The sequence below is a fragment of the Podarcis bocagei genome (assembly GCF_964188305.1).
Source record: "Podarcis bocagei genome assembly, chromosome: 16".
NCBI lineage: Eukaryota > Metazoa > Chordata > Lepidosauria > Squamata > Lacertidae > Podarcis > Podarcis bocagei.
Window position 1 is genome coordinate 35597866 of NC_138142.1, and position 141019 is coordinate 35738884.

General features: G+C 49.2%; 3 protein-coding genes across 22 annotated transcripts in view; all 3 read left to right on the forward strand.

The window, feature by feature from the left end:
• The first annotated feature begins 1468 nt into the window (after nucleotides 1–1468).
• Nucleotides 1469–8905, forward strand: LOC308575209 (protein C1orf43). Its single transcript, XM_081173838.1, has 7 exons — nucleotides 1469–1639; nucleotides 3613–3714; nucleotides 5420–5537; nucleotides 5642–5695; nucleotides 5809–5975; nucleotides 7467–7525; nucleotides 7834–8905. Exons 1-7 carry the CDS (start codon nucleotides 1526–1528, stop codon nucleotides 8030–8032), a joined length of 813 nt encoding a protein of 270 aa, XP_081029964.1. The 5' UTR covers nucleotides 1469–1525; the 3' UTR covers nucleotides 8033–8905.
• Nucleotides 8906–27186: 18281 nt separating this feature from the next.
• Nucleotides 27187–104731, forward strand: TPM3 (tropomyosin 3; the record flags this gene model as incomplete). 17 transcript variants are annotated; one of them, XR_014002718.1, is made up of 11 exons in its annotated part: nucleotides 27187–27436; nucleotides 33769–33894; nucleotides 73823–73956; nucleotides 74921–75038; nucleotides 76375–76445; nucleotides 80901–80976; nucleotides 86330–86392; nucleotides 86759–86828; nucleotides 93383–93461; nucleotides 100027–101275; nucleotides 103205–104731. XR_014002718.1 is itself a non-coding variant. In XM_081173830.1 (10 exons), the coding sequence occupies exons 1-10, from the start codon at nucleotides 27323–27325 to the stop codon at nucleotides 103206–103208; spliced, it is 855 nt and encodes a 284-aa protein (XP_081029956.1). In that variant the 5' UTR covers nucleotides 27188–27322. The 17 variants fall into 17 exon arrangements, 9 of the variants coding, with proteins under 9 accessions (XP_081029957.1, XP_081029958.1, XP_081029956.1 ...); XR_014002720.1 differs by lacking the exon at nucleotides 80901–80976 and adding an exon at nucleotides 83507–83582; XR_014002719.1 differs by lacking the exon at nucleotides 93383–93461.
• Nucleotides 104732–109345: 4614 nt separating this feature from the next.
• The window catches only part of NUP210L (nucleoporin 210 like), a 54046-nt gene continuing 22372 nt past the window's right edge, over nucleotides 109346–141019 (forward strand). The window contains exons 1-26 of one of the 4 annotated variants that reach the window (XR_014002693.1): nucleotides 109346–109589; nucleotides 110863–110999; nucleotides 111276–111407; nucleotides 112166–112259; nucleotides 112706–112856; nucleotides 113863–113995; nucleotides 115393–115548; nucleotides 117181–117249; nucleotides 117925–118031; nucleotides 119454–119594; nucleotides 119823–119960; nucleotides 121305–121460; nucleotides 122133–122331; nucleotides 123181–123326; nucleotides 124327–124548; nucleotides 125465–125638; nucleotides 126596–126788; nucleotides 130217–130305; nucleotides 132471–132575; nucleotides 132751–132852; nucleotides 133603–133731; nucleotides 135509–135636; nucleotides 136720–136852; nucleotides 137233–137295; nucleotides 139418–139597; nucleotides 140994–141019. The exon at nucleotides 140994–141019 is cut by the window's right edge and continues 55 nt beyond it. Coding sequence is in view for 3 of the 4 variants with exons in the window: in XM_081173435.1 (XP_081029561.1) it covers nucleotides 109417–109589; nucleotides 110863–110999; nucleotides 111276–111407; nucleotides 112166–112259; nucleotides 112706–112856; nucleotides 113863–113995; nucleotides 115393–115548; nucleotides 117181–117249; nucleotides 117925–118031; nucleotides 119454–119594; nucleotides 119823–119960; nucleotides 121305–121460; nucleotides 122133–122331; nucleotides 123181–123326; nucleotides 124327–124548; nucleotides 125465–125638; nucleotides 126596–126788; nucleotides 130217–130305; nucleotides 132471–132575; nucleotides 132751–132852; nucleotides 133603–133731; nucleotides 135509–135636; nucleotides 136720–136852; nucleotides 137233–137295; nucleotides 139418–139597; nucleotides 140994–141019 (3476 nt within the window). In the remaining variant the exon portion in view is untranslated. Of the gene's footprint in view, nucleotides 109590–109646; nucleotides 109786–110862; nucleotides 111000–111275; nucleotides 111408–112165; nucleotides 112260–112705; nucleotides 112857–113862; nucleotides 113996–115392; nucleotides 115549–117180; nucleotides 117250–117924; nucleotides 118032–119453; nucleotides 119595–119822; nucleotides 119961–121304; nucleotides 121461–122132; nucleotides 122332–123180; nucleotides 123327–124326; nucleotides 124549–125464; nucleotides 125639–126595; nucleotides 126789–130216; nucleotides 130306–132470; nucleotides 132576–132750; nucleotides 132853–133602; nucleotides 133732–135508; nucleotides 135637–136719; nucleotides 136853–137232; nucleotides 137296–139417; nucleotides 139598–140993 lie in introns of those variants that run through there. The other 3 variants (XM_081173435.1, XM_081173436.1, XM_081173437.1) reach the window with 3 other exon arrangements.

Below are 141019 nucleotides of genomic sequence, written 5' to 3' on the forward strand. Positions count from 1 at the left end.
AACACACGCCAGCCGGGGTCTGCCTCCGCGTTGCATCAGCTTCCTCTACGTTGTAGAACGCAGAGTTCTTATTTTGGGAAGGTTTGAGGGGTCGGACTAAGCGGGTTGGGGGCTGGTCTGGGCTTCCGCTCCCTCCCCTCCCCACGGAGTGTACCTGCGGTGCAAGGAGGCGCTCTGAGCCACTGCTCTGGGAAAGGAAGGAGGGCGAGGCGGCCTGGCCAAGTGCAGGGGAGACCCGTAGTGGGGAGCAGGGGGAGGAGGAGGCACCGAGGAATGGAGGCGGGGGAGACTCCCTCGCTTTGCAGAAACTGCAAAAAAACGAGGCAGGAATTGGGTTTGTTTTTGTAGCTCAGGACGTGCTTCGCTTCTGGTGTGCCTAAGGCGGCCGCCCCAATTATCCCCTAGCCCATCTTTCCAGGTGCTGCCCCCCCTCCACAAAGGGCCATAGAACTGTAGAGTTGGCAGGGGTCCCAAGGGTCATCAAGTCTTAAGTTTCTCTTTCAAAAAGGAAACGTGGGTTAAAGCGGCGACGACGCCCCCCACTCACTTTCCTGCTCTGGCTTCCCTAACAGTTTTCCGAGTTGCGTCACTGGATCCAGCCCCCTTTTCCACAGGTGACACGGGGCTGGAGGGAGGGAAAGAGGGCTTTACGTCGCACACAAAGGCAGCCTCCTAGAAGCGCTCTGGGCCGGCGCCGTTTCGCCGAAGGCGCCGGAGGACCCCCACCCTCAGCTCCTTCAGAAAGGACTGGAGCGGAATAGCCCTATCTCTTCTTCCCCAACCCTTGTCGTTGGAGGAGTCCCTCAGTCCCTCGCTTTGCTGCCTCCTCCCCCCCCCCCCAAAGCTTGGAGGTTCCCCGGCAAGGGGGAGGGAAAAAATTGAAACTTACACTTTCGTGCGTCCCTCCCGGCGTGGCACTGCGCGCTGACGTCACGGGGCTGTAATGGTGGTGTGCCTCGAGATTTTTTTCATCAAACAAGTGTGCCTTTGCCCAAAAAAGGTTGGGAAACACTGAATTAGAGAATGGGCCCTATCTCGCGCACAGACCTCCCTTTCCGTTACAAAAATCCTGTGTACCTACTGTCCCTATCCCTTTCTCTCTGAGTTGGTCCTGCACGTGGCGACTTCCCATTGGGAACCGGAAATGCCGCTCACATTCCACTCAGTGGGTAACCCCAGCCCTTCACTCGCCCCCGGTAACCTCCCCCACTAGCCGGGCCACGTGACCCTCACATTCCCAGCCCCCTCCCCAAAACCCGCTTCCCTCAGTCCTGCATTTGCTATTATTCCGCCCCCCTCAACACACTCTCTCTTTTATGTCTCCTCCCCTATATGTTATCGCCTCCTTCCGGTCACCTGACCCGACGCGCCTCTTCTCCCGCCCTCCGGAAACCATAGAGTCTGAAGTCGAGCGGGGAGGTGTTAGGGACCGCGTCACGTGACGGGGGCGCAGGCCGGCTTCGGCGCCCGCCATGTTGTGTGGCCCTTTCGGGCGGCCGGGCCAGGCCAGGCGCCAGGGCCGGGGATGGCGGCGTCCTCGACCTCCTCCTCGTCCCCCTCCTCCTCCTCCCCCCCTCCCCAGTCCAGCAACTGGCTCTCCGGGGTGAACGTGGTGCTGATCATGGCCTACGGGAGCCTGGTGAGGACAAACGCCGGGCGGGAAAGGCGGCCGGAGCGAACGCGGCTGAGAAGAGCGGCGAAGGAAGGGCGGCCCCTCTCGGGGCGCTGAAGGGAGGGAGGGGAGGCGAGGCGCTGGGGGGGGGGGTCTCGTGAAGGGCGCGCGTGGAGGGGGGGGAGACCGCAGCGTCGCAATGGCAACACGCGCCTCCCCTCCTTTCCCCGGGTCTCTCTTTTTGCCATTCACGCCTTTGGCCCCGTCGCTATTTCGCATATCCCTTCATGCCCTTCTGTTCTTCCGTTTCGCCCTCACAAAAACCCTGCGAGGTAGAAGCTCCCAGATTTGCCCCTGCGAGGTAGGAGCTCCCAGATTTGCCCCTGCGAGGTAGGAGCTCCCAGATTTGCCCCTGCGAGGTAGGAGCTCCCAGATTTGCCCTCACGACAATCCTGCGAGGTAAAGAGTAAAGGGAGCCCTGACCATTAGGTCCAGTCGTGACCGACTTTGGGGTTGCAGCGCTCATCTCGCTTTATTGGCCGAGGGAGCCGGCATACAGCTTCCGGGTCATGTGGCCAGCATGACTAAACCGCTTCTGGTGAACCAGAGCAGGGCATGGAAACGCCATTTACCTTCCCTCTGGAGTGGTACCTATTCATCTACTTGTACTTTGAGGTGCTTTCGAACTGCTAGGTTGGCAGGAGCAGGGACCGAGCAACGGGAGCTCACCCCGTCGCGGGGATTCAAACTGCTAACCTTCCTATTGGCAAGTCCTAGGCTCTGTGGTTTAACCCACAGCACCACCCGCGTCCAAGATTTCCCCTCACAATAACCCCGTGAGGTAGGAGCGCCCAATTTGCCCTCACAACAAGTCTGTGAGGTAGGAGTTCCCAGATTTGCCCCCATGACAACCCTGCGAGGTAGCAGCAGCCAGAACAGCCTGCAAAGAAGCCGTGGCGTTTTGAGAAAGCTTCACAAATTCTGCAGCGGCATCAGTTTCCCCCTCACACATACCAACCCGAAAGCTTGTGCTCAGTTACTAGAGAGCATGAGACTTTTAATCTCAGGGTCCCCACGTTGGGCAAAAGATTCCTGCATTGCAGGGGGTTGAACTACAGTGGTGCCCCGCAAGACGAATGCCTCGCAAGACGGAAAACTCGCTAGACGAAAGAGTTTTCCGTTTTGGAGGTGCTTCGCAAAACGAATTTCCTATGGGCTTGCTTCGCAAGACGAAAATGTCTTGCGAGTTCCTGCTGGTTTTTTCCCCTCCCCCCTTTTTCTAAGCCGCTAAGCCGCTTATCAGCTGATCCGATAAGCCACTAATCCATCAATGGGCTTGCTTCGCAAGACGAAAAAACCGCTAGACGAGGAGAATCACAGAACGGATTCTTTTCGTCTTGCGAGGCACCACTGTAGATGACCCTCGGGATTCTTTCCAACTCTAGGATTCTGCACTGGAGCGACCTTTGTTAGCCCTCTCCAGCGCTACACGGACACCTTGATGTCTTTCATTTCATCTGTGGGGCAGGTTGGATGTGTTGCAGGTCCCTCTTAGGTTGATGCCACCTGCGGAAAAAGACGGAAATGGACCTCTTTCGGGCATCAGAATTCCAGCTTTTTGGAGCTTCACATTTCCACACAAAGGGATCCTTCTGCAGATTCAAAACTCTCACTGAATCCTTTCCATTTTCGCTTTCTTTTTCCTTGAATGGGTCTTGACTGCCTAGAATCAGCCCTGCAGGGAAACCAGCCTTTCCAGTGCTCAGTACTGTGGTGCCTTCTCACATCTCGGGCATGATGCCCAGGTTGATGGCAGCCCACAATTGTATCGGCCTCTTGTGCCGCAGCATCACTTTGCTGGCTTGTGTGCAATGTATTCTCACTATCGATACTTTATAAGCGTGGAGGAAGTAAATCCCTGTGGGCAGATTGTGGGAAGGGGTCAGGATTGCTTCAGTTCTGTGCTACTGTTTCAGCATTTTTTCTGTCCTTTTTTCCAGGTCTTTGTGCTACTCTTCATATTTGTCAAGAGGCAGATCATGCGCTTCGCCATGAAGTCCCGCCGTGGCCCCCATGTGCCAGTTGGGCAGCACGCACCAAAGGTTTGTTGGCAGGCAACCCTGTTTTAGGGTTAGAAGGGCTGGGGAACCTCGGAGTCTAGGAGCTGTATGCTGCCCTCCTGGCCTCTCTCCTTGTCCCTTGGGATTCTCTTCCTACACAAGACTCAGACCAGATAAAATAAAGTGCTGTTTTGTGCAGCACATAGTTCAACAATTGCACTCGCTCCACAGGAGGCAGGGAGGATCACCAACCTGGATGGCTTTCAAAGAGACAAATTCTTGGAGGATTGCTGGAAACCACAGGAGGAGCATTAGAAACAGATATGAAAGCTAGGAGCTCAATGGCACCTTAAACCTAGGTTACAGGCGCAACAATGGAATGTCTAGGCATGCTTTTTTGATAACAAGAATGCAAAGTTGAAAATGAATGAACTGCAGCTAAAATATGATGTTCATTTTTCTTGAAAGGGAATGTGGCCCTCTGACTGAAAAAGCTTCCTGACCCTGGTTGATTTATAACCTCTGGTTGCGAGCATAAGGTCCTGGAATTGAGCTGTATAAATAAAAATAAGTACTGTACTAGGGCTGGGTGATATCTGGTTTTCAGCATTGTGATACATCAGCAGCTAAACCGCACGATATATTGATATATTACAGAGTCTGAAATAAGGATGGAGCATTGGCTGGCTTTACAGCTTTTACCGCGTTGTGATTTTTGCCAGCACCTGCTCTTGCGATTCGCTGCCCCCCCTGCAGGAGTCAGCGGAGAGCTGAGCCGGCAGTTTCCAGGGGCTGCAGGACTCAAGAGAAGCCTTGCCTGACTTCACGGTTTTCCCCACATTGTGATTTTTTGCCTAGCAAACACACATAATGATTTGCAATATACTGCCAGGTCAGAAATGATGAAACTGATATAACGATATGGACTTCAGACAAGTTTTGGGCAACAAGTTGTTATATCGCCCAGCCCTAATAAGAAGTGTTTAGGAATGTTTAGTTTAGAAAATGAAATGACTACTGGCAGGGGGAAAACTCTGAAGACTTGACAATATTTATTATTGTTTAATATCTCTTTGTACTATATCGTTTTGCTCAAGTCAACAAGCATTGTTCTCCCTACCCCCATTTTATTATCACAGCATAACATAAGCTGACTAGCCCCTCCCTCTTTTGCCTCAATAGGAAGATAGGAAAGTATGTTATCCCAAGTCAGATCATTGGTCCATTTATCTTAGTATTGTCTATCCTGACTGGCAGCAACTCTCCTGGACTTCAGGCAGGGAGTCTTTCTCTCTCAGCCCTGCCTGGGGGTGCCAGAAATTGAACCTGGGACCTTCCACTTGAAAAGCAGGTGCTCTACCCACTGAGCTATGGCCCTTTCTGACGGTGCTGCTTTGCCTGCCTGTGGGTTAACGCCCAGAGAACGAGCTTTGCCATTGGTCTGTTGGATCTTCCGCATGCCTACCTGGAAGTGGCTATCTTCAAACTTCACCCAAAGCAATCACCGATGTCTGGTTGGCACTTAGAGTTTTCGCAGGAAGGGAGATTGGCAGCGCTGTTGCAATATTCATGATGCTTCATTTAAAGAGATTTTGATTGGTGCTCTCCCACTGGGGTCCCGGCCAAGGGCTTTTCTTGGCTCTGCTTTTGCTGAAGACTATGGCCTTCCAGATCAGGCAGAGTGAGAGAGTGAGTGAGTGTGTGTGCCGTGTCCCTCACCTCTGACCCTTCCCCTTTACCTGCTCAGGGCCTGAAGGAAGAGATTGACATCCGACTATCGCGGGTTCAGGACATCAAGTATGAGCCCCGGCTGCTGTCCCACGACGACACTCGCCTCCTTCAACTGGAGTCGCCTCGAAGCCCATGTACTGTTTCCTAATTCATGCCAAGGGGGTAGGAGAAGAGGGCATGAATGTTCACAGAGATGCCAAACTGACTCAGGCCTCTGGGCTGTCTTTTTTTATTGCAGTTTGCTATAACTACATGTACAGGATGAAGGCCTTGGATGCCATCAGGGATTCAGGTAAGGAAACAAATGTTAAGCTGGCTGGCCTGGTGGCTGTCAGTATATGGAAACATATGGCTGCAGTTCCTGCTCGTATTCACACTCTCTCTGTTCCCCCCTACACACCATAGAGATCCCCTTCTCCTCTGAAGGCAGGCACCCCAGATCCCTGATTGGGAAGAACTTCCGGGCCTACCTGGTGGACCTTCGGAACTCCAGCACCCCCTTCAAAGGCGTCCGCAAGACTTTGATTGACATACTCCTGGATGGGTACGAGAGCGCCCGTTATGGCACAGGGGTGAGTAGTCTCTGCCCAGAGTGCTGTGGAATGGGACTCTGGGACTTGAAAAGCATCTTGAGCACTCTTGACTGCGCTCCCATCATCTCTGACCATTGGCCATGCTGACTGCTGAGGTTGACGGGAGTCCAAGAACGTTGTTAAACCACAACTCCTTTAATCCCTGAGGGCGTTGGGCTGGGGGAAACTGATGCACTAGCACTGAAAGCATTGGCTTCTCCTTTTCCGCCTGTGGCAGACAGCCTTAAAATGGGCCCCGCCCCCTTTCCCCTTTAGATTGGGGTAATGAACATTGGGGGGGGGACACAAATAGAACCTTTGTCAGGCCCTCTGGATTCTCCTCCTCTTTCCCATCCGTATCCCCCAGCTGCCTGATTTGTACCCTTGTTTGATATTTTCGCCCGGTGTCCTAGAACTTCCTTCTCTGGGTGGTGAATCAAGAGTGCTATGTGTAACAACTATGCTCTGTGGGTTAAACCACAGAGCCTAGGACTTGCCAATCAGAAGGTCGGCGGTTCGAATCCCCGCAACACGGTGAGCTCCCGTTGCTCGGTCCCTGCTCCTGCCAACCTAGCAGTTCAAAAGCACGGCAAAGTGCAAGTAGATAAATAGGTACCACTCCAGCGGGAAGGTAAACGGCGTTTCCATGCGCTGTTCTGATTCACCAGAAGTGGCTTAGTCATGCTGGTCACATGACCCGGAAGCTGTACGCTGGCTCCCTTGGCCGATAAAGCGAGATGAGCGCCGCAACCCCAGAGTCGGCCACGACTGGACCTAATGGTCAGGGGTCCCTTTACCTTTACCTAACATTTTACATCTGTTGCCCCACCCACTTTTGCCGTTGGCCCCACCCACTGCTGGCATGTGTTAACCAGAAAAGAATGCAGCTATTGGGGGGGGGGGGGAATCCTCAGCCACCAGCTTTTGATGCAGGCGTTTACTTCCTTGGCGTGATCAGAGGTGGCCTGCTTATGGCATTCCTGTTTGTATGCACATTTAATCTGTGTTGACTGTGGTAGCAGCCAGGTTAGCCTTTTGTTCTAACAACAGTGTTGATAGACACAATACCTAGCTGACAGAATCCACATGTTCCTTGTAGGTCACGTTCCTTGCCTTCAGTTTGGGACGTGTGTGTGTATGTTGCACGGTGAAAGATTCCCTGACTCCCCATCCTCATGACGTGTGTGCTGCTGCTGCTGATAAGGCCATCTTTTGCCTCTATCTTTTGCCGCTTCTCCAATGCCCAGCTAAACGGGGTTGGAACACTCCACAATCACCCTTTCTCTTGGACTCAGAAAGCTACATTTCTCTATGAAACGGGCTGAGGGGTGCGCCTGATGCTGTTGTACTCTGAATTCTTTATGTCTTCTTTTTGCCTCTATGCTTCATAGGTGGGAGGGAGAGTGAGATGTTCCGGGGCAGGCATGACCCACAATGCAAAACCACCTGATATTCTTGACCCACTTTTGTGTTTGTGTGTTTGTTCCCCAGACTTTCGGGAAGACAGAATTCCTCAAGTACCAGGAAGCTCTGTATGAGCTGGCGGCAATGTAAGTCCTGGGGCTGGGGTGGTTCTTTTGATAATCACCTTCTTCCATCTGGGAGAACTGTGCGGTGTGCTGGGAGACCTGCAAGTCCCTCGCACAAACGGGCGACACTTTGCAAGAGCCATAGCTCAGCGGTAGATCATCTGCCTTGCAAAGGGAAGGTCGTGGGTTCAGTCCCCGGCATCTCCTCTTCCCAAAACGAACGAACCCAAGTTAGTTGCATCTATGGGCTTCACCGGATACAGTGCTTATGCAGCCGCTCTCTAATCCGGCAACTGCTCATTTCCCTCTCCCCCTCTCTTCTGGCGCAGCGTCAAGGCCCGAGGAGGCAGCAGCCAGCGGCAGCACCAGTCCGCAGCCAAGGACCTGACCCTCTCGCCTGACCTTTCTGGCCCAACCACCATCCAGGTCACCTACTTGCCCTCCAGCCAGAAGAGCAAGAGAGCTAAGCACTTCCTGGAGCTCAAGAGCTTTAAGGACAACTACAACACGCTGGAGAGTACCCTGTGATCCTCACCCTCGATGCACAACGGGGCGAGGGCTTTCTCCCTTCTCAGTGGCGCTGGCCTGCTGTCGGTTGGCCTGCCAGGACCAAGAAGACTCTTCTCACCCTGCCTTTCTTATTTTGCCTGCGCACTTGGGCTGCCATTAGCTGCTGCCAGGTGGCGTTTCCGTGGACAGTCCTGTGTGAAGCATGTTGCTGCTTTGGGGTGGGGAGCGACTTGAGTTTTCCCTTCCCTCTCCCACCCTGTGTGGTCTTGTAAATATATCATTCAGTTACCTCTTTTATTTATTTGAAAAGACTCAGCCTCCCAGGCACGCCTCTCTCTCCCTACTGCCCGCCGAAGGCACCGAGAACGAGCAGAGTGGCTTCTTTTAGCCATTTTATTAACTCTGGCGCCTCGTCCTCCATCCTCTTTCACCGTGGGGACATTGTTTCTCTCCTTTCCCCCCTTTTCCAATATCATTTCCCTCTCTCAATTCTTACCCCATTGCTTTGCCTTGCAATCTTCCCCATCTCTACCTTCCAGCCAGCGAGGAAGAAGCGAAGGTCCACAGCCACAAGCGCAAGAGGCAGCTGGGTTGTAAAACAGCCACGTTGGGACCGCTGTTTTTCTGCAGTGCCATTTTGGAGTGTCGCGACGAAACGGCTGCTTGCCGCCGTGGGTCAGGCCAGGGCCCCTGTTTTCCTTTTTGTCTACTTGCCGTTGATGCGCTGGAATGTCAGTGTCCCCCACACGACCGAGGGGGTGTCCCATTCCCCCCTACCAACCTGGGTCTCAGCACAACAAGCTTTGCTTGCCCCTTTCAGCCGAGAGAGAGAGCCGGCCTGTCCTTGTCTGTTTCTGAAAACGTCTCTTTAATAAAGCAGACACTTGCACAGCCATGGGCTCCTGGTTATCTCTTCTGCAAAAGAGCAGTTCTGATTTGGATGAGGCTCCCAGGGCCATCACTTTCTCTGTCTCCAGGAACTTTGAGTCACACCTGGAAACGCCTCCTAGGATACGCCTTGTGCCCCTGCACCCCATTGCCATTGAAAAAGATTCCCCGCCTCTGCTTTTAAAAGACACAAGTGTTGACTGGTTCCTACTTCAAGAAGAGAGGAAACCAGCAAGAAGAGCGCAGGAAAGCTAAGGACTAGAGAGGGACTTCCCCATGGCTTTCTGAGATTTGAAGGTGGGAGAGAGAGAGACTTTGTTGCCCTCACACAAGCACATACGCTTTCTTCCTTGTTCTCTGGGACTTCAAACTCCCAATCTTGGAGCTGCATCATCCAAAGCCCACATGGTTTGTGTTGCTCTGGGCTATATCGTGGGGGGTAAGGCGCCTGTGGCCATCTACATGCTGTTAGACTACAACTCCCATCATCCCCAACCATGCTGGCGGGAGATGAAGTCCAACATTATGGCGGCCACAGGCTCCTCTTCCCTGCTTTAATATGCATTTAATATGTGACCCCTGATTGCTTGGGACATGTGTCTAGCTCAGGGGTGGGGAACCTATGGCTTTCCTCCAGATGTTGCTAGACTCCCAACCCCCATCATCTGTGTCTGAGTCTAATGGGAGTTTGAGTCCAACATCATCTGGAAGGAGGGTGTCGTCCCTCCATCCCTGCTATATCGGGAGTAAAGGCCAGATTTCCACTCTCATGAAGTTCTGAATGTGTTCGCTCGGGCCTTTCCTCTTCAACATCAATAACTGAATTTAAAACTCCGTGAAAATTTGCATCGTATTTCAACGAAGCCCTCCTCCAAAATTCACACTGCTCCCAAATTTTGAAATGTCCTCTGGCCCAGGAATTTAGACGAAACTGCATATACTGGGAGGGCGCATTTTATTAAAAAAAATGCCTCTATTAGTGATGGTAACATACACAAATGTGTTGTATTTGGGGGAAATGTGCTTTGCAGAGTTATATAGAAATGCGTGTATTTTAGGAGGAATAAATGCCAGTCTTCATGACTTTTTAAGAAAAATGGGGAAATGTGTAGAAATGGAAAAAATGAGGAACCTAAAGAGAAACCGAATTTGACATGTTTGCCCATCCTTACCTGCCTGTTTCCTGTGGTCATCTAAGTGGGGGTCACCCTTGTGCCAAAGTTCGCTCCTTCTGGTGGCAGTCCATCGAAGTCAGGCAGACACTGCACATCCTGCCCTGTGCATTGGACAATGCTGAGCCGACAGAAGAGTCTGCAGGATCAGGCCAAAGGCCCATTTCGTCTGACATCCTGTTCTCACAAAGGCTAACTGAATGCCCCCATGAGAGCGCCATGAAACCATGTAGATCCGGCCCAACGCTGTGATTCTGTGTGTGAATTCATTCCTGTTGCAATCAGCTACAGACCACCGGGGCTTGTTGCCCTTTCTGTGGCCAGCAGATGGCAACTTTTCTCTGAGAAATGCAGCTGGAGGATTCTCCCAGCCCTATCACAGCCAACCCATGAGGGTCTTGTTTCAGCCATCCGTACAGGGCAGAGCGCTCCACAACCTTCGGTCCCCCAAGTGCCGTTGGACTCCCAACTCCCATCATCCCAAGCCTACTTGAAGGGAGCTGTGGTTCAGCAGCAGCAGCTGGCAACCCCAGGTTGAAGAAGGCTGGTGGAAGAGGCAACATGAGTCTCGGGAAGGGAGGAGTCTTGGAATGGATCTCTCTGGCAAAACATGTGCTTTGCCTTGGGCAGATCCCAGGTCTTTCTCAACATAAAAGAGCTTCCTAGGTTTCTCTTTAAACTAGCCGTCTATTTTGGACAGTGCAGACTTGAATCTTACATTATTCCTAGAGGAAAGTCTATAGATTCAGTGGCAGAGCACAGGCCTTGAATGCAGAGGGGCCCGGATACAATCTTCAACATCTCCAGGATAGGGCTGGGAGTACCTCCTGCCTGAAACCCTGGAGAGTCCCTACCAGTCAGTGCAGACAATGCTAAACTGGATAGACAAATGATACCCACTCCATGGGACGCAGGTGGCGCTGCGGGTTAAACCACAGAGCCTAGGACTTGCCGATCAGAAGGTCGGCAGTTTGAATCCCCACAACGGGGTGAGTTCCCATTGCTCAGTCCCTGCTCTTGCCAACCTAGCAGTTCAAAAGCACGGCAAAGTGCAAGTAGATAAATAGGTACCATTCCTGCGGGAAGATATACGGCGTTTCCGTGCGCTGCTCTGGTTTGCCAGAAGCGGCTTAGTCATGCTGGCCACATGACCTGGAAGCTGTACGCCGGCTCCCTTGGCCAATAAAGCAAGATGAGCGGTGCAACCCCAGAGTCGGCCACGACTGGACCTAATGGTCAGGGGTCCTTTACCCACTCCATACAAAGCAGCTTCCTATGTTGGTTCACAGGGGCACCCCTGTTTTTCATCTGTGTGCCATCAATTGTGATGAGTACCAGCCGCTGCTGGTCCGAACCCAAGGCGTTTTGCAGCCAGAGGTAGAGGTTGACAATGGGACAGTGTCTTCCATCACATCTAAGGGCAGCAGGCTTGATTAAAGGACACGCAGCTGGGTGGGGAAAACAAGAATGACAGCCTCTCCTGTCTGAGGCAGCTCGTCCCTTTTCCTAAGGGTAGGGATGGCCCTTAATTCCAGGTTCTAATACCTTGGTTATCAAACGGCTTGGCTTCTGAACAAATCGACTCCCGAATGCCACAAACCTGGAAGTAAATGTTCTGGTTTGTGTGTGTTTTTGGAAAGCCGAACTTCCGGCACTGCTTCCACTTGAGTTCAGGAAGCTCCTGCAGCCAATTGGAAGCCGCACCCTGGTTTTCAAACAGTTCTGGGAGTCGAACGGATTCCCGGAACAGATGTAAGTTTAAAAACCAACGTACCACTGTACAAACGTTCTCAGGTTTTCAGATGAGCACAACTGCTTTATTAGTAGAATTTGGCATACATTGTGCCCAGTACTACCGGGGACTGTGTGTGTTTGTGAGATAAATGTTTGCACTTTCTGATTCATTCATTTTATTTAGTCGCTCACCATGTTCATTTGTGGATTTTTCATGAAATACTTGGCATTTGAATTTATTTATTTTAAAAAAGAAAGTTTAAGGGGGCATTTTGTTTCCCTCTTAAATAGCGCCACTTTTGATACCACTAGTTTGGTTTCACATGGTTTGGGATTTGGAGAGTGGTCAGTTTGAATGATACCTGTGGTCCCTTCCACTCCTGTGATCCTTGGCAAGAGAGGGTAGAATCTGTACAAAGAAACCGGCCAATGGCATTTGCTGGCCAGTTAAGTACCACCATTTGCATGGCCAAAAAGGTTGCCCTGTTGCCATAGAGACAAATGAGTTTAGGGAAGAGGGGACAGCTCTCTCGCCTAGTTGGAAGCGACATCACCTTGTAAGGTAAAAGAACAACAGCCAGAGTTGTGCTGGAAACTGGGGACACAGAGGAACGTCTGCTCCGAGTTGGACCCAAAGTGATGTTTGGGGCTTCCTAGGAAACCTATTGGGGGAGGCAAGCTCTGCTGAAGTTGTTAATGCTCTGAGCCTCACCGTCCTACGCTCTGGTTGTAAAGGTGAAGGGACCCCTGACCATTAGGTCCAGTCGTGGCCAACTTGGGCTGCGGCGCTCATCTCACTTTATTGGCCGAGGGAGCCAGCGTACAGCTTCTGGGTCATGTGGCCAGCATGACTAAGCCGCTTCTGGCAAACCAGAGCAGCGCACGGAAACGCCATTTACCTTCCCGCCGGAGTGGTACCTATTTATCTACTTGCACTTTGACGTGCTTTCGAACTCCTAGGTTGGCAGGAGCAGGGACCGAGCAACAGGAGCTCACCCCGTCGCGGGGATTCGAACGGCCGACCTTCGGATCGGCAAGTCCTAGGCTCTGTGGTTTAACCCACAGCGCCACACGCTCTGGTTGTACATACGTTCAGATAAAACAAAATGTCATAAAGGCACCGCAAACTCCATTGACCTTGATTCCGAGAAACCCAAACTCTGGAGTCTCTTCGGTAGGGTGTGTGCAATGGCATTTTGCCCTGTTCTGATTAGAAATGGCACGTCTTTCAGAGCAGACCCCCCTCTCCCCTCTGAGATGCTCTGCCCGCCCCCTGTATCTGCCGTTCCCCAATCGCCCACCCCGCCGACCTTGATGCTTCTCTGCTCTAGGGCGCATCAGCGCCTGGGCTGGTTCTGGATATTGACAAGGGCGAGCGGAATGGGGGCAGGCCCCTTGCTCATTACGCAGACTGTCACCCCGGATCACATCAGCCCTGCCACGCACGAGGAGCAGGCAGAGCGTTGGCACCAAATTAGGCCATTGGGCTTGGAGATCAGACCCCAAATTCTTGCCCCTGCCAGAGCTGGCCCCAAGAAACAGTCAAATAAGGTTTTGGGAAGGTGTATGTTGATCTCGGTACACCTAGAGAAGTCTCACAACCTGCTTGGGAGCGTATTAAGCAAGGTCTCTGAGCATGTTCAGAAGGCTGTAATCCTGTATGCCAGGAGTTGCTATCCTTTGGGGACACATCTGGATTTTTGAGCGATAGGGCTGTAGCCCCTCCAGTCCCCTCTCCCTCCCCCAAATAAACCCACCATCACCACCTGAAAAAGAGGGGGCACCTGTACACACTTTTCCAAAGTATCCGGGTAAAAGAGGGATCCAGTAGAATTAGTCTCAGACCTGGAAAGCACATAGAGCTGAAACAGGAAGTGGTAAACAGTGCCCTCTCAATTTCTTTACTTGTGGTTTGGTTCACATATTTGTTCAGTAAGAATGTTGGGGCTTTTTAATTTGGAGAAAAGGTGTAGTGGGGACATAGGACGCAAATGTTGCAGAGCTATTTTTGCAAAAACTCAAAAAAATAGGTTTTTGAGCATGTTTATAAGGAAATTCACCCAAATCTACACCTCCAACATGGGTTGCCATTCGTCCAGATTTTCTCAGACATTTTGATTTTCTTCCGGGTACTTTTTCCAATGGTTGAATCCTGGCTATGTCCAGGAAATTCTGGATGTATGGTAACCCTAACATCGGGACATCAATTGCTCCGGTTGTATGTATCTGTGACTAAAACTGTGTCTCCACAGACCTTCATGCCAAGGAAGCTGAACTCTGGGTAATTTCAGACACACCCACAATCGTGCTGCTTGGAGATTGGGTTGTGTGCCACACTGGTGTCAGAAGTGGGATCTAGAGGAGGAGGTGCCAGCCTCTCCATCCTATACTCAGGTTGTGTGTGTGTGTGTGTGTGTGTGTGTGTGTGTGTACAGTGGTGCCTCAGGTTACAGACGCCTCAGGTTACATACGCTTCAGGTTACAGACTCCACTAACCCAGAAATAGTACCTCAGGTTAAGAACTTTGCTTCAGGATGAGAACAGAAATTGTGCTTCAGCGGTGTGGCAGCAGCAGGAGGCCCCATTAGCTAAAGTGGTGCTTCAGCTTAAGAACAGTTTCAGGCAGTGGCGTAGCGTGGGGGGTGCAGGGGGGGGCCGGCCGCACCGGGCACAACATCTGGGGGTTAGGGTTAGGGGGCGCAAATCCACGGGTTAGGGGGCGCAAATCCATGGGTTAGGGGGAGCAAATTACTTGCCTTGCCCCGGGTGCTGACAACCCACGCTACGCCACTGGTTTCAGGTTAAGAACAGACCTCCGAAACGAATTAAGTACTTAACCTGAGGTACCACTGTATAACCATTGATCCCAAGGACACCGCCGTCTCCATTGACCTTCAGGCCAAGGAAACTGAAACTTGGGCAAGTACAGGAACACCTTGGAGCTTCTCATCCACAGGGGACTTACACCGACCAGGAGTTTTACTCTACCCACACTCCAAGCTGAAGCTCCATGAATGCAGACGTGCCCCACAAACTTGTAGAGGGGACAGAAATGTTCCCTGCGTTTAGCCACTGTCACCCTCCCTTCCCCCAGCCCGCTGCCCCCTTCCCAAGGTCGGCCGTGTACTACCCACCGAAGCATGCTGCGTCGTGGCCGCAGGGGAATCTCCATCAGCAGATGGGCCAAGCGGATCAATGCATCAGTGGAATATAGCAGTGGAGGGGAAGAGAATTGGCTGTGCACTAATGGGGCAAATTATGGCTGGAGAACGCACTGCATTACTTAGTTCCCTGCCTCTTGGCACCCAGGTTGGAAAAAGAAGTTGCAGTTCTGTACACAGGGCTGAATGCCACCTGAGTCCTGCTCATGGCAGACCTGCCTAAATTGATGGATTCAATTTTAATTTGTATACAGTGGTACCTCGGGTTACATACGCTTCAGGTTACATACGCTTCAGGTTACAGACTCCGCTAACCCAGAAATAGTACCTCAGGTTAAGAACTTTGCTTCAGGATGAGAACAGAAATCTTGCTCCGGCGGCGCGGTGGCAGCAGGAGGCCCCATTAGCTAAAGTGGTGCTTCAGGTTAAGAACAGTTTCAGGTTAAGAACGGACCTCCGGAACGAATTAAGTACAGTGGTACCTCGGGTTAAGTACTTAATTCTTTCTGGAGGTCTGTTCTTAACCTGATACTGTTCTTAACCTGAAGCACCACTTTAGCTAATGGAGCCTCCTGCTGCCGCCGCGCCGCCAGAGCACGATTTTTGTTCTCATCCTGAAGCAAAGTTCTTAACCTGAGGTAATATTTCCGGGTTAGCAGAGTCTGTAACCTGAAGCGTATGTAACCCGAGGTACCACTGTACTTAATCCGAGGTACCACTGTACCGCCTTTTCTATATGACTCTACACAAGGCGGTTTACAAGCCGAAGAAACAACAAAGATAACTTTCAATAAAATGGTCATATCCAAGAGTGTGGGGCCCTAAGCTATAGCTTGCTTAGCTTATACGTAAATCCGGCACTGGACTCTGTCTCCAGGAACTGCGGTCGTCTGCAGGGGATTCCCAAACAGCAGGGCTGATGTTGCCAGCCTTGATGTCACGTGGGCGGACATCTTTGTAAAACAGAGTTAGTCTGCTAACAGGCCTGAAGCCAGTTATTTCCCCATAGAACGGGTAGGCAACCTAAGGCCCATGGGCCGGATCTGGCCCAATCGCCATTTCAATCTGGCCCACGGACGGTCTGGGAATCAGCGTGTTTTTACATGAGTAGAATGTGTCCTTTTATTTAAAATGCATCTCTGGGTTATTTGTGGGGCCTGCCTGGTGTTTTTACGTGCGTAGAATGTGTGGTTTTACAATGGTACCTTGGGTTACAGACGCTTCAGGTTACAGACACTTCAGGTTATAGACTCCGCTAACCCAGAAACAGTACCTCGGGTTAAGAACTTTGCTTCAGGATGAGAACAGAAATCGCGGCACGGCAGCAGGAGGCCCCATTAGCTAAAGTGGTGCTTCAGGTTAAGAAAGTTTCAGGCTAAGAACGGACCCCCATAACGAATTAAGTTCTTAACCCGAGGTACCACTGTATTTAAAATGTATCTCTGAGTTATTTCTGGGGCATAGGAATTTATTCTCCCCCCCCCCCAATATAGTCCAGCCCACAGCTGCTGACCCTTGCCATAGAACACGTCTTTGGAGATCTTTCCATCTTCCATTCTGTGGACCAAGCCAGAGTAGAAACTCCTGAGACAGGAGCAGTGGCGTAGCGTGGGTTGTCAGCACCCGGGGCAAGGCAAGTAATTTGCGCCCCCTAACCCGTGGATTTGCGCCCCCTAACCCTAACCCCCAGATGTTGCACCCGGTGCAGCCGGCCCCCCCTGCACCCCTCACGCTACGTCACTGGACAGGTGGGGTGTGAACATGCTGGGAATGTGGGAGAGCACATCTTTCTTTGAGACACTGCCCTGCCATGGGACGCCCAAAACCTCCAAACACAGTACTTACGGAAGGTATCGAGGCATAAAAATGCATACGACCGCGGAAACAAAGCATTACGTTAGGGAAAATAGAAAACACTGCAAAATGGTGTACAGTGGTACCTCGGGTTACAAATGCTTCAGGTTACAGATGCTTCAGGGTACAGACTCCGCTAACCCAGAAATAGTACCTCGGGTTAAGAACTTTGCTTCAGGATGAGAACAGAAATCACGTGGCAGTGGCAGTGGGAGATCCCATTAGCTAAAGTGGTACCTCAGGTTAAGAACAGTTTCAGGTTAAGAACGGACCTCCGGAACGAATTAAGTTCTTAACCCGAGGTACCACTGTACGTATATTTAGGCCACATTGCATACAAAAGAATTTAGTTATTTATTGGATTTATATACCGCTGTATATAAGAGGTCTCAGGGCGGTTCACAGAACAAAATCAAAATATAAAACCACAAAATATAAATTAAAAATAACAACCCAATAACTCCCCCCCAACCCCATTTAAAAAGGGCATGGAATGTCCATTCAGAGAAAGTCGCTCTAAAATGCTGGTAAATTTTCAAGGAAACTTTTTGTCATTGTCGCAAACTTCTGTGGAAATCTGCAGAACCTGAACTCAAGACTGGGAAAAACCCAAAAAACTGACAGGAACTGAAACCGGTAGGTTCAGGAATCCCTGGTCCTGAGTCTCCCACCATTCAGCTTCTGTGGGTGACCTTGTTTGAATATTGTGCGTGATCTCTCTCTGTCCCGGTCATCCCCCCTACTTTTCCTAAACTAACCAAATCAGAGCTGGACCATCAAGAAGGCTGATCGCCGAAGAATGGATGCTTTTGAATTATGGTGCTGGAGGAGACTCTTGAGAGTCCCATGGACTGCAAGAAGATCAAACCTCTCCATTCTTAGGGAAATCAGCCCTGAGTGCTCACTGGAAGGACAGATCCTGAAGCTGAGGCTCCAAGACTTTGGCCACCTCATGAGAAGAGAAGACTCCCTGGAAAAGACCCTGAGGCTGGGAAAGATGGAGGGCACAAGGAGAAGGGGACGACAGAGGACGAGATGGTGGGACAGTGTTCTTGAAGCTACCAGCATGAGTTTGACCAAACTGCGGGAGGCGGTGGAAGACAGGAGTGCCTGGTGTGCTCTGGTCCAGGGGGTCACGAAGCGTTGGACACGACTAAACGACTAAACAACAACAACAAACTAAATCACGGACTATCCCCTGACAAACAGAGATACCTGGCTCTCCTGGACCAGAGTGGGAAACAGTAACAGTAACGTATATTGACGTGGAATTGACAAGGCCCAGAGGCTAGCCAGAGAGGAGGACAGAAGATCGAACCTTTATTGATCAGGATAATTTGGCTCCAAGGGCATTGAGGGCTGGGGCTGGGGAGTAGTTAATGGGAACACGGACACGTGTGTGGCAGTGGGGCTGGAGCCCCTCGATGGGGAGACCCCCACCCCATCCCACTGTGCCGCGGGGGGGGGGGGGCAGCAGGACATGGTTATAAAGTGGGCTGAGGACAAGGGAATTGTCAGATCGCCAGCATCCTTTGTGCAGCCCAACCATCGCTCAGGTAAGGCGCCGAGAGCTATGGGAGGTTTTTTGAATCTTCTGCGGACAGACGGTTGAAGCGGGAGGGGAAAGGGTCGCAGAGATCCCTCCATTAAGCCCTAACTTGGCTCCACCCTAGAGGAGCACCAGGCGTCAGATTTTGGTGGATCGGAACATTTTCCCAGGCTAGTTCACTTTTATTATTGCTGCCGGTATTTTCGTCGTCATTTATTAAATCGTTTAATGGCTTGCCTGCCCTCCGACAACAGGTCCCAGGGAAGGTTGCTGCAATTTTTTAAAAGCAGGATTAAAAACAGTTGTTTTATTTCGTACTTATTTTCTGCGTTTCATGGGATCGCAGAATTGTAGCATGGGCAGGGTCCCCCAGGGGGCATCTAGTCCAACCCCCTGCAGTGCAGGAATTGCAACTGACGGGTGGCCATCCAACCTCTGTTTAAAAACCTCCAAGAAAGGAGAGTCCACCGCCTTCATATAGCCCAGCTTTCTCTCTCTCTCTCTCTGAGGGGCTCAAGGTGATGTAGGTGGGTCTCCCCCTCCTCATTCAATCCTCATTAAACGACCCTGCAAGGTAGGTTAGGCTAAGAGGCAGAAACTGGCCCAGGGAGCTTCATAGGCCAAGCAGGGATTTGAATTCCCCCAAGCCCTAGTCTGATGCTCTAACCACTATGCCACACTGTCGCTCTTATAATCACAGGGTCAGTCTCAGGCAGAGACTGTCAGAGGCAGTGATGTGCCCCTGAATACTAATACTACTACTACTACTACTACTAATAATAATAATAATAATAATAATAATAATAATAATAATAATTTATTATTTATACCCCGACCATCTGGCTGGGTTTCCCCAGCCACTCTGGGCGGCTTCCAACAAAATACTAAAATACAATAACCTATTAAGCATTAAAAGCTTCCCTAAACAGGGATACCAAGAGATCAAGCAGAGTGGCTGGGGCGACCCACTCAGATGGACAGGGTACAATTATTATTATTATTATTATTATCATTATCATCATCATTATTATTATTATTAAGCATCTGCTCTGCCACTGCTATGTTCCCTTTGCTAGCTGGAGACTGTAGGCAGGGCTATGCATCTTCTGAAAAAAATAAATAAAATCACATTGATAGTGCAGGCCACAGAAAAGAAATCCTGGGGTTGAATATGGAGGACTGCACGCCTGCTCTACTACCAACTGGCTCTTTCTCTTTGCTAGTGCTCTGGATCCCTTGGACGGATGTGAGATTCCCCCAGATCAGGATTGATCCCCACCTAGGCATTGCCCCCTGTAACCATCCTTCTGGTCTTCTGGGCTTCCCTCCTGCCTCTCTTAGCGATGCGGATGGTGCTGTGGGTTAAACCACAGAGCCTAGGACTTGCTGATCAGAAGGTCAGTGGTTCAAATCCCCGTGATGGGGTGAGCTCCCGTTGCTCAGTCCCTGCTCCTGCCAACCTAGCAGTTCAAAAGCACGTCAAAGTGCAAGTAGATAAATAGGTACCACTCTGGTGGGAAGGTAAACGGCGTTTCCGTGCGCTGCTCTGGTTCGCCAGAAGCGGCTTAGTCATGCTGGCCACATGACCCGGAAGCTGTACGCCGGCTCCCTCGGCCAGTAAAGCGAGATGAACGCCGCAACCACAGAGTCGGCCACAACTGGACCTAATGGTCAGGGGTCCCTTTACCTTTTACCTGCCTCTCTAGCCCTGTCCTCATCCCAGTGCCTGGGCAGGAAGTGGAAAAGACACTCCTATCTGGGCACACCGGCTCTGTGATCTCCGACAGTTCGATGCCCATTCAATCGGTCATGGCGTCTGGCGACAGCTCTGCATTTTGAGCCTGAAAACATCTTGTTGAACTCCAGCTTCCATCATCCCTGACTGGCTGGGATCTTATGGGAGCTGGAGTGCAAGCGCATCTCTTGATGTGCTTGAATTTCTTTCTCTTGTAGAGCTGGAAGGGACTATGTGATCATCTGGTCCAATCCCCTGAAATGCAGGACTCTCTTGCCCAACGTGCGCAACTCGAACCCACAACCCTGAGAGAAATTACCGCACAGTGTGACTCTGATGCACGTTGTTTTTTTTTTTCTGTCTCCTTCTGCAGACTCCTCCGCACCCCTGTGACGTCGTTCAGGGGCCCGTCGCCTCAGCCAGGGACCCACGCCTCCCCTGCTTCTGTCTGATATGTTTGATATTAGGTTGTTCTACTGGGAAACCAACTAAATATCAAACATATTCTTACAGCGCCAGGGTTGTTTCGACACCCATCGGAGCCGCAGCTTGGACCGACACACAGGCGATCCTGATGTCTTCCCCTTCGGCTTCTTGGTTGCTCTCCCTTTCCTTGGGCTTAAGCGATTATCCCCCTGGTGTCCATTGGGTTGGATAGGACAGAATGCAGGGAGCTCAACAGCAGGTGGCGCCAGAGCCTTTAGCAGGCTGAGCCCAGTAATTGAAGTTTTGCTCCCATCCTCTTCTGGGGGTCAATTGGGGGGGAAACAATCTTTTTTGTCGTTGTCTTTTAAAAGGAAAAATAATATTATTTTTTAAGGGAGGGAGGACATGTAATGGAGTTGGCCGGAGGAGGGCATGGCCGGCAGATTGGAACTCTGAATAGATGCACTCTGCACTGCAATGTTTGATTGCAAGTTCCGCTGTGGAAAATGGGGTAGGGAAGGAATCGAGTAGCCTGCTGGCTGGCTGGCACCCTGAACACTCAGCAATATTTGATTGTAAGTTCCCCTTACAAGGGGTTTCAGAGGACAGTTCTTTGTTTAAAGGGCTGCCCATCCAAATGTGGTTTGAAAAGACAGAGCCCTAGGAAAGAGGAGCAAGAGAGAGCCTTGAAGTTGCCTTGAGGTCACCTGCTCATCATCTTCCCACTATATTCCTATTGAAATTATTGCATTTTTTTCTGAAAGTTGCACCTATAGATACATATCAGCATATGTGAACTTTGTGAAAATCTCTTGTTTTTGTTTGTTTTGATGGTGTGTCAGCGGGTATGGGACACGGGTGGCGCTGTGGGTTAAACCACAGAGCCTAGGGCTTGCTGATCAGAAGGTTGGCGGTTCGAATCCCGGCGACAGGGTGAGCTCCCGTTGCTCGGCAGTGGCGTAGCATGGGGGGTGCCAGGGGTGCCGACCGCACCGGGCGCAACATCTGGGGGGGGGGCGCGAGTCCAGAGGGAAGGGACAAGTTCCTTCCTCCGCCGGGCTCCCCGCCGCCACCGCCAGCCTTGCGCCCTAGCGCGCGCGCCCCCCGCCGTCGCTGTGGCTGCGCTCCGCTCACTGCTCGCAGGAGGAGCAGCCGCTGCAGCAGCGCTGACGCCGCCACCGACGCCTGGCCGGGCACGGGCAGCCTCCGCACCCTGCCGCCGCCGCCATCCCCTCGGCCCAGCCACAGGCGGCGGCTGCTTCTGCCTCCATCCTCCTCCGGGCAAGCAGCGTTGTTTGCGCGGCAGCGCCAGCGGCAACTCGCAGGTTAGGGGTTGGGGGGCGCAAATTACTTGCCTTGCCCCGGGTTAGGGGGCGCAAATTACTTGCGTTGCCCCGGGTGCTGACAACTCACGCTACGCCACTGCTGCTCGGTCCCTGCTCCTGCCAACCTAGCAGTTCAAAAGCACATCAAAGTGCAAGTAGATAAATAGGTACCACTCCGGCAGGAAGGTAAACGGTGTTTCTGTGCACTGCTCAGGTTCACCAGAAGCGGCTTAGTCATGCTGGCCACATGACCTGGAAGCTGTACGCCGGCTCCCTCGGCCAATAAAGCGAGATGAGCGCCGCAACCCCAGAGTCGGCCACGACTGGACCTAACGGTCAGGGGTCCCTTTAACTTTAAGCGGGTATCAGAAAACAGAGATTGCCCCTGGTATAATAAATTGATTGCCTACACTGCAAGGAGGGAGGTACTGGGAGGGACGAGGCTTCTCAAAGGGAGCAATGGGTAAAGTACTTCCTAGCAGTTTGGGTGGCCAGAGCCCACGGGAGGAGTTGAACAGGAAGAAGAAATTAATTCAGAGACACTGAGGGCTAGCAACTTAAATATGATTTGGCCGTGGTGAATAGCAATACGTTTGCCTGTCTTAATGATGCCTGCCCCCTCACTGAGGTTTATGTTGGCAGGCTGAAGAGGGCATCTATTACCCATGGCAGCCGGGGCATTGTCTAAGCAAGCGGGGGCATTTTGGGGACACAAGAAAGGTTGGCATCTCACCACCTGTCGGTGCCGGGATTGAATAACGGAATGCAAGCGGCAGCCTTGAATAAAAAGTGACAGAGCCGCTCGGCTCCCCGCAGCCTCGCTTGCTGGGCGGTGAACGGTGAGGAATTGTTCCGGGGCTATTTAAAGAAAGAGGATAGCATATCAGTGGGACAAAAGACCGGGAACAAGATCTGGTGGGCAGCGGCGGCTTGGGCACTGGGGGCATCGCTGCTGGCTGCTGACCTTACCAGCTCGGGCCTGCAGCCTCAGTGTGAAGAGACAGAGGCAGGAGGACGAGGCTGGTGAGCAAGGGGAACAGTCCTGAGCGGACTGTACCACTTCAAGGCTAGGGGTGCAGGAATTGGGGCCCCTCCAGACGACATCAAGATTATGGAGCATTCACCGTATTTTTCGCTCTATAAGACACACTTTCCCCCTCCTAAAAAGTAAGGGGAAATGTGTGTGCGTCTTATGGAGCGAATGCAGGCGGGAGGCTCTGCTCAGCGCTCCCTTTAAAGAGCCGCGTGGGGGCTTTTCCTTTGTGGCGATCACACAGGGCCCCGGACGTTTGACGGTCTATTGACCCTGTGCCACCACTGTGATTGCTTTCTTCGCTGCTGCCACCCCATTTCTCACAGGGACACACGGAGACCAGACAGTTGTTAACATTAACAAATAATCAAGTTTATTTAAAAATGCAGAACAAGCTTATGGTTTCAGTTAATTTTTCTTGTCAGTTTCTTAAACTTAGTTCCTTTGCTGTCCTATACGTTTCTAACAACTGCAAACTGATTATTCCAACTATCTATCTGACTCCACCTAACAATTCCTCTCACTCTCTCACAATACAACTTGACCAACCCACTGCCTATTCCTCCCTCTTCCTTAGGGAAGGAACAGCCCCCAAGAGCCACACACTCGCTCTTTAAATGGAGCGCGGCTCTTGGGAGAGCCTTCATCCCCCTGCCCAGGAGAGGCTGTGCGCAGCTATCCCATAAGCCAGGACAGCAAGAGGCTATCCCAGAAGCCAGATCCCTCTTGCTCTTCTGGCTTCTGGGATTCAGAATATTTTTTTTTCTTCCTTTCCTCCTCCAAAAACTAGGTGCGCCTTATGGTCTGGTGCGTCTTATAGAGCGAAAAATGCGGTATTTTGGTCTGCTCACATCATGCTGACACAGAGGTTACATCAGAACATGAGAAGAGCTTGGCTGGATCAGACCAGTGGCTTATCTACCCCAGCATCCTGGTCTCAGATGGAAAACCTGCCAGCAGGATCCAACCCCCTCCTGTGGCTTCTGGTATTCAGAAACATTGTTAGTATCATCAATAGCCTTTTCCTCCATGAATTTGCCCAGTCCTCTTTTTATAGCCTCCCAAGTTGGCGGCCATCTCTGCGTCCAGTGGGAGTGAGTTCCACAGTTTAACAAAGAAGGACTTTCTTTTATCTGCCCTGAATCTTCCAGCATTCAGCTTATCGAGTTCTAGCGTCGAGAGAGAGAGAGAGAGAGAGAAGCTTCTTGCTATCCACTTTCTCTATGCACTAGGACAGGCATCCCCAAACTCGGCCCTCGAGATGTTTTGGGACTACAACTCCCATCATCCCTAGCTAACAGAGCCAGTGGTCAGGGTTGATGGGAGTTGTAGTCCCAAAAACACCTGGATGGCCAAGTTTGGGGGTGCCTGCACTAGGAGGAAAGGGAGTACAAAAATGTCTTTATTAGCATGAATTTGCACCGAATAATAGTTTTTCTTGTGCTCAGTTTCTGCCTACAAGCATCCCGGGGCCATCTGTGAGAACAGGACGGAGGACTGGATGGGCCCTTCGCCTAATCCTGCAGGCTTTTACTATGTCCTTAGTTCCAGACGTGTGCGAATATGGCTGTGGCCACCTGCTGTTAGGGTAGGGTACTCAGCACATGCTCAGAGATGGTCTCCTCTCCAGCCGTTGAAAAAAATGGACAGCACATCGACTTAGGATTCAAGCAGGCGTGTGTGAGAGAGACCAGGCACATCAAATCCCACATTTCTAGGGACTCGGAAACTGCCCCTGCGGATTATGACATCCTAACTAGGCACCCCCAAATTCCAAAAAGTCAAGTTTCTGGTCCTCAGGATTTCCTGGCGTTGCTCTTTCAAGCACCTTTGCCAGGTGTGAGTCATTGATCTAGCTGCAGCGCTTGGGCTGTAGCCTACAAAGAGTAAACTTAATGAACAGGACAAACACTGTTCTGTTATTTATTTATTTATTTATTGCATTCCTAGCCTGCCTTTTTCTCCAAGACGGCGTACATGGTTCTTCCCCTCCTCAGTTAATCCACGCAACAACCCTACAAGTAAGGTGATGGGTTGAGAGGCAGCGACCGGGGATAGCTCATATTTAAAAAAAAAACCTGCTGTGAAAATGCTTTTAAAAAATGTTTTGAAATATATATGGAATTTGCCATTAGCTTACCAGCGCCATCTAGTGTCACATTTGTAGAATGCACTTAAAACGTTATATTTGCAGCAGTATAGCTGAGTCCCAAATCTCAGGGTCCTGAGCCCCACGTTGGGCAAAAGATTCCTTCATTGCAGGGGGGTTCAAGTAGATCACCCACGTGGACCCTATGATTCTGGCTCAAGGTAACATCCAATGACAGCTTCATGGCCACAATTCTGGGGGTGGAGGGTTTTGAACCTTGCTCTTCCCCCAGGCCCTACTCCAACTCTCTAACCACTAGACCACACCACACACTCTTAGAACTGAGTTGGCGAAAACCCACCAACAGTATGCTCAGTGCTTCTTCTTTTTCACCAGGGATGGGGACTGATCCTGCTACCTTAGAGATAGGTTTGTGAATACCAGTTGCTGGAAATCGCAGGAAGGGAAAGGGCGTTTGTCAGGGGTCAGCAGACTTTTTCAGCAGAGGGCCGGTCCACTGTCCCTCAGACCTTGCGGGAAGCTGGATTATATTTTGAAAAAAATAATAATGAATGAATTCCTATGCCCCACATATAACCTAGAGATGCATTTCAAATAAAAGCGCACCGTCTACTCATGTAAAAACACCAGGAAGGCCCCACAAATAACCCAGAGATGCGTTTTAAATAAAAGGACACATTCTACTCGTGTAAAAATGCACTGATTCCAGGACCGTCCGCAGGCCAGATTGAGAAGGCGATTGGGCCGGATCCGGCCCCCAGGCCTTAGTTTGCCTACCCATGGCATTTGTGCTTGGATCCTGCCTGCAGCTTTCCTGTTGGGCATCTGGTTGGTGACTTCAAGAACAGGACACTGGACCAGGCGGGGGACAAGTGACAAGAGGACCCAGGCATCCTAGGCTGGTCGTCTGGCACAGCTCAGACCTCGTCTATCGCACTCACCCTGCGCCCTGCCTTTGCTGGCACCTGTGTGAAAAGCTAAAGGAAGGCTTTGTCTCAGTCCTGCAGGACCTGAGATTTACAGAAGATTGGAAGAAGTATATGAATTACTTGAAGAGCAGCTGTAATCGACAAATTGCACTATTAGGGCTACAAGAAGTTTTGCAAGGAAAAACATATGAAGTGTTACAAAGTAGAAAAAGATAGAGATATTGGTCATGAGTTTGAAATGTCATAGGGAAAATAAGAAAGGCATACTAAGAGATTAGATTGGAAAACATTTTCAGACAGGATTGATGGAAGTAAAAAAAATTTGAATAAGATGTAAAAGTATGTTTACCGTATTTTTCGCTCTGTAAGACACACTTTCCCCCTCCTAAAAAGTAAGGGGAAATGTGTGTGCGTCTTATGGAGTGAATGCAGGCTGCGCAGCTATCCCAGAAGCCAGAATAGCAAGAGGGATCGCTGCTTTCCCTGCGCAGCGATCCCTCTTGCTGTTCTGGCTTCCGGGATTCAGAATATTTTTTTTTCTTGTTTTCCCCCTCCAAAAACCAGGTATGTCTTATGGTCTGGTGCGTCTTACAGAGCGAAAAATACGGTATATGAATTACTTGAAGAGCAACTGTAATCAACAAATTACGCTAGTAGGACTACAAGAAGTTTTGTAAGGAAAAATATACGAAGTGTTGCCAAGTAGAAAAAGATAAGAGATATTGGTTATGAGTTTGAAATGTAATAGGGAAAATAAGAAAGGCATACTAAGAGATAAGATTGGAAAATTTTCAGACAGGATTGATGGAAGTAAAAAAAAATTGAATAAGATGGAAAAGTATGTTTAATTACTGTTGAAAATGATATGTTAAAAAATTAATTATATATATAAGGGAAGAGGGTGGGTGAGTGACGGGGAGGCGGGTGTCCTCTTTGCTGGAACAAAGCAGCCTTCAATCCCCTCCCCTTCTTCTGCCACTTTTGGGGGCTTCTATTAGTGGTACTCAGCTGTTCCCTTAGGGAGGCCAAATATGGCCACAGCTCATCACGAAGCAAAAAATAAAAAATAAAAGGACGCCTCTCCCAGGTCTTCTCCCCAGCACTGCCACCACCGCAAGGCAGTGCCAGGGCAATGGAGGGGGGGGTTATTTTGGACCCAATTGGAGCAAGCCCTGGAAAGCCACAGGTCCCCCTGCCCCACCTACCGGCCAGCTGGCAGGGAGGACGACTATAAAGGGCCGAGGGGCAAGGAGGAGAGGGAGCAGGCTTTCGAAGGCAGCGCCGAGGTCCGCTCAGGGTGCCCCCCGGGTCTGCTTCGTGCCAGCCAGGTCCTTTCAGCGCGCTCTCCATTCCTACTTGCACAGATAGCTCTTTCCTCCACCGACTGCCGCCATGGAAGCCATCAAGAAGAAGATGCAGATGCTCAAACTGGACAAGGAGAACGCTCTAGACCGGGCGGAGCAGGCTGAGGCAGAGCAGAAGCAGGCGGAAGAGAGGAGCAAGCAGGTGGGCAGCCGCTGGGCTCGGCTGTGTGTGCTGGGGGGCGGGGAGGAGCTTTGTGGTAGGGTCCCGGATTCGAATTCTGCCTTAACTCGCCACGGATACCCTTGAGTCAACCGGTCTGGTTTCTGTCCCCCCCCCCCGTCACTCTAGATCAGGCATGGCCAAACTCGGCCCTCCAAATGTTTTGGGACTACAATTCCCATCATCCCTGACCGCTGATCCTGTTAGCTAGGGATGGTGGGAGTTGTAGTCCCAAAACAGCTGGCGGGCCAATTTTGGGCATGCCTGCTCTAGATGATCCTTGTGATCCCTTCCGACTTCTGTGATTCGATGGTGTCTGGTGCTGATGGGAACTGGAGTCCAGAAACATCTGGAGTGATACGGATACATCCCCGCTTTATATCTCTGGAGGTGCATTTCACATGTGGTCCCTGACGGGTTGGAACAGGGCTGGCTTGCAAGTGGGGATCCTGCAGCCCTCCAGATGTTGAGGAACTACGAATCCCATCATCCCTGACTGTTGGCCACCGCAGCTGATAGACTCTGGCATCCAACAACACCAGTTCTTGCTTCGGCTTCAAAAAAATAAAATTGAAAAATTAAAAATTGAGCTGTTCTCCATTTTCAAACTAGGGACGCGGGTGGCGCTGTGGGTAAAACCTCAGTGCCTAGGACTTGCTGATTGCATGGTCGGCGGTTCAAATCCCCGCGGCGGGGTGAGCTCCCGTCGTTTGGTCCCAGCTCCTGCCCACCTAGCAGTTCGAAAGCACCCCCAAGTGCAAGTAGATAAATAGGTACCGCTTTATAGTGGGAAGGTAACGGCGTTTCCGTGCGCTGTGCTGGTGCGCTGGCCACGTGACCTGGAAGTGTCTGCGGACAGCGCTGGCTCCCGGCCTCTAGAGCGAGATGAGCACGCAACCCCAGAGTCGGACACGACTGGCCCGTACGGGCAGGGGTACCTTTACCTTTACTTTTACCATTTTCAAAGCAGCAATTTCTTATGTGGTTTTCATAAATATGGGATCAATGGAAAGTGGGACCTAAAAATTTGGGGTTTCTGTTGAAAAGACAACTCACACAGAGAAATGAATAGTCTTAAGTGAGGTCATGGCCATTTATATCAATGGGTCTAGTCTGAGTAGGGCTGTCACTGGCTACATACAGGCTACAGTTTCTGCCTGAGACTGGACCACAAGGTCCTATTGACAAGTAAGCCTCCAGCATTCCTTTTAAATTGCAGAGTTCCATCCCGGATCATGTGAACTAACCTCTGCAGAGGAGCCCCTGAGCATGTGCAGAGTGCTTGTCCATCTAATGTTTGCCTGAGGTCCCCTTCCCTTAATTCCAGGTTGGCTCTGATGGTGGTTACCCACCGGCAAGAGAATTGCACTCTGCATATGTTCAGAGGGCCTTTCCCCTCAAGTTAGCACAACTCAGAGCTCACCTCCCTGTGGGTGTCAGATGGATCAGCCACTGTGTGCCCACAACTTGATCAGCAGCATGGGGGAAATGCACTCTGTGTATGCTCAGAGATCTGGCCGACCGTCCACTGAAAAGACCCCCAAAGCCAAATTCCTGAACTGAAAATAGTTGCAGGGAGTCCTCATCGCTCAGCAATACAGGAAGAGGCCTCTGCATACGTATATTATGTATTTATTGCATTCAATAGCAGGGACCAGGAATTTTGTTCGGACTGCCTTTTTTTTGAGGCCAAAAGGGCTTTATACTCTTTTGTGATTTTGAAATAAGATGGAGGTAAGTAGTTTAATCCAGCGTTTCTATAGGCCAAATAAGCGTTCCTTAAGCGTCCCTACCAGGACAGACTTTGCTCGTGTGCTCAAGACATCGATTCCATAAATCATATTTTGTTGCATTGTGCAAAATATGAGCAGTCCAGGGCTCAACTGATACTACCCTTGCTGGTACCTTTCCCGGGAAAATCAGAGGCTCACTATGTCAGGTTCCTACTGGAAGACCGGACAAAAGCTAGAATGTTTGCAGTGGCAAAGTTTTTATCGGTGGTTGCAAGAACAAATGAGCCCTATATTCTAAACAAAATACTTGATTAACCTGGAGGTAGGCTGTATGAATTGTGTATTGATTTGTAATGATTTGTTGGGTCTCTGGACTGTAATAAAGATTGATTGATTGATTATTTCTTGCATTTATATATCCCACCTGTTTCTCCAAGGACCTCAAGGTTGTGTAAATGGTTATTGTCATCCACATTTAACAATAACCCTGCGAGGTAGGTTAGGCTGAGAGGCAGTGAGTTGCAGTGGTTAACCCCCAGCACAGACTAAACCTTCACACTCACCTTTCCCCACCTGCGTTGGTCGGTTTTTGATGAGTTTATAGGAACAGAGAAAGAAGGTGAGGATGATGGAGGGCAGAAAGAATCTGGGACCGGCTTGGCTCCTTTCTCCAGAGAGTTCCAGTTTCACATTCCTTACGCTTGACAAAGTCTTGGCAAACAAAGGAAGGAAGGGCTGGGTGGGTGGAATTGGTGCTGGTGCCTGCCCGCCCCGTGATCAGGATGGCTTCAGGGTGACCAGACAGCTGACAATAGGGGAGAGAAAGGGGACATGTGAGGATGGGCGTATTATATTCTGCGTTTCCAGACAGGCATGAGATTCCCCATCACACACACCAGGGAGCTGGGTCAGAATAGAAGAGCGTCCTGGGGGGTGGGGTGGGGTGTGTCAAACCAAAGCATCCTGCAGCCCCCTCTCCTACACATCTGCCACACATCAGAAAAGCCTCCAGAAAGCCCACAAGCGGGGCATGAGAGCAACAGCGCCTCCAGGGGGCTTGTTCTCAGAATCGAGGATGCAAAGGTAGACTGCCACTGTAAGTGGAGGTTTTGCGTTGCATCCCAGACTACTCCAGCTCAGGTTAGAACCATTGAAGTTAATGGTTCTTTCCTTCCACTCTGCCACTGCCCTCCCTCCCTCTCTCTCTCTCTCTCTCTCTCTCTCTCTGCGAAACCATCTCTCTCTCACAGCTCATAGCTCAGTCGGCAGAGCACGGGGCTCTTAATCTCAGGGTTCTGTGGGTTCGAGACCCGCATTGGGCAAAAGATCCCTGCATCTCCCTGAGTCATTTTGTTTTCATCCAGGCTTCATTCTCTAAGGTGTGCAAGCTAACCCCTTGGAAGGGAAGGGAATAACGTGGTGCTGAGCTTAGAAAATACAGAAAGACAAATACAGCGGTACCTCGGGTTAAGTACTTAATTCGTTCCGGAGGTCTGTTCTTTACCTGAAACTGTTCTTAACCTGAAGCACCACTTTAGCTAATGGGGCCTCCTGCTGCCACCGTGCCACCGTAGCACGATTTCTGTTCTCATCCTGAAGCAAAGTTCTTAACCTGAAGCACTATTTCTGGGTTAGTGGGGTATGTAACCTGAAGCGTATGTAACCTGAAGCGTATGTAACCCGAGGTACCACTGTATGACCGTCCTAGGGCCTGGATCCCCTATTCCAACCCTACCGCTAGCAAAATACTTTTCTTTTCTTTTCTCAATTAGAAAACTGTAATATGTAATATCCTGCGGGGGGTGGGGTTTGGACAAGATGACCCCTCCAAATCTGCCATTCTGCGATTCTGCTATTCTTTCTCCCTGTCCCACCCCCTTTTTCTTCCATGTTTTCACCTCCTTGCCATCCTCTTGCAACGAGACCCCAGTGGCCACATCCAGAGGGCCCAAAAGCTTCCCCATCTCCAATTCTGGCATTACAAGATAGAGTGCCTTTGGACATGGAGGTTCTCTCTTAGCCACACGGGTGAATCGCCACCGGTTACGCATCCACAAATCTGCCTACTTTTTAAAAAACTGGCCTGTAAATATTCAGGTCACACACAAACCATACGTTTAAAAGCACTCTTATAATACTTGACCATAGCTGTCAACCTTCCCTTTTTTTGCGGGAAATTCCCTTATTCCTGCGCCGTTTCCTGCTGCTTCCCGCTGCTATCCCGGATTGTTAGATATCCCATAGACTGTCCCCGGGACATGCGAGGCTGCTGATCCCTTACAGTGGTACCTCGGGTTAAGTACTTAATTCGTTCCGGAGGTCCGTTCTTAACCTGAAACTGTTCTTAATCTGAAGCACCACTTTAGCTAATGGGGCTTCCTGCTGCTGCCGCACCGCCGGAGCACGATTTCTGTTCTCATCCTGAAGCAAAGTTCTTAACCTGAAGCACTATTTCTGGGTTAGCGGAGTCTGTAACCTGAAGCGTATGTAACCTGAAGGGTATGTAACCCGAGGTACCACTGTATTTTCAAATCTGAAAGTTGACAGCTATGTACTTGACGAGCTGTGGCTTCCCCCCCCCCCCAAGAATCCTGGGAACTGTAGTTTGTTAAGGGAGCGGAGAGGGGTTAGGAGACCCTTAACAATCTACGGTTCCCAGGATTCTTTGAAGGAAGCCATTGACCTTTAAAGCAGAATCAGAGCTCTTTCAATGTGTGCCGCGTATGCGACTCGGTTGCTCAAACCGGTTTGCGATGCAGCCGGCTCTGCTATCGGGCAGTCCCATCCGGAGCAAACGTCTGTTAAAATACGGACTTGTGTTCCTACATGCCCAGGTTAGACTGAAGACGAAATGGGGGGGAAGAAAAGGGTTTTGTCGGGAGGAGGAATGTCTAGGACGCCGGAGATTGCGTGTTGTTTTGACCTTGCCTGGAGGCAGGGCAGAAGAGATCAAGTTATGTTTCATGTCTATTCAGGCTGGAAGAGCAAAGGGAATTTAGAGATGGGGAGAATCTCTCTATCTGCGCTTTGAGAAGCCTCTCTTGGTATCCTTGTAAGGCGATGAGGAACTATGGCAGGGAGGCGGGGGTAGAGAGGGAGAGAGGAACACCCGAACCACTTGCAGAAACTGGAAATTATTGTATAAAGTCCCTTCCACTCTGTTTGGCCGCAGAACCCTCTGAAAGGAACACAGCGCTGGACATTTAAAAAGACAGTGTGGTGTAGTGGTTACTGGGAGAGACCAGGGTTCGAATAACCCGCTTGGCCGTGGAGCACCCTGGGTGTGAGCTCGGGCCTAGCTTGCAGCCTGACCTACTTTGCAGGGTTGTTGTGGGGGTTGGCCAATGAGGAGCAGCACGACGTGTGCCACCTCAAGCTCCTTGTAGGGAAAGGTGGGGCAGAAATGAGGTGAATCAACAGGTAAGTAAATAACTGGTAAGCAAAGCGGTATTGCAGTACAGTAAGCTTGCAGCCTTATTACCTGGGAGTAAGCAACATTAACATACGGAGACTTCCTTCCAAGTATACAGTTGTACTATAAAGCCTACAATCTTCTTCACATAATTAAGTGTTGTTGAGCAAAGAATGACATTTCCAGGTAAATATGGATCTGGATATGGAAGGTTGATCTAGGTTTTCCTTGTTGTTCCTAAGAAGAGCTGATCACTTCACCTGTTGTTTTTTTAAAAAACAAAACATCCAAACAGGGATACAGGCTGGTGGTTAAAAGATCAAAGACTATAAATGTGTCAAACTCTGGAATGCAAATCACCTGCCACAAAGTTGAAGGAGCAAGGGCTTCAGGCAAGAAGCCTTCTCAATAAGTGCTCCCTTGCATTAGGATATGTACACATTTGCCATTTTAAAACTCAGCTTAGGTCATCCCTCACCCTCCCCAGTCAATTTGGATCGGAGCTGATTTGGCAGGGAAAGCATCCAAAAACAGCTTTTTCTTAGAAACAACAGGATAGATACGGGATGGGTGTGGATTCTGTGACTAAAATAATATGTACACACCACTTCCCAAACCATGGGAGGGAGTGTGCTGGGTGCAAGAGTAAATGGAAATAATAATAATAATAATAATAATAATAATAATAATAATAATAATTTTATTATTTATATCCCACCCATCTGGCTAGGTTTTCTCAGACACTCTGGGCGGCTCCCAACAGAATATTAAAAACACAATAAAACACATCCTACACCCAATTTCTCTGAATCTAGCTTAGATGACTTCCGAAGGTTGCCAGCTGATCAGAAAGAATTGGCCTGGCCGGCTGCTGCGCCTCCACAGGAGTCCTGATCTGCAGAAATCATAGAATCATAGAACTGTAGGGCTGGAAGGGACCCCCAAGGGACATCTAGTCCAACCCCTCGCAATGCAATAATCACAGCTAAATCAGTTAGCGAAGCTTCTGCTGTTGTGGCCGACACGGAAATGCGGATAAACTTAATTCTGGGGAGAAACGAGAAACCAAACGGGACAGATTTGGCCCTTCTTCCTCAGCGTTCAAGGTTCTAGGCCTCAAAAAGGACTGCGGACGTATGGTAAACGCTCCCTCCCCTTTCCTTTTGCAGCTGGAAGATGAATTAGCCGCCATGCAGAAGAAGCTGAAGGGGACGGAGGACGAGCTGGACAAATATTCAGAGGCTCTCAAAGATGCGCAGGAGAAGCTGGAGCTGGCGGAGAAGAAGGCTGCTGACGTATGTATGGGTCTGGGGTGGAGGGACGCCCCTCTCTGAATTTGTGCTCCCTAAGCAGGACTGTTTATTCACCCAGCACTTTCACAGGGCCAAACCACGTGGCTGGAATGGCTGTGGGCCCTGCTGGGCAAAGGGCAGTCCCCTGTTTCAACCATAGCTGTCAACCGTCCCTTATTTGGCGGGAAACTCCCTTATCCCAGCACCGTGTCCCACTTCTGTCCCTTATTGATGACGTCTCTTAAATTTCCCAGGTATCAAAGGTAGCAGCTCCTCTCCCTCCCTCCCTGCTGGCCAGGGAGGAGGGAGGCTCCAACTGTGTTGCTTGGCTGCGTTGCTCACCCAATAAGGAGTCTAAGAACGACTGGGGGGGGTGGAGCTTGCATGCCTTGTGCCGATCAAATCTGCCACGTTGCCTGGGGACTCACCTTTGCTCAGCGCTTCCCAGCGAAGAGGTGACGGCGGTTTTCCTTGCTGCATCCCCTTTGCCGGGTTGCTGCGCTGTGGGAACCACCGCTTGAGGCTTCGTTTGACTGCTGGCTGGGCTTTCTGCCTTTGGCTCGGAGGGGCTCAGAAGTTGAACATACCTGTGCTCTGAAAATCCCTTATTTTGGCAGCTGATCCCTTATTTTTGAGGCTGCTGTTCCCTTATTTTCAAATCTGTAAGTTGACAGCTGTGGTTTCAACAGAGGCTGAGCCACTGGGGCGAATGGGGCACTGCCCCATAAACCTTCCTCTGCCTTTGGCCTGCCCCTCTCTTACTCTTGTCCTGTCTGACATTTTTCTCCTTTTCCTTAGTCTCAGGGTTGCTCCTTCCAGAGCTCTACAGGGAGGAGAAGGATGGGGGCAAAGTTAGAATTAGTGGGCTCTGCCTGTCATTGGCTCTGGCGCCACCTACTGTCAGGCTCCCCGACTCCTGCCCTACCAGCTCCAATGGGCACCAACTTTGCCTGTTCTTGATTTTGAAGAGATGCCTGGCCCCAAATCAGGATGAACGCTAAAGGACCTTAAGAAAGGAGAGCAGGGGAGACCCTTCTTATGTCCATTATATTAGGGGGAAATTGATTTGGGGAAAATGTCTGTATTATAGGAAATTGCTCACAAAAATGTATATTTTAAGAGAAATGCGCATTAAAATGCTGGTTTTTCTTTTTAAAAAATTGCTAACTGACGTGGAAATGTAGAGAAACAGACATAAGATATGCAAAATGAGAAATGGAGAAGAACCAAAATAGATAGGTTTGCCCATCTCCACCCTGAGGACAAATCGACCCGGAAGCCACACAGTGCCAGGGTGTGAAATGAGCTGGCAAGGAGATTGACACCCCCCCCCCATTTCCCGGCCTCTTGACAGGAAAGGCAGAAAGTGTGGGGAGTGGAAAGCGAGGGAAAAGGAAACACTCGGGTTCTGAAAATAACCTTATCTTTTCCAGCAAACGTTGCGGTTAGGCTCACCAAACCACTGCTGACTTTTGCACAATGCCAGGAGCTATCCGGAGAACCAACTGTCCCTGGCTGGGTCTTTCCCCAGCAATGTCTATGCTTAAAAACTCAAACACGGCTCCACTGTTGCCCACAGTGCTTAACTTACCATCTAACACTGTGAACGCTATTAGTATTATCAACAGCTGCTCACCTGTGGCGACCAACGAGAGAATTCAGGTGAACAAGCAGGCAGGTGTTTGCCAAAGAGAGTCTCCTTTGCTTTCTTTTAGAGCAGGGGGTGGGGAATCTCATCTGTGGCCCTTCAGGCTACTCCACCTGGCCCTCGGGAAACTCCCCAAGCCATAGCGCCCTCACGAGCCCAGCTCTGCAGCCTCCCTGAGTGTTTTGGCCTGGGTGGAGCGTGTCCTTGAACTCTGGTAGTGCTCCTGATTGCCCGGTTGGACAGAGACATGCAGGTGTATATGAACGTCTGAGTTTTGCATGGTTGAAACATATGGAGTCTGTTGTACAAAGTCATATCCATCGATCTTTGAGGAGTCCAGCAATGTCTGGAGGGCACCAGGTTGGGGATGCTCCTTTCCCGTTTTCTCATAATTTCTGTCCTAAACTAACGGGAAGGGATGCAGCTCAGCAGTAGAGCATTTGCCTTGCATGCAAAAGGTTGCAGGATCAATCCCTGTCATCTCCAGGGACTCTTGATTTGAAGACTGGGACAGCCAGTGCCAGTTTGTAGACCAGGGGTGGGGAACCACAAGCTGGGGGGGGGGGCAAATGCGGCCCTCCAGGCTTCTCTATCTGGCCCTTCAATGGCCCTGTTTCACCCACCTGTCCTTGAACTCCGATCCTGCTTTTCCACACAGAGGACAGAGAAGGGTGTGTGACTATGTGTACAAACCGGCCTACTTCTGGCTCTGGCCCTGCCCTCTGCCGGCATGTGGCCCTTGGAATGTTCCCCACAAGGGGAATGCGGCCCTTGAGAACCAGCATGCCTGCTGTTGACAATATTGAGCTGGGTGAACTGATGGCCCGAGTTGGCATCAGACCATTCCTGTAAATGGGGAGATGGACAGAGAACGTTGCTTGCCCAGGTCATCGAGAAATTCTCCTTAAAAGTGGATTATCTCATGCACGGGATGCAACTGGAAACTCTGAGTCACTTAGGAAAGGGTTCTGCCTCAAATCTGCCCCAAGATTGACAGGCGGGACTTTGGGATAAGTGGAAACCCAACCGGCCCTCTCCCGCTAATGGCCGGGGAAGAGCTGGGAAAGTTATGCGGTTCCCCGCCAGCCTGCCCCACACTCCCTATTCCTTGCATTGTTGGTGGCAGTCTCTAGGAAAACAATGGTGTCGAGTTTCTCCCCGAGCGAAGGTTGGCCCCATCCGTCAAGCGGCTAAGGGCTGTCAGCACCCGGAGCAGCTGCCACTTGGCATTCAGAGGGGATTATCTGTACAGATTTATCGCCTATGGGGGGGGAATTGACGGACATTTGAGCTTTGGCCACCTCCTGCCACCTATCACTTCCTTTTCTGGATCCTGCTTGGTGGAGCAGAGTAAGAACCAGGGCTTTTCCCCCCCCCAGCTCAGGTCTGGTACCTCTCAGATGGGTGCCGTTGCCATTCTAAGAGAACAAGGGAGAAGTTCGTGGTGAGCTCCGGCACCTCTTTTTCTAGAAAAATAGCACTGGGAGGAACATAAGAGGATCCCTGCTACAGCGTGACACTGGTCAGCATCCTGTGGCCAGATTCTTTCAGGTAGCCCACGGGACTACTAATATATGCTGCTCATCTGACTGGGTTGCTGCTCCTGGCGGCTTCCAACAAAATATTAAAACACACCAAAAAATCTAACATTAAAAACTTCCCTAAACAGGGCTGCCTTCAGATGTCTTCTAAAAGTCAGATAGTTGCTTATCTCCTTGACATCTGATTGGAGGACGTTCCACAGGAAGGGCGCCACTACCGAGAAGGCCCTCTACCTGGTTCCCAGTACCCTCACTTCTCATAGGGAGGGAACCGCCAGAAGGCTCTTGGCGCTGGATCACAGCATCCAGGCAGAACAGAGGGGGTGGAGACGCTCCTTAAGGTATACTGGACTGAGGCCGTTCAGGGCTTTAAAGGTCAGCACCAACACCTTGAATTGGGCTCAGAAACTGGGAGCTAATGTAGATCCTTTAGGACCATTGTTATAAAGTCCCGGTGGCCGCTCCCAGCCACCAGTCTGACAGCCGCATTCTGGATTAGTTTAATTTCCGAGTCACCTTCAAAGGTAGCATGAAGGCAAGAGCACTCCCTCACGGTAACCTATGTTCCTATAAACATACAAAGATAAGGATTGGACCCTGCCCTGACACCCCAGAAAGTGGAGACAGTACTAAGCTAGATGAACCAATGGTTTGACTAGGGTGACTTTTTATGTTCTCTATAAGAAGTTAGGGAATTAAGTCACCCTAGTCAAACCATTGGTTCATCTAGCTTAGTACTCTCTGAGGGATGGCCCTTTCTCCAAATTAAATTTGGACACATCTAACGTAAGAAGGGACGCAGGTGGCGCTGTGGGTTAAACCACAGAGCCTAGGACTTGCCGATCAGAAGGTTGGTGGTTTAAATCCCCGCGACGGGGTGAGCTCCCGTTGCTCAGTCCCTGCTCCTGCCAACCTAGCAGTTTGAAAGCACGTCTAAGTGGAAGTAGATAAATAGGTACTGCTCTGGCGGGAAGGTAAACGGGTTTCCATGCGCTTCTCTGGTTCGCCAGAAGCGGCTTAGTCATGCTGGCCACATGACCCGGAAGCTGTACGCCGGCTCCCTTGGCCAGTAAAGCGAGATGAGCGCTGTAACCCCAGAGTCGGCCACGACTGGACCTAATGGTCAGGGGTCCCTTTACCCTTTACCTTTACTCATAAGAAGAGCCTGGCTGGTGAAACAGGTCAATGGCCCATCTCGTCTTGAATCTTGTTCTCACAGCAGCCAGTCAGATGCCCCAATGAGAAGCCCAAAAGCAGGACTTGAGCACACCTTCCGGTATTTTGCCTCTGACTTTGGAGGCAGAACATAGCCATCAGGCTTTGTGGCCACTGATAGTCTCACTATTCTCAATGGATTTGTCTAATCCTCGTTGAAAGCCATTCAAATTGGTGGCCGCCAGTGGATTGGGGCATGAGAAAGTGTATGCTGCAGCACTGGGCGAATTTTAGGGGGTAGTTTGTGCCTCGGGGCTGCATCTCTGCATGGGTGCCCTTCTACTGGCCCAAGGTCACCCAGTGAGTTTCATGACTGCGCAGGGATTTAAACCCTGGTCTCTCCCAGGGCCTAGTCCCAAATTCCTGTGCCCCACAAATAACCCAGAGGTGCATTTTAAATAAAAGCACACATTCTACTCATGCAAAAACACCAGGCAGGCCCCACAAATAACTCAGAGAGGCATCTTAAATAAAAGGACACATTCTAATGTAAAAACATGCTGATTCCTGGACCTTCTGCGGGCCGGATTGAGAAGGCGATTGGGCCACATCCGGCCCCCGGGCCTTAGTTTGCCTACCCATGGCATGGCCTAGTCCAACACTCAAACCGCTACTGCCCACTGGCTCATTACTGACGACGCAACAGCAGTGCATCTGTAGCCGATTTATTCTGGCTCACAGATCCTCCAAGTGCCTCCATTTTCCAAGGACAGTCCCAGATTTACAGACGCTTTCCCAGTTTTTTATTTGATCCCAGAATGTCCCGCCTTTCCTTAGGATGGCCCTATTTTCATCGGAGAAATGTTGGAGGGTATGGAGCTATGCAACCCCTGAGCCTTTAGGAAACATCTTAAGGCTGTATAGGGATTTTTTAAAAAATTTAAAAAATATTTTTACATATGTTGGAAGCCGCCCAGAGTGGCTGGGGCAACCCAGTTGAATGGGCAGAGTATAAATAACAAAAGTATTATTATTATCATCATCATTGTGGAATAAGACGTCCCTATTTTCATCGGAGAAATGTTGGAGGGTATGGGATAATCTCCACATTGTTCTGCTTTATTAGTTGTTCTGAGATGCTTCCACATTATCTTGGGGTTGGGGGTTCTTTTGCTGTAGCCAGAATATTTGTGGTACAGTATAAAAATTTAGAGGATTTCAGCACGATGGTATGGGACCCACTGGAAACAAAGCAGTGTGTCCGTACCAAAACTCTTGCAGGGGACGAATAGTTTTGAAAGCGGGATCGCGCATGACTGCTGCGATAGCATCATGAGCACAAATACTCATGAATGCACAATGAACAGGACATGGAAGGGTCTCAGATCATTGATTCCCCCTCCACCTTGTTTCGGCTAGTTCCTGCCTCCTCACATGTGCCCAGCAGAGGGGGCCAGAGAACACATCCCTTTCTCCACAGTTACTGAGGAAAAGGTCCTTCAATCCCATTAAGCAGTCCAGGAATTTAAATATGGAGTGCTTGGGCTGGTGGGGTTTCGTTCTCTGAGATCTGCTGCGCAGTACTGGCTGGCTGTCAACACATGGGAGGAAGGCCCAAGTAGAAACATTAGCTGCGAGTTTCTTGAGCGGCCTAACCACTTAGACGGCCCATAGGGGGGCTCCAGGAGGGTGAGAGTAACCTCAGAAGCCCGGCCTCGGTGCCAAGGAATGCTCAGCACTCCTTGGGTGCTAATTGCAAAGTCAGGATTGGTATGCTGACCCCGCTGGAAGGAGGAAGGAGGAAGGAGTGACGGGTGCCAAAAAGGCTTTGCGGGAGAGATTCCCAAGACTTCCTCCGACCGACTCCAGATGGCTGCTCATCCCCCAGGCCGATTTACGGCTGAAGGGCTAAATTGAGACGCTGGGGGGGGGGAGGTGGAGAGAGGCAGATACCTCAAGGAAGGAATGCAATGTGCCCCCCACGCATATACCCCTGAAGGCTTGGTTAGCTATGGGCCGACCTTTTAGAAAATGAAATAAAATCAAAATTCTGCATCACTAATGCATGCTCAGCAATGTGATAGGAATTTTATGGTTTTAGATATATAGTAATGTTCATAACTGCACATACATAGATCAGTACAGGAAGGCCAACGTGGAACCATTTTGATTCCTAAACTGACCAAATCCTTTCTCTGCAAGGTTAAAAATGGAAAAGCCTCCCCATTGTCTCTTCCTTTAATCTGTGTTTGAATAAGGTGTGAGCCTGTGACCTGGCCCAGGAAATAAGTATTTTAGCACTACAAAAGAATGGCCAGGCTCCCCAGAAAATCCAATCAAGTAACCTGCTAGACAGGAGATAAACAAGGACAAGAGAAAAACAACATTTAAATTTCTGTGATGTAGGTGGGATGTATCTGAGGGGTGGTCTTAGGTTACACCCCTTCTGTGATGTATGCATAATGTTTCTGGGGGTGGTCCTGATCTAGAGAAGGGGAATTTCAAAAGTCTTTATAAGGCCTTGCAGGCCATTGTTCTGGGTCCTCTTCCTCTCCTGCGTGTGAGGGGAGTACCCTGTTGCAACAGATCAATAAAGATCAAGCTTACTAGCTGCTTTGCTTCTCAATATTCTCTGGTTGGCCTCTGTTATTTTCTCCTACCAATAGGGAACCTATGTAAGGACTCTATATGGGCTCTTGGATACCCCATAAGGGAAAAGGGCATATTTTTATTTACAACAGATGGCGACCACGCACGAAGGGACTTTTGGTTACCCGGATTCTGGAAACGAGGAAGGACTGGTTATCCAGCGCGCACCAGGCAGTTTGCCAGGAGGAATAACCAGTCTTCCATCGGTCCCAGGGTCTGGCAATAACTTGGAGTTCAGCGAGGCTAACCAGGGGAAGCAAAGCTTGATCAGGCCGGCCTTAAACAACCAGTCAAGACATCGTGGGATCACCAGGAACAGCGCATGCGGAAGTGAGTATTAAGTAGGAAACACGGGTAGTGGGTTGGGGTCTCTAAACCACAGCAACCAAAATTCTTTAATTCTTCCTTTTCCCTTCAAATCTAAAATTTCTACTTTTTTCCTCATCTAAAAATTGCCTTCTTCTTTCTGTCCCCTCGATCTCAACACCAGCCCTAGCCCTTCGGAGTATGCCCAGGCAAAGGTTGTGTGTGATTTCTTCCACTTAATTCTGTATGCCAACCTATTCCTTCGGAGTTTTGCCCAGAAAGGTTGTGCAATTTCTTCTGCACTGAAAACTATAATTCCCAAAACTATAACTCCCAGGTGCAGCCGCACCTCTGCCATGGCGATCTTTGTTAGAGATGACCTGTGAGCAGAGAAAGCAAGGGCACCTGATTCCTTTCCTTCTTTGTCATTTCTGAGTCCCAATCTGGCACTGCGCTACGCAAGCGTCCAGTAGGGAACTCTCAGGTTAGATTGTAAAAGGCAGGAGGTTGCTGTGGGCTCCCTGGCTGAGTAATGACCAAAGGGGGGGGGGTTGAGATCGCTGACCGCACTGTTAGCTTAGTAGCCAGGAAAGGCCAACAGCTGTACCAGCCTAGTAAGTCAGGCCAGACGAACGGCGGTGTGTCACAGTACTAATTCTCGGAGTTGTCCAAATTGAGTGTACTGTGGGTTATTTATTGTGTTTCCTGAAAAGTGGGGATAAAACCCCGACTGCAGTATAAAAGTAAAAGCTAGCGCTATTAAAATTCTTAAAATGGGTGCACCTCAATCAAAAGAAATGAACCCACAGACTCCTGATGGGAAAGAAGCCCAGTTGGTGCTTACTTCCCGCCTGGACTCTGACAGTCCCCTTCAATTTGTGTTTAAGAAACGTTTTTCCAGTGTTTAAATTGTGCTTAGGCAACATCCAGCAGCTGCTTATCTTAAATGTACCATCTAAAATAAAAATGCAAGCTTGCTCCAAATTCTAAATCTAAGGAAGCCATGTTGAGCCTTATCAATCTTAAAGCAAGACAAAATGGAGAATGGAGTGTGCAAATGTTTGTTATTTGAGAGAGGCTCTAAAAGAGTTTTCCTCCCAAGTGGTAAAATCCTGTATACGTGCTACTTGTGTTCTGAAAGGGGAATTACCCCACCTCCTTCCTCTAGTTTAAGTGAGGAGGGCGATTTAAGTCTAATGGTAAATGTTTTGTTGTAACTTTTGAGTTTGCAAGTACACCTGTGTTCCAGTCTAAGTTAACCTAATGTTTCTGCTGCAAAAGCCTAGTTGAGCCAACTGCTCTCTCAAGCTAAGATGCAGTGTATGTATTTCATTAAGCATATGCCTATGAAAGTATGGTGTTCCTTCTAAGAAAAATATCTGAGTCCAGTTTTAACTTTGATCTGGTTGGACAGAAGAGTTATTGTAAGGCTCCTGATATCAGTCTCTATAAGACGTCCTGGCCTCTTTTCTTAGAAAATGCCCCCCCTTGTTTCATTCTGTCTCTTTCAGGGTTTTTTCCCCTTCTCCTTCTTATTCTGTGCCAGGTAAATTTACTCCCGAGTAAGCTTCCTTTAAAGGAAACTGCAAAGGGGGGGGGCATAAATTAGGCTTACTATTCCTCTGCAAGTTCAGGAAAAATTGTTCACTCTTGTATTCCTTTTAAATCAAATCTATGGCTGTTTAAACTTTGCTTTATAAAAGATCCTCTCCCTATCTTAGGAAAAATGTTAACTTCAATCTTCTTTTAAAGATAATTTCTATAGGAATTTTCACTCTTTAGTCTAAGGAAGTAAACACTCACTCAAACTAGCTTCAAGATCTGTATAGAATTGGGTACTTTTATTTTCCTTTTCCTTAGTACATGATAGGCGCATGGTTTGTGATAGGCGTATGGCTTGTGATCTCTTCCCCAGTTGTGTCTGTGTACATAAGTATGTGTGTGTTTCTGGTAGTACAAATCTTGCTATGAACCCTGTATTTTAGGGTTGGACTAGATGACCCCAGGTCCCTTTCAACTTTCCCAATTTGTGGCTGATGAGTTGAAATCCAGCCCAGATTGCTCTTTGTTTTTAAAGGTGAGAGGTGAATGTGTGTGTTTCTGGTAGTACAAATCTTGCTGCGAAATCTTGCTGTGAACCCTATATTTTGGAGGGTTGGACTAGATGACCCCAGGGTCCCTTTCAACTCTCCCAATTTGTGGCTGTGTGGAAGACCATGTGTCTGCAAGCATTGGAGGGTAATTCTTAAATTCTGGTGTGGTAATGGAGTTGAAATTCAGCCTAGCTTTGCTTCTTAGTTTTAAAGGTGAGAGGTAAAAGCCATGATGTTTTGAAGCACAACTGGTAATATCAAGCATTTGAGTGATTACAGTATTTATCATTTTGTCTACTATTTTTTTTTAATCAAACTTAAAAGTCAATTCAAAGTTTAAGCACATACAAATGAACAATCAAGTAACCTGCTAGACAGGAGATAAACAAGGACAAGAGAAAAACAACATTTAAATTTCTGTGATGTAGGTGGGATGTATCTGAGGGGTGGTCTTAGGTTACACCCCTTCTGTGATGTATGCATAATGTTTCTGGGGGTGGTCCTGATCTAGAGAAGGGGAATTTCAAAAGTCTTTATAAGGCCTTGCAGGCCATTGTTCTGGGTCCTCTTCCTCTCCTGCGTGTGAGGGGAGTACCCTGTTGCAACAGATCAATAAAGATCAAGCTTACTAGCTGCTTTGCTTCTCAATATTCTCTGGTTGGCCTCTGTTATTTTCTCCTACCAATAGGGAACCTATGTAAGGACTCTATATGGGCTCTTGGATACCCCATAAGGGAAAAGGGCATATTTTTATTTACAACAGCAACAATGGTTGAATTCTGCACCCTGTGTGATTTGCACAATTTAATCTGCTTTGCATTACTTATTCTGATTTTTTTCAAAGCTACTATTGCATAATTACCCCCCTCCCATTTTCTAGTATAGTGAAGAAGTTGTAAGGAGCTATATGAAGCGCTGCCCTCTGACATCTGGGACTCTTCAGGTTCAAACCCACCATTTCCCCAAGCATATCTTCACAGAACAATAAGGACTAGTAACTTTTCAAAACTTTAAAACTTAAAAAAAAAAGTTCCAAGGAAGGTGAATCTTGCTCCTTCATTGTCAGAGGCAGTGTGCTTCTGGATACCAGGTGTTGGAAACAGAAGGAGGGTATTACCGTATTTGTAGTTTCCAAGTCACCTTCAAGGGTAGCCCCATGTAGAGCACATTGCAGTAGTCCAAGTGGAACATAACCAGAGCATGTACCTCTGATGAGACAGTCTCAGCCGGTGTACCAGATGGAGTGGCTAGACAGCTGCCCTGGACTCAGAAATGACCTACGCCTCCAAAATTTCTCCCGGGCTGCACATCTAGTCATTTAGGGGTAGTGTTAACCCATTCAGAACCAGGGAATCCCCCCCCCCTCTTGTCTCTCCCCTGTCCCCTGGAAACAGTGTTTCTACACAACTCTTTCTGACTAGCAGGGCGGACAGCGTGCTCTAAAACCGGCTGCATCGCCTTTTCCAAGGGAAACGGCATAGAAATTAGAGCTGGATGTTCCCGCGGTGCCTTGACGCACCAGGCAAATGCCACTTGGTCAAATATGTGAACCCGCAGCCATAACTGGCAGCAAAGCCATCTGGAAACTAGAGTCTCAGATCTTCCATTGATCAGGGAAAGGGGGAGCAGGCTTGTAAGAGGGCGATGTATGTGTGTGCATGCGTGCGTGAGTGAGAAGAAAGACCTCACTGGAATGGAATGTTTCCCAGCCTTGCTTCATCTCCCAGTAAAAAACCCCAGATGCTGTTTTGCAAAGGTTGAGTTTGGCTCTCTCGTGCCCATATATGTACCTAGTTGTCCTTGCAGTCTTCAGGCCTAGGCTCCTAACTCCCCCCCCCTTCCCTTTATGGTAGCAGATCTGCCAACATGCAGGAGTGGATGGGAAAGGTCAGAGGAATTAGTAAGGCCAAAAAGTTTTTTTAAAAAAACTGTGTGTGTGTGATGGTTAGCACATCATGCTTTGGGAGAGTGTTTGGGCTGAAGCCTGTTAGAGATGGGGAAGAAATGCAATTCAGTTCGCGTTTAAACACTATAACTCGTGGGTGTTCAACGAAGCTAAATGCTGGGAGATTTGGGACAGATAAAAGGAAGGGGCTTCTTGAAATGGCACTGGGATTTGCTTTCGCAGGAGGCAGTGACGGCTACCAACTTGGATGGCTTTTAAAGGGGATTGGACAAATCCATGCCGGTGGCTACCAGCCACAATGGCTCAGCTCTGCCTCCATGGTGGCTGTAAACTGCCACAGGGGAGAACGCTTTTGTGCTTTTGGTTTGCCACAGCAACTCCTCAGCCAATCTGTGAACAGGATGCAGGACTCGGTGGGGCCCTGGCTGGATCCAGCAGGCCCTTCTTATGTTCTTAGGCTTTCCAGGCTGCTGCAGCTCGTGAATGGTAATCGTAGGAATGCTTTGAGGTCTACGACACGGCTGGGGGATCCTGCGGGGCTGCCCAGATGGGCTTCCAACTTGCTCCGGCCCCTATTTCTCCTTGGAAGCAAAACCCCATGGATTTCAGCGGCAAGCCTCCAGAAGGGCTGGCCAGTGTGAGGACAGGATGGACCACCGGCCTGATCCGGCAGCTAGACACTTCTGAGGTGCATCTGCAGCATGCAGGCTTCACTGGGATGGGCAGGCGACCCCCACTGTTTTTCAACAGGCCTACAAAGGGGGCTGGGAGGGTTCTCTTGCCTCCCATCCTCCCTTGCAAAGGGGCCAGCCCCACTGGAGGAGCCCCCACTGCTTTCCCCCTTTGTTGGCGGGGCTGGCGGTGGGTGTGGCGGAGCGAATGGAAGAGGATGCTGAGGCTATTTTCTCTCTCTCTTTTTTCTTTTAACCGAGACTGACTTGGCGGCCTGCTCCCGTTGCCATGGCAACCATGCAGCTGGAGCTCGAGGGAGGCGGCGGCCCCGCCTTCATCCGGGGCCCTCGGCGGGCGCGTGACGTCACCGAGAAGGCGGGAGGGGGCGCCGCCTCCCGGGTATTTCAGGGCGGGGCGCGGGGGCTGTCGGGAGCGGCGGCGGCGGCGCGGACGGAGTGGAGAGCAGGGGCGGGCCGGGGCAGGAGAAGCAGGCAAGTCTGTGGCCATGGCCGGGGCGACCACCATCGAGGCGGTGAAGCGCAAGATCCAGGTGCTGCAGCAGCACGCCGACGAGGCCGACGAGCGAGCCGAGAGGCTGCAGAGGGAGGCGGAGGCCGAGCGCCGCGCCCGGGAGCAGGTAGGACGAGGGGGCGCCCCGGGGGGACGGGCGGGCCGGGGCCAGGGAGGGCAGCAGCTGCTACCCAGAACCCTCTGCGCTTGGCCACTCTCCCAGAAGCCTCTGCGCTTGGCCAAAGTGGCTCTCCAGCCTTGCCCTGCCCTTTAGGCCACCAGCAGGATTAATTCGGAGGCCCGTCTCGGCCCAACTGAGTTCTCAGAGAGGACCCCACTGAAATTTAGCCATGGTCCTTCTCCATCAATGGTTCTTCTTCGAGTAAGGGACACGGGTGGCGTTGTGGGTTAAACCACAGAGCCTAGGACTGGCCTATCAGAAGGTCTGCGGTGCAAATCCCTGCGATGGGGTGAGCTCCTGTTGCTCAGTCCCTGCTCCTGCCAACCTAGCAGTTCAAAAGCACAAAGCGCAAGTAGATAAATAGGTACCGCTCTGGCGGTAAGGTAAACGGTGTTTCCGTGCACTGCTCTGGTTCGCCAGAAGCGGCTTAGTCATGCTGGCCACATGACTCGGAAGCTGTACGCTGGCTCCCTTGGCCTATAGAGTGAGATGAGCGCCGCAACCCCAGAGTTGGCCACGACTGGACCTAATGGTCAGTGGTCCCTTTACCTTTACTGGAGGTAAGAGGGACGCAGGTGCCGCTGTGGTCTAAACCACAGAGCCTAGGGTTTGCCGCCATTGCTCAGTCCCTGCTCCTGCCAACCTAGGAGTTCGAAAGCACGTCAAAGTGCAAGTAGATAAATAGGTACCGCTCCGGGGGGAAGGTAAATGGTGTTTCCGTGAGCTGCTCTGGTTCGCCAGAAGCGGCTTAGTCATGCTGGCCACATGACCCAGAAGCTGTACACCGGCTCCCTCAGCCTATAGAGCGAGATGAGCGCCACAACCCCAGAGTCTGCCACGACTGGACATAATGGTCAGGGGTACCTTTACCTTTAAGGCATCAGGCTTGGGTTACAGGTTTCCCACGGTGGTGCGGCTGGAGACCCTGTAAGGGTTGGGCTTCAGTACCAGTTGTCTTCCGGGCCTCATCCTCTGGGGGTAGGCTGCTCCTACACATGGGTGCTCAGCTTGGGGAACATTGGAAGCTGCCTCCTACTGAGTCATTGGTCCATCTAGCTCAGTGTTGTCTACACCGAAGGGCGGCAGATTTCAGGCAGGGAGTCTTTTGTGACCTTACCTGGAGGTGCCTGTTGGGGATTGAACCTGGGATCTTATGCACGCAAGGCGGACGCTCTGCCACTGAGCCATGGCTCTGCTCGTAAGAAGATCTGTTCTGGATTGGGCCAAGGATCCATTTAACTCTACATCCTTCCTGCCCGCCCATCTTGCCGCTGCAGCTCCTCATCAGATGCTTTGCAGGAAGCTCCCAAGCCCTCTCCTACATGTGAACCACAAAAAGCCTTATGAACAAGCCTACTGCGTCTGATCCTGGAGCTGGCACATAGTCAGTATGGCTAGTGGCTATTGCTAGCCTTATTCTTCATGAACTCATCTATTTTTGTTTCCAAGTTGGTGGGCGTCGCTTCATCTTGTGGCAGCAGATTTCCTACTGAGCGAAGGAACTCCTTCATTTGGGCTGTCCTGAATCTCTCCAGCTTCATTGACTGATACTCACTCCCCAGATTCTAAGATTAGTTTTCTTCCCTATCCATTTTCTCCACACCATGTATGTAGTCTTATTCACCTCTGCCATACACCCCTCCTTTAAAAGCCCCAGATGTTTTAGTCTTTCCTCACATAGGGAAGTAGCTCAGTGGTCTTGCCAGGGAACTAAAATGGAGCCATCACACGTACGAAAGCCTGAGAAGAGCTTTTGTTGGGAGATCCCATCATCCAGCTGTGGCCCTTGCAGGTTGCCTCTGGGGAGCCCTTAAGTGAGGGGTTGATGAAGGCCAGAGTTCCTTTCCTGTTTGTTTGTTTTTAATCCCCTAGCGACTGGTGTTTTTCAAAATTTCTTGGTGGTATTCTGCCTTGAAACGTGGGAGGCTCCTATTGAACCATTGCGGCTGTAAGCTGTGCAGCATAAGATTCCCACTGGATTGGGTAGAAAGTCTAGCATCCAAACAGTGTTATGGTCCCCTGTCTTCTTCCCTCTTGGTCTCTCATTAGCTGCTTCTAGAAGCCCCTTACCAAGGAGGAAGGTGATGCATGTTTACTGCTCCCTGAACACTAGGCAGCCTGTGACTATCAGAACATACAGCCTGCTGGATCCGGCCAGGGGACCATCTGCCCCAGTATCTTGTCTTCTCAGTGGTCAACAAGATGCCTGTGGAACGCCCGCAAACAGCCCCTGAGCACAACAGCCACTCTCGCCTCCTGTGGTTTCCACCAAGTGGTTTCCAGAAGCATTATTGCCTTCCAAGTGTGCAGGCAGAGCCTAGCCGTTGTGTTTAGTAGCCATCAACAGCCCTGTCCTCTGTGAATGTGCCTAATCCTCTTTTAAAGCAGTCTAGGTTGGTGGCCGGCACTGCCTCCTGTAGGAGCGGGCTCCATAATTTTAACTAGGCACCGCCATGGTGGTTACATTCTTGGTCATCGTCTTTCTCAAGAACATAAGGACTGTTGTGTCTCATCAGAGCACAGTCCCAACTGGAAAGGTCACAAATGAATGGTGAAGGTGATGGCAACCGCCCCCCCCCCATATTGCTCATTTTCAGCCTTTAGTGTTCGGAAATAAACTGCTTTTGAGCTTGGCGGTTCTGTATGGAGCTGTCCTGCCTCTTTCTTCCAGAAGAACCGTACTGGGTTAGGCCGAGGCTCCGTCCTACCCAGCGTCTCGTTTCCTGCGATGGACGCTGGATAGATCCCTCCAGGCAATCCAGAGAAGGCCACTGCCTTCCTTTTGTTTTGTTCCTGGTGCCTGATATTCAGGGGTAGACTGCCTCTGCACCTGGAGGTTCAGTTTGCTGTAGGGCAACTCTTCCCTCTCTTCCTCTCTGTCGCTCTGATGTATAGTGCAAAGGTATCCTAGGAAGCCCCGAAGCAGGGCGTGGCAACAACAGCCCCCTCTCATCCTCTCAAGCAGGGACAATGAGCACTCTTTTATTAAAAAGCTTGCGATATTACATCTTGTTGTGAACCCCGTGCCTTTTAATTATATCGTGCGTGAAGATCAGAGGCTGCAAAATGCCAAGGTTTGCAGGGGAGGAGTTGGGTGCTCTCGGCCAGATGGACAGAGCAGCTCCAGGAGAGAATTGTGGGTGAATCGAGGCCAATGTTGCCCAGCGTCAACCTTGCTGAGCGTAAGGGTGGGCCCACAACTTGGCAGCAGAGCTCTTGCTTTGCTCTTCCTCCATGGTACCTGAATGCCAGTTTCTGGAAACCACAGGAGCAGGGAAGGCCTTGTGCCCTTGTCTTGGCTGCAGGTTTCCCCACAGGCATCTAGGCAGCGTCTGCAAGAACAGGATGCTGAACTAAATGGGGCTTTGGCCCGGATCCAGCAGGCTCTTATGTGGTTGGAATCCTGGCGTTTCCAGTTGAAAAGCACTAGGTAGCAGAGGCTGGGGAAGACTTTGAGTGCGGGGAAACCCCAGAGCGCTCTTGCAAGGCGCCCGGTTCTATATAAGGCAGAGACTTTGAAACAAGAGCATAAAGTCACCCTTCCTTCCTTATTCTGGGAGCCTTGAATAGGCAGCAGATTATGGATGAGGAACCCCAGGCCTGTCCTCTTGGTGCTCCAGTGCCACGCCCCTGTCCAGTCTGATCTGGTGACCCTCCCTGGCTGCTTTACCCTGCTGAAAATGTGTCCTTAAATGGTGATCGTTCTTATTGGCTTGGTTGGAGAAAGATGTACAGTGGTGCCTCGCAAGACGAAAAGAATCCGTTCTGTGATTCTCTTCATCTAGCGGTTTTTTCGTCTTGTGAAGCAAGCCCATTGACGGATTAGCGGATTAGCGCTATTAGCGCTATTAGCGGCTTTTAGCGGCTTATCTGCTGATCGGATCAGCTGATAAGCAGCTTAGCGGCTTAGAAAAAGGGGGGGAGGGGAAAAAACCAGCAGGAACTCACAAGACATTGTCGTCTTGCGAAGCAAGCCCATAGGAGATTCGTTTTGCGAAGCACCTCCAAAACGGAAAACTCTTTCGTCTAGAGAGTTTTCCATCTTGCGAGGCATTCGTCTTGCGGGGCACCACTGTATAGGTGTGTGTTTAGAAACCTCTGAATTTTGTGTGCAAAGCTGCCCATTTTGACCCGTTGCCCTGGCCACTACTGGGGTGTGGTCCCTGGAAGATTGCCCATGTGGGAATGTGGCCCTTGGGCTCAGAAATGCCCCCCCCTCCGCAAATAGGAACCAGAAGAGACCGCAAGTCCTATCCTTAGTGGAACATATGTTTGGTGGGGAATAATGTGTGGTGCAAAGCAGTGAGGAATTCTGGGTAGCTGCTGGGGTGTGTCTGTGTTTCTTTCCATAGTGTGTGATCCTTCTTTTTGAGTGCCTAAATGCATTACTCGAGGTAGCTATCAATAATAGAATACAAGAAAGTACACCCCCCCAAAAAAAACCTCAATTATTATCAGAGGGCTGTAGACCTATTGGAAAGAATGAGCTCTGGGTAGTCATGTTCATTCACTTGAATGGGTCTACGCTTAGTAGGGTTGGCATGGAATACAGTCCATGGACACGTGGGGCAGATAAAAGGCCTCCCGTCTTTTTTCCTTCTTTAAACGCCTCTTCCTGTTTATGCAGACATTTGATTTTAAGTCGGGGTTTTTTTAATCAAGCAACCCACACTACCCATAAATGGATATGAAAATACAGAATGGAAAGAGACAAGCCGTTGTGCCGAGGGATAGTCTTTGTTAAGTTCTGTATCAATATTTGCTTTCCTTCCCCATTCCTGAGTTTGCCTTCAGGGCAGAACATCAGTAGCCAGTTTGGGGGCAGGGAGGCAGGGGGAAATATCAGGGCGGGCCTAGGGCAAGGCTTCCTGATGGCACGGTGTGGGAGGGTGGGCTGTAATCCTTCAGGGCTGCTCCCCTTTTGTGCTTCAGCTTCATGAGTCTTGGATAAAGGGCCTCTGAGAGTGAGGCCAAGGGGTCTCTCCACCATAGATCTCCTTTGAAAGGCGTTTCCCGGAAAGCCGCCTCCAAGAGGGATCTCCTGGACGCAGTGGGGTGGCCCTTCTGCTTCCTGCTCAGGAAATGAGGCAGTTTAGGCTGGTGGGGGGAGAGGCAGGCTTTGCCCACGGCCCGCCCTGCTGGAGGGAATTGTGATCGCTGGTAAAAGCTGGACAGTGCACTGGATCTTGCAGAGATAGCTTATCCAGACCTGCGCCGCGCCCCTCCCCCCCGCTCTGACATGGATTGATCCAGTCACAGAACTCCCCCGTGGTGTGTAGTTCAGCCCTTCACCCGGCCTGGCACCCCTCCAGACATTGTGGACTCCCAGCACCCCAGCAGCAGCCATTATGGGCAGCGATGGCCAGAGCCATGGCTGATTCTTTTCCTCAGTTTGCTTGGACCATGGGTAGGCAAACTAAGGCCTGGGGGCTGGATCTGGCCCAATTGCCTTCTAAATCTGGCCTGCGGACAATCCGGGAATCAGCGTGTTTTTACATGAGTAGAATGTGTCCTTTTATTTAAAATGCATCTTTGGGTTATTTGTGGGGTATAGGAATTTGTTCATTATTATTTTTTTCAAAATATAGTCCGGCCCCCACAAGGTTGGAGGGACAGTGGACCGGCCCCCTGCTGGAAAAGTTTGCTGACCCCTGGCTTGGATGCAAACCCTGCTAGGTTCAGTGGGTGCAGCCTGCTGCCCCTCTAGATGTTTTGGACTTTGCCCTGGCCAGCATGGCTGTGCTCGCTGGGGCTGATGGGACTTGTAGTCCAAAACATGTCAAGGAGCGTCAGGTTGGTGAAAGCTGCCATGATAGGTGGCTGAAGAATCTGGTTGCTTTTCTGGAGTGGGGTGCTTCTAGAACACAATATCAAGGCTCACCAGCTTTGTGTCCCTTGAATCCAAAAGCAAGGGGTCATCTTCCCCTGGCAATCTCTGCTTTGCCTCCATGATGATGGGTGGAGGTTGCAATGGGTGAGTATTCTCTAGGGCAGTGTTTCCCAACCACTGTTCCGTGGCACACTAGTGTGCCGCGAGATGTTGCCTGGTGTGCCGCGAGATGTTGCCTGGAGGGAGGCGGGTGAGTCGGGCGGCGAGAGGCGGGGCGGCGAGGAGAGGCCGCCCAGCGCGGGGCTCTCGCCGTCTGCCTGCCTGGCTGCCTGCGAGCTCGGCGGGCAGCGCCTCCGTCCACAGCGCCCGCCTCGCGGCTCTCATTCCCTGCCCCTGCCAAAGCTCACCCAGCCAAGCCGCGCTCTCCTTCCTGCCTCGCTTTGCTGCCTCCTCCCCCCCACCCCCAAAGCTTGGAGGTTCCCCGGCAAGGGGGAGGGGAAAAATTGAAACTTACACTTTCGTGCGTCCCTCCCGGCGTGACGCTGCGCGCTGACGTCACGGGGCTGTAATGGTGGTGTGCCTTGAGATTTTTTTCATCAAACAAGTGTGCCTTTGCCCAAAAAAGGTTGGGAAACACTGCTCTAGGGGGTCCCTCCACACTCAGGGGTGTGTGTATTGTGCAACTTGTCGTTGATGCTGCAGTAGTGCAATAGTGGTGGATTTACACCGAACCTCCTTGGAAATCATTCTGCTGTATTGGTGGTCCTGCAATGCTTCCCCAATGTTGCCGTGTTCTTGTCATCTGGAGGGGTGCAAGAAAAGTGGGAATCTCCCCCCCCCCAAAAAAAGTAATAGAATTGTAGAGTTGGAAGGGGTGTCTAGTCCAACGCCCCACAATCCCTGGAGCAGTTAGAATTTAGAGTTGAACGGATCATGACGATCATCCAATTCTTTGCAATGCAGGAATCTTTAGCACAATGTAGGCTCGAATCCATGAGCCATACCAACAGAGCTATCCCAGTCTTAGCTGTGGCATGAAAAGTTATAGGGTTTCAGCAGGAAGCCACTGGACGTGTCCCGATTGGAAATGAAGCAGTGTGTCTGCCCCTGAATTTTTGCGCATGCAAAAGAGTATTGAAAGGCCCCTAGATATTTCATTTGGAGCAGAGGGGCTGCAAACCCGACCCTAACTTAACTTGACCTGAGGAGCGAAAGAAGGCTCTGTGGGAACTTCTGGTGAGCTTTCCTTCCCTCTCCCCCTTTTTCTTGAGAATGTAGCTCACCCAAAGACGCAGATATTGGATTGTCGGGATGGACTAGATATAAATCATTGGGTGATCTGTGTAGTTTTGCACCACAGGCCTGGGAGCCTTGGTTTTTCTCTGGGCCACAGCTGGCTGCTTTTGTTGGCTGATAGGGCAGCAAATGGCTGTGCTGGCTGGTACCAAGGCCTGCCTTGTCTCTTTGTCAGGGCTGCTGTTCAGGAAACCAGATACTGCTCACAGCTGGTTTCTAACACCAGATTATCTTCAAGGGTGCTTAGGTATTAGATCTAAAGTGCATCTGTCTTGCAGCATGAGACTCTCCTTAATTGCCTGCCCATCCCCTTTATCACAGGCAATAATTTTTCTTCATGCTGGCCACTTCCCCGTTGAATTTATTCGTTCTTGCTGCTTGCTTGCATGCTCACTTCCCTTTTTTTTATAAGCTCAGATATGTGCAAATGTATTTTGCAGAACCCAGTTTCCGCCTGCCTGGGAGCAATAAGGAAACAGATAGGGAACTGAATCTTTATCCCTCTACTGTTAAAAAAAAAAACTCCTTCTGAGGCATCGCTGGTCTGGCTTCAACACACTGAGGGCAAGGAGCCTTGAGTTTTAAAAGTACAAATCTTGGTAGCTGATGGAATTCAGTCAGTGTATGCTTAGTGTGAAGAAATCTCTCTCTAGCTGACACTTGTGACAAGAGGATGTCCTCCGTTTTGAAAATGTCGAAAGTCTAGCAAGGTCGGACATTTGTTGGCATGGGAGATAGGGCAATCTGTTAAGTGCTGCCATTGAAATGAACAGACCCAGGTTAGTCACGTCCACCAATTTCAATGGATCTGCTTGGAGTGTAATGCTGGACGTGCAACCATGTCTATAATAAAATCAACTCTAGTGACTGTAGCTACAGAAGGATATGCAGATGTTTATAAACAGCTGGAACTTAGTAACTCAAGACGCCAAGAAAGAGTTTAGGATCTCCGAAAGGAATCAACTGTATTTATGTTGCCAGGAAGTGGCTCCTTTATCACATGCTTGGGTTGTATTTTAAATATTTTAATATCCCTAAATTGGGTGACACAAATGCTTTTCAAATTAGAATTGATAAAAGAATCCATTTCCGATTTGTGATATTAACATCTCAGCCCCTTTTCGTAGATAACTGTCTAGTGTTTATTGACGTGCAAATAAAAATCAGGTTTTTTTGTATTTTTTTAAAGGCTATCAATAGCTACTAGTCACGATGAATGTTTGCTGCTTCCAGGATTAAAGGCAGCATGACTCCAAATACCAGTTGCTGGGAAACGAAGGCAAGAGGGGGGTTATTGCCTTTATATCCTGCTTTGTGGACTTCCTGAATAAATCAGGCCGCTCTGGGGGAGCCAGGATGCTGGAATAGATGGGCTTCCTGCCTCATTCCGAAGGGCCCCTTCCTATGTACTTCACATTCTTATGCCCCTTGGAACAGAAAGAAGGTAGCATGAGGTTCTCAGGCTTGGTCCATTTTTTAAGGTAATAGAATATGGTCCCATCTGCACTGTACATTTAATTTATTTTGTAAAATCTATATACCACTTGATTGTAAAAAACACACACAAAAACACCCTTAAAGCTATACATTTAAAGCAGGATGATACCACTTTGAGCAGTCATTGCTTTCCCCAAAGAATGCAGGGAGTTTTGTAGTTTAAGGATGCCAAGAGCTGCTAGGAAAGGCTCCTTATTCCCATCCCAGAGCTGCAATTCCCAGAGTGGTTTAACAGCCAAACCCTCTTCCCAGGGACTATGGGAAATGTAGTTCTGTGACGTGAGCGGGGGGGGGGGGGTCCCCGAACAACTCTCAGCACACTAAAACTACGGTTCCCAGGATTTTGGGAGCAAAGCCACGGCCGTTTTAAAGCAGTATCACATCACTTTACCGGGGCAGATGGAGCCTACGTCAGCAAGCTCAGCAAACATCTTGAGTCTTGCGTTGGCGCCTTGGACAAAATCCTGGGAGGTGGACAAGCAGCCACTTTTGAAATAAAAACTGGGCTGTTAGGTGGAGGCTCCCGTTGACATTCAGAAGCCCTTCGCTTCTCCAGTCGCCTTTCTGAGCCTCTTGTGAAAACTCTTCCAAGTGCCCATAGGGACTAGAAACCTAAAAAAAATGTTTAAATAGAGGCTGAGCTCATTTGGCATATTCTGCCCTTCTGTATATTTTTAGTGTTTCTGAGTGTGGGGTAGGTGCCAGCTAGAAACCAAATACCTGGCAAATGGATGCTGGTGCTTGGCTTTTCACCCGGGGCTACCTTAAAAACTGCTGTGGTAGGGCTGTTGTTGTTTTGGAATTGCAAGTCCCCCTTCCAGTTTGGAACAGGACTCTCAAGTTTCAAGCTCCTGCTTCAGTTGCTGTAACTGCAGCTTGTGTCGGCTGGGGCTTATAGGACTTGCAGTCCATAACATCTTATTTTTTGGGTGGGGGTGGCAACCTGGCTGGCCCAAGGCTCAGCTTCAGCCCTAAAATCTCCATAGTCACCATCTGCTTGTGTCCATGCGATGCCTCGTTAATCGACTCTTGATCCTTGGCTTGCTGGCTAATTCATTGCAAGGATTGCTGAGCTAACTGGTCTGGATTAACATCCGAGGCTTTAATACCCTTAAGAAAAAATCCTCCCTATAAGTTTTTTTACCTCCAAGTTCTTAACTTGCTGAAGCTGGCACAGAGGCCTTTCTGTTCTCAAGTTGACTTCCCTCTTAGCGGATAAAAGTGTGAAATCCCCCCCAAAAAGATAGCTTTTAAACCACTTGGCACCCTCCAAAAAAACTAGGTAGTAAATGCATATAATCCATCTCTTTTTCTCTTTCCCCCTCACCTCCCACTGGCTTCCTTGTCTGGGATGAGTCGCCTTGCTGGAAAAGTAACTTGTCAGCAGGTCTGTAGCCAAGAGTGAAGATTTATGGCATCTGAACAAGGGAGACAGCTAGTCTGGGGAAGGAGGCAGCTATCTGGCCATTTGCACCCCACCCCCACCAGCCAGCCTTTCAAGCTAGCTGAGAGCAGCCCGGTTGTAGAGCAGCCTGGTCACTGGGAGATGCCTAACTTTGGCAAAACAACCGCAGGGGAGAGCCAAGGTTTGGCAGAAGAGCACATAAATCTCCCGCGGGGTACGAGATGGTCTTGTTTATGAGTCTCCCCTTGTTTGTGGCTGCCAGTTCTGTTTGCAGGCCCAATTCAAGGTGCCCAATATTAGTGTGTGGGGCCCCAAATATCTGAAAGACTGCCTTTTTACCTACAGACCCTCCCACATGCTAAGCTCTGCAAAGGGAACCCTCTTGGTGGTTCCGTGAACCTCAGACGATTGGGTAGTGGTGGTGGTACAGTAGAGAACCTTCACTGTAGTGGCCCCTAAGTTGTGGAATTCCCTCTTCACTGTGGAACCAACTTTTGGTGAATGCTGAAGACGTACCTCTTTATCCTCATATCTGAGATGTGTTTTCAGGGCCTTCCTGTGACTGTACTATGCTTTTAATTCAGTTTTTTAACTTTTTAAAAATGTGATTTTTTTAATTGTTGTAACATGCCCTGGGGCATCCTGGTGAAGGGCAGGTAATAAATTTGATGATGATAGCACTCCAGAGCTGCAGAGTGAGTGGGGCATCCCTGACAGAACGTGGCAAGAACCCTGATGAATCAAAGCCACAGGTCCTTCTAGTCTCACATCCTCTGTTCCCAGGCCATCAGTGTTCAAAATTAGGCACATTTTGCACCTATCTATCGGCAACTTGCGACCAAGTGAAGATGCCTGGGCACCAGGATGGCGCCTGACGTCGCCCCATCTGGAGGTGCATGCCTGGGGATCACTGGATCTTGACTAGCAACACACATCCTGCAGAATTCTATCAGTTATATTTTATTTGCACAATCAGAATGAATTTCAGGAACCAAAATGCTTTTCTGTGCAGCCTAAGCAGGAGCAGTGAACAACCTTATAGCTAATGGTTGTCGCTTGTCTTCACCCCTCTGCCCTGCTCACAGTTGTGAAGAATATCCCTACGTTATGAATGGTCCGTGTCACCATTAAGAAAAAGAGGTCGGAATAGGCCCATATGTATGTGGACTGTCCCTGGATCAAGGGGCGTTTCTTCTTCAAGTTCTCTAAACTCCTAACCTAGATTATGGTTGTCATCTGAACTAGCCAGATGTTTAACAGAGAATCAATCCCAGTCAGTCCATCATTTGAAAAACAAGACTTTACAGCCATCTTACCCCCAAAATGGCAACTAGACACTCCGTTTTTGGCGATTGTAACCCTGGTTTAAGGAGCCATTTGGCACCTAGCTTATATATCTGAGTTGCAGGCCTTCCATTCATGCTTTTAGAAAGGCCACAAACAGATCCAATAGCTTCCTAGCATTCAGTGGTACACTTCCTTCTTCTGTGGAGGTTTTGTTTTGCTGTCGTGGCAGGCAAGTTGTCAAGCATTCATGAGCTGGCCTGATTCCCTCCTTGGAGAGGCAGCATCTCTCTCCATATCTTGCGACAGCGAACCGGTAACTTAGGTCTGCAAATGTGCTTATAGCCAGATGCTTTGAATTTTATGCAGAGCAGAAATCGCTTGGAAAAAGAAACTCAGATATATAAGATAATCTCCAAATGGCACCTTAAACTTGGGTTACAGGCACTGCAAAGGAATGTCCCTGGCGCCATTTTATTTTTAAATGGAATGTAATATTATTTTTCTTTTCTATACTGCTTTATATTTTCTCTGAGTGAAAAGTACGGGGTTCCCTAATCCTCCAGAGCAGGAGTCTGCAACCCGCGGCTCCGGAGCCGCATGTGGCTCTTTTACACCTTTGCCACGGCTCCGGGGCGGATACTAGCGAGGGGAGGAGGCGCATTGTGCGCCCCGACACTCCCCACTGTGGCGGGCGCTGTACTGGCTGTGACGTCGCATGGGGGCGGTGCGTGCGTTAGTCACGCACCGTCCCAACATTACTTTCCAGCCTGCCCGCTACATTGTAAGGGGCATGTACGCTGGTCACTGTTTTGAAGGGGAGTGAAGAACACACACACAAAAAAAAGGTAACTTGTTAATTTAACGTTTATTTCTATGAGGAGGAGTAATTCTGAGGGGTCAAACAAAGAAATAATAAAAAAGTGACAAAAAAGTTATTTTTATGATGACGAGTTTTGCGGCTCCCAGTTTTTTTTTTCCTTCGGAAACGGGTCCAAGTGGCTCTTTTTGTCTTAAAGGTTGCAGACCCCTGCTCCAGAGTGTCGATAAAGATCTCAAAGAAACGGTTGCCAAATAACGCTGTGCACACCCCTTTTAATTGACCGCCAACGAAGAGGAATCCTTTGAGGTGGGCGAGTGAGCAGAGGGGGCTGCTAGGTGACCCGGCTTCGTGGTGGATCCCAGATGGAAGCTGATGGATTTTTTTTGGGGGGGGGACCGTGGAATAGAGGGGGACAGCACATCGATGTGGGTGGGAAACTCTCAAGAATTTTCTTTGGCCCACCCAGATCACCCACGTTGTCGTTCCTCGGAGTTTCTGGCCTTCAGACGCAGCTGGGCGTCAGAGAGGCATCTGGTCTTGCGGCACTTGAAAGCTCTGCTGAATCTGATCGCAGGCAGTCCTGTTCTCAAGCAATCAGGTCCCGGGTTCTGCCTTCTCGCCCCCTCCTGCGTCGCTGAGGCTCGTGGGCATTGCACTGACCTGTGGCTGCATGCAGGCTTGTTGCAATAATAATCTGAAGAGCCCCAAGGCAGAATTGTCCTGCGTCTCCGTTCTGGCCGCTTGAAGCAAGCGCAGAGTGTTGCACAGATGTTGTGTGCTGGAAACTCAATAGCTGGGGCTGTTGCCCAAATGCTGAACTTTTCTTTTTTATTAAACAATCTAAATTCCACAACTTAGGCTGCATACACTCCATACACTTGCCTTCTCCCATAGAATCCTGGGAACTGTAGTTCTTGCAGGATTCTAGGAATTGCAACTCTGTGAGGAGTAAACTACACTTCCCAAGATTCTTCAGAGGCACCCCGTGCCCTAAACATTTGGTGTGTATGCAGCCCTGATTAAACCTAGGCTGCCTTTCCTGAACGATCAAGTTTTGGCAAGGCCTCTCCCATAACCCGTTAGTTCAGCCTTTCTCAACCTGTGGGTCACTAGATGTTGTTGAACTACAACTCCCATCACCCCTAGCTAGCAAGGCCAGAGCTCAGGGATGATGGGAGTTGTAGTCCAACAACAACTGGGGACCCACAGGTTGAGAACCGCTGCGTTAGTTGTTTTTATTCAACCTCCCTCTTGAACTGAGCACTTGCTCCTTGAATATTTCCCCCACAGAATGTATCTGTGGTGCTGAGGGCTAGAAGCTCAATTGCTGAAAACAGCCGCCGCTAACTTAAGTTCTAACACTGATGATAAGGCAGCCACATATGTCTAGGATGGGATTGAGGAACCTCCGCATCCCTGACAATTGGCCATTCTGGCTGAGATGAGTTGAAGGTTCCCATGGAGTGTGAAGCCCCGGGTACCCTAATCCTCCAGAGTCCATAAAGGAAGACCTCAAAGAAACTTTCCCCAAAAAATGTTGCGCACTGCGATCCTTGGTGACTGGAGGGCCCTTGTTAATTGACCACCAACAAAGAGGCAATCGGCAAGTCTTTCTTTATACCTCGGGATCTTGTCCTGGTCGCTTGCCTTTTGGGGCTGGGGATAGTGGGGAAGGGGGAGTCTTTTTCTTGGTTTGATAACCCACACTGCTATTGAGCACCCACAGGCAGGCTGAGCTCGCTTTCTGCCTTGTGCGGTGAGCGAAACTGAGTGCAGTGCAGACATGTGATGGAAGAGGGCCTGAGCGGTGGAGGGTGAGAAAGTCAAAGCAGATCCCAGGGAGGAGGGCGGCATCGAAAGAGAGCCCCCGAGAGACACAGCCCTGTGTCTGTGACTGGCACCCTGGTACAGAAGCGCTCAGGCGAACTGTGGGGCCCTGTTCGAACATCTGTGCCACTTTAAGTTCCTCCATGACCTCAGCTCAAAGCTATGTGCACCAAAATGGAGTCTCCTCGTCTAGGATTGAGATGTGGTTTGCACACCCTCTCTCCCACTGCTCTCCCTCTCCCTCTCTCTCTTTGGTCTGTGACGTTTGTGGGTTTTGTGGACACAGCCCGGCCATGTTAATCTCTCAAAACTCCTCCAGGCTACTCCATCTAAGGATACTCTGAAGATGAAAGCCTTTGGGTGAAGCTTGGGGAGAGGAGCAATCCTATGCACAGATATGCCGAGTGAACATATAGCAAATTTGCTGTGTGGATTGTGGGGGGCAAATTTCTTTTGTTGACTTTGCTGTTTGGGTTGCATTTTGGGGACGAGGTGGGGGAAGAGAAGTTTTAACTTTGGTACCAAGAGTCCAGGCGTGTATAAATAGAACGCCATCTGCCGTTCCAAAATAGGGAGCGATCCGATTGATGGCAAATTAACGCTCCGAAACAAAGCAGGCATTCTAATCCAAGCTTGGCAAGGGCTGTTTGGATGGTCGCTTGGGGGCACTCCTGCAAAATCTCTAGGCGACTACCTAAGGGAGTCCCCCCCCCAATTCCTGAAATTGGGGGCGCGTCTCTTTCAGGTCTATTAGGGAATGCAGGCAGTGGGGAATTTAGGGGCCTGGAGGCCAAATCTTCCCCTCCAGACTAGGACTGGGCAATATCTGGTTTTCAGCATCACGATATATTGCCAGCTAAACATCACACTGATACATAACAATGTCTGAAATAAGGATGGATCTATGTAGAGGCGTTGGCTGGCTTTACAGATTTTCCCACATTGTGATTTTTGCATAGCTCACATCCTGATTCACGCAATGTTGCCAGGTCAAAAACTATGTGACCAATATCACGATATGGACTTCAAAGCAGTTTTGGACAATATATGAATATATCGCCCAGCCCTACTCCAGATCTCTGGCCCGCGAGACTCTCCTTCAGGCCACACCCCTTGCCAGCTCTGCTATGCAACTTTCTTGAGTATTTTAACCTGCCCGGAATGTGTCCCTGAGTGCTGATAATGCCTCTTGCTTTCCTGGATGGAGAATGAGAAAGGGGTGTGCGTAGAAGCCAGCCAGCTGTAGAAAGGTAAAGCCTTGGTTCCATTGCCCACGTTGGCCTCTGGCCTGGTTCACATGGCCCCTGGAAGGTGGCCTAGGACAGAATGTGGCCCTCGGTCTCAAAAATGGTTCCCCACCCACCCTAATGCCTCCACTAACACATGGCGCAATACAGCTTAGCTGTCACTGCGCTGTAAATGGATCCCCCAACTTGATCCCTTCCAGGTATTTCTTGACTCCCAACTCCCCATGGCCTCTCACCCTCAGCCGGGTCTGATGGGCCTTTTCCAACATCATTTGGAGAACACCAGGTTATGGGAAGGCTGACCTGGAGTGACCCTCAAGCAGTGTTCGGAGAGCTGTCTCCCTCTCGCCGTATGTCTTCCAGTGATAACCTTACTTTTGTGAGTTGCTCGGGGCAGTGTACACGGTCTTCCCTTGCCATTTCATCTTCACAGCAGCCCTGTGGTGTAAGCCAGGCTGAGAGAGATCAGCTCCCCCAGTGAGAGGTTTGTAGTAGAGTTTGGATTTTAATCCCTCCTAGGTTTGACACGGGACGCGGGTGGCGCTGTGGGTTAAACCACACAGCCTAGGACTTGCCGATCAGAAGGTTGGTGGTTCGAATCCCCGCGACGGGGTGAGCTTCCGTTGCTCGGTCCCTTCTCCTGCCAACCTAGCAGTTCGAAAGCACGTCAGAGTGCAAGTAGATAAAGAGGTACCACTCTGGCGGGAAGGTAAACGGCGTTTCCATGCGCTGCTCTGGTTCGCCAGAAGCGGCTCAGTCATTCTGGCCACATGACCCAGAAGCTGTACGCCGGCTCCCTCGGCCAGTAAAGCGAGATTAGTGCCGAAACCCTGGAGTCGGTCATGACTGGACCTAATGGTCAGGGCTCCCTTTACCTTTAGGTTTGACACTTTTTTAAAAGATCAAGAAGATCAAGGCGTGGAGTCAAGCATTCCCCTCCCTGGCTCCGCAAACAGAAGGCCGCAGGGCATGAGCCTGCTTTCCTTTGTGCTGACAAGGGCTTGTTTGGCAGAAGGAGTTAGCTTTTCCTGATCTCTTGGCGCTGGGCCTCCTGGAGTGCCTGAAGCTCTCCTCCCCCTTTCTTGTTTGGCTCCAGGGCAGCCCTGGCCCTGTTCCCACGCCTGCCTGGCTGCCCAGGACACTTCTCTTCCCATCAGCTTCTTAATCTTCTGTCTGGCTCTTGTCCCCAGGATCCCGGGGGGGGGGGGTTTGAGAAAGGGGGCCTGGACGGGTCTGCAGGAAGTGACATCGCAGTTGCTGGCAGTGGGGGAGCTCCGTGGAGAATTCCTAGGTTTCCCGTCCAGCCCGCAAGGAGTGGTCCTAAACGCTGCCAGCACAGCATTGATTGTGGCTGCCCGATGCCTGGTGCATTGGGCTTGACGCCAGAGAGACGGGGCTCTTTAGTTTTGTGAAGAAGCACTGGGAGAGCATGGTAGGGTAATGCAAAAGAGAAGCTCCCTCTCTCTCAATAAATTTAATAAATAATAAGATAAATAGTAATGCAGGCAACTCCCAATTTTTATGGGGGTTATGTTCCAAGGCCTCGTGCATTTAAGCAAAATTGCGTATACCTCGGGATACATACGCTTCGGGTTACATACGCTTCAGGTTACAGACTCTGCTAACCCAGAAATAGTACCTCGGGCTAAGAACTTTGCTTCAGGAGGAGAACAGAAATCGTGCTCCGGAGGCGTGGCGGCAGCAGGAGGCCCCGTTAGCTAAAGTGGTGCTTCAGGTTAAGAACAGTTTCAGGTTAAGAACGGACCTCCGGAACGAATTAAGTATACTTAACCCGAGGTAGCACTGTATTTGTGACACTGTTGGGGAAGTCTGCAAATAACCATCTTAAACCTCCGGAAATCCTTGAAAACCCCCATTAAAAAACCAGCAGCACTTACCAGACCCCAAACTCCAACAGAGTCTTCCCCTCTCAGCCCCCTTCCTCAGACTCCAGCTTTCCACAAGCCTCAATGGTTGGTGCAAGGGCTTCTGGGATTGCACTTGCAAAGGCTCGCAGGATTGCCTTTTTGCCCTTCCTGTGCTCTTTTTGCTATTTTTTAAGTCACTTAGGGTTTGGCGCGTGGTCGCGTTTCAGTGGGAACGTGCGTAAATTGGTCGTTGCCTGCGCTAGAACTTGAGGTCCTTCAAAGAAGCCGAACTCTGGAAGATTTGGGGACAGACAAAAAGGAAGCATTTCTTTGCAGCATGCTACGGGATTCCCTCGCGCAAGAGGTAGCAATCGCTGCCAACTTGGACGGCTTTTGAAAGAGGCTTAGATGAAATTCATGGCTGCCACAATGGCCGTGTTTCTCCTTCCATTGTTGAAAGCAGTAAGCCTCTGAATACCAGTAGCTGGGAATCGCAAGCAGGGAAGCCGCTGCTGTTCTCAGGTCTGGTTTTGGGGAGGCTTCCTACAGATGGCGGGTTGGCCACGGTGAGAACAGGATGCTGGCAAGGGGGTTGGGCTAGATGACCCTTCCGGGCCCCTTCCAACTCTACAATTCTATGATTCTATGACTAGGTGGGACAATGGTCTGAACCAGCAGGGCTCCTCTTATGTGCTTGTGGCAGCAGTAGAACGGCACTTGTGACGTTGCGCATAGACTCAGGTCCAGTGGGGGACCAGCGGTGGTGCAGGGGTTAGGACAGGGGTCAGCAAACTTTTTCAGCAGGGGGCCGGTCCACAGTCCCTCAGACCTTGTGGGGGGCCAGACTATATTTTTTGGGGGGAAATGAATGAATTCCTATGCCCCGCAAATAACCCAGAGGTGCATTTTAAATAAAAGCACACATTCTACTCATGTAAAAACGTGCTGATTCCCGGACTGTCCGCGGGCCGGATTTAGAAGGTGATTGGGCTGGATCCGGCCCCCGGGCCTTAGTCTGCCTACCCATGGGTTAGGAGCTGGGAGAGACCAGAGTTCAAATCCCCGCCTGGCCGTGAAACTTTCTGGGTGACCTTGGTCCAGTCACTCACTTGCAGCCTGATCTACCTCAACAGGGTTGTTACAAGGATAAAATGAGGAGGAAGAAAACCATTTCATAGAATTGTAGGGCTGGAAGGGACCCTGAGGGCTGTCTGGTCCAACCCCCCAACCCCCCGCCATTCAGGAATCTCTACTATAAAGCATTCATAACAGATGGTCATCCAACCTTGATCTTCTTGGAGAAAAGGCGCGATATAAATGTGATACTTGAATAAGTGGCAGCCTGTTTAGTTATGAGGACCACTATTTCAGACTGTACCTTGCTTGGCTGAGCTGGTGTGTGGACCCCCTTTTGCTGTTGTGCCCCCCCATCCCAAATCCCGACGAACTGGCAAGTGAGAAAAAGCAAAGAGTCTCTTCATTTATGTATTTTTGCAAAGTCAGGCATGTGCGTTCTTGCTGCCAGATGCCTAGAATTCTTCAGTTCTGGAATATGTTGTCAACGATGCAAACTTTGATAATTTTGACTGAGATAACAAGAATGCCAGATATCCTTTGCTTGCAGATACGGTCTTAATTTGCAGCCCACAGCGACATCGCTGGATCTCCCTGGCCATCTTGCCTGTTCCGCCACCGCCCCTTGGATGAGACGTATAAGAACTTGGGAAACTGCCTTGTTTTGAGTCAGATTATATTAGCTCACTATTACTACACCCCAGGACATTCCCAACTCTACCTGTCCTGGAGATGTTGGGGATCGAACCAGGGCTTTCTGTGCCCTTTCCCCAGAGCAGCCAGGAAAGGCAGCGGCTGCCCAGATAAGCTCCTGCCATCTTGGTGGCCTTAACCTGGAGATTTCCAAACTTTTCATGTTGGTGACCCACTATTTAGACATGCATCATTTTGTGACACAGACATTCAGTTTTACTAGAAAACCGGAGGTTAAACTATCCCCTTGCAGCCCCGGGAGGAGTATTCACACAACACACCTACACACTGTAGCTGAAACACTAGCGTGTCGTGACACACGGTTTGGAAAGCTCTGCTTTAACCCTTGCCACTGACACACTTACACTAAGGTGACCAATTGAATCTGGGGAGACTTAAAATATATACATACAGTCATACCTCGGGTTAAATGTGCTTCAGGTTGAGCGTTTTCAGGTTACGCTCCGCGGTGACCCGGAAGTAACGGAGCGTGTTACTTCCGGGTTTCGCCGCTCGCGCAGACTCTCAAAATGACGTCACGTGCATGCGCGAAAGCAGCGAATCGCGACCCGTGCATGCGCGGGTTGCATTCATTTCAGGATGCGAACGGGGCTCCGGAACGGATCCCGTTTGCATCCAGAGGTACCACTGTACATACATACATACTACACGTTTGGGATGTTGATGCTGGAGCGATGGTGGTGGTAGAGGGGCGGCTGCCGCCTTGACCTCAACCACCATGTTTCCCCTTCCTCTGTGGCTTCTATCTCCTTTCTCCATGAGCCTGGGCAGCCCCTGAGTTGTTGGTTCTTCGGTGGTGGTGGTGGTGGGGGAAGCGGTGTGCGGTGGGTCAGGCATAGAAGGCGGAGAAGGAGGGCTGAGAGCTGTGGCTGTGGCACGGCTCAGGCAGCGCGATGCCTCCCTTTCCACCGGAGCAGCCCCAATCCCGTTCCTACTTGCGTTCAAGCAGGAGGGGGCAGGGATCCCTCAGCTGGGAAGGGAGGCTTCCCTTTGCCTAACTGAGAGATCCCTGCCCCCTCCTGCTTGCACGCAAGCTCTGATAGACAGGGTGAAGCCTCCCTTCACAGCTGAGAGATCCCTGCCCTGATCCTGCTTGCACGCAAGTAGGAGTTGGGAGGCTGCTCCGATAGGCAGCATGAAGCCTCCCTTCCCAGCTTAGTTGCTGGGCTCAGGGAAGGGGAGGCAGCCCGGAAGCTGCATCTTACAGCCCCTGCACTACCATCACATGGGGACTTCCGAGTAGCTCCTGAAGCCAGCCAGAGCCAACTGCTCTGGGCTGCTGGGACTGCCGCTGCTGCGTTTCCCGGGGACATTAGATGAAATCCAGGGACGGAATTTGTCTGGGGACTTATTCGCAAATCCAGGGACTGTCCCTGGGAAATGGGGACGTCTGGTAACCCTAACTTACACCCCATTGGAAAGGTGATTCCAAGCTTTTCTTGGATTAATGTCACACCTGTGGTGACAGATTGTCATGTAAGCTGCGGCGTCATGTTCTTTTTAAAGCTCCATATGGCATGGCATGGCATGATGCGTCATCCTGCAGCTTGGAAGAAGGGGTGATGCTTTCTGTTGAGATGGAGCTGCGTGAGGAACGGGCGGGGTTCCCCTGGGCTCCCTTGCATTTGTGGAAGGACTTTTTCTGTCCAGCGGCGTCCCTTGAGGTCTTTGCTGGGTGCTTACAAAGCCCCAACGCATTCACTACCCCCTTGGCCATGAAGCGATGTGGACAGTTGCCTCTAAAAAGGACGTAGAGCTGAAGCAGGAAGTTGGAAAGAGCGGCATAATTTCCCCACTTCCTATCACAGGTCTGTGTTGTTTTTTTGAGGCTCAGGTCTGACTTTGACTCGAGTTCCTTGAAAAAAGCAGCCTTTGCCCAGATCCCTTGGATAAGTGACTTGTGTCTGTGTGGGGGGGCTTTCTTTCTGTCTTTGGGGTATAGTAAAGGTAAAGGGACCCCTGACCATTAGGTCCAGTTGTGGTCGACTCTGGGGTTGCGGCACTCATCTCGCTTTACTGGCCGAGGGAGCCGGCGTACAGCTTCCGGGTCATGTGGCCAGCATGACTACGCCGCTTCTGGCGAACCAGAGCAGCGCACAGAAACGCCGTTTACCTTCCCGCTGGAGCAGTATCTCTTTATCTACTTGCACTTTGACGTGCTTTCGAACTGCTAGGTTGGCAGGAGCTGGGACCGAGCAACGGGAGCTCACCCCCTCGCGGGGATTCGAACTGCCGACCTTCTGATCGGCGAGCCCTGGGTTCTGTGGTTTAACCCACAGCGCCACCCGCATCCCTCCTTTGGGGTATGGGGCGATGCTAATCCAGGTAATGGGGAGGAAAGTGAGTGTTGGACGTCAGCGGCACTTGCACAAGCCTCCAACTTCACCTATGGTCCTAAAATGGTTGGAGACCCCCTATGCTAACGGAAGAGGAGGGGAAGGCAATCTTTTTCCATTTCCCCTTTGCTTCTCACCTCTGCACAACTCCTTGGGATCTATTCTGGGCAAGGCTTGCAGAGAGCCAGCAGTGTGCGTCCCTCGGGTCAGCATTCCCTGTGGGGCTCCCTACCGCAGTGACGAGACGTTAATCTTGTATTGTCGCAGACTCCTCTAAAGAGGGATTAAGCCAGTTCACGAAAGAGGCTGATTTGACCTCTCTCCCCTGAGACTCGAACTTCCATGTCCGGAAGCAGTCTGCCCCAGAGTTCCAGGCTCCAGGGACAAACAGCAAAAGAACGGGAAGAGGGAGCTGGCTGATAGAGAGCCCATCTAGCGCAATGCCAGGGACAGCCAGCGCGGCACCCGGCTGTCGGACTCCAACTCCCGTCAGCCCCAACAGATAGCCAGCGGTCAGGGATGCTTGGAGTCATAGTCCACAGCCTTTGGAGGCTCATTCTCACACACTGGCTCCCTCTGGTCTGTGCTGGCCAGCCCTGGCTCCTCCAGGCTTCTTGCCTCTCATTGCCCTTGCTGTGACACTCCCTCTGGTTTTTTTCGTCTTCTCGTTGGAAGTTTTATTTACAACATAACATAACCCCCCCCCCAATACAGAAATTCACCCTCATTAAAAGTGAACATAACATACAAGAAGCATAACATACAACAATACAAACAACCAAATAAAAGACTTCCTTCATCCTGTATCTGGCCTCCTTATTTACTTCTTATAAGCTGTTTCCTTTATGAATAATAAGATTTTTCTAATTATAAATTAAATATCCACAAAGTCTCCTGCAGACATTAATCGAAACAAGTCCAAGTATGTATTTTAGGGCACTGTTTTGTGAAGTATTCTCTGCATTTTCCCCATGCTTTTTGAAACTCTTGCCTAGTGTGGTCTCTAATTGCCTCTGCTAATCCAGCCAGTTCAATATACTCTTAACGGTTTGTCTTGCCATTCCCTTTTCGTTGGCACAATTTCTTTTTCCCAGTTTTTAGCACTTCGGATCCTTGCCGCTCCTGTGGCATAGAGGAATATTTTCTGATCTTCTCTTGCTATACCTGTGTCCGTTATCCCTAGCAGAAAAGCTTCGGTATTTTTCATAAAGTTATACTTAAACATTTTTTTTAGCTCTTCATATACAGTGGTGCCTCGCAAGATGAAAATAATCCGTTCCGCGAGTCTCTTCGTCTAGCGGTTTTTTTGTCTTGCGAAGCAACCCTATTAGCGGCTTAGCGGATTAGCGCTATTAGCGGTTTAGCGGTTATTAAAGGCTTAGCGGCTTAGCGGCTAAAAGGCTATTAGCGGCTTAGCGGCTTTGAAAAAGGGGAGAAAGCGAAAAAAATCGCAAGACTCGCAAGACGTTTTTGTCTTGCGAAGCAAGCCCATAGGGAAATTCGTCTTGCGAAGCGCATCGAAAAACGGAAAACCCTTTCGTCTAGCGGGTTTTTCGTCTTGCGAGGCATTCGTCTTGTGGGGCACCACTGTACTATATTCCAGAAGCTTTTGGTTTTTGCAGTGACACTCCCTCTGATGCAGCTGCTGTGTCCAAGGCAGAGTGAGTCAGTGGCTCTCCCCATCTCTCTCTGGAGGCTGACTTCTGACCAGGGTGGAGTGTGCTGCTTTCCTCGCCGGTCCTCTTAAACCCTGGCAAGCACCGTGCTTTCCAAGCTTTTCCTACCTTATAATTTTGGGTCCTGCTTCCTCCCTTCATCCCACTGCTGCCTGCCTTTTGCAGTGGCTGGCCGAGGAGCTGCTGACCCGTTCTGGTGGGCTGCGGTGGGTGGGTGGGTGGCGGGTCAGGCTACACAAAGAAGGAGGGACCGCAACTGTGTGGGCAACAGGCTGAACCAGGTCAGGAGCATAAGAGCTGGTTGGTTCTTTTTTATATATATAAGATATTTATTGAGATTTTTTAACATATTACAGTAAAAATGGAAAAAGAAAAAAGAAAAATACAAAATAAAAACAGTTAAAAACACATTAATTTTCCGTTTCTTATTTTCCTTAAGCTTATTTCCCCGGACCTCCTCATACCTCCCTTTTTTGTATTCCACTTAGATTTATTAGTTCAGCAAATCCTTGCCATTAAGCTTTTACCCATTTATAAACCTTTTTTTCAAATTCTCTTAAAGCATTACAGCTAGAAACCACTTAATTTCTATCCAACATCATTCTAACATTCATTCATTTTACAATATTTCTGTAAATAATCTTTAAATTTCTTCCAATCTTCTTCCACCGACTCTTCTTCCTGGTCCCGGATTCTGCCAGTCATTCCTGCCAATTCTATATAGTCTATCGCCTTCATCTGCCATTCTTCCAAAGTGGGTAGATCTTGTGTCAAGAGCTGGTTGGTTCAGGGCCCATCGAGTTCAGCATCCTGAACTAAACCCGGACACACCTTGAAGGGACAGGATCCAAAATACGAAGGAGATCTGGGTGGTGGCTAAACCGTGTCTCCCAGTGTCTTTGGGGCTTTCCAGTGTTTTGCGGTTGCTGCCTCTTTCATGGAGAAAGGCTGTGGCTTCCTTAACTGCTGCTTGGCAGGCAGAAATGGACTCGGCGTTACCTTGCCTAGCTACATCCCCCTGCTTGAAAATGACCTCTCAACAGGGATTTTTTTTTCCCTCCATGGAAACCCCCTCTCTAAATTGGGTTGACATCTGTGCATCAAATTGACTTGCTTTTTCCAGGAGCTAAAAGCAGTTTGATTGAAGCATGGCGTTTTGGGGGAGAGGCGGGAACCTGAAAGTGTGGTTTAAACATCGCCTTCATTCAGAGGAAATTATGGGCTTAGGTTTAAAGTACTAAGTTGTACTCATGAGTACACCCATGTAAATGAACAAGACTTTTAGTCGGCTTCGTCCCATTAAATTCAACAGGTCTACTCTTCGGTAAGAAGGCAGAAAAGCTCAATAGCAATTTAAACGTTTGCTTTGGGTTTTTTGTAAAGTACTTAGAGGTTCGTTTCACAGCCGAGCGGTATACAGATTTCGTTAAATAAAAACACCCTTCTGTACATGGCTTTTTTTTTATGGGGGGTATGGAGAGGCAGCAGTAAACTTTTTTCTGGGGATGTCCTGTCTATTTACTTATTGAAGAGTTTGGATTTGATATCCCCCTTTATCACTACCCTAAGGAGTCTCAAAGCGGCTAACAATCTCCTTTCCCTTCCTCCCCCACAACAAACACTCTGTGGGGTGAGTGGGGCTGAGAGACTTCAGAGAAGTGCGACTAGCCCAAGGTCACCCAGCAGCTGCATGTGGAGGAGCGGGGAAGCGAACCCGGCTCCCCAGATTACGAGACTACCGCTCTTAACCACTACACCACGCTGGCTCCCTTATTGCATTTTTATCCCACCTTTTTTCTCTCCAAGGAAGCTCAAGGTGGCATGCACTCTTCTCCCCCCTCATGTAATCCCACAACAGCCCTGTGAGGTAGGCTAGGCTGCAAAGGCATTGACTGGCTTCCAGGTTCACACCCAGTGAGCTTTGCCGCTGAACTGTGGTCTCCCAGGTCGCAGTTTGATGAGTCACAGGTGGGGATATAGGCGTGAATACAAATACGCACATTTGTATCCTTCCTTTTATTTGTTTTGGCTGAGTAGTAAGTGATTGAATTTGGCAAGGTATTATACCAAGGCAGGAAATGTGGGTCATTTTATAACGCTTACTCGGAATTTTGCCGCTGGTGGAAGTCGTCTGAGTCTGTATGTGATCCTTGAGGAAAACTATATCTTACTGTGTATCTCGTACACATTAATTCTTCCTTGCGTCAGTCACTAAAGAAAGCTAACTGCAACTTGAAGTGTTAGGTGAACCGAAGAAGGATTAGATGAATTGAGAAAAATGAAATTTGGATCTAATTAATGGAGTCATTTGTTTTGATTATAGGTTATACTGCAGGGGTCAGCAAACTTTTTCAGCAGGGTGCCGGTCCACTGTCCCTCAGACCTTGTGGGGGGCCGGACTATATTTTGAAGGGGGGAAAATATGAACGAATTCCTATGCCCCACAAATAACCCAGAGATGCATTTTAAATAAAAGCACACATTCTATTCATGTAAAAACACCAGGCAGGCCCCACAAATAACCCAGAGATGCATTTATAGAAAACAATGTACAGGAAAAACTAATGTTAGATATTATAGTAGATCCAGTGTCTTGTTAAATATGAGATTATTACCAGTAATCCTACTTGTGAAATGTACAGTGGTGCCCCGCAAGACGAATGCCTCGCAAGACGGAAAACTCACTAGACGAAAGAGTTTTCCGTTTTGGAGGTGCTTTGCAAAACGAATCTCCTATGGGCTTGCTTCGCAAGATGAAAATGTCTTGCGAGTTCCTGCGGTTTTTTTTCCCTTTGCCCCCCCTTTTTCTAAGCCGCTAAGCCGCTTATCAGCTGATCCGATAAGCCGCTAATAGCGCTAATCCGCTAATCCGTCAATGGGCTTGCTTCGCAAGACGAAAAAGCCGCTAGACGAAGAGAATCACAGAACGGATTCTTTTCGTCTTGCGAGGCACCACTCTATTGTGTTTTAATAGAAATGTAATCTGAATCCTGAAATACTCTTTTTTGGGGAGAAATCTATGTTTATGCTTAAATGCATACCCTAATCAGTATTATTTTTGTAATGCAGTTTGGTACAGAAAATAAAAACATTTTTTTTAAAAAAGTTAACAAGCAACAACTTTGTGGAATTGCCACTTGGGCTGGCTTCATTGTTGATTTAATAAAAATAGGTAACGATTATGTCTTTGCTTTTTAAGGAGCAGCAGAAAATATCCTATTATGGAAAAATTCTGCTGCAAGTCACTTCCTGCTGGAAAGCTTGCCTGTCTTGGGACTGTCAGTGGCGCTGAGCCTCTCAGTCTGCAAGAGCAGTGATATCCTTAAGCAATAGCAAGCTGTTTCACAGCAAAAATAAGAGCCTACTGGATTTTTGGACAAGGACAATGGGAGTCATAGTCCAGCAGCATCTGAGTGGCCAGAAGTTCCCCCACACCTGTCATAGAAAAAAATAAATAATAGGTTGCAATATGACATATATTTTGGACCCATGCAAAAAATCAGAAAATTTTGGGGAGATGCAGCAAGGGAAATTACATTAGTAACAGGCTAAACTTTGCCTACAGGGCCTCTTTACTTTCTGGATATGTTAAAGAAACTGTACTAACAGAGGACAGGGAATTAATAACACCACATCTCTGTCTGTGTGTGTTTGGGGGGGAGATTAGAACACTATGCATGAGGGAATGGGTAACTAAGACCTGGGACATAAAATGCAAGTTTTAAGCTCGCACACATTTGGTTAGAACTGGAGAAGGTAGACAGCAAGAGAATGTATTCATGGAGAAATGGGAGTCCTTTTTTTTATAATGTGGTACAGGAACACGTAAGCCCATTTCTGCTACTTGGAAGCGTGTAATAGCAATCTGTTGTACTCAGTCTTGGTATGGAAACTTGTCCTGCTGTGTTCACTTCTATGTTCACTTCTGGAGATCCTTTTTTATATATATATTTGGTCTGTGTTATTTTGTTCCATTAACAATTATATTTTTTTAAAAAGATTGCAAGTGAAATGGGGGTGGGGAGATGTTTCTCTGCCTGGAGAGATGCTGCGAGTTGGATGTAGACAGTTCTGACCATGACAGTGCAAAAAATAGCGGTCTCCATCCCTACCGTGCCCACTTTTGCACATGGCCTTGCCCGCTGCTATTGGAAGCTTGCCTTCAAGGAAATACTAACCCTCAGGCTGAAATTGGTTCTCCCAACCCTTGTCTTAAGCCCCATCGCTAAACACTGCATCTTAAGAAAGCCAGAGATGGTTTGAATGAGCTTCCAGCCGGCACAGCATTCTTAATGGCTAGAAACTTGTGTTTGCTTAAATGGGGTGGGGAACAAACGAGACCGTTCCAGTGTATTCCAATGCCCACATCAGTGTTTTCCCCCTTCCTCTCCAGGCCGAGGCAGAAGTAGCATCCTTGAACCGCCGCATTCAGCTCGTGGAAGAGGAGCTAGACCGGGCCCAGGAGCGCCTTGCGACAGCCTTGCAGAAGTTGGAGGAAGCTGAGAAAGCTGCCGATGAGAGTGAAAGGTAGGTGGGTGCATTTGCAAGAGGAAGGGGCTCCTTAGAGCAGGCATTCCCAAACCTGGCCCTCCAGACGTTTTTGGGACTACAACTCCCATCATCCCTAGCTAACAGAACCAGTGGTAAGGGATGATGGGAATTGTAGTCCCAAAACATTTGGAGGGCTGAGTTTGGGGATGCCTGCCTTAGAGCTTGTTCGCACTGAGCAAAGCTATGTATAAATTCTGTGTGGGTGGGTGGATGTTCAGGTGGGTGGGTGTCATATACCGTATTTTTCGCTCCATAAGACGCACTTTTTGCCTCCTAAAAAGTAAGGGGAAATGTGTGTGCGTTTAATGGAGCAAATGCAGGGGGAAGGCAGGCAGGAAAAGCCCCCAAGAGCCGCACACAAGCTCCACGCGGCTCTTGCGGGCTTTTCCCCAGGAGGGAGAAGGGACTGGCGCGGCCAGTCAGTCCCTTCTCCCTCCTCGTAGAAAAGCCCGCAGGAGCCGCGCACTCCTTAAAGGGTGCGCGGCTCCTGTGGGCTTTTGCGGGAGGTGGGGGTATTGCCATTCCGGCTAAAGAGGAAGCTAAGACAGCGAGCGGGATCCATCCCGCTTGCAGTCTTGGCTTCTTTGCTCTTTGGGGCTGGGGGCGGGGGAACCCGGGCTTCCCCCCGGCAGCCCCAAGAAGCTCTGGGAGAAATTTTTTTTTCTTGATTTCCCCCTCTAAAAACTAGGTGCGCCTTATGGTCCGGTGCACCTTATGGAGCGAAAAATACGGTAACTGAATCACACCCCCTGGTGTGTGTAACTGGGTAGAAGGTTAGGCCTTTCTCTGGCATTGCTAGCCTTCTGTGTGCCAGAGAGGTTCTTTGTTTTGGAGAGGCCACCCCTGGTCCCCAAGGCCTTTCTGCGGACTGGGAGAGCAGAGGAATGTCACGTCTTGGATGCTGACGATCCCTTCTTCCCCCCCCCCCGTTCTCCCTCAGAGGCATGAAGGTAATTGAGAACAGAGCCCTGAAAGATGAAGAGAAGATGGAGCTGCAGGAGATCCAGCTGAAGGAGGCCAAGCACATCGCTGAGGAGGCCGACAGGAAGTACGAGGAGGTGAGAAGCCACAGCAGATGTGCCTTGACCAAACAGGGTTGAACTCCTCCCTCATGACACACAGGGAGTTCAGTCCTGCTTTCTGCGGCTGCGCCATTCCCTGATCCACATTTGATGTCATATGCGGGCAACCCCGCCATTTTAATATTTTGTTGGAAGCCGCCCAGAGTGGCTGGGGAAGCCCAGCCAGATGGGCGGGGTATAAATAATAAATTATTATTATTTTATTTACGTGCGTTCAGTATGTGCGCAGGCGTTTTCAGTGGTGTTTTAAATACAGGGGTACCTCGGGTTACAAACACTTCGGGTTACAGACTCCGCTAACCCCGAAGTAGTACATCAGTTTAATAACTTTACCTCAGGATGAGAACCAATTGTGCGTCAGCCGCAGCAGGAGACCCCCCATTAGCTAAAGTGGCACCTCGGGTTAAGAATGGTTTCAGGTTAAGAACGGACCTCCAGAATGAATTAAGTTTGTAACCAGAGGTACCACTGTATACTCAGTTTCAACATGCAGTGCTTCAAAACATAACTCCCACCTAAATTGAGGAGTTGCCTGTATGATGTCATGTTTGGGGCAGGTGGTTTGGGGGGGGCTGCTATGTGGGCCAAATGTGGAAGCCTGGTGGTCTGACCAGGTTGGAGGGTTCCCCACCTTCTTTTTATTGATTTCAAATTACTGCTATTATTTATTAAATTCATTGCTTACTTTTTTTTTTAAGCAAGGTAACATGAAGTAACTAACACTATGTAAAAAGCACTATATAAACAGACACATCCAGTAAAAATGGCATAAAAGAAATATATATGTGTGTGTGTGTGTGTGTGTATGAATGAGACAACCCTGCTTTTAAAAAGGCATGTTTAAGACTTCTCTCTCACTCACTCAAGGAGGCCACCGATGATTCAGAACCAAAGGCCTGGCACAAAAGAACAATCGCAGGGTGTGGGTCGGTTTATATGGGAAGAGGCGGCCATTGAGGTATTTGTGTCCTGAGACGTATAAATGATTTTAATCTTGTGCTTTTAAATGGTTGGAAACCTGCCCTGGGATCACGGTTAACGCTATTAGGTTCGTCAGCTGCCCTCCATCAGAAGGTCCCAGGGCAGGTTGCAGTAATATGAAATACAGCATTAAAAACTGTATAAAACAGCAAGAGTGAGTCCATAGGCCAGAGGCCAATTTACAGAGGCATAACTTCAGTGTACGGTGATAAGCTGTGCAGTGAAGGTACCAGGCGCACCTCTTTGGGGAGAGGAAATCCACCAATTCATGGCGAAGGGCAGGTAACAAATCCAATTGACAATAATTTCTTCTTCCTCCTTTTCTTCCCAGGTTGCCCGGAAATTGGTCATCATAGAAGGTGATCTGGAGCGTACAGAGGAGAGAGCTGAGCTGGCAGAGTCGTGAGTGTTTTCTTCTTCTTCTCTCTCTCTCTCTCTTTCTCTCTTTGCATGAGGCACCCTGCTGCATGGAAGCTTTTAACACGAGCGAGCTCACCTTAAAACTCCCTGTTAGGCAAGGCCCAGAGTGTGGGGCGAAGGTTAGAGGCAGCCTCTGCTGGCTAGAAGGAATTGTGGCTCTCCACTTTCCCATTCTCGCTCTCTTTTTAGTGGGAAATCTTAACTGGTTTTTTGGCAGAGGAATATGGTGTACAGACCAGTGGCTTTTTAAAAAACACACCTGTAGATTCTTTCCTGTGTAGAGAGGTGAGCATCTGTTAGTCCCTCTGCAGGGCGGAACTTAGGTTGACGGAGTTAGGCCTTCATTGTGGCCACATTCACACCATACATTGAAAGCAGTCCCATACCTCTTTAAGCAGTCATGGATTCCTCCAAAAGAATTACCGGAGCTGAGTTGTTAGGAGACCTCTGTATTCTTTGTGGAGAGCTACAGTTCCCAGATGGGACGCCGGTGGCGCTGTGGGTTAAACCACAGAGCTTAGGACTTGCCAATCAGAAGGTCGGTGGTTCGAATCCCCGCGACGGGGTGAGCTCCCGTTGCTCGGTCCCTGCTCCTGCCAACCTAGCAGTTCGAAAGCACCTCAAAGTGCAAGTAGATAAATAGGTACCACTCCGGCGGGAAGGTAAACGGCGTTTCCGTGTGTTGCTCTGGTTCGCCAGAGGCGGCTTAGCCATGCTGGCCACATGACCCGGAAGCTGTACGCCGGCTCCCTCGGCCAATAAAGCGAGATGAGCGCTGCAACCCCAGAGTCGGTCACGACTGGGCCTAATGGTAAGGGGTCCCTTTACCTTTACAGTTCCCAGAGTTCCCTGAGAAGAGGGATTGATTGTTAAACCACTCTGGAAATTGTAGCTCTGTGAGGGGAATGGGGAGGGGGGTTATTCTCCTAACAACTCCCAGGACCCTTAACAGTCATGGCTTTCCTCTGCAAAACCCTGGGAACTATCGTATGTTAAGTGTACGAAGGGTTGTTAGGAGAGTTCCCCCTTCCCCCAAGCTACAATTCCCAAAGTGGTTTAGCAGTCAAACCCTCTTCCCAGGGAACTCTGGAAAATAAAAGCTCTGGGTCATAGGGATCTCCTAAGAATTCTTAGCACCCTTATAATAATAATAATTTATTATTTGTACCCTGCCCATCTGGCTGGGTTTCCTCAGCCACTCTGAGCAGCTTCCAACAGAGATTAAAAATACATTAAAACACCAATCATTAAAAACGTCCCTAAACAGGGCTGCCTCCAGATGTCTTCTAAACATCAGGTAGTTGTTTTTCTCTTTGACATCTGATGGGAGGGCGTTTCACAGGGTGGGCGCCACTACCGAGAAGTCCCTCTGCCTGGTTCCCTGTAACTTGGCTTCTCACAGTGAGGGAACCGCCAGAAGGCCGTCGGCGCTGGATCTCAGTGTCCGGGTGGAACAATGGGGGTAGAGACGCTCCTTCAGGTATACCTTATCAAGTGACAGCTCCCAGAATCCTTTGGGGGAAGCCCTGAGTGTTCAAAGTGGTATCGTAGCACTTTCAGTGTGTAGCGCGATTGTGGCCCGTGTTAGGAAAAAGTGGAACAAAGGTGATTTCATCATATTGGTGTAAGATACACATTCTGGCTCACAGTGAAATTAAAAAAGGGAATAACAATAATTTAAAAGCACCTTGGTGTCAGTCATGTCAGGCGCCATACCCAAGATCAGCACAGAAGGAACCAAAAATCCAGCGGCAAATACAGAACGTCAGACAGATCTCCCGCAGCAGGACATTCCAGTGTCGGGTCACAATAACAGGCCTTGTTCCTCCCCCCCCCCCTGCACATATCTCTGAAACAGGCAAGACTTGTGATGAGCCCACCCCCTGCTCCACTTGTTTAAGATCATTTGGGGTTCATTCATTGTATTCGAACATGGCTGGGCCACCCTGTTGCAGTCTTCCAGATGTGTGTCTGGGGCCCCGTCTCATCTGCTTCACATCTGGGGTGCTGATGTGATGGATGGAGTGGCGGGGGGGGGGGGCTAAGAGGAGGAAACGAGACAGTCTGCAAAAAATGCCAAGCATGCTTCTAGGTCCTGGCAAGGCCACATTGGGGGGGGGGGGACACACATTGTGATACTCCCTGCCTCCAACAAGAGTTTTGCCCCTTGCCAAAAACGAGCGAATCTTCCGCAACTGCTCTGCCTTTCTGTGAGGTGAAGTTCCCACCAGTAGGTTTCCCCCTCTAAAATATAAACACACTGGGTGCACATCTAATGCCGAAAGATGGTATCTGCGACTAGTTTCCGTTGTTTCTTCTCACGGAAAGCTGTGTGTTTCTACGTCCCCATTTGCACCGCGCATTTAAAGCTCTTGAAGCAGCCCTGCCTTCCCTCAAAGAATTCTGGGAACTGTAGTTGGTTAAGGGTGCCAAGCGTTGTTGCCCCTCGCAATTCCCAGAATTCCCTGGGAAGAAGTGGGATTGAACGCTAAACCTCTCTGGGAATTGTAACTCGGGGAATTGGGGAGGGGTGTCTCTTAACAGCTCTCAGCACCCTTAACAAAACTACAGCTCCCAGAACCCTCTCCCAATTCCTGGCACCTTTTGCTGAACCAGAATTCCCAGCATCCTTTTATTGGGCCGAACTGTTACCAGTGGCGTTGCTGTAAAAACTGGCGCTAGTTTTGCCATATAGACATGCACTCAGGGCTACACTCACTAAGTGTTGCACGCTTGTTCTTCTTGTGTGTAGATCTCTTGCACAGGGCCTGCACACCAGCCCTCTCCTCCTTTTCCTCACCGCCACCCCCGGCCCACCCTCTCACTGTGGTGCTCACATCTTTGTTGCTGTGCGCCAGCCAGTCTGCCTTTCTCTCCTTCACCGACTACAGTTATGCAGAAGATCTTACACAGCTTCCCCATGTGGTTCCTGGTAGCAGGGGTGGGGAGGTTGTCCTCTGGGAGAGTGCCTCATCTTTATGGTTGAGCCCATCACCATTGCCCTTCTCCAGCTGTGGCGCATGAGAAGCAGATGGGCTGGAGACACATGGAAACAGCCTCCCCACGGAGCTAAAATGGGCTTCTGCATCAAGGTGGGGGGCCCTGTGACCAAGATGTTAGTGGGCTCCTCCGCCTTCCATCATCCCAAGCCATTGGGCCATGCTGGCTGGGTGCTGATGGGAGTTGTAGTCCAGCAACACCCGGAGGACTACAATTCTATCCCCGCCCCCTGCAAAAAAACCCTGCTCTACATTGTGAGCTTTACATTAACTCCTGTGCAATTCCTGGCTGGAAGTAATCCCCTCTCAGTTGGGACTGTGTGTATCCCACCTTAAAAAAACAAAACCAACCACCTAAAACTGCAAAATGCAAAACTATCTGAATTCGAAACCACATACAACACCCCCCCCAAAAAAAAACCCACACCAAGGTAGTGTGTGTTTTTTTCTTGTGCAAAATGTCTGCATTTTGCCAGCTGTGCAGGCTCCATACAGCCTTGTCTGGAACACAACGGAATATTATTTTGGGTGCTCTTGTGACACCCCAAGCGTCAGTTCCCCCTCTTACACCTGAGTTTCTCTTCAGCCTTAAGGGCAATAGGTTTTGATATTTAAGTTGTTTTCGCCCCTGTTGTGGCCTGGTAAGAACCGGCCTGCGCTCTCGCAGACTCCCTTGGCATGCACAGATCCTGTCATTGGAAGGGAAGAGAGGGCCATTTGGGGCCCTTCTATGGGGCCTGTCTTATATTTATATTTATATTTATACCCACCCATCTGGCCGTGTTTGAGCCAGTGGTCCTCCTCCCTTTTCAGCTGGCAGCTATCTTGTTCGCAGTCCCCTCACACAGAACCACTCCTTGCGCAGGAGCATAGCTGTCAACCTTCCCTTTTTTGTGGGAAATTCCCTTATTCCAGTGCTGTTTTGTAGGAAATTCCCTTATTCCAGTGCTGCTTTCTGCTGTTATCCCGGATTGTTAGATATCCCGTAGACCGTCCCTGGGACAGGTGAGGCCGCTGATCCCTTATTTTCGAGGCTGCTGATCCCTTATTTTCAAATCTGAAAGTTGACAGCTATGCGCAGGAACCTCAACAGACGCTCGGAGGGCTGTCTGCGGAGGTGACCAGGCTACTGCTTTATAACCTCTCTTCACCATCACACTTCTGGGCCTGGTCTAACAGGTCTTCTCAGGAAACATTCCCTGCCTGGCATGAGGCCTGTAGAATTGTGCCATCTCTCTCTCCCCGTTTGTAAAACCTCTTTCCTTACCCCGCTAAGCATGCATGTTGTGACAGACTTTTTTTTTCTTCTCCCCCCACCCTTTTTATGGCTCTGCTTTGTGTGTGTGTGTGTGTCCTTTCCGTTGCTGCTCCTTTTGCCCCCAACCCAACACCCCGTCCGAACTTGTGCCTGCCGACGCGGTCCTGCCTTTCTAAACAGCCGTTGCCGGGACTTGGATGAGCAGATCCGGTTGATGGACCAAAACTTGAAGTTCCTTGCTCAGGCTGAAGAAAAGGTACTAACCCTTCCTGCCCGCCCCCTCCCACAACCTCCGGCTCCATCGAACGCCCGTGCTGCTCCCCATTTCTTTCCCCCTGAAAAGAAAAGAAAGGAAGAAAGCTCCTTCGAGCGCATTTCTCCTCTCGCTTCCTCAATACGCTTTGCTTGCTCTCTCTGTATTTTTTCTCTCTGTCTCTGTCTTCAACTGGTTTCATTTTACTTTTCCTGCCGAGCAGGTTGCGGCTGCTGGGGCCCTGCTCCATGGCACAGCGGCTTCCTTCAGGATGGCAGTGAGGCCTAATGGATTCCAGGCAAAGTTTCCACCCTGGACCCAGAGCCTACCAGGCAGCTTTTGGCTGCAGCTTGCGGGCTGTGTAGTCGTGCTTGTGTGTGTGTATGTATGCAAAAATCCCTGTTGTGCTAATGCTCCTGACGTTTTATTTACTGAACTTATTAGTCAGTAATAATCTTTTACGGAACTTCTTAGTTGCTTAAAAAAAGAAAAAGTAACTCAAAGTATCTTAGAATGAGCGCATACATGAAAACCAGCATAAAACAATCTGTAGAAAAATCTAAAACCTATTCATGGTGGGTCTTTTTTAAAGGCAAGATTTAAAATCCAGTGGTACTTCGGGTTAAGAACTTAATTCGTTCTGGAGGTCGGTTTTTAACCTGAGGTACCACTTTAGCTAATGGGGCCTCCTGTTGCCGCTGCTGCGCGATTTCTGTTCTCATCCTGAAGCAAAGTTCTTAACCTGAGGTACTATTTCTGGGTTAGCGGAGTCTGTGACCTGAAGCGTCTGTAACCTGAGGTACCACTGTACCCCACATGCTCAAGGAATCCACGGATAGTTAAAAGCCAAAGGCCTGGTAGAAGTTAAAAGCCAAAGGCCTGGAACAAACATTTTGGAAGGTGCCCAAAGCTGGTCAGTTGATGGTGCCAGTCGAGCATTCGGCAAACAGGGAGCCACCACTGAAAAGTCCCTGTTCTTGTGTTGCTGCCCTCTGGACCTCCTGGTGGGGGGGCGAGAGCATGGAAAAGGGCCTCAGGTGGCCCCAGGGGTTGTGGACAATGGGTGTTATAGTGCCAGTTCATTCCATTCAATAATTGGTTATGTTTCTATGCCAATTTTCACTCACACGAGTCACAAAGTGGCTCACAAATAAAAAATAGCAACAATAGAATGTCAGAGTTGTAGAATAATTAACAAATCATCAGTCAATGACTTCTGGACATCATGGACGATAAGTGTTGTAGTCCCAATGACTGGCCACTCTTTTTTTAAAAAAAGGCTTTACAGTGGACGCTCAGGTTGTGAACATAGAATCATAGAATCATAGAGTTGGAAGAGACCACAAGGGCCATCGAGTCCAGCCCCCTGCCAAGCAGGAAACACCATCAGAGCACTTTTGACATATGGTTGTCAAGCCTCTGCTTAAAGACCTCCAAAGTAGGAGACTCCACCACACTCCTTGGCAGCAAATTCCACTGTCAAACAGCTCTTACTGTCAGGAAGTTCTTCCTAATGTTTAGGTGGAATCTTCTTTCTTGTAGTTTGGATCCATTGCTCCGTGTCCGCTTCTCTGGAGCAGCAGAAAACAACCTTTCTCCCTCCTCTATGTGACATCCTTTTATATATTTGAACATGGCTATCATATCACCCCTTAACCTCCTCTTCTCCAGGCTAAACATGCCCAGCTCCCATAGCCGTTCCTCATAAGGCATCGTTTCCAGGCCTTTGACCATTTTGGTTGCCCTCCTCTGGACACGTTCCAGTTTGCCAGTGTCCTCCTTGAACTGTGGTGCCCAGAACTGGACACAGTACTCCAGGTGAGGTCTGACCAGAGCAGAATACAGTGGCACTATTACTTCCCTTGATCTAGATGCTATACTCCTATTGATGCAGCCCAGAATTGCATTGGCTTTTTTAGCTGCCGAGTCACACTGTGATGATCCATGCGGGAGGCACGTTCGCAACCCGCAGCGCCGTGTCTGTGCATGCGTGGGTTGTGATTTGGCGCTCATGTGTGAGCGCCCCGGAAGTAACCCGTTCCGGTACTTCCGGGTTTCGGCGCATCCGTAACCCGAAAATGCGCAACCTGAAGCGTCTTGAACCTGAGGTATGACTGTATTGGTCAGAGACAACCCATTAAAATGTGCCCAAATATGAACTGGAAACTGGCACGGATGTAGCAAACAAAACTCAAGAGCAATTCAGACGGTACAAAGTGCAGCCGCCAGACTTCAAGCCTATAATACACACACACACACAGAATTCCTACATGACCCGATTTACAGAGCCTGCAAGCTGTTTTGTTTGGACGGTGCCTGGGTCCTCAAAACCTTTTGTCTCCCGTGGACGGGGAGTCGCTGTTGGCCTTGTTAGGCCCCTTTCCTGAAGTCTCTTCGACCCATGGATTCACTCTCTTCTCTTTCTCTCCTGTCCTCCTTTTCTCCCTTTCCCATCCATTATTTCTCTCTCTCTCTCTCTCTCTGGCTTCCTCTCTTACTCCCTTCCCTGCCCTCCTCGGCAAACACACTGCAGCAAATGTTCGGAGCTGGAAGAGGAGCTGAAGAATGTCACCAACAACCTCAAGTCCCTTGAGGCTCAGGCTGAGAAGGTAGGGCTGGCTATTCTCCTCCCCAAACTGTGGCCGGAGGAATAGCCTTTCCCTCCCACCCACCCCCTGATAATCCTTCCGTGTTTACTCAGTTGAAACCTGGAAAGTATACAATGAAGACGTCAAGAGGCCCTGTATAGAATCGTAGAATGAAAAGGGGGGACCCCAAGGGTCATCTAGTCAAACCCCCTGCAATCACACCTGAAGCATCCCTGACAGATGACCATCTGGGCTTGTACATGAGCCATTGGCCTAATCCAGCCGGGGCCAGTTAAAAACTAAAACACTCACTTTATGGCAATTCTTTACTTTTAAAGATAAGCCCATTTACAGTTCAAAGTCTCCTGAATTCACTAGTAACACCAGCTATCTCTTGTGAGGAATAATATACAGTGGTACCTCGGGTTAACTACTTAATTCGTTCCGGAGGTCCATTCTTAACCTTAAACTGTTCTTAACCTAGAAGCACCACTTTAGCTAATGGGGCCTCCTGCTGCCGCCGTGCCGCCGGAGCACAATTTCTGTTCTCATCCTGAAGCAAAGTTCTTAACCTGAAGCACTATTTCTGGTTTAGTGGAGTCTGTAACCTGAAGCGGATGTAACCTGAGGTACCACAGTATTTACTTCATAGGGAGAGCTGGTGGTTCCAACTGGGCAGCAATCTGTGGGGTACCCAGATGGTCACCTGTACCCACGTAGGTACCCAGCAGGGCAGAGTCTCTCCTTTTCTGACTCAAGAGCAGTGATCAGCTCTCCTGCTGGAATAATATTAGATAAACAAAGCTGCATCAAGTGTCTCAAGATCCCTCCTACAGGGATAAGGTCCCTGCAATGGTCACTTTTCCATGGTGGTGTTTAAAATAACTTTGTACAAAGACCAACTTTAAAATTAAAATGGCTTGAAGCCCTGAAAAAACAAAACTAAAACTAAAACACTCACAAACAGCGGCAGGGAGTTGTGGTGAATGAAGCCCTTGGCAATATTCCTGTTGCGTGCTTGCTGCTGAAACGAAAGGCAAGCAGGCACCCCCTTAAAATGTCTCTGGGGGCTCCTCCTGAGAAAGCCTTGTCCGAGTAACCTGTCTGCCCAAGCCTAGGGCAGGATGTGCAGAGCAGCTCCCTCGGGGGCCAGGAGGCAAAGAAGGGTCTTGGGTTCGATCCTTGGCTCCTCCAGTTAAAGGATCAGGTGGTGGTGGGGTGGTGACCCTAGGGAGCTGCTGCCAGTTCAGTAGAGATGATACTGGGTTGGTGGGGGCAAGAGTTCTGGCTATAAGGCAGCTCCCTGTGTTCTGGAATCGAGGCCTGTGGCTCTTCTTCTGGGGAGGGGGTTGTATTATTATTTTACAGTGGTGCCTCGCAAGACGAAAAGAATCCATTCTGTGATTCTCTTCGTCTAGCGGTTTTTTCGTCTTGCGAAGCAAGCCCATTGACGGATTAGCGCTATTAGCAGCTTTTAGCGGCTTTTAGCAGCTTATCTGCTGATCGGATCAGCTGATAAGCGGCTTAGCGGCTTAGAAAAAGGGGGGGGGAAACCAGCAGGAACTCGCAAGACATTGTCGTCTTGCGAAGCAAGCCCATAGGAAATTCGTTTTGCGAAGCACCTCCAAAACGGAAAACTCTTTCGTCTAGCGAGTTTTCCGTCTTGCGAGGCATTCGTCTTGCGAGGCACCACTGTATATACTTTGATCTTTTTATGTGAACTGCCCTTAGACCTCCGGGTATAGAGCGGTGTGTATAAATTCAATCAATCAAAATAATAATAATAAATAATAATAATAATAATAATAATAATAATAATAATAATAATAATAATAATAATAATAATAATTTATTTATACCCCGCCCATCTGGCCAAGTTTCCCCAGCCACTCTGGGCGGCTCCCAATCAAATGTTAAAAACAGTACAGCATTAAATATTAAAAACTTCCCTAAGCAGGGCTGCTTTCAGATGTCTTTTAAAGATAAGATAGCTGCTTATTTCCTTCACATCTGATGGGAGGGCGTTCCACAGTGTGGGTGCCACTACCGAGAAGGACCTCTGCCTGATGGGAGTTGTAGTGTAGCAGTGTCTGGAAGGGCGCACAAATTTTTCACTTAGCCCTGGCACAACTTGCTTTTTCTAGCCTCACCTCTTATAAATGGAACGAACGAATCGCTTCCTGTAAAATATACTTGTTAATATTTAACAAAGCAGTTTCATGCGTAAAGAGAAATAGACTTGGTTAAAAACCTCTGCTTTAAAGAACACGACCCTTTGGGCATTAGTATTATATCTAGGCATGTCTTGGCTAACGATAAATGCAAGATGTGGGTCCCTGGAAGCCCTTGGGAGTGGAAGTAGAATAAAAACCCTGTCTCAGGACTGTTCTCCTCCCCTCCGTCTAAGAACTGGAGGCATCTTCCTATCCTTACCCCTACTTATCCTCACAACAACCTTGTGGGGTAGGGCAGGCTGAGAGCCAGAGGCTGACCTAAGCTCTCCCAGTAAGCTTAGTGGCCAAGCTGGGATTGAAGACCTGGTTTCTCTCCCAGAATGAACACAACACTCTTATAACAACTGCACCACGTTGGCTGTCGTTTCCATTCTGCCTTCTCCCTCTCTATGGCAGGGGAAGGTCTGTTTCTTTAAGTTTTCCATTAAACTTAAAGAAAGCTGTTGAGAGTGGGATCTGGCCTTTGCAGTGGGGTGCTGGTAGTGAATCGCCTTGCTATGTCTGGACCCTGAGTTGTGTCTTCTCTCCCCGCAGTACTCTCAAAAAGAGGATAAATATGAAGAGGAGATCAAGATCTTGACCGACAAACTCAAGGAGGTGAGCTATGCCTTGTGTGAAGGGTCAAGGTGGGTGGCTGTCCTTCCTTGGGCCGCTCCTTGGCAACATGGGGCAAGATGTTGCTGAACTACAACTCCCATCATCCCTGGCCATCAGCCTTGCTGGCCGGGGCTGATGGGAATTGTAGTCCCAACAACACCACGCTGTCTGCCTTTGTAATAGACTTGACTAGTTTCCCCAGAGGCATGGCACATTGGGAAGAGTTTGGACATAATCAATAGGCAGCCCTGCTTGTAATGTAAACCCCGCTCCCCCCTGCCAGGGGACAGACCAACAGAGGCGGGAGATCGACTAGATCAGACCTCCCCTTTCTTGACTGACCGCAACTCTTTCTCCCTTTCCCAGGCTGAGACCCGTGCCGAGTTTGCTGAGCGGTCAGTAGCCAAGCTGGAGAAGACCATTGATGACTTGGAAGGTAGGTGTGGGCAGGAAGGTGGTGCAGTTGGATAGGGAGAATCCAGCTAAACGGGAGCTTCTTCCTTGATACCGGCACATAGCATGCCGTGATTTTATTTCGCCACCCTGGTGACTGGTTGTTGCAGATTCTTAACTCCCATCAGCCCCTGCTGGTGCTGGTCAAGGGGATGTTGGGAGTTGTAGGCCAGTAATATCGTATCAGCAGCAGGGTTAGCAACCCTCTGCCTTTATTTCTCTCTCTTTCACCTTGACGTCAGGTCTGGTGTTTTGTACCTGTACACGCAGCTCTTGATTACTCTGGTCTTGTGTCTAGGAGCCCTAGAAACAGAATACGTTTGTGTGTCAGTAGAATACGTGGCCTGTCTGTCTGCAGTGCAGTGTGGACTTTGAAAACTGCTTGGGGTGAGGCTAGGGGGAATTCAGACCCCCTTCGACCCTGCTTTTTTTGTTTTGTTTGCCCTCCAGTGGTCTGTGCTTCTTGAAGGCCAGAGGGAGCCTAAGCCCAGCATTCTCCAACCTCGGGTCCCCAATATGATGTCGGACTACAACTCCCATCAGCCCCAGCTGGCATTGTCCCAGTGGTTGGGTGATGGGAGATGTAGTCCAAGCAACCTTAAGCCATCATTTACCTTTCCCCCTCGGCCCCCCCCCCATTTTTCCATTCTGGCAACTTCATTGTTTTTAAAGCCTTGTTCCCCACTCCAAGGCAGATGCATGAAATTGACCTTAAGTGTCTCTTTCCTGGTGCATTTTGCACCTAGCTTGAGACGAGGCTTTTCCAAACTTACGGACTCGTTGACCCCCTTTGCCAGCTTCTAAAATTGCCATCGACTGTGACTCCAAATCCTTAGGAATGTAAATGAAAGGAAGTCAAGGAACATCAGTATATAATCATCACTTAGTAATCATCCGTCGCCATTACTAGGAATCATAAAACATATATTAAAAAAGTAAGAATCTTAGTGCAGAGGTTCTTCATTGGCAAAGGGAGTTGCACTCTGTACATGCCCCCGGGCTCTTTATTGCTGAGGCCCTTGGTCCCTAATTAATTTTTTTGCATTATACCTTGTAATTCCCTTTTCCACCTTGGGCCCCTTTTGGCCCCCCAGGGCTCTACTCACCTCCTGCACAGTCCCATCAACCATTGACGTGGGTCAATATCTTACCAGTTTGGTAAGATGCTTTAGAATGTGTTAAAGCCAGTTAGAGGTTGGGACTAGGGCATGGGAGACCTGGGTTCAGATTGCCGCTCAACAGCAAAGTTCCTTGCAGTGACTTTGGGCCAGCCGCTGCCTCTTTTGGCCCGACCTACCCTGCAAGGTTGTTGTGACGATAAAAGGGGGCAGGAGGTGGAGAAGCTTTCACATCATCTTGAGCTCCTTGGAGGAAAGGTGATAGATAAATAGCATTGTGAATAAAAAAGAATCACAACTTCCTCCTGAGATTAACCTTGGGAATCCTAATCACATTCCTGGCGCCCTTTCCCCTCTCTCCCACCTCCTCTGCCCTTGAGCTTGTCGCTCGGAAAGGGAATGGCTGTTTAAAAATCGGTTTTTGTGTGCGAGAGTTGTGCTGATCACATCCTAGGTTCCTTCTCATGGTTATCACCAAAGGCCCATATTTCAGCAAGCAAATACAAACCCTCATAGCCACTTTCTGTGCAAGTCGTCCTAATTCTAGGCCGTAGCTCAGTGGTAGAGCTTCTGCATTGCATGCAGAAGGTAGGGCTGGGGGAGACTCCTGTCTGAAATCCTGGAGAGCTGCTGCTGCTGCTGCTGCCAGCCCGTGTAGACAGCTCTGAGCAAGATGGACCCAAGGGTCTGACAATAGCGTAAGGCAGCTTCCTGCGTTTCTGGGCTCCAGTTTGTGCAAATGCCATAGGAAACCCTCTGATTTTAAAGAGAGGTGATGCTATATATTGACCACCACCTTTCAAAAAAATAAATAAATACAGGAGTCATTTCACAAACCAGATGACCGAACCCTCTGTGCTGAAAGGGCCAAAGCCAGCTGAGATTTAAAGGTTTCCTCCACAACAGGTCTGTGTCTCCTAAGGCAAAGCTCCCAGGATGTCAGGCAGTTATGTATCGCTCACTTCCTATCTTGAAAAGCAGTCCTTTCTGAATTGCCTTGATTTTACAATTTGAGGGATTGCGGCTGAGCTGCGGCCTAAGTTACACCTAGGCGTCCCTCCTTGCAGTAGAGCAGGCTGAGGCAAACTCTGGCCCTCCAAATGTTTGGGACTGCAATTCCCATCATCCCTGACCACTGGTCCTGTTAGCTAGGGATGATGGGAATTGTAGTCCCAAACATTTGGAGGGCCGGAGTTTGCCTATGCCTGCAGTAGAGGTTAGCAACTAGAAGCCCCTGGGGCCTTGTCTAGCCTTCCCCTCCCTGGTGGAGGAGTTGTCGACTACCGCCAACCCAGAAGCAATGCACTTTGGACAGCATTTATTGGGGGTGGGGTGAAGGTTACCCCCCCCCATTCCACTCCTTGGAAGCCCTCACAGAAAACCAGCTGTGTCTGAAATGTCTCCTGGAATTACCTGTAGCTGAATCACTGTTAAAAGATCAGGCGAAAGTTAACTCGGCTCTGTGCCGGCGGCTGCTGATAAGGGAAGTGGAAATATGTTTGTTCACCACAGGCCTGGCCCCATCTCTGCAGCTCTGGAGAACCAGAGGGTATTCACCTGCCCACTCTCACTGTTTAATCTGCTAGGAGTGAACAGGTGCGGCCGTGTTTCCAAGAGCTCTTTCCTGCCCAAGGGCGTCATCCTTTAGACCTTGGGGAGAAACAAAGAGCCCTCCTTTATTTCAATTATGCTCTCAAAAAAACCCAGTGGGTGTTCGTCAGGGAAAAGCATGCAGGTGAAAAACCTCCATGGGTGAAATTAAACCTGTGGGGGCCCTATTTTGACCTCCGAGGCCATTTCTCTCCCCCCCCAAGTCCTGCACACCAGATGTCAAATGCATTTGCAGTTGTTCCTGTGGAAACAGGATCTGCATTTCAAAAGCGGTGGCAAATGCAAGCTTTTTTCCCAGGTTGCTTCCGAATCCTGCTGCAAGCCCCGCTTTCGGCAGGGAAAGGGATGCCAGATTCTTCCTTTGTAGCCCTTGCTTTGCTAGAAAGGAAGGGAGTCCAGGATGTGCTTTTGTGCGCTCCTGATTCTAAGACATGGCTGAAGGTGATTGACCGGTTGGGTGACTCCACCTCCCTGCCAAACATGGCCCACGGGCAGTAGGCCAGTTCTGGATCTGGCTGGCAGAGGGTGGCCCACTTTTCCAACTCTTTCTTAACATTTGAAACATCTTTTTTTTAATAAAAAAAGAGAATAGGTTCTTATGTGTTTTAAACTCCCAAATGTGGAATTTATGGTTCGAATGCAAATGAGTGTGTTTAGGTTTTTTTTTAATTTTACAATGATGTTTCATGTGCTGTCCTGAAACAAAGTTTTCTGGGCAGCTTGTAAGTATATACAGTGAGGGGGGGGGAGTATTTGATCCCCTGTGAAATCTGCCCGTTTGCCCTCTGACGAAGAAATGACCAGTCCCTAATTTTAATGGTAGGTTTATTGTAGCTGTGAGAGACAGAATAACAGAATAAAGTTAATTTAGGGTAACTTTTAAGTTAGTTTTTGTCTTCCGGGTTTCTGGGGTTTTTCCTGTTGTTATTCTGTCACTCACAGCTACAATAAACCTACCATTAAAATTATGGACTGGTCATTTCTTCGTCAGAGGGCAAACGGGCAAATTTAGCAGGGGATCAAATACTTCCCCCCCCCACTGTATAAACAACCCAAGCACAACTTAAAAAGAAAATAAAAGCTGAGGATGTTAATTGGAAGGGAACTTGACTAGCCCCTGTCCCCTCTGCAGCCCTCTGTGACTTCCCCCAAGCCTCTATGGAAGATGTGAGGGACTTCCTGAAGGATATGGGGTGTGTGTGTCCCCCAGGGTGTGTGTTTTCAAGGACGGAAAGTATTAACTCGGGATAATTTAGCAAGCCAAGCCTGTATCTCCAGCGGAATTCCAAGAGTATCCATTTCTTCTCCCGTTCCATTTCGCAAAAATTCTGTAAAATCACTCCTCTGCCCAGATTTGAAATCTGAATTGCAAGATGTGGCTCAGGTATATTGCTTTGCCTTGTCGTTCTTGCCTATCGTCAGAGGGGCGGACTTTGGTAATATGGTACCCCGAGTGAGGACAGAATTTGGCACCTTGCCCCATACATTATTTTCAAATTTTCCATTTTTAAAAAAATATTATTTTGCACCCTCTCAACTCTGCATCCTGTTCAGTGAAGCAGCTCCACCCTAAATCCAGTACTGGTATCATAGAGTGTTTTTCCCCTCTTACTATTTTTTCTTTTTAAATGCTTTCACTTCTTTGTTCGTCGAGCTGTTTGTGAACTCATGGCCCCGATGTAAAGAAACCGAAATGCAGCTGGCACTCTAAGCCCAAGTCAAGACACAATTGCAGTAGTTTGTGGCGTGACCCATAGGCCATAAGAGTCAACTTTCGGGAAACGCCAAATAGCGACTCAGGAAACTCTAGCAGTTGACTGGATGTTTCAGTGCCGGTTCTTTCTTAAAAGCTCAATAAGTGATACTTCCCCAGTATTTATTGACTGCTCACTTAAGATTAGCAAGCCGTCTCTGGCAGAGCTCAATTTCTGGGGAATCTCAACTCATGGCACTACACCCTACATAATGCCATAGGGCAGTGACCCCAAAATCGGGCAACCAGGGCACATTCTGCTGTGGCCCCTCTTCTGTAGCATCACTTCTCCCCTTGCAAAATATGAGTGGCTGGGGAAACCTGGATGGGTGGGGCATTAATAATAATAATAATAATTATTATTATTATTTTATTTACAACAACAAACCCACACAGCACAAAATTGTTACTGTTGTGCTGAAGGATACTCAGTCTAAGCAGCTGATGACAAGCTGCCCATAACTCTGGACCCTGTTATCCTCTTGGAATAGAGTAACTTCTCTGGAGAGAAAAACAGCCCTGCAACAGAGCTGCAGGCTGCAAACAGCCCTGAAAACAGCAGTCAGGGCCTTGAAACGCTTTGGCAGGGAAGCGTTTCAAACTTTCTGAGGAAGTTTGTCAAAACAGGACCTTACCCACAGCTTCCCCATTCCTGACAGAAAGGCTTTTTCAAAAATATATTTATAATTTTCATTATTACCATTTCCAAAATCACATTCACTTTCAAATACACATTTCCACCGTTAATATCTTTCTTTTAATAAAAACATTCAGCGACTTCCCTTTCCCCCCTTCCCTGGTTCCTTTAATATTCCCACCATTCCTGCATATTATTATACATCCATTTAGATCACGTTCTCCGCTTATTCTTCCTTTATTATATATTATACCGTTGCATTTACCGTAATGCCGCTAGCGTTTTCGCTTTCTCTCACTTTCAGTCCGGTGACACTTCTAAATAAAGAAGCAGCTCATATTAATAACCCTTAATTGGTGTCTTCTCCCCGCAAAGAAAGCCACCATCTTCAAAAGATGCAGCTCCTACTATTGTGTTCTTTTGTTTTATTTAAAATATATATTTCGTGCTTCTTACATCTAGGTCTTACCATTGTGTTTAGCAAGCACCGAAAAGAGTAGATTGTAGGCGCCTGCCTGATATCAATTGGCAGGGAGTTCCAAAGTGTAGGGGCTGCCACGTTAAAATACCAATTTCTTACAGATATGGAACAGGTATTAGGTGGCACCTGTAACAGTGCTAATTCCGCAGATCAAAGTGGTGGACGTGCATTGGGTGTGGGGGGCAAAGGTGTTTTCACAGATCCCAAGCTGTTAAATAGTAACACCTTGAACTTGGCCCAGTAGCAAATTGGCCCCCAGTGCGGATCTCTGAGCACAGCAGGTATTATAGGCTGTCAAGGCCTCCCATCCCATCAGCAGTCTTGCTGAAAGATTCTGCACTAACTCCAGCTTCTGGATCAAGCACCATCTATGCACACACACAAACACACACACACACACACACACACACACACACACTCATACCTTGGATCTCAAACGCCTTGGCTCCCAAACAAATTGAAACACCAAAGTGACTATTCCGTTTTTCGAACGTTCTTTTGGAAGCCGAACGTCCAACGGGGCTTCCGATTGGCTGCAGGAACTTCCTGCAGCCAATCAGAATCCACACTTTGGTTTCCGAACGTTTTGGAAGTCAAACGGACTTCCAAAACGGATTCCGTTCAGCTTCCAAGATACGACTGTATAGCTCATCGCAGTAATCCAGTCTTGCACTAACCAGTGCATGAGCTACTCTGGCTAGGTTTTCCTAGTGCAGGAACAGGTCCATAGCTGTCAGAGGTTTCTCTGTGATCGGTTTGACCGTTCGCCTTGGCCGCCGTTGGGGATCCATTCTCTGCTATGTGTATATCTGACCTCACTCTTTCCTCCTTCCCTCTGTAAATCCATCACTGGCTCCTCTTCCTCCTCCTCCTCCTCCTGACGGCCTGGACGACCTGCCTTCCCTCACTTCTCCTCACCCCCCTTTTCTTTAAATAGACGAGCTGTATGCCCAGAAACTGAAGTACAAAGCCATTAGCGAGGAACTGGACCACGCCCTCAATGACATGACTTCCATGTAAATACCGGCGCTTGGGCCTGTCGGGTGCGCGGGGTGGGGGCTTGTGTGTTCGCCTCCGCTTCAGCGTGCCTTGTGTGCTGTGGCAAGCGCGGTACTAATGCTGCTCCAGCGGTTGGGTTAGGCTGTTCAGCTGTCGCTGGACTCGCGACTCCTGCCACCGCTGACCACTGTGCATGCTGGCTGGGGCTGGCGGGTGTTGCGAGTCCGGCCAACATCTGACGTGGCCCTACAGCTTCCCCACTCCTCGCTTCACGCCTCTGTAAGTGCATTTATTATTCTGTGGTCCCTGATTGTCTGGGACATGTGTGCAAGACAGGAGGCCAGGGACCCATTCAGGAGTTGCTGAATGACAGCTCCCATCATCCCTCGCCACTGGCCATGCTTTTGGGGGCTGATGTGGAGTTGGGGGACCAGCCGGCATCTGTAGCGCCACAAGCTTCCCCACGCCTGGCCCTAGAGTTGCAACAGGCGATGCCAAATTAGACAGTCCAGCCAGCTGACTTCGTATAAGGCAGTGCGCATGATTTGCAAATTTGGTTAACTACAGCAAGGATAACTCGCCTCCCATGCTGAATTGCAACTCATTACCAAACTTAAAACCATGGAGAGACCTGGTTTGAACAAAGACATTGGATTCTTATCTCACTATACGTGACTAAGCCATTTCTCACCTTCCCACCCCTTGCCTTTTCCTGTAAGACCTATTACAGTCGTTAAGAGTCGTCAACAGGCTCATCTCAGCTATCTGCCAATCTCCCATTCCCACCACCCTTCTGAGTAATACCCCTCCCCACCTTCTCTCTATATAGAAGGATCTGGCAACTTCTGTTTCAGTGTATCTGAAGAAGTGTGCATGCACACGAAAGCTCATACCAAGAACTAACTTAGTTGGTCTTTAAGGTGCTACTGGAAGGAATTTATTTCGCCTCCCATGGTGAAAGCAACTCCTCCTGTGTGTGTTTTTGGCACAGTGTGTCTAGCCAGCATGGTGACTCAGATAATTTTGGAATCCAGCTCCCATCGTCAGGGTCAGTGAGGAGTTAGGAATCCACCAAATCTGGAAGGCCACAGGTTCACCAGCTGCTACTGAGCTGCTCGTTCGAACCCTCACTTTTACTTGCAGTCGACAGACCCTTTAAACGATTAATAGCAATTTTATAACAATGGACAATAGCCTTTAAAAATGCATGTTGATGTGATGGAAAAACACAGGTTTTAATGCTAGAGGTTTTCATCAGTATATATATTGAAGTGATCTGAAACAGATATCCATATTTACATACTTCGCCACTTTCTCTGCAGCTAACATTGGAGCCCTGGAGCAAAGGGAAACTCAGAAAAGTGGCCAGGGATGGACTGTGTAATAGGATATATTAGGTCTTTCCAGCCCCTTGATAGAAACCACAGTGGAAAAGCGCATGCAAGGATAGACTGCACAAAGGCAGCCTCCCTTCTCATTGGGGTTTTGTTGTATCTGCCTTCCTATAAATTGGACTGGAGAACATTAAGCCCTACCAAAGTGAACCACTCCACCCCTCTCCCCCTTCCTCGATCTGCTGTTTGGTTGAATCAGGGTGGACCCTGTTTCCTGCCCCCGTGAAGGGCAAGGCCTTTCAATTCCTCTTTCCAGGTAACTACAGCTGGCTGCCCCGGAAGAAGGGTTCCACACCCTGGTCCCCTTTGGGAGGAAAGGAGGGACAGAGCTTGATTTAATAAATAAAAAATATTGAGACTTTGGTGGATGAATTAACACCTCCCCCCCAAAAAAAAATACCCGCACGCCCCCCATTTTTTGCATTGGGTTGGGGAGGCGTTGCAAGGAGCATTTGTGTGTGGCTACCTTGCTTCACTGACAGCATGAGCCTTTGCCCTTCCCACTTCCATCTTCCTGATACCTCTTTGCATCCTGGGTGGGTGGGGGGGTGTTCAGGGGGCTGTATCAGGTCAGAGGCGTGGCGCGTATTAACCAGAAGTTGCTTGGCAACGGCTGGGCGTGTGTTTGCAGGGCGAACCGCTTGCATCTTTCTTCCCTTTTTAAAAAAGTTTGGTTTGGTATAACCAGCTGCTTTTTGGCCTCTTGTGTGTGTGTGGGCTTGGTTTGCAGATTTGACGGGACGCTCCCTGTCCTTTCCTTTCCCCTAACCACGGAATGCGTTCCCCAAGTGTGCCGTGCCCTCTCTCTTACTCTCTTTCCATGCACCATGTTGCAACGGCCTTCTTTCCTTCCTTTCTCTCTCGCCTGCAGATAAAATCTGTGATTCCAAAGCTCCACTTAGTGGCTTCTTCCCGCAGCTTCTTCTCTTTTTTCCCTTCCGGATTTCTTTTTTGGTCTCGTTTCCTCTCCCTCCGTTTGCTCCTGTCGGCTGATCTTTCCCCCCTTGCGACGTCGCCTCATCCTACACTGGCAGCTTGGGGCATCCGTGGGAACAAGCCTCTTCCCTACGCTGGGATGTGCGTGACCTCACGAGCTGTCGGACTGCTGCCTCTCCCCCTCCCCGGCTGGGCCACTCCGCTGCACCCTTGGTCTGGAAAACAAAGCAGCCTTTGTGACGCCCGTCATGCCGGACTCTGCCCGGGCGTGGGGGAGCCGGGGGCGGGGGAGCCGGGGGCGGGGTCCGGGATTCTTGGCCGCAGAGCTAATCGGAGCCTGGCTGGCTTGCAAGCAAGCGGGGTGACACTTCTGGGGTGTGTGTGTGTTCGTGTGCTCCTGGAGACCGTGCTGCTGTAGCGACTGTCACACTGCTGGCTTTTACGAAACAGATTTGTGTAACCGTCGGCGGAATGTAATATAGACATGATGCGCTAGACGCTGGGCCGGGTCTGATTTCTGCACCACCTTTCCACGAAACAAAAAAAGTCCTGTGGCTGTTGCACTGTGAATGGTTACTCTGGGTTCGCTAAACACATTTTGCAAAGGGTGTGACACACACTCACACGAGAACCGCTGCATGAGGCTTGGCATTGTCCACACAGCAACACCCTCAACACCATTTTATATTTGGGGAGTTGGGGAGGAAACGATCTTGGGCGGGGATGAAAGGATCGTAAAACTGCAAGCCAAATGGTTTAAGCCCTTTTCTCTCTCCCCGCTTCATAAGCTGAGCAGTCAGCGTGGGTCCCCGCAATAGGAAATGTTTCACACAGTGCAAAGCAAAACTGGTAATTCGCCGCTGTGAGAATGTGATGTCGGTGGCGTCTTACTACACAATTCACCTTTTCTTAAATGGACATTGGAGAAACCTCTCTGGGTCAGTCTAAAGGCCCACATAGTCCAGGATCCTGTTCTTGCGGTGGCCAGATACTTTAAAAACCATTAAAAAGAATAAAAACTTCCAGGCAGTGCAACCAGTACATGAACATAAGTACAGCTCTGCTGGATCAGGCCAAGGGCCCATGTAGTCCAGCATCCTGTTTTCTCAGTATTGCTCTGGGAAGCCCACAAGTAGCCTTATCCCCCATGAATGTGCCTAATCCCCTTTTCAATGCATCCGAGATGCTGGCCATCACCCCTTCTTGTGGGAGCGAATTCCAGGGTTGTAACTATTGTGCAGGGAAGTCCTTTCATTTTGTCTGTATTGGGTCTGCGTGTTCAGAGGCTGTATACCTCTGACTCCCAGTTGCCAGGGGACACCCAGTGCCTGGCTTGCAGGCTTGCTGGAGACCCAGGGCAGACAGGCTGCTGTTCCCCCCCCCTCCTAATGGGACTGCTATATAAGATGCCCCTCTGGTCCGATCCAACAGGGCGCAACTATCCAAGTAATGTTGACATGACATTCTCATCAGGACCGCAGCTGCTAAATGCTGCAACAAACCCATGTTTGTGCTGCAGCAGGTGTGCCTCTGGGGAAAGGATGCAGCTCAGTGCCAGAGCCCTGCTTTGCATGCTGAAGGTCCCCGGTTCGATCCCCGGTGTCTCTGGAAAGGGCTGGCTACTCATCAGAAGCACACTGCTCTTCTGGCTCAGTTTCACTCGCTCCACCTCTTCCACAACCCCTGCCCACCTTAAGACATGCCCATGTTTTATTGGATGCCAAGATTGGACAACCGCCATCCTGTCCTTTCTGAACCCCAACCCCACCTGCCCCTCTGCATCTAGGAGCATCCAGGGGATTGGGATTCTGGTGCATTTTGAACGAGGCAGGCAGCATCAAGGGATCTGGTCCAAGGGGAAGATGGGGCATAGCTGTCAACCTTCCCTTTTTTTGCGGGAAATTCCCTTATTCCAGCACCGCTTCCCACTGCTATCCCGGATTGTTAGATATCCCGTAGACTGTCCCCGGGACAGGTGAGGCTGCTGATCCCTTATTTTCGAGGCTGCTGATCCCTTATTTTCAAATCTGAAAGTTGACAGCTATGAGATGGGGACATCAGGCCTGTCACCCACATGGGAACAGGAAGTGCGGGGGCTGCTTTGAAACACTCTAGCTCTATGATTAGAACCAACTCTACTTTTGCCACAGCTTCCCAGGCGCCACTTCTCTCACACAGGGGATCCAGCCCTTCAGTGCTGCTCTTTTTTTCTCCTTCCTCCTGTGGGTGCTTTTTTTTTTTTAAGGGTTTCATTTGCGTGGGGCTGTTTAGCATACCCAAAAGCTGCTTGGTCATGATGCCGCTCAGCTTGCCAGATCGCATCTTCAGAGGTGTTATCTCAGGCCGCCCAGCTGTTTCCCCCTCTTCCTGGCCACGGAGCTTGCATATGGAAAGGGAGTGGGTGGCCCCCAAAGGGCAGCAGCTCTGGCTGAGTCTCAGTGGCTCTGGCTTCTTGCGCAGAAAGCATTGCAGGTTTAATTCCCTGGCACGTCCTTGTTAACAATCTCTGTGCCTGAGAACATGGGGGAGCTGCTGCCAGCCAGAGTTCTGGGCTAGATGGGCAGGTGGTGCACCCGCCCAGTGTGAGGCAGCCTCCAAGGAACATAAGAGCCCCGCTGGATCAGGCCAGAGACTCCTCTAGTCCAGTATCCTGTTCTGATAGGGGCCGACCAGGTGCCTGCAAGCAAGATTTGAGAACAAGAACCCTCTTCCCAACCCGCTGTTTGCAACAGCTGGAATCCAGAAGCCTCCAAAAACTACCAGTGACTCTCTAGGGCAGGTGGTCCACGACCTTTTTGGACCAGAGGGCACATTTGGAAATGCAGGAACAACAAAACAACCCATTTCACAGAATGAATAACGGGCAGGGCTCAGAATGCCGACCCCTCTGAGCATGCAAAGCACTCGACACCCAAAACAAATAAAACTGGTAAACAAAGACCCACACAAACATTTATTTTTTTAAAAAATAAATAAGTAGCGAGGGGCAGGGGGCCTTGCTGAGCACTGGGGGCGGGTACCATTGTGGGATCTCCAGCTTCTAGGGTTTCTGTGCTCTTGCTGCAGGTGTTGTGGCTTCAGCCCACACAAAAGCCGCTTTCCATGCACAGCCGGGATCTGTATAAAGTTGGAGCTGTGCTCAGCTAGTCTGTTTACCTGTTTGGAGGGCATTCTGCCTGCTACAGGTAGAAAAAGCATCCTTCCATATGGCTTCCCCCTGCCGCTGGCACAGGATAGGTTGCCGTGTGGTCCTCGTAAGGCGGTGCAAGGGAGGAGGTCGTGGCTGCAGCTGAGAGCCCATTTTTGCCTATTCTTTGGGAGCAGGGCCGTAGCTGAGTGACGCAGCTTGCATGCAGAAGGTAACGTTTAATCCCAAAGTAAAAGAGGTAGCGGGGCTGAGAGATGCCTTTGATGGAGACCTGTCACTACTGCTTGCAGACAAGGACATGTGTGCAGCCCGTCGGATGTTGTTTGCCGTCATCCATTGGCCATGCTGGGAGAGCAAGAACACGGTTGAACTACAACTCCCATCATCCCTGACCATTGGCTACGCTGGCTGGGGGCTGGTGGGAGTCCAGCAACTTCTAGGCGGCCACCAATCCCCCCCCCTTCTGTGTACGCAATACTGAGCTAGGTGGAGTTCTGGTCCGGCTCTGAAAGGCAGCGCCGTATCTGCCATGCTGCGGCATGTCTTGCGCTCATTCCCCCTTGGCCTGTGAGTGCTTTGCCAGCAGCCTTCCTCTCTCACCGCCCTTCTGCTGAGCCCGATACCCCCACTTGCACCAACATTGCTCCGAGATGGGACCACGCACCATAGGCATCTCTCTTTAAAACAGAAGCAGGAAACTTCCATTATTTTTCTGAAAGTAATGTGAGATGAGGAGCCGTTCCTGCTCCTTTGCAGCATGCACTGACTAAATTATGATCCTGGGAGCCGATCCCACTCTCATTTCTTAGGCTGTTCTAAAACATGAAGCCTCTTCTTGATTTATCTCTCTCCCCCCACCCTCAGCCATGTTGTTCTGGCAAACCTCTCCCTGACCCCCTTTTTTTAATTTTGCTTGAAACCAGCTGGGTTGGCATGGCATTAACTGAGGCGGGGGACGTGCCCCATCTTTTGGTACTCAACTAACCTTCCTTTTTCTTTTTTTTGTCCTCTTCTCTTTCTCTTCTCTCTCTCTCCCTCTCTCATTTTGTTTTTCCTTCTCCTAATCTCCTCCTCTTCCTCCTCCTTCCTCTTGCCTCTGCACAGAGCGTCTATACAGCCAGCTTGAGAAAAACCGGCTGCTGGCTAATGAGCTGAAGTTAACCCTGCATGATCTGTGTGACTGAGAAGGGGGTCTCTCCTCTGATCCTGTTTAAAGCCAGCTTTATTTGGCGAGGCGCTGGGGGGGGGAGCCTGCCGGACGCAGACTTGAAACCGGAGCGCACACTCTTCCCCCCCTTCCTTTTTTTCTTTTTAAAGACTGGCTGACTTAGGACACTTATTGCAGTTTAATTGGAGCACTTGATGCTTAGCCTTCCTAATGTACTTATTTTTCTAAGCTTTTGTTTTTCTACAAAAGCTGGGTATTACTCACCGCCTGCTTTCTTGGCGCAGTAGGTTGCTAGCACAGGCCTGGTGGAGTGTTCATCAGCCTTGCGTGTCCCCAAAGCTTGTTTTGGACTACAAAACCCATCATCCACAGCCAGGTTAGCCCATGGCGGAGGTTGATGGGCCTTGTAGTCCAGCCACATGCGGGAACCCAAGGTTGAGAGTAGTAGCTTCTTCCTGTAGATGCAGGCTGGGGAATCTGCAGGCCTCTTGGACTCCAAGTTTCTCGCTCCCAAGACATCCCAGATCGTTGATTGAAGCTGGTGTGAATTGGGGGTGCTCCACTTCACCTGGAGGCCCACAGCTTCCCCAGCCCTGCTGTAGAAGACTAGCATAGCAGTGGGGCGTTTTCTTGGCGTGGGGGCGGCTCTAGATTTCCCTCCCCACCAGGCAATGCTCCTGTAGCTACTTCTGTTGACGCCCCTTTCTATGACGCGGGTCTTCTGTAGCTCGACGTTCTTTCCTCCTTCTCTCCCTGCTCCCTTTTAGACCCCTCTTGCATGGATTGGCTGACTTGGTTATTTCCAAAAAGTTATCATTTCTTGTACCAATAAAACCTCTGGCCCACTTGGTTTCGTGCCTGGCGTGTACTTTCCCTGCCTGTGCTGTTTCTTTTGTTGGATAAATGTTGCTGTCTGGCAGGTATTTTTTTTAAAAGGTGTGTGTGTGTGTGTGTGTGTGTATGTACGTTTTGTTCCACGGAGGAGATTGGGTAGGTATCAACCTCTGGAGCGACGCCTGGACAGAAGGGGGCACCCTGTCGCTACGGGAACAGTGACCAGAATGGTGTAACCGCGCCGGAAGCGATTGGGACCCTGTTCCACCGTTCAGGGGGAACCCTTTGATGCGTGGTCAAACGGGACACCTGCCTCTGCCATCACGGGACTCAAGCAGCCAGCCTCAAAAGGCAATCGCCTACTTCCTTTATTCTTTTGGCTCTTCCCAATCCACCGTTCTGAAGCTTGGGAATGCACGGCAGCTGCCCACTCTCCTTCCAAAACTGCCGGAAGAGCAGAACTATACTTGACTCATCTCAGAATTGCACACTTTCATGTACAGGTTGCACTGTGGCGATAGGTCTGCCTTCTGCCCGTTGTTCGGTTTTTCGAGATGCCGCGCCCGCCATTGCCACTCTGCTTGCCGGCGTCTCGATCCCGCTGCCCCTACGCAAAAGGGGTCGTGGCTTCCTTGCGGGTGGGGCGGTATCTAGGGAAGCATTCACGTTCCTCCTCGAAATGGGCATGGGGGAGCTTTCAAAAAGTCACGAGGATCCACAGTGTCACCTCTGCATGTCGTCCATGGCTGCGTCTGTTGTTTTTTTCCCAAAAGGTCTTTTTTAGCTTTGCAGCCCAAGGCATGACAAACGAGGCAATTGCTTGAGCTTGGTTGGAATTTCATACGTATGTCTCTGTGTGTGAGTGAATACTCATTTTCCCGTCAAGTAAAAAAAAGCCCACGTTACGATCAGGATTCTAAAGTTGCACAGGTACGGAAAAAGCCACAGGGTGGAGCACTGGGTTCACCATCCGATTTTGGGAGCATCTTGGCTTTAATAATAACACAAATAAATAAACTCCCGAGCTGCTCATCCTTAGTGCAGCACTACCAAGATGCCTTTGAAAGTTTGGTGCTGTAAATCTCAGGAGGGGCTGGCACACAGGACGACACTCGGCATGTTCATTTGGGAGATAGCCCCACCACCCTGCTTACACCCTGGGTGAGCGAGGTTCAGTTTACACCTCCAGCCCCTGCGCTGTCCCCCCACAGCCAGAGGCAGGAAGCCCCCGAATGCTGTTTACTTGGAACTGCAGGTGGTGGAAATGTGGTTGAACTAGAGTCCTGCTTCTGGCCCTCCCGGAAGATACATCTGGTTGGCCACTGTGAGAGGAGGGTGATGGGCTAGAAATGCCTTTGGCCTGATCCAGCGGAGCTGTCCTTACAAGTAGCAGTCGTGGGGAGGTAGGGGGGTCCCTTGCCTTCATGCCCAGCCTCTGCGGGCTTCCTGGAGGAATCCGATTGGCTGCTGTGAGAACAAGATGTTGGACTCCTTGCGTTCCCAGCATTTAAGCAGCAAGGCTTTGGCATACCCTGTTCTCCCTTCCCTGCTGTTAACTCAGTCTGGATCAAAAGGGGTCACAAAAACGAGCAGCTAAGCCGCGGGTGGCGCTAAGGGTTCAACCACAGAGCCTAGGACTTGCCGATCAGAAGGTCGGCAGTTTGAATCCCCGCGACGGGGTGAGCTCCCATTGCTCGGTCCCTGCTCCTGCCAACCTAGCAGTTCGAAAGCACGTCAAAGTGCAAGTAGATAAATAGGTACCGCTCCGGCGGGAAGGTAAATGATGATTCCGTGTGCTGCTCTGGTTCGCCAGAAGCGGCTTAGTCATGCTGGCCACATGTACGCCGGCTCCCTCGGCCAATAAAGCGAGATGAGCACCGCAACCTCAGAGTCGGTCACGACTGGACCTAATGGTCAGGGGTCCCTTTACCTTTAAGCCAAAGTTTGGGTGGGGTGGGTGTGTCAAACTGGCTGCATTTTTTTCCGGCACGGGGCACACAACAGCTCTGAAAATCCGCAGGCCCGGCTGGATGACAACCAAGCACCTCTGCATGTGGATGGCGAAAGCATAAAATGGAAGCATGAGTGTGGATGGGGTGGGGAGACCTAGCATTCCGGCTTGGTTGGGGGGCAAACAGAATCAAAAGCTTTTGCGTGGCTGCGTTTGCTGTGAAGGGCACTGCGTTGCTGGGGGGGGTGCACCTTTCTGGGAGGGTGCGAGCTCCCTCTAGGCGCTCCCTCCTGACCCGGCCACTCACGGTCTCTGCTCTTCCTTTCCAGATAAGCTGAAATGCACCAAAGAAGAGCACCTTTGCACGCAACGGATGTTGGACCAGACTCTGCTTGACCTGAACGACATGTAAAAGACCCTGCCCGCCCGCCCACCGGCCTCACCCTGGCTCCCCCACCCACCCACCCCACTGCCTTTTTTTAGCCAATCCAGCGGGCAGCTTCCTGTTGGGCCCAGCTCTTGTCTTAAAAAAAGAACGAAAGAAAAGTTGACCTCTAACCCTTGAAGGTTCAAAGGGTAACCTTCCAGCTCTCGTTGCCAACTTAACCAAAAGCCTCTGCCAATTCACCTCCCCTCTATCTTCTCTCCGGTCCCTCTGCACCCCCCCCCCAATGATTATGGGGTCATCAGACTGGGCAGTTGCCAGCGGCATCACGAAACAAAAACCCGGCACGCAACACAATATTCGGGGTGTGTGTGTGTCTGAGGTGTACATTCCTTTGCAGTCGTGGGGGGAGAGGATAATTCTTTTGGAGCAGGGAAGTAAAAACGCCCCTTGCGAGGAACATCAAGTGTAATTCCTATGGCTCACATGCTTGTGGGCTTTTAGAGGTTTGCGGTTTCACCTTGACCTGCTTTTATTTTTTTCTTGCTGGGTTTTTTTTGGGGGGGGCAGGGTTTGGTTGGAATGGGACAGGTCTGCAGCCTGTGGAAAGGTTGCAAATGTCCCGCCTGAGCCAGATAAATGAAAAAGCCTCATGAAATTTATTGAGGGGGACGGAAACATGGCCTCTGTACAAAGAAATCCCTCTTAAAATGTTTTTTTATGGGGGTGGGGAAGTACCTAGAACTTCTTTGCTTCTGGCAGAGGTGTCCGTGTATGTGTGTGTGTGTGTTTTGCCAAAATGGTGCAGTCTTAACACACTCTCTTGTGCTTTATAGCTATTTCTAGTTTGGGGAACACAACTATATCAAAATATATCAGGTTTCATGATCCATTTCACTCTCTAAACATGCACCTAACTCTTTTCCTCGATCACCTTGGCCTTCTCCCCCCTTCAAGCTTCTTACACCTGGTTACTAAGAGCAGGCTGCTCCCCAGTCTCCTGTAACCAAGAAATCTCTCTTCCCCAGCTAGGCTTAGCTTGCTCTGTGCTTTTTTGAGTAAAAGCTTTTGTAGCTTCTGTGTATGGGTGTGTGAGCATGAGGAGAGGAGCTCTCTCTTTATCCTAGTGCTCTTCCGGACGCAAGGGGTTGGTTCCCTCCCCTTCTTGAGCCGCAGGATCTTACTGTACTGTCTTAAAACAAAAAAAAACTGGATACCAGCCGCCACAAGGCCCTTTGCTGTTTGGAGACTTGATTTATCAAGGTGTGTGGGGTTTATTTTTGCCTTTGTGTAAAAAAAAGGAGGGGAAGGAGAGAGGAAAAAGTGTTCATGGTGTGGCGGTCTTTTTTTTTTTTTTTAAGCGGCCAGTGTGGAAAAAATGAGGAACCATATCAAGTATTTTGATACTAAAAAACCTTGTCTTTTATTGTCTGATTTTTTGGGGAAATAATAAACAGAAGCATTCCCTCCACTGTTGCAATTTTCTTCTTCTATTTCACAAGGGCATTGTTAATTGTTGATATTAATGCGAGGAGTAATTACCAGGAGGGGGAAGAGATGGCTTTACAGGTACAGTGGTACCTTGATTCTCAAACTTAATCCGTTCCGGAAGTCTGTTCCAAAACCACGACGCACTTTCCCATAGAAAGTAATGCAAAAGGGATTAATCCGTTCCAGACTTTTAAAAACAACTCCTAAAACAGAAATTTAACATGAATTTTACTACCTCTACAGTTGTTAGGGGACGTGGGTGGTGCTGTGGGTTAAACCACAGAGCCTAGGACTTGCCGATCGGAAGTTCGGCGGTTCGAATCCCTGCGACGGGGTGAGCTCCCGTTGCTCGGTCCCTGCTCCTGCCAACCTAGCAGTTCGAAAGCACGCAGTGCGAGTACATAAATAGGTACTGCTCTGGCAGGAAGGTAAATGGCATTTCCGTGCACTGCTCTGGTTCGCCAGAAGCGTCTTAGTCATGCTGGCCACATGCACGCTGGCTCCATCGGCCAGTGAAACGAGATGAGCGCTGCAACCCCAGAGTCGTCCGCAACTGGACCTAACAGTCAGGGGTCCCTTTACCTTACAGTTGTTCTCTTAATGGTTTTCTTGCCTTTGCTGCTTTTATCCATTTAAGCAATCACACAATCAATCAATCAGTAGCTGAACTGGGTTCCACACAGTCACAAAAACAAGTCACAAGCCACAGTCACGAAAATGAAAAAGCCACACAAGCACAAATGCAAAAGAAGAAAAAAAGGGAAAACAAAAGCACCAAATATAAGCTACAAATATCACCTCCGTGTTTTGTGGGTGCTTGGGACTCAACAGCTGACAGAATGGAACCCTCAGAAAGGAAGAGGAAGTCTCCAATTAGCGGGGGGGGTGTGTGTCAATTTACAAACAACACATTCAGAAAGGAAGCGGAACAGCATAGGGACTCAAAACGGAGCATGTTTGGCTTCCCAAAAAAAAGTTTGAAAACTGGAACACCTATTTCCAGGTTTGCAGCGTTCGGGTTCCAAGCAGTTCAAGAACTAAGCTGTTTGAAAACTGAGGTACCACTATACTAACTTCCAAGTCCTATAGGCAGGGGTGCAGTGAACCTTATGAGGACCACGTGCTATTGGTGGTATAAAGTGGGTGGATCAATGGATGCAACTCCTCAACGGAAATGCGAGGAACCATTGGGGAACCAGATGTCAATGAAATACAGCTCCCATCAGCCCCAGCAAGCGTGGCCAGTGATCAGGGATTATGGGAGTTGTAGTTCAGCAACATCTGGATGGCCCAAGGTTTCCTGCAGCGGTGTGTGCAATTTGGGGAGGGTGCTGTGGCATAACACAAAACAACTGCCACATGCGAGAGCAGAAAAAGACGGAATCATGGTATTATTAAGAGCATTTGTGTCCCACTGTTTAGCTAAAAAGGCTCCCAGAGTGGATCCCTCCATTAAGAGACTGTCCCTGTCCACAGGCTTACAATAACAACAATCCACACAAGCACAAAATGCAAGGGGACAGGGAAGGAAGAGAGGGGGAAATTATACTCTTGCACCAATTCTTAAACTGTTTGTTCTCATAATGGCCAGTTAACGCAGTTCAGGGAGGCGGGTGGCACTGTGGGTTCAACCACAGAGCCTAGGACTTGCTGATCAGAAGGTTGGCGGTTCGAATCCCCGCAACGAAGTGAGCTCCCGTTGCTTGGTCACTCCTGCCAACCTAGCAGTTCGAAAGCACATCAAAGTGCACGTAGATAAATAGGTACCGCTCCGGCGGGAAGGTAATCGGCGTTTCCGTGCGCTGCTCTGGTTTGCCAGAAGTGGCTTAGTCCTGCTGGCCACATGACCCAGAAGCTGTACGCCGGCTCCCTCGGCCAATAAAGCGAGATGAGTGCCGGAACCCCAGAGTCGCCCACGACCCGACCTAATGGTCAGGGATACCTTTACCTTTACCTTAACCCAGTCCAAGGATAAGAGGTGCCTGATGGAACTGGGCTTTCAGTCGCTCGATGGTGTGGGCAAACTGTCCACCTCCAAATATCAGCTGTCCTATCAATGGGGAACTTACATCAGGTACCACCACAAATGTTTCCAAGGAGATGCTATTTGCTTGTTCTCCCCTCTTCAAAACTTAACGGGAAGGTGGGCATCCGATCTGGGCACACGCTGAAATGCAGACATATTTAACATGGTGTGTCCAATGCAGGAGTGGGACGGAGTCAGTGTACACTGAGAAGGAAAAGCAAACCTTTCCTTGCCCACTGTGGAACTTTGAGGGATGTTCACCAAGACATTTTGTGGGTGCCACTGGCAATCCCTGCAGATAAAAATATGCCTGAGAAAAAGGGTATTACTAAAGACCTCGTGGGAGGGCATTCCTGCAGTGTACTGTTCCGGTCTTGACAGCACTTCTAAAGGGTGTGGTGCAAATACTGTGCCACCTCTTTGCCAAGGAATTTAGACACTTAAGAGGGTAGGCATACATTATTTTTATTTACAAAGTTCTCTCATGCCGCCTCCAAAGAACCAGACATGTATGTGGCATTCTTCTCATACCACACACTAGAGGTTTTCAACCTTCGGTCTACAGCTCCCTTGACCGACTACATTCTTTCTGCAAACCATGCCTAGAAAAGCCACCTCTGTTGGTCTGTCACCCCCCCCCCAAACTTTATTATCTGGGTTATGAAGGCGCCCTAAAGACGTTAAAGCAAAGACTATGGGATAATACACACAGTGACTTGCGATCTCGATCACACGCAATCTGTAGTCCGCTGGCAGTAGGAGTACAATTTGGGAATGTCTTTTAAGTTAACACCTTACATTAAAAACCTGACAGTACCAAATTATCGAAGGTTATTCACTAAAGCCAAACTAAACCAATGTTGGATGGCAGGTTGAGAGGAGTTCCCTACCAGGACAGACTTTGCTTGTGTGCTCAAGGCATCAATTCTATAAAACATAATTTGCTGCACTGTGCGAAATATGAGCAAGTCAGGGCTGAACTGATATTACGCTTGTGGTACCTTTCCCGGGCAAATCACAGGCTTACTATGTCAGGTTCCTATTGGAAGACTGGACAAATGCTAGAACATTAGCAGTGGCAAAGTTTTTATCAGCGGTTGCAAGAACCAATGATCCCTATCTTTTAAGTCTGAACAAAACGCTTGTTTAACCTGGAGGTAGGCTGTCTGAATTGTGCATTGCTTTGTAACGATTTGTTGGGTCTCTGGACCGTAATAAAGATTGATTGATTGATTGACATTCTTTCTGCAGCACCCCCGTGGGGCTCAGGAGCCCAGTTACACCTGCAGAGCCAGCCTCTCACCCTTTTTTGAACACCCTCCCTTGCAGAGTCTTTCCCCAGCCTCCTTTCCGCTCCCCTCTCCTTGGGAGTTCTCTGGACAACCGCTGCCGCCACCCCTGGTCTCTGAGCTGCCCCCACACACCCCAAAGAGAGGTGCCTCCTTACAGTGCACCAGAGGGGCCTGGGAAACACACCCCTCATCAGCCCCAGACGCACCATTCGCCTGCAGAGCTTGTAGCCAGGGCTGCTGCAACAAACAGCTGTGCAAGCCTTTCAGACGCAGAGACACAAGAGGGCATCAGAGGAGGAAGAGAAGGAAAGGAACAGAAGCCAGTGTTGCCCGCAGCAACCCTGACCATCATTCAAGGCACCCCAGGGTGCCATGGCACACTGGTTGAAAACCACTCCCATATACACCTTTAATCCTCACAGCCACCTTGTGGAGGTCAGGCTAAGGGAGAAAGTGATTGACAGAAGTCTGCAACCATCTTATCGCTCCAGCGACCATGCATGGAAAGTTAAGAACGGAGTGACAGGCCTAAACAATATTCCACCCATTAAAAAAAATAAATCTCTGCAGCAGCCCTGTCCTGTGAAAAACAGGCCAGCCGGCCAGCTTCAAGTCCCCATATGTTGTTGGACTACAGCTTCCATCATCCCTGAGCACTGGTCCTGCTAGCTAGGGATGATGGGAGTTGTAGTCCAAAAACAGCTGGAGACCCAAGCGTGGGAAACACTGGGTTAGTGGAAGCCCTCCTGCCTTCCTTCATTGATTAAACAGGCATGGCCAAACTTTGCCCTCCAGCTGTTTTGGGACTACAATTCCCATCATCCCTAGCTAGCAGGACCAATGGTCTGGGATGATGGGAATTGTAGTCCCAAAACAGCTAGCCGGCCAAGTTTGGCCATGGCTGGATTAAGAGATGACCTCCCTGCAAGCAATGCTGACCACATGATGCCATGCCTCAATTAAGGCTGCAGCCGTCAGAAGCACCTAAATTAGGAACAATGCAAAAATCCTAGCACAGGCTTCGAGTCAAACCCGTAGACTTCCGATACCGGGCTGCGCATGCGCGCAGGCAAGCCCTTTCCCTAGCTAAACAGCTAAACGAGCCACGAGGTGAGACGGAGCATGCGCAGACCGAGACCGGTGGAGAGGCGGGAAAGGGCAGAGAGACCAAGCGCACGTAATCAAAGGTGTGGGAAAGGTGAGAGAGCGCATGCGCACGGGCAAAACGTCCAGCGTGCTAACAAGGTTCCTAAGAGCCGACGCATGCGCAGAACTAGGGCTCGTGCGAGGCAGAAGGGATCCCGTGGCCATTTTGCGCCGCGGCGGCTTGGGGCTTTTCTTCCGACGATGGGGCTGGGCTGGGCCCCACCAGTAAGGCCGGCCCTTTTCCTGTTTGGCTTGGCGCTTTTGGCGAGGCCGGCCGGCGCCTATAAGCTGAACACGCCGAAAGTGCTGCTGCCCTTCAGCCGGGACAAGCGCGTCCCCTTCGTGCTGGGCGCTGAGGGCGGTTGCTACTCCTGGTGAGGGGCGGGGCCTTGACGAGGGGGCGAGGCTAGGGCGGAGAAAACGTGAGCGTGGCAGTGACGTCATGGTGGGCGTGGCCAAGGGGAACAGGTTCAACATTTTCATTAATACCAGAAGTGCTTGTTGGCTGTTGGCAGTCTAATAGCCTGACCTCCTCGCAGTTGCTTTGGAGATAAAATGCTCCGTGTTGGGGTAGGCAGGGGAGAAGGGGAACCATGCTAAGCCGCTTCAAGATCCAGAAAAATAGGAATGTACTCGCAGTGTTTTATTTATTTACCTCTTGCCTTTTTCTCCACAAGGAGTTCTATGAGGTTAATCTAGGTAAAAGGTAAAGTGACCCCTGACCATTAGGTCCAGTCGTGGCCGACTCTGGGGTTGCAGCGCTCATCTCACTTTATTGGCTGAGGGAGCTGGCGTACAGCTTCTGGGTCATGTGGCCAGCAGGACTAAGCCGCTTCTGGCGAACCAGAGCAGCGCACGGAAACGCCGTTTATCTCCACACCGGAGCGATACCTATTTATCTACTTGCACTTTGACGTGCTTTTGGACTGCTAGGTTGGCAGGAGCAGGAACCGAGCAACGGGAGCTCACCCCGTTGCAGGGATTCGAACCGCCGACCTTCTGATCAGCAAGTCCTAGGCTCTGTGGTTTAGACCACAGCGCCACCTGCGTCCCTTGAGGTTAATCTAAGCCTCGATTATTGCTCATTGAAAACTCTCCATTTTATCCTCCCAACAACCCTGCGAGGTAGGTTAAGCCGAAAGAGGTATCGACACCTAGTCAGTTTCATGGCTGAGTGGGGTGATTTGAACCCAGGTCTCTTAGCTCCTAGTGCAACACACTAACTGCTGCACCACCAATGGCTCTCATTCCCTTGCACCTCATGCTGTAGCAAATGGCAGTGACATGAAAACATAGAACTGATGAGCAAATGATAAATAGTGAGATTGATATATTTGCCTTCCCGCAAAAGCACTCAAATCGATGTACCTTTTAAAAAAATTACTGCTTACAAAAGGCACCATCCAAAAAATGAGAGGAGGGAGAGGGAGCTGAGCAAATTTGGGTACTAGTTCTTATATAACTGCTCAAAGGACCCGGTGGAATTGCTGCTGATGGAGACGAAGGGGAGGAGCCAAGTGGCAGGTGGTCCTTGCCACCAAGAAGATGGAGGATTCATTGCTGCCTCAGTTCCACATTTGCATCTCTCTGCTCTTCCCTGAGAGAGGGGCACAGGAGCGTGCAAGCCTTGTCTCATCTGCTCTGCAGGTACTCCACACGCCATGACACAGTCACCATTGATCCAATGTACGAAAATGGGACGGCTTGCTCTCAGAAAGCTTTGTTGACCACCTGCTCTACACAGGCCACAAAGCTGGCCAGCGTTATTTTAGCAGAGGAGACAGGTGAGCTAAAGAAGGGGAATTTTGAAATCGATTTGTTTCTATAGGGGATAGGGGTCTAGGGTGCCATTCAAACCTGGGGAATGAAGAACCCCAAATGCTGAGCGTGTGCAGAGTGTGCCTTCCTTTTATCACTGAATGAGCAATTTGGGGGCTCAGAAAAGTTTCCCAAACCACAGGGATTGTCCACATCCACCCTTATTCTTCCCCTGTTATGAAACACAGATACAGGATTACATGTGGTCTGTGGGCGACACCCACTTTTGTTCCTCCTCCCAGTGACAGGTCATCTACTGCGTTGCGATGTCATTGTGGATCTGATAGACCATGTTGAGATCATCTCCCGCACTCGAGAGATCTATGTGGAAGACTCCCCACTCGAGCTGAGTGTGAGAGCTCTGGATGCTGAAGGTAATCTTACCAGGGGCAGCCTGTGACACTTGGAACACCTACTGTATATTTTGGAAAGATCTCTGTATGCTCTGCATTTGGAAACCTCTTAAAATATTGTTACCAAATTTTGGACACCATTTTGAATCAAGACTGCAAACTGCACCTTTCAAAACTGCACTGATTTGTTTGTTTGTTTTTTAGAATTCACAAGCAATGCTGGGTGTGAGGCAGCCAGTCATTTATAGCGCATAGCACTCTGTCTACATTACTGTTATTATTCTTAATTACTTTTCTCTCTGGAGTTGATAACCCTTTTGGCCTGCTAGTGGGACTCTTCTTTCGCCTGTTTGACATGACAAGATAGGTCACAGTGCTCTGTTAACTTTTTATTTATGTTGTACGCCTAAAGTTAGCAAGGAGGTGGCCTATTTTATCCACAACAACATAATTTGCATTCTTCTCTGTATTTCACCTGATGCTTCTGCTCATCTTCACACTCACGTAGTTTTGGAACAAGACCTGTTAGCATCTTCCTCTCTGTTGCCAGCAAGGATCTCAAGGTGAGATAGCTTTGGAGCAAAAGCCAGATCAGGACTATAGCATGGTCAGAGGGTTCAAGCCCTCGCCCCTCATGCTATGGTCCTGATCCTCCCTCCCCACCCCCGTGTGACTTAAAAACAAAAAACCAGTCATACAACTAAGCTACATGACAGACATCATCACATCGCATCTCCTTTGGCCCTGAGCCTGGGCTCGTTTTTGGATCCTGCCTGCAGGGAACACGTTCAGCAGCTTGGAGGGGTTGGAATTTGAGTGGAGCATCGCCAAGGACGATGAGTTGGAAAACGTGGAGCTCTCGAGCAAAATTAGGTAAGACGAAACCCCAAATGGCCAAGTGTGATTAATAAAATCCTGAACGACACGGGAGGCTGCGTGTGTGCTCCACTGGGTAGACTGCTGAAGTTGAGAGATTTCATTCCTTTGCATTCTTGCTTTGAACTCATTACTTCCATCTAAGGAAAGTTGCTCACGGTTGTTAAGTCCTTAGATGCATAAATGTAAGCGGGAGTCCCATATAGCTCATGTCCCCTTCCCTATGTCCTGTAAGAGGGGCATCTAACCTGTTGCTAGATTCCAGTGGCCGCCGCCACCACCCGTCCACTGGCCATGCTGGCTGGGGCTGATGGGTTTGGGGGTCTTAACAGTGGCTGCAGGTTTTTCACCCACCCTATACATTTCACCCTGGTTGTTTATTTACTCTTAATGCAGTGACAGACCTTTGTTCTCCCAGTAAAAGCCCAGTTTGGTTTCTTTAGGATTTTAAAATACTCTGAGGCAGAATATTCTCCGCCCGACTACGTAGTTGAGATGGAAAGAGAGGAGAAACAAGGAGATAGGATTCTGGTATCAGGGATCAGAACGGGCGCTGCCGTCGTAAAGGTCCGAATACAGGAGCCTGTTTACAAGGTGAGTACTCACTGTGTCCTCCCAGAGGGATCCCAGCAGTGCAAGGCAAGGTCAGGGCCTACCAAAGCTATAGAGGTGACATCCACACCATACATTCAGAGTGCTCTTTGCCACTTTAGCAGTCACGGCTTCCCCCAAAGAATCTGGGAAGCTGTCGTTTGTTAAATAGAGTTATTAGTGTCAGTGTTTGAAAAAGAAAAGGTTCTGACCTCCTTTTTACTCCTTTGCCTAGTGCTCAGACCTTAGTTGGCACAAAAGAGTCTTTGAGAAATAGTATTCTTGCAGAGTACTGCTGCTTTTATTCTTAAAAAGTCTTCTTCTCCAACCACAACCAACAGCTTTTACACACACCAAACGCAACCAGCTTTCTACCATCCAACCAACCCACACCCAACACTAACATTGACCACTCTATATATGCAGGTACACTTTGGTGAAATGTTGCATGAGTCACTGTAGGCCTCGTGACTCATGCTGACTTAGTTCTTTTAGCATTAAAGAAACAGCGGCAAATTTTTAGCCGTGACAATTAGGAGATCATTCGCTGAGCTACGGTTTCCAGAGTAGTTTAACAATATGGGAACTCTGGAAATAGCAGCTCTGTAAGAGGAGCAGAGGTCCTGCTAAAAACTGTCAGCATCCTTTTCAAACCAGTTCCCAGGGGAATTGCAGGGGGGGTTGGACTAGACCCTTGGCGTCCTTTCCAACTCATTCTGTGATTTTAAGAGTGCCTTAAATGTATGGAGTGGAGGTGACAGGCGGCAGTTTTAAATGAGCAGAAAGTGGTCTGGTGGAGCAATCGTTGCTCCTGCACTCTGTGGAGATTAAACCAAAGCAACTATCTTGAATCCCAACCAGGAGAGGGCACATAATGCGATGGAATCGCTCAGTCCTTTTTCAGTTTTGAAAGAGTCTTAAAGTAAAACAACTGCAAAGCATAATATATATTTCTTTATGTTTACATTTCTCTCTGCGGGCCTCTGGTGGTGGTTTCTCAATCTTCCAGAAAGTTGCTGCTGCCCTGGTGCGCCTGCTGGTTTTGGAGAACATATTCTTAATCCCTTCCTATGATGTCTACCTGCTGGTCGGAGCCTACATTAAGTACAAAGTTGGCAAAATAGTTCAGGGAAAGATCACAGGTACATTCCTAATCTTCTGGGTGACTCTATGCATAATTTAGTCTCCTGGCTGCGAAATTCTACACCAGTGTCAGAAACTCTCACTATTCTAGGCACATTTTGCGACAGGGAATGTCATTAGCGTGAGCAGTTTCTGAGCTCTGAGTACAGTACTGCACCTAAGATTTCAGATTAAAACTGCAGAGTGGAAGGAATAAGGACCTTTTTCAGCCTCCTCACTTCCAGCTACTCTCTGAAGACTGGAGAAGAATATTAGGGGGGGATGGGCAGGGGAAGGACTAGACCATGTGAAAAATGAACATAATATTTTAGCTGCAGTTCATTCATTTTCAGCTTTGCATTCTTGTTATAAAAATAGCACACCTAGACATCATCATCATCATCATAATTTATTATTTATACCCCGCCCATCTGGCTGAGTATCCCCAGCCACTCTGGGCGGCTCCCAATCAAGTGTTAAAAACAGTACAGCATTAAATATAAAAAACTTCCCTGAACAGGGCTGCCTTCAGATGTCTTTTAAAGATAGGATAGCTGCTTATTTCCTTCACATCTGAAGGGAGAGTGTTCCACAGGGTGGGTGCCACTACCGAGAAGGCCCTCTGCCTGGTTCCCTGTAACCTCACTTCTCGCAATGAGGGAACCGCCAGAAGGCCCTCGGCGCTGGACCTCAGTGTCCGGGCTGGACGATGGGGGTGGAGACACTCCTTCAGGTATACTGGACCGAGGCCATTTAGAGCTTTGAAGGTCAGCACCAACACTTTGAATTGTGCTCGGAAACGTACTGGGAGCTAATGCAGATCTCTCAGGACCAGTGTTATATGGTCCCGGCGGCCACTCCCAGTCACCAGTCTAGCTGCCGCATTCTGGATTAATTGCAGTTTCTGGGTCACCTTCAAAGGTAGCCGCACGTAGAGCGCATTGCAGTAGTACAAGCGGGAGATAACTAGAGCATGCACCACTCTGGCGAGACATAACCTAGGTTTAAGGTGCCGTTTAGCTCCCAGCTTTCACACCTCAGTTTCTAACACTGATGCTTACTCAGAAGTGAGCCCCATTGTGTTCAATGAAACTCATTCACTAGTAAGGGTGGGTTGGTTGAAGGATATGTACCAGTGATGGCAGATCTGCCATCCTCCAGACTTTATTGAACTACAGCTCCTAACTATTAGTTTTGGCCTATAATGCCTTTCCTAGCTTCAGTGCTTTTATTGAGTTGGAAAATTGAATCATACTTACTATGAATAGCACTGAAGCCAAAGGCAATACATGGTCACTGCCCTGACATCCCTGCTGGGTTGGGGTGGGAGAGGGAGGCTGTGTAAAGAACACACCTGAGCGCAGCAGCTATGGCTGGGAATAACTGACTGAGCTTGGCCGGCCCTTTATCTCCGCAGAGGTGCAATTGCCTCTTGAGCATTATGAGCTGGAGCTACAAGATGCAGTGAAGGCGCCTAACGCTTCTGGCCTCCCCGTGGCCAAACTGGATGCAAAGACAGCTACCATCACCGCCATTCAGCTGGGACAGGTTAACCTGGTCTTAGTCCATAAAAGTATCCTTAAAGAACTTAGACCGGGCTGCAGTTCGCTGTTTCTTTTCTTTTAATTTTTATCATTTTCCAATTTTGCAACAATCAAATTATTTAACGAAACAAAAAATGCACATCAAATTCACTTCCCCCCCACCCCCATCTGTGGTTCCTTTAATTTTCTCTTTACTACTGCATATCTAAATTAATTCCTTAATGGTTTATTTTCTCTTTTTAAAAATCCTTTATTTGCCTTTACTGCTCATTCTATATAAACCCCGCTAATGTTTTAAGTTGCTTACAATAATTTTTCAAATGTTCAACAAACTTTTCCCAGTCTTTGTTAAAGGTTATTTCTTCCTGGTTCCTTATTCTTCTGTAAGTTTACCCATCTCAGACTACTCCCATCAGTTTTATCTGCCAGTCTTCCTTGGTTGGAGCTGCTGCTTCTTTCCATTTCTGTGCATAAATCATCTGGGCAGCCGTCGTTGCAAACAAAACATCCCCCCCCCCGCCCCAGTCTTTGGGTACCTCCTGACCTATTATTCCTAAGCAACTAGCTGTTTCGGTGTTCCCTGACGCGTGACCCCTGAAATCCTGAGGCATGCCTGAATAGCTTCCAGGAGGCTAAGCACACGCACTTTTCATTGTTGCACAAGGGCTCATGCACTAGCGGGTGTGTGTGTGTGTGTGTGTGTGAAATGTTGTGTAACAGAGGACTCCCAGCACAACAGCTGCACCAGCAGAAACTCATCGTGCAAGAATTATGGGAGCTATAGTTTGTTGAGTGTGCTAAGAGTTGTTAGGAGATCCCCCCTCCCCTTATTCCCCCCACAGAGCTTTAATTCTCCGAGTTCCCTGTGAAAGAGGGATTGAGCGTTAAACCACTTGGGGAATTGTAGCTCTGTGAGGGGAATAGGGGCCTCCTAACAACTCTCAGCTGCCCTGATAAATGACGACTCCCAGAATCTTTGGGAGAAGCCGCCATGACTGTCAAAAGTAGTATCACGGGGCTTTAAATGCACGGTGTGAATGTGGCCACAGTTGTTGGCAACCTGCTAATACATTCTCTTGTGCAGGCTTCCTCAAACTCGACCCTCCAGATGTTTTTGGCCTACAACTCCCATGATCCCTAGCTAGCAGGACCAGTGGTCAGGGATGGTGGGAATTGTAGTCTCAAAACATCTGGAGGGCCGAGGTTGAAGAAGCCTGTTCTTGTGCAACAATATTCTACTGGGGCAAAACATTTCACCAGCAGAACAAGCATATTGCTAAGTGGTTTCAGTGTAGCGCCATATAGGATCCAACCCCGTGTTTAATGTGAAACATCCTCTGTGTTATACTGAAGTTCTCACCCTGGGCCAGCAGGGGGATAGTGTAGATAGTTTTCACTCAGGTCCACATATGCAAATAAGGGATTGAAAGTGACATTCAGTGATAGTTACAGAAAGTTGTTACAGTTGTGTTGTACTGGAGCTCTATATAAGCAGGCTTGCTGAACCCTTCAGTTCAGTTCTTTTCTGGCCTGTGAATAAACAAGAGCTGTTTAAAGAATCGCTGTGTCGTCTGATATGTTCACCCACAACTTAACACTCTGCCCTTTTCATCCTCCTCTCAATTTATGATGAGGCCGAATTCCTTACCGAAGAAATTAAGACATCCACATGCGAGCCTCCTCTGGACTTCCCAACTGCAGCATATACGTTGTGGAGCCTGGATATTTAGGTAAACAGTCCCTCCCGCATCTCCATGCAGTTTTGACTATACGCACTTGGGCTTTTTCCTAAGGAAGAGGGTGATGTGGGTGACAGTGGCGATGTGCATCTGGCCTCGCCTCCAAAGCTGAACGAACCATAATTCCCAGGATGTGCTTTAGAGGTATGGTTGCTGTGCAGCCTGTAACTCCCTTTGCAGCCATCCCGTTGGGGAATTTATCTCCTGTACCTTTTCCGGTCAGCACGGAGCTGGATTCTATCACTCTGGGGAGGGAGGGAACCTAGAAGAGGTCCTGCCTCATTGGCGGTGAAGGCTGGTGCCCGTTGCCACTGGTAGGACTCGAGGCAGAGACCTATAATAGGTGGAGACAGAGCAAATGATAGGTGAAGCCAACTAGCCTCTTGTTTTGCCCCCTGCTGAAAAGTGAAGGGCAAAGCTGAGGCTAAGGGGGAAGAGGAAGCCAAACCCCTGGGCTAGTCGTAAGAAAGACGACTGAGTTGTCTAAGGTTGAGGTTCTCAGGAAGAGAAGGCCAACAAGGGAGCCAAGTATGGGCAACGTCCAGTGAACACGATGCCGGGTCCCCCAGCCGCTAAATGTGAAACTTAGGATCATGCAGTATGTTTCCTTTGCCTCATCTTACAGAAATGCTTTTCGTTTGGCTTCCGTTGTGCAACTGATTGCAGGTTTCACTGTCCAGCCCGGCAACAGGTGGATCCTAGAAGTGAAGCGAGAGTATACCATCACAGTCGAAGTGTATGACAAATCGAGCACCAAGATCTACCCGTCCGATGTGAGTAGGTGTCAGCTTGGGAAAGAAACTCAAAGATCTCTCCCAAATGCCAGCATTAACTTGCAATGAGATCCTGTGCATGTTATGTCTGAAATCACACCCACCCCAAATTCCAGAGTAAAAGTTCACAGGATTGCAGCCTTAAAGTGTCATCCAGTATAGACATATTTGGGGTAAGCCCCACAAAATTCAGTGGGACTTAATTCTGAGGAACACGCATACGACTGAGGGGTTTCGTGGCACATAGTGAAACTATGGAACTCACTCCCATTGGAGTTCATTGGCTCCCAGTCCGTTTCTGAGCACAATTCAAAGTGTTGCTGCTGACCTTTAATGCCCTAAACAGCCTTGGCCTAGTATACCTGAAGGAGTGTCTCCACCCCCATCATTCAGCCCGGACACTGAGGTCCAGCGCCGAGGGCCTTCTGGCAGTTCCCTCGCTGTGAGAAGTGAGGTTACAAGGAACCAGGCAGAGGGCCTTCTCGGTAGTGGCGCCTGCCCTGTGGAACACCCTCCCAGCAGATGTCAAGGCAATAAGCAACTATTTTACTTTTAAAAGTCAACTGAGGGCGGCCCTATTTACGGAAGTTTTTAATGTTTGATGCTGTATTGCTTTTAATATTTGGTTGGAAGCCGCCCAGAGTGGCAGGGAATAAATAAATAAATAAATAAATAAATAAATAAATATGATGATGATGATGATGATGATGTCCACCGAGCTAGATGACTTTAAAAGAGGATTAGAGTAATTCATGGAGGACAAGGCTGTCAATGGGTGCTTGGCCAGTGTGGTGTAGTGGTTAAGAGCGGTAGTCTCGTAATCTGGGGAACCGGGTTTGATTCCCTGCTCCTCCACATGCAGCTGCTGGGTGACCTTGGGCCAGTCACACTTCTCTGAAGCCTCTCAGCCCCACTCACCTCACAGAGTGTTTGTTGTGGGGGAGGAAGGGAAAGGAGAATGTTAGCCGCTTTGAGACTCCTTCGGGTAGTGATAAAGCGGGATATCAAATTCAAACTCTTCTTCTTGGCATGATGGCTGTGCCGTGCCTCTGCAGTCAGGGGGATTAATGCTTCTGAATCCCAGTTGCTAAAAACTGCAAGAGCGAAGAGAATGCTTTTGTGGCCAATCCTGCTTGTGGAGTTCACACTGAGGCATCTGGTCGGCCACTGTGAGAACAGGATGTTGGATTAGATGGGCTACTGTGTTAGGTCTACTAAAAACAACAAGAGTCTTAAAAAATTGGATGCAGGCACTGAAGAATTTGAAAACACCTTTCCAGCCTTGTAGGTTTCCTTGGAGTCAACTTCGAGGACACAATGATTCTGTCGATCTGTGACCTTTTTGCTGTGCTTCTGATAAAGTGTTCGATGTCACGCTGTCCTTTCTTCTGACAACATTTCCCCCCACCCCTTGACTTCCAGAATCTTCGAATAACTCACCAGTTCCCCCAAGAATACTTTCAAGAGTTTATATCTTCAGTGAACGGCTCCTACCACGTAGTTCGGGTTTTGAAGGATGGCGTCACCGTCATTGAAGCCGCGCTGGTGTCTGTTCTCCTCCAGGTAAAAGAAAGGCTCCTTCATCGTAGTAGCATATGGATATTCTCTGGCCTGGATTTATGGGTTTGCAATAATATAATAATAGTAGGTCTCAACATTGGATGCTGGCTAGGAATTTGAGATATTTTGCTAGCCCTGCAGGCTTCAATGTTTATTCCTTGTTATGTACATCTTTTTTGTTTTTCTTTTAAGACTGAAAATTCAGGTCAATCATTCCTCCCTTTCCTTCAGAGTGGTTCAGAAGATTTATTAAAGCCGCCCATCAGCCACAAGCAGGAAGTGAAGGTTTACCTTCCCATCACGCTGACGCCCTCCTTCTTGGCATTCCCACACCACCCACTGGACGTCTTGTACCGGTACAGAGTTCAGGTGAAGTTGACCAAGACCTGGGGAGATAAATCCCCTAGAATGCCCTTTATTCATTTCTCAGTGTGGTACAAATGTTTGCAACCATCTGCCACAGGAAAGATGGCACCCATTCCCTCCACCATTTTGACCTACTTATGCCTTCGGAGCTTCCAGTGACAAAACCCTAAAGCAATGGGTTGTGTATGACAACAGAGCTTCCCTTTACTCTCCTCCCGAGCATCTAACACAACACAGAAGGGTTGTTAAGAACCAAATGAAACATGATCATTTTGACAACGTCTGGTTCCCTCATATCAGCTGCATAGACAGAAGTGAAGTCACTGTCAGAGTTCCAGCCACTCACGCTTACTTATGGAGAGGCTGTGTCACGGATAGTTTAAAGCCTTGTTGATGCACTTAATGATTTGGTTATCTGACAGTGTTGCTGCTCAGCTTTCCTTCTTATATGCGGCTGAGTACACTACAGGATTTTTTAAAGAACATAAGAACAGCCCTCTATCAAAAATTATATCTTAACCTTTATTTCGCACAAAGGAGAGTGAACCTTCTCAGCTCTCACCTGGGAACTTCCCCTTCTTCCCCCAGTTTCCCACGCTGGGAGATCCCACCCAGGGAGTTTTCCTTTCAGTTCTTTTCCTAATGATCCATAGCATGGAATTTGCCTGTTTCAAGGCAGCTGCACACCGGGTCGACGTCTTCATTGAGCTATCCATTACAACCCCAAGGTCTCGTTCCTGGTTGCTCACTTCCAGTTCAGACCCCATGAGTGTATATGTGAAATTCACGTATTTTTACCACAACGCGCATCACTTTACGCTTGTTTACTTACATTGAATTGCATTTGCCACTTTACCACCCATTCGCTTCGTTTGGAGAGGTCCTTTTCAGCAATGTCCTTTTATTATAAAATAATCTAACAAAAAAATTAAACAGGCCACCCGGAAGCAACCCATGAGAATCTCTGCTAATACCAAATGGAATAAAAGTGTTAGCCTCTCTGTCTACAAGAGGAGGCTGGTGAAAAAGACACCCTGACAACCCGCTGAGGAAGACCTACTGCAGAAAACATAGATGACCACCTGACCTCCCTGGCAGAAGGGACCTGAGGTTGGGCCTCGTCACTAGTTCAGGCCACTGCTACATTGAGTTTTCTATTCCTGCAGTCCCCTTCCATTGGCCATGTGAGTCCATGCTTGCATTTCCACCAATGGAGGCCACTGTTTCTGATCCAGTGACACATGCTCTCTCCAACACCCAGGTGGAGAACATCATCATCTTATTCTGGGGGTACAGGCTTAACTGTGCATTTTGTATTCCCCCTTCTGCTCTCCCAACTATTCACAGGTGGAGGGAGGCAGCGGCAACTTCACATGGACCTCTTCCAATCAGACCGTGGCCACCGTCACGGTGAAAGGAGTGGTCACAGCCGGGCTGGTTGAGGGCCAGACCGCCGTGCAGGCCAGAGATGTGCAGAACCCTTTCCACTTTGGGGAAATACAGGCAAGTCTTTCTGCGGCATTGGCGCAAGTCGAATTGCTTGTTGGGTCAACCCCCCCCCCCCTTACAGGCTTCAAACTCAGTCTGAAGAGAGGCCTTGGGGCGTTCTGAATCCCTAGAGAGCTAATTCTTCCCTCCTAGGTGCTCTTTGTTGTTGTTGTTTTTTAATAACTTTTTTATGCAAAATTAAAACAAAACATATTATCCAGAAACACATCATCCTTATTTCCCCCCCCCCATTTTTCCTCCCTCCCCCCACAGAACTCACCCACCCCCCGACTTCCCTCAGTTCCAGTCTTTGATTTCTCTAAAAATGCTGTTTTCTGCATGTTACACAGTTGTATAGAGCCTCAAACTATTTAGCTAATTATTATCAATAAAAAGTTTGTGAATGTTTATTCAAAACCAGCCAAGGAGTCTAGTTCGCTTTGTTGTGTCTTCAAATACTTTATAAAGGGTCCCATTCATCTTTAAAGTCACAGTTATCCTTGTCCCGTAGCTTGTATGTCAGTTTTGCCAGTTCTGCGTAGTCCATCAAATTTTCTTGCCATGATTCTTTAGTTGGGGTTTCTTCAGTCTTCCATTCTTGTGCTATTAAAACTCTGGCGGCCGTTGTCACATACATGAAGATGTTTTCATGTGCTCTTTGACTCTTTCCCCCCTGCCCCCACTCAGGTGTATGTGCTCAAGCTCTCAAAGATGGAGTTCTTGCCATTCCATGCAGACACTGAGATTGGGCAGACCTTGGAAGTCCCACTCAGGATGTACCACGTTGAGAAAGAGACAGGGGAGACCATCGCTTTCACGGACTGCTCACTCTTACCCCTGGACGTTGGCATGGATAAGCAAGGAGTGTTTGCCCTGGATGAAGCGGGTAAGAGGGCAGCTCTCTTCACTTGCTCCCTAACATAAATGGGTAGCTGGTCCTCTCCTGGCCTCCTGTTTTAGGCCTCATCTTCACTAGGCGTTTAAAGCAGTACTGCGCCACGTTAAACGGTCATGGCTTCCCCCAAAGAATCCTGGGAGCCTGTGCCATCGTGTGGGTGGGGCCACAGGGGCAGTTGCCCTGGGTGCAAAATTCTTAAGGGTGCAAAATTTCGAAAGAAAAATAAAGTAGTAATGAAATCCACTCTCGACTCTGAGTATATTTCACTGAAATATACTCGGAGTCGAGAGTGGATTTCATGCTCTTTCTTCAGCTCATAGTGGTGAGGAGGAAATGGAAGTTCCCCCAGAATGTCTGCTTTATATACATTATTTACACAATGGGCCCCACGTGATTGGCTAATTCCGGGATTCACCTGTAGGCCAATCAGGCTGCGGATTCACTTCCACCTGGAGCTGGATTGGATGGCTCCTGTGGACCAATCAGACTGCTGTATTCTGGGTCCTATTCAACTCAGTACATAACACCTAATAATAAATGAAAAATAGCATGCCCTCCCCTTCACACATAGCCCAATGTTTGCATGGGCGGACTGAGGAGCAGATTCAGGGGACGGCTGTTTGCTAGGGTGGCCTCTGCACGGGCTTTAGAAGGACACCCGCTCTTGACCAATGCCCCATTGTGCTCTCCACCGTACTCCACAATCCCGGGGCACTGCAGTTGCCCCTTGGGTGGGTTGCCGAGCTATTGCTCCTTCGTTGCAGTTCTGAAGATGGTTGACAGATCAATCGCTCTTCCTCTGCTTGTAGAAAGAGCAGTTGTGCTCTTGTTTGTTAGGTAAGCAGAAAGCTGGGCCACAGTTCTGCTCCACCATCCATCTAGCAGCCAAGTCTCTCGGCCATACACTGGTGACAGCCAGCGCCACCATCTACGAGGAGTATTTTGACACGAGTGCCACCTTTGCTGCTTATGAACCGCTCAAGGTGAGGAGGCGCCAGCTCTATGGCAGTAGTGGGCGGAGGGTGGTGCTACAGTTCATTTCTGTTCTCTCTCTTGAATTCCTTTTGCGTTGTTGAGGGAAGGGCCACAGCTCAGGGGTAGAGCATTTGCTTTGCTTGCAGAAGGTCCTAGATTACGATCCCCAGCAGCAGCATCTCCAGGTTGGGCAGGGACTCTTCCCTGCCTGAAACCATGTAGAGCCACAACCAGTCAGTGTATAGACAATACTGAGCTAAATGGTTTTGTTCGGTATAAAGACGTGGGGCTACATTTGAAGGTGACCCAGAAACTACAACTAATCCAGAATGTGGCAGCTAGACTGGTGACTGGGGGCGGCCGCCGAGACCACATAACACCGGTCTTGAAAGACCTACATTGGCTCCCAGTACGTTTCTGAGCACAATTCAAAGTGTTGGTGTTGACCTTTAAAGCCCTAAATGGCCTCGGTCCAGTAGACCTGAAGGAGCATCTCCACCCCCATCGTTCTGCCCGGACGCTGAGGTCTAGCGCCGAGGGCCTTCTGGCGGTTCCCTCATTGCGAGAAGTAAAGCTACAGGGAACCAGGCAGAGGGCCTTCTCGGTAGTGGCGCCCGCCCTGTGGAACGCCCTCCCATCAGATGTCAAAGAGATAAACAACTACCAGACATTCAGAAGATATCTTAAGGCAGCCCTGTTCAGGGAAGTTTTTAATGTGTGACATTTTAGTGTATTTTTGGTCTCTGTGGAAGCCGCCCAGAGTGGCTGGGGAAACAAATAATAATTATAATTATAATAATAAAACAGAGTCCTACATTTTGATATTCTTTGCCTGCAACCTTGATCTATTATCTTACTAGTTTCCCGGGAAGTAGGGATATGAATGGTGGTTAGAAAGCACAGACCTCCCTATTGGAAGAATTACAGGTGGGGAACCGGGGGTGGGGGGGTCCTTGGGTCAATTCTTTGCAGGCCAAGGCAGTGTTAACCCCTTTATATAATGACTAGGCTGTAAACCCCGTGGAGGTGGCTTTGGTGACCTGGCATTCCGTGAAGGAAATGGTGTTTGAGGGAGGGCCCAGCCCATGGGTGTTGGAGCCATCCCGCTTCTTCTTGGAGCTCAGAGTGGAGCATAAGGACAAAGTCGACGTGGTGGAGGTTCGTTTGCCAGCCAAGAGGAAGCAAAACCAGTACATTTATCGGATCACATGCCTGGAGCTGGGGGAACAGGTAGGAGGAAGGTGTGTGCGTATTTTCTCCCCCCCCTGCCCAAGACAGGCAGCTAGATTGGTGATTGGGTGCGGCCACCAAGACCACATAACACTGGTCTTGAAAGACCTACATTGGCTCCCAGTACATTTCCGAGCACAATTCAAAGTGTTGGTGCTGACCTTTAAATCCCTAAAGGGCCTTGGCCCAGTATATCTGAAGGAGCGTCTCCACCCTCACTGTTCTACCCGGACACTGAGGTCCAGCACCGAGGGCCTTCTGGCGGTTCCCTCACTGCAAAAAGCCAAGTTACAGGGAACCAGGCAGAGGGCCTTCTCGGTGGTGGCACCCGCCCTATGGAATGCCCTCCCATCCGATGTCAAAGAGAACAACAACTACAAGACTTTTAGAAGACATCTGAAGGCAGCCCTGTTTAGGGAAGCTTTTAATGTTTCATGTATTACAGTATTTTAATATTTTTTTGCAAGCCGCCCAGAGTGGCTGGGGAAGCTCAGCCAGATGGGCGGGGTATAAATTATTATTATTATTATTATTATTATTATTATTATTATTATTATTATTATTATTATTTATTATTATTATTATTATTATTATTATTATTATTATTATTATTATTATTATTATGAAACGTAATGGCCGATAAGGAAAGGCACAGCCTCCATAGCAATGGTGCATCTTACAGAAAACGGTGCTATGATGGCGTCATCTGTGCTTGGCTTATTCTCCCTTCTAGCTGTGTGCACCGTCCACAGTGATGACCCCTTTCCAGATTCAGTAGTTAAGCGTTTGGCTTTCTTAGTCTAATGCTTTAAACTGACCCCGTCCAAAGGCTCTGGTTACATCTAAACTTTATGCTTGGCTACATTTGCAAAGCCTGCTGGCTGACAACCACTCTTCCTTTGCTGCTTCCCCAAAGGTGTTTACCTTCCAGGTGGGCAATCATCCGGGTGTGCTAAACCCCAGTCCTGCTGTGGAGATGGTGCAGGTGAGGTTCATTTGTGCCCACCCTGCCAGCATGGCCGTGACACCTGTGTATAAGCTGGCAGCTGGCACTCCGCCTTGCCCTTTGCCTCAGCACCACAAGCAGCTGGTAAGTGTTCCGGGAAAAGCTAGAAGTGCCTCAATGCGCTCCGTTTGTTTGGGAATCTTGGGGAGATGTTGGACAGTCTTTTTTTGGTTTTTAGCCAGAAATTGGGCTCAGAAAGTTTGTATAACTTCAAGGAAAGTCCTTGTAGGGAAAATAGATAGATAGATAGATAGATAGATAGATAGATAGATAGATAGATTTTAAACAGTGCTTTTTCTGGGAGCACTCAAGGGTATGCAGTACCAGCACCACTTTTCCTAGAAGAAAAGCACTGGATTTTAATATATATCTTTTAAATACAGTTGTACCTTGGATCTTGAACACCTTGTGACTCGAGTGTTTTGGCTCCTGAATGCCATAAACCCAGAAGTGAGTGTTCTGGTTTGCAAATGTTTCTTGGAAGCCAGACGTCTAACATGGCTTCCGCGGCTTCTGATTTGAGTGCAGGAAGCTTCTGCAGCCAATCAGAAGCCGCGCCTTGGTTTTTGAACGTTTTCGGAAGTCAAACGGACTTTCGGAACGGTTTCCGTTTGAGAACCAAGGTACGACTGTATATTAATATTTTGTTGGGAGCCGCTCAGAGCAGCTGGGGCAACCCAGTCAGATGGCGACATAGAATTAATTATTATTATTATTATTATTATTATTATTATTATTATTATTATTATCAGTTAAACATGGTATGTAATCTTCCAAGGTGTCACCATCAGTGCCTTTCAATTACAGATAGGTAGCCGTGTTGGTCTGCCATAGTCAAAATAAAAAAATTCCTTCCGGTAGCACCTTAAAGACCAACTAAGTTAGTTCTTGGTATGAGCTTTCGTGTGCATGCACACTTCTTGCTTTGCAGGGCTTCTGTGTTTTGGCACCGTAGATCACAAAGATGTGCTCCTTTCCCAGGTGCATCTCGCACGCTATTAAATGCAGGCTGCCTCCGGTGTCTTTTGGGATGCCTTGCAGGTCCCCGTGTCCAGTTCGAGGAACACCGTTTTGGAGCTAGCTCTCTTCGACCAGCACCGGCGGAAGTTTGATAACTTCACCTCCCTAATCCTGGAGTGGATATCGGCCAATCAAAGCCTGGCTCACTTCGCTCTACCGAGGTCCATGCAGATGGTACCGAAGGATGATGGGACTGGACAGACCAGGCTCCACGGTACGGCTCGGCGTTGCGCTTCAGCAGAGAAACCAGTGGCTACTAATCAGGATGCCTATGTTCTTCCTCTGCTCCCGGAGGCAGTAATACGCCTCCGAAATACCGTATTTTTCGCCCTATAGGACGCACTTTTTCCCCTCCAAAAATGAAGGGGAAATGTGTGTGCGTCCTATGGGGCGAATGCAGGCTTTCGCTGAAGCCTGGAGAGTGAGAGGGGTCGGTGCGCACCGACCCCTCTCGCTCTCCAGGCTTCAGGAAGCTATCCGCAAGTCTTGCAAGCCCGGCGGGAGGTCCCGCCGGCTCGTAAAGCTTGTGGGCAGCAGCCTGCAGCCCAAAAGCTGGGGGACAGCGGGGAGGCGCAGCGCCGACACCCCGCTATTCCCCGACCTGATCTGGAGGCTGGCGGGGGGGGGGGGGAGAAGCAAGCTTGCTTCTCCCCCCGCCAGCCCCACAAGCTCGGGGGATAGCGGGGTGGCAGAGCGCCGCCACCCCGCTATTCCCCGACCTTATCTGGAGGCTGGCGGGGGGGGGGGAGAAGCAAGCTTGCTTCTCCCCCCGCCAGCCCCACAAACTCGGGGGACAGCGGGGCAAGCTGTCCCTGAAGGCAGAAGAGGGAGACGGAGCGCTCTGTCTCCCTCTTCTAGCTTGGGGATGGCTGCGCAAACCTGGGGGGGAAATAAAATTTTCCCCCTTGATTTCCCCCCAAAAAAACTAGGTGCATCCTATGGGCCGATGCGTCCTATAGGGCGAAAAATACGATAATACCTGTTGCTGGGAGTTGCGCATGGGGAGGGTGGTGGTGTCCTTGAAGTCCTGCTTGGGGGTTTCTCATTGGGGCGTCTGGTTAGCGACTGTGAGAACTGATGCTGGGTTAGGGGGGCCACTGCTTTGATCCAGAAAGCTCTTCTTATCTTCCCAGGCCCTTTAATGAGGAGACCACCCAAGCCCCTGTAGCTAGAACTGCCACAACCAGTGCTTTTTTTATTATCTCAGTCCTGCTTCCGCCGCACAATTTGGAAACCACAGGAAAGGAGAATTTCTGTTGTTCTCACACCTTGCTTCCGGGTTTCCCACCCGGACATCTGGTTGGCTGCTGTGAGAACAGGATGCCAGGTGTCAGGTGCTGGTGGTGGTTGCTCATGAGTAACCAGGCAGGACTTCAACCTGTCTTTTACAGGTTTTATTGGTGCAAACTATTTACAGTGCAGAACCACAAAGTTCATGTCCGTCTTAGTCACTTGCAGATTCCGGGAGTGACCCCTTCTGGTTTCCCCCCCAACATAAGAACTTAAAATAAAAAAATTCCTTCCAGTAGCACCTTAAAGACCAACTAAGTTAGTTCTTGGTATGAGCTTTCGTGTGCATGCACGAAAGCTCATACCAAGTCTGAAGAAGTGTGCATGCACACGAAAGCTCATACCAAGAACTAACTTAGTTGGTCTTTAAGGTGCTACTGGAAGGAATTTTTTTATTTTGACTATGGCAGACCAACACAGCTACCTATCTGTAACTGGAACCATAAGAACTTAGACACCCAAAATCTCTGCCTCCCCTCCTTACGTTTCACCCCTCTGCATAAGCTAGGTGACTGAAAACGGTGTGTCTGTTTCCTGGCCAGCAGGGCTAGGTGAGGCGCTTAGGCTCTCAGTAGCATCTTCAAGCCCTCCCCTCGCTTGGCTGCCCCCTTCCCCCTCTTCTCCACTGGAGGTGTGGCTTTCTCCACTGCTGGACAAGGAGCTGCTCCTCAGAAGCTTCGGAGGGTCTCTGTATCCCCCTGCCTCCCTCCCCTGTTCCGATGGCCGTCCCCTGACACCAGGCTAGATGAGCCACTGGCCTGAGCCAGGAGGGCTTTGCTTACACCTTTAAATGGCTTATTAATTATTTTGTTTATTGCACTTAGCGTCCCAAGCTTTTTCTCCAAGGAGCTCCAGGTGGCTTTGCATGGTTTCCCCCCATTGCTTTTCTTCTAGAAAAAAGGTGCTCACCGCGAAGTAGTAGTTACTCCCCAAAACAACAATCGTGTAGGGTAGGTTTGGCTGAGGGGCAGTGAGCTTCATGGCCCATTGGGGATTTGAACCCTGGACTCTCATGTCCCAAGCCAGCACTCTAACCTCTACAATACACAGTAGCACTATCTCAGCTGCAGAAGCATCTGTCCTGCTGCAGCTTACTGGGATGAAGTGGGGAGGTTGGCATGGTGCAAGCACGTCGGCAGGTGTGCTGGATTGGCTCCATGGGTGTGTTTGCACCATGCTGGCCTCCCTGCCACTTCTCTCCTTTCCCTCACAGTAAGCAACAGCGTCCCAACTGCCAGGATGTTAGTGTTGTTATGAGCCAGTGTGGTGTAGTGTTTAAGAGCGGTGGACTCGTCATCTGGTGAACCGGGTTCGCTTCCCCGCTCCTCCACATGCAGCTGCTGGGTGACCTTGGGCCAGTCACACTTAGAATCATAGAATCATAGAGTTGGAAGAGACCACAAGGGCCATCGAGTCCAACCCCCTGCCAAGCAGGAAACACCATCAGAGTACTCCTGACATATGGATGTCAAGCCTCTGCTTAAAGACCTCCAAATAAGGAGACTCCACCACACTCCTTGGCAGCAAATTCCACTGTCGAACAGCTCTTACTGTCAGGAAGTTCTTCCTAATGTTTAGGTGGAATCTTCTTTCTTGTAATTTGGATCCATTGCTCCGTGTCCGCTTCTCTGGAGCAGCAGAAAACAACCTTTCTCCCTCCTCTATGTGACATCCTTTTATATATTTGAACATGGCTATCATATCACCCCTTAACCTCCTCTTCTCCAGGCTAAACATGCCCAGCTCCCTTAGCCGTTCCTCATAAGGCATCGTTTCCAGGCCTTTGACCATTTTGGTTGCCCTCCTCTGGACACGTTCCAGTTTGTCAGTGTCCTTCTTGAATTGTGGTGCCCAGAACTGGACACAGTACTCCAGGTGAGGTCTGACCAGAGCAGAATACAGTGGCACTATTACTTCCCTTGATCTAGATGCTATACTCCTATTGATGCAGCCCAGAATTGCATTTGCTTTTTTAGCTGCCGCGTCACACTGTTGGCTCATGTCAAGTCTCTGAAGTCTCTCAGCCTCACTCACCTCACAGAGTGTTTGTTGTGGGGGAGGAAGGGAAAGGAGATTGTTAGCCGCTTTGAGACTCCTTTGGGTAGTGATAAAGCAGGATATCAAATCCAAACTCTTCTTCTTCTTGTGGCTCCGCCCCACCTGGCAAGACCCCTTTTGCTCATCCCTGTAATTTTTTTAAAAATAAAACTTACTGTATCTCACGTGTAAGAATGCAGTCTCCCTCACACCTCCCTTCCTATGTAAGAATGGCAATTTTAAAATACATTTGTTTCAATTTCTGCTTCCTTTTCTCTCCCTCCCTCCCTATGTCTGTATCTGTTTTGGTCCCAGGACACCAGCTCCTTGAGGTGCGGCAGATCAAAGGGACGGTGTTGATCTCCGTCAACTTTGTGAAATATTCCGAGAGAGGGAGCCCAAGAGTGAGTGGAGGGAAGGTTGCTCCATGGAGAGGGGGGTGTTGTCCTCGGGTCCTTACTTGGAGGTTTCGAAGCAGAGGTTGGGTGACCATCTGTCCTGGATGCTTTAGCAGAGATTCCTGCACTGCAGGGGGGTTGGACTAGATGACCCCCAGGGTCCCTTCCAACTCTGCAATTCTATATGCATGGTAGACGTATGTAAGAACTGCACTGGCTGCCTGTTTCCTACCGGGCCAAGTTCAGGGTGTTACTGTTGCAGTGGAACCTCGGTTTTTGAACGTAATCCATTCGGGAAGATGGTTCGACTTCCGAAAACTGAAACCAGAAGCTTCAATACAATAGGGAAACTCAAGACGGAAGTCGCCTATCAAGTTCGGCTTCCGAAAAACGTTCGAAAACCGGAGCTGCTTCTGGGTTTTCAGCGTTTGGGAGCAGAAATGTATGACAATGGAGGTGTTCAACAACTGAGGATCCACTGTAGTATATAAAGCCCTTAACAATTTACCTATGAGATCACATTTCCCCATATAGGCCCACTTAACTGCTCTAATTTGCAAACAGGCACTGTTACAGATGCCGTGTATTATTATTATTATTATTATTATTATTATTATTATTATTATTATTATTATTATTATTCCCTGCTGTTTTCCCTGACAAGAACTCAAGGCAGCTTATAGAAAAAAATTGCCTGGTCTGGTCTTGAAAAGAGCAAAAAACCATGGAAGCAGGGGATCAGGGGCCGTATAGTGCCAACGCCCCAGTCAAGACCAGAAAAGAAACAATTGCCGTCTCCCACATCTCGCAATGTGATTGTCTCGTCAGAACCGTCCTCCCCTCAAAAAAAAACACCCCGTTTCCTTGAGAAAGGAGAGAACAACTTACTGCCTAAGCTTCTCAGGACATTTTGCAATGGAAAAGGGAGAAAACTACAGCTGGGCTCTCTATCATGTCAGCTTTGGCGCCGTGAGAAGGGATACCTAACATGCCAGATTAGCTGCGCTATCTGAGTCCCCCTGGGTTGCAAGTATGTGTAGGGGAGGTAGGCACCAGAACTCAGCCAGTATCACATGCAGTTAGTTACCTGCTGCTAGATTTCATAAATATTTGTAATACCTGTCCCACATTTGTAAGAAATGCACCCAAACTTTGGAACTCCTTGCCTCTTGACATCCAGCAGGCACCTTCACTGTGCTCTTCCCCAGCGGCTGCTCAAAACACTTTTGTTTAGGCGAGCCTACCCAGAACACTGGCATGTGTTTTAATGCGGTTTTAAGCTTATCGTTGATTTTCATTGTTTTTGAAGGTTTTAAATGGTTTTTAACCCTCCACCAATAATGTCGCCGTTCTGTTCTTTTTTGTAAATCCCTCTTGAGCTTTTTCCCTACCGTCGAGCGGCATGTGAATTTTATTAAATAAATAAATGTCAAATGGTGTCGAGAAAGTGGGCAGAGAGATGTTTTTTTTCTCCCTCGTTGTACCTGAAAACCTGGGATCATCCAACGAAGCCGACCGTCGGGATATTTAGGAGAGACAAAAAGGGACGCTGCGAGATGGTCAGCTTAAAGCGGCTTTAGAAGGGGCTTAGACAGATCCACGGAGGATAAGACGTATCAGTGGCTCCTAATCAGTATTGGCTGTATTGAGCCAGTGTGGTGTAGTGGTTAAGAGCGGTAGTCACGTAATCTGGGAAACCGGGTTCGCGTCTCTGCTCCTCCACATGCAGCTGCTGGGTGACCTTGGGCCAGTCACACTTCTGTGAAGTCTCTCAGCCCCACTCACCTCACAGAGTGTTTGTTGTGGGGGAGGAAGGGAAAGGAGAATGTTAGCTGCTTTGAGACTCCTGAAGGGGAGTGAAAGGCGGGATATCAAATCCAAACTCTTCTTCTTCCTCTTCTATTACCTCCACTATCAGAGGCCTCTGAAGAGCGGGGCCTACGTCTTGCTCACGGGCTTCCCATCCACATCTGGCTGGGCCACGCGGAGAGCAGCGTGCTGGACTCAATAAGCCATTGGGTCTGGCCCAGCAGGGCTTTTCCTTGGTTCTTCTTGGGTATGCACAGATCTGTTTCCTTCAGGAAAGGAAAACGGGCACAGGTTTCCTTGGCGTTGGCCTGCCTTCTGCGGAAACACCCCGAGGCAGCATTTCTTGCCCTTTCTGCACACAGGAAGTCTCCAACTCCCCTGCCTCTGCCGCCGTGGAACTCATGCTGGTCGAGGACGTGACTGTGGTTCCGGATAACATCACCGTGTACAACCATCCCGATGTCAAGGTAGGGACCAAGGAGCTGGGTGTGGGTCAGGTGGTGAGGAACCCTGCTCAGACCAGGGGCTCTTCGTGGAGAACTTTGGCAGAGGCAAAATGGGGCCAGTGCTCTGTGTGGCAGCATTGAAAGAGCGGACTTGGGGTCCTGGTGTGGATATTCCCCCCCCTTCTGCTTTGTCTAGGAAGTGTTTGCACTGGTGGAAGGGTCCGGTTACTTCCTTGTCAACAGCAGCGCACAGGAGATGGTGAACATCACTTACCTGGAAACAGAGAGCGCCATTCAGGTGAGTGTCAAAGTGTGTAGCTCTGTGAGCCTTTATGAAGAGAGAAAGCTAGGGCTTCAGGATCTCCTGCCACCTATTCTTCCCCTTCTCTTAATTTGATAATACATAGGTTCACCTTCCATATTATTGCTATTGTTAATTATTTTTATTATTTTTATTATTATTACTTTGTGAACTGCCCTGGCATCTATGGAGGAAGGGCGGTATACAGATTTAATAAACAAACCAAAAGTAGTAAATATTATTAGGCAAGCCTACCCGGGCATATGCTTTCATTGTGTATACTTGTATTTACATCTTACCCATTGTATCAGTTGTTGCTTTTGAACAATAAATATTTTACACTGTTTTGTGTAATCTACTTAGACAGCTTCCTTCCTTCCTTTCCTTTCCTTTCCTTTTTTTTTTTTTTTTTTTTTTTTGGTTTAAGCAGTCTATATATTTTGTAAAGCAAAGTATTAACCTTACTCTCCAGCCGAAAAATAGCTCTCAGGGGGACTTGCAGGCATCAGTGGTAAGACAGCCTCGGGCTTCTGATCTAAGAGACACGACACAAAAGGAAAAGGGACTCGGAGGGAGGAGACAAAAAGAAAAAATTCAGCTCTGGCACAATTTCTTACTTTACAGAGTTCCTGTGGTAACCAGATTTATTTCAAAAGCCAAAGGATCGGGGCCCTGCTGTCTCATACAGCCTGATAAGTGATGTCTCCTTTACCCTGCGAGCGACTGCTCCTGTCACTTTCCTTGCAGGTGGTTCCTGTCCTTCCTGGCTCTTTGACCTTGGAGATCTACGACCTGTGCCTGGCCTTCCTGGGACCTGCTACAGCCTACCTTCGCATCTCCAATATGTACGAGTTGGAAGTGGACCTTGTTGATAAGGTATGATGAGTATGCGTAAGCTGGCCGGAGGGGTGTCAGAGGGCATGAGCGGCCACTGGCTGCGTAGTCTGGATTTGCAGAGATTTGTGGGAGTGGGTTTCCCTTTGCACAGGGCCGCTACAAAGGGAACACATACATCACCTTGCAGATAGATAAGATAAGATAAAACTTTACAGTGGTACCTCGGGTTACATACGTTTCAGGTTACATACGCTTCAGGTTACAGACTCCGCTAACCCAGAAATAGTATCTCGGGTTAAGAACTTTGCTTCAGGATGAGAAACCCAGAAATCGTGCTTTGGCGGCGCGGCGGCAGCAGGAGGCCCCAGTAGCTAAAGTGGTGCCTCAGGTTAAGAACAGTTTCAGGTTAAGAACGGACCTCCGGAACGAATTAAGTTCTTAACCCGAGGTACCACTGTATTCGCATGAGCCAATGGCCATAGCAACAGTAAAACATTACAGTATATGCAGAAAAGGAAATTTGATATAGGAGCACAATTTAAAGTCCTGAATCGGCAGTCAGTTAGTGGCCCTTATTCTGATTGCCCCAGCTACGAACCTAGCAACCTTTGCTGTTATCTGCTCATCACCTGGCAGTGGGACGGGTAGAAACCCTGTAGCCTTGGGCAGCGCGGTCCCTGTGCCACACGCACTGAATGTTACTTTGTCTGACTCCGCATCTCAGTCCTCTTGCTTTTCCGCTGGAGGGGGCTGGAGTCCCAACAAAATCTGGAGGGGCACTGGGGTATGTGTGAGAAGAACCGCGGCTCAGTGGTTGAGCATCGGCTTTGCACGCAGAAGGCCCCTGGTCCCATCCCCAGTGGCAGCTCTGGGTAGGGCCAGGTGGCAGCTCTGCCTGAAACCCCTAGAGAGCTACTGCCAGTCAGTCTACTGAGCTAGGTGGACCAATGGTCCGATGTGGACTAAGGCAGCTTCTGATGTGCCTGCCGCATGAAGAAGATAAGAAGGTCCCTGCTGGATCAGACCGTCTTGGTCTCACAACGACCAACCAGATTCCTCTAGGAAGCCCCCAGGCATCATCATCATAATAATAATAATAATAATAATAATAATAATAATAATAATAATAATATTTCTATCCCGCCCATCTGGCTGAGTTTCCCCAGCCACTCTGGGCTGCTTCCAACAAAGTATTAAAATAATAATAATAATAATAATAATAATAATAATAATAATAATAATAATAATAATAATAATTTATTATTTGTACCCCGCCCATCTGGCTGGGTTTCCCCAGCCACTCTGGGCGGCTTCCAACAAAAATGAAAAATACACTAAAATGTCACATATTAAAAACTTCCCTGAACAGGGCTGCCTTCAGATGTCTTCTGAATGTCAGGTAGTTGTTTATCGCTTTGACATCTGATGGGAGGGCGTTCCACAGGGCGGGCGCCACTACCAAGAAATACAGTATGTTAAACATTAAAAGCTTCCCTAAAGAGGGCTGCCTTCAGATGTCTTCTGAACGTCTGGTAGTTCTTCTTCTTTTTGACATCTGGTGGGAGGGCGTTCCACAGGGCGGGTGCCACCACCGAGAAGGCCCTCTGCCAAGCTCAAGAATCCAAGTGCAAGGGCCCTCTCCTGCGGTTTCCAGCAGCTGGTATTCAGAAGCATCGCTGCCTCCAACCACTGGAGGAAGAGCGTCGCCATCATGGCTAGCAACCCTTGACAGCCTTCTCCCCCGTGAATTTATCTAATCCTCTCTCGAAGCCATCCAAGTTGAGGACACCCTGGAACCCTCTGCCTTCTTCCCCAGATTGAGGTCGGAAAATCGGTGCTGGTCTCCGTGCGCGTCCTGGGACATCACCGGTACCCTTTCCGGAGTAAATACTTTGTCTACATGCGGCTCCAGCTGAAGGCAGCCTCCCCCATTGTCACACTGACGTAAGTGCCCTGCGTCTCCTGTGCTTTGACTTCTGCTTCTTAGGAGGTCATCTTTGGGATTGCAAGGCATTCTTCTTCCCTGCTCTCACACTCCACCCAAACAGTTGAAACCCACAAAACTGACCAAGTACACAGTGTCAAAACTTGTGGTCAAAACTGCAAGGGCCGTAGCTCAGTCTGCCTTTTTTAAAAGTTAAATCGCCAATTGCATCTCCCGGCCGGGCTGGGAACGTCCCCTACCTGAAACCTTAGAGAGTCCCTGCCAATCATTGTAGGCAATACAGTGGTACCTCGGGTTACAGATGCTTCAGGTTACAGACACTTCAGGTTACAGACTCCGCTAACCCAGAAATAGTACCTCGGGTTAAGAACTTTGCTTCAGGATGAGAACAGAAATCGTGCTCTGGCGGTGCAGCAGCAGCGGGAGGCCCCATTAGCTAAAGTGGTGCTTCAGGTTAAGAACAGTTTCAGGTTAAGTACGGACCTCCAGAACGAATTAAGTTCTTAACCAGAGGTACCACTGTAGTAAGTGAGATAAACTGGTTTCTTACACAGCATATTCCAGTGTTTCTTTTTAATTCAGCTCTTTATTCAGAATGGTGAGGGATCTTATTTGATTTTTAGGAAGTCAGGCTAGGCATGTCTTCTGTCCAAAACTCCTGAGAACTGCTGCTGGCCAGTGTAGAAAATACTGCCCTAGACGGAACAGGGGTCTAAGATAGAATCCAATGCTCCTTTTAAAATCAGGTCATTATTCAAAGCCATGAGGTCTGGAGTCTTGCTTTATTCTTTAAGAGAAGAAGCATAGCTCAGATGCAGTGCAGAAGGTCCCAGGTTCGACCCCCAGTGTCTCTGGGATGGCTGTTGCATGTTTGACAAGCTCTTCCCATGGCAGCCACACTGAAAATGGCAGAGCTGATCCCAGGCAGGGAAAGTCTTGCCGTCGTGCGGCTGATCTTTCTTCTTTGTGAGCTCCATCATTTGTCTAGTGTTATGCCCAGGACAGTAGAAGATGTGAAGATGGGTGCCAGAAACCAGCCTGAAAATGGACAAAATGCAACCATACCAAACCTCTCCTTGCAGGCTAATGGAGGAAGTGGGTGACTATTCTGAAGTCTACGTCCTCCGAGCCATGGCTGTGGGGCAGACAAGTTTAGTGGCCGTGGCCTGGGACAAAATGGGAATCAAATTCACCTCGGCGCCTCGGAAAGTGGAGGTAAGGAATTGCAGCCGCTGGGCTGTCAAAAAACCCAGGCACACGGGAAAAACGGTTTGCAAAAAAGTCTCCTATGGTTTTAGAACCAGAGGTGTGAAGAACTTCATGCGCAAGTTCTGTGAAATGTTCCTTTGGCCCTGGCTGCAGATTTGAATGAAAAGATAATGGACTCTCTGGCACAACCTTCTCCCAGCCTGGTGCATTATAGTTGTTCTTGACTACAACTCCCAGTATCCCTGACCACTGGCCGTCCTGGCTGAGGCTGATGGCAATTAAAGTTCAGCAACGACAGATTGGGGAAGGCTGGTCCTGTGTGTGTGTGTTTAAAGACAGCCTCAATTCCCACGTGGCCAAATTTGACTGCTGTTGTGTTTTGCCAGGTCTTCCCACCGTTCAAGCTCATCCCAGAGAAAATAACCCTCATTCCACACAACATGATGCAGGTAAGTTCAGAGTATCAGTTGGATGAAACTATCCTATTGGCTATCTCCCATCCTCCCTCCCTCCCTCCCTTCCTTCCTCCCTTCCTTCCTTCCTTCCTTCCTTCCTTCCTTCCTTCCTTCCTTCTTTCCATGGCATAGGTTACCCTGAGATGAGTCACTGTGCCTACAGGACCATGTCAGTCGATGCAATTCATGTTTCCACTGGAGGAGAGCAGATCCAGGCTCCATCTGTACTATATATTTAAAGAAGTATTATACTCCTTAAAACAGCTCCAAACAGCATTTTGGATACTGTGGTTTGTTAAGAGTGCTGAGAGTTGTTAGGCAACCCCCTGTTCTCCCTCACAGAGCTGCAACCCCCAAAGTTCCCTGAGTTAAGGGTTTGTTTGGTAAATCACTCTGGAAATTGTAGCTTTGGGAGGGGAAGAGGGGAATCTGCTAACAACTTTCAGCACCCTTAACAAATGACAGTTCCCAGGATTTTTTTGATTAAGCCATGGCTGTTTAAAGTACTATGGTACAACTATAAATGTATAGTGTAGACTAGACTACATTTTCAGACCTGTCTTTTTCCCAGTACCAAAGGTTTTACCTTGGGGAGCTATCCAAGGTCCTGGAGAGCCTCCTCCTTGCCCCTAATCCTTGCTACTGGGTAATGAGCTTGATCCAGTGCCACCTCCCTTCCTTGGGAGCTCTCCCAGGTCCTGAAATGCCTCCTATACAGCGCTGCTACCATGAACAGGGATGGGGAGAACAGTGACCCTCCGGATGCTGTTGGACTCCAACTCCTAACAGCCCCAGCCATTGGGGACTGGAGTCCAACATCATTTATGGAGAGCCACATACTCCCTGTCCCTGCCTTACCTAGAACTTTCACTCCTCCTTTCTGCTTGTAAAGCAGAGTTTTTTCTGCCCTTTCATCACAGATTTAGATAACGTCACAGGGAGGGCAGGTCAGCTTGTTCTATCAGTTAATTCAGTTACAAATTCATTAGAAACTGCCTAGAATTGATTTTGCATGATTAATCAGTTTCTCTGTTTAAAAATTGACCACTTTTATCACCCCTTCCTAGCCTCCTTTCATATCTGCAGCAAATAGTAGGGATTCTAGTACATGACATACATTAAAAGCACATTACCTCCCACAAAGAAAGTTTGGGACAGTAGTTTGTTAAGGGTGCTGGAAATTGTATGACATGGAGGGCTAAACTACCATTTCCAGGACACTTTGGGGGAAGCCATGTTTCTTAAACATATGGTGTGGGGTGTGGGGTCTAATTGCCTCTTACACCTGGCTTTGATTGGTAGGTTGTGGGATCCTAAGTAAAGTAGACCCCTCAAATCTGAGGTTTCCCCACTCCTTTTTTTAAAAAATAACTTGTTTATTCAAAATTAAAACAAAACATATTATCCAGAAACATATCATCCTTATTTCCCCCCATTTTTCCTCCCTCCCCCCACCCTCCCACACAAAACCCACCCGCCCCCCGACTTCCCTCAGTTCCAGTCTTTGATTTCTCTAAAAATGCTGTTTTCTGCATGTTACACAGTTGTATAGATCCTCGAACCATTTAGCTGATTATTATCAATAAAAAGTTTGTGAATGTTTATTCAAAACCAGCCAAGGAGTCTAGTTCGCTTTGTTGTGTCTTCAAATACTTTGTAAAGGGTTCCCGTTCATCTTTAAAGTCACAGTTATCCTTGTCCCATAGCTTATATGTCAGTTTTGCCAGTTCTGCATAGTCCGTCAATTTTTCTTGCCATGATTCTTTAGTTGGGGTTTCTTCAGTCTTCCATCCTTGTGCTGTTAAAACTCTCGCGGCCATTGTCACATACATGAAGATGTTTTTCAGCTTTTTTGGCAGATCTTTCCCTACAATCCCCAACAAAAATGCCTCAGGTTTTTTAAAAAAATGTTAAATGGAACATTTTCTTCAATTCATTGTATATCATTTCCCAAAATTTTTCAATTACCTTACCATCCCACCACAGGTTTCCCCACTCCTGATGTAGGCCAGGATCCTCTCTGTGATAGACTGGAGGGGGAGGGGGGGCATTGTTCCCAGCTGGTGGCAGAGTGATGTCAGATATGCTTCTTCCTTGTTCTTCCAATCTGCTGCAGGTGATGTCAGAGGGCGGCCCACAGCCCCAGTCCCTCATTCACTTCTCCATCAGCAACCAGTCTGTGGCCACAGTTAACGGAGTGGGGCAGGTCCTGGCCAAGGCTGTGGGCACAGCCACAATCCTTGGGACCATTCGGGCTGTCAACGAAGACACAGGAAAAGTCATTGTCTTTTCACAGGTACTTCCTCCTCCTTGTCAAAGTCAAATGCTCACTTGCTGCTCTGTAATCTGAAACCTTCGGCTGCTTTCACCATTTAAGTTCTTTCCCCTCCCCTTGAAACCATGAAACCACCTCCTCCAGTCTCCATAGGTCCCACCAGTGCCAGATTTAGGTTTGATGAGGCCCTAAGCTACTGAAGGTAATGGGGCCCTTTATATGCCCAGCTGTCCTTTGTCAACAACAAATTGTCGCTGTTTTTTGTGTTGGATATAGTGGGGCCCTAAGCTATAGCTTGTTTAGCTTATACGTAAATCCAGCACTGGGCCCTACCCTGTGTCCTGTTCCTTGACCACACTAGAGCATGACACTGAGAATCGGGCTGCCCTGAGTCTGGCTGCCTTGATTGTTGGGAATGAGCAGTCAGTGCCTTAAGGAATTGTGAACATTTCATGACTGTGGGTGGTCTCCTGAGTGAGCTGTTCATTTGCCGAATGGTGTGGGGTCTGACGTGATTGCTGTGCTGAGGTGAGTGTGTGAGAAACAGCAGCTTGGACCTTGAATTATTATTATTATTATTATTATTATTATTATTATTATTATTATTATTATTATTTATTAAATGTATTAGCTGCTTCTTTTGCCTTAGTAACTCAAGCGACTTACAATATTTTAAGCAAAAAAACAAAACGTGTACATAAAACCAGCATTAAAAAATCCAAAAGGCAGTTCTTTTTTTTTCTCATTTACTTCATTAAAACATCTCTCCCACACAAAAAGAAAGGGATGTGAAACCTTTTCTTTATTGGTAACTTCCCGGGGATTGCATTTCAGTAGGAGGTGGGGCCAGAAGCAAAATCGGGAAGAACAATGAATGCAAATTACAGTGGTACCTCAGGTTACGAACTTAATTCGTTCCGGAGGTCCGTTCTTAACCCGAAACCGTTTTTAACCTGAGGCACGCTTTCACTAATGGGGCCTCCCGCTGCCGCTGCTCCACCGGCATGTGATTACCGTTCTCATCCTGGGGCAAAGTTCTTAACCCGAGGTACTACTTCCGGGTTAGCGGAGTTTGTAACCCAAAGTGTCTGTAACCCGAAGCGTTTGTAACCCGAGGTACCACTGTACATCTTTAGTTCTACACACACATACACCCCCCTTCCTATTCGTTGCTCCATCCAGAGTTGCTTCTGGCTCTGCCCACCGCTGCCACAAGGTCCCCAGAAGGTTGCCGTCAGACTGAAGAAGCATCTGATTTGGACAGACGCTCCATAGCGTTTTTTGTTTGTTGCTCCTGGAACTTCACAGGTCTCAGGTGTGGGGCAGACATGCCCCCCCCAGCGCCCCCCCCCAAGCTGGGTAATCTTGGGCAAACTGTGCCTTTTCTTCTGGTCTCTCTTCTGCGTTTCCCCCACAGGACCAAGTAGACCTGGAAGTTGTTCA

What these genes read in the sequence shown, in the direction of transcription:
- LOC308575209 (XM_081173838.1), top strand. Translation starts at nt 1,526, where the DNA reads ATGGCGGCGTCCTCGACCTCCTCCTCGTCCCCCTCCTCCTCCTCCCCC. An exon ending in GGAGTCGCCTCGAAGCCCAT is followed by an intron (nt 5,538 to 5,641) that starts GTACTGTTTCCT and finishes TTTTTATTGCAG; the next exon opens with TTTGCTATAACTACATGTAC. An exon ending in CTGTATGAGCTGGCGGCAAT is followed by an intron (nt 7,526 to 7,833) that starts GTAAGTCCTGGG and finishes CTTCTGGCGCAG; the next exon opens with CGTCAAGGCCCGAGGAGGCA.